The following is a 134,290-nucleotide window of genomic DNA, read 5'->3' on the forward strand; positions in this document are numbered from 1 at the left end:
AAACATACGAGAGTAAATAAATAAACCCAGTGGCAGGAATCCTCCTCAGAGACAACAGGAGAGACACGGAGGGAAGAAGACCACTGACCCCAGAGGCAGAGGCGAAGGCTGAGGCCGTGAGCTGAGGGGCCCCTGAGCCTGGCGGGGCCAGGAAGGACCCCCACGCAGGGCCTCTGCAAGGAGGCCCTACCCAGGCCTTGACTTTGGACTCCATTCAAGAAAATTAATTTCTGTTATTTTTCAAACATGCATTTGGCTGCCCTGGGTCTTCACTGCTTCCCGTGGGCTCTCTTATTGCGGAGCATGGACCCTCTAGTTGTGGCATGCTGGCTTAGCTGCCCCGTGACACGTGGGCTCTTAGTTCCCTGACCAGTGATTGAACCCCTTCCTCTGCACTGCAAGGCAGACTCTTAACCACGGGACCCCCAGGGAAGCCCCCACGCTGCCGTTCATGGCCACCTGCTACAGCAGCCTCAGGAGAGGACTGGGCGCGTGTGCGGTCAGCCACGTCCGACTCCGCGACCCCGTAGACGGGAGCTCGCCAGGCTCCTCTGTCCACAGGATTCTCTGGGCAAGAACACTGGAGTGGGTTGCCGTTCCCTCCTCCAGGGGACCTTCCCGAGCCAGGGATGGAACCCGTGTCTCTTACACTGGCGGGAGGATTCTTTACCACCACGCTGTAGGAAACGAATGGAGCTGGAGAATAAGAAGCCGCTTCCTATGCTTGTCATAGGGTCAGGAAAACATCCAGAATGCTCTCGGCACTCAGTGGCTCCTTACACCACCCATCTGGCCGAGGCTTGGATACCCGCTGTGCTTTGGAGAGTGGGGACTGGGCGCTTCCCTTCTGTCCATGGGCAGCAGACCAGGGTGAAGGCGGATGTCCTGTGGGCACAGACAGGGACGCAGGGGCTGAGGGGCTCATGCCATGTGAGAGGGCAAGATGAGCTGAGCAGGGTCTCTGGGCAGAGATGGGGTCCTGCCGGCCAGAGGGACAGCATAGACAAACGCCTGCGACCTCCCGCCAGAGCTCAGCACTGGCTGGGGCTCCCCGCAGCCTGGGGGACTCGGCGGTCCCCCGCATCAGAGGCAGGACGAGTGGGCCTGACATGCAGCCCAGGCCAAGAAGGGCGTCCTGTGGGTGTGGCGGGCAGAGCGGGCAGGGCCTCCAGCTCCCGCACCCTGCCGGCGAGGACGCCTTCGGAGCTCCAGGTCAGCATTCACTCGGGGTGCCCAGGTCTGGAATCCCGTGTCCCTCAGGGAGCAGCCAGACCAGCTGGGCTGCCGGGGTGGGCTCGCCTCAGGTACCCCCAACACATACACCAGATACACACTCACACACACACACACAGACCCATACACACACACACACTCATACACATACACACTCACACACACACAGACCCATACACACACACATACACACTCACACTCATACACATACACACACACTCACACACAGACCCATACACACACACACACTCATACACATACACACTCACACACACATACAGACCCATACACACACACATACACACTCACACTCATACACATACACACTCACACACACACACAGACCCATACATACACACATATACACTCATACACATACACACTCACACACATACACACACACAGACCCATACACACACACACTCACACACACACACACAGACCCATACACACACACACACACACTCATACACATACACACATGTATACATGCAGATACACGCTCACATACATACACACACTCACACTTGTACCTAGATACATACTCACACATAGACATATACACACATACACACACACACACACATCCACTCACACACAGATACACACACACACAGACGTATACACACATAGACATATACACACACATACACACATACACACACAGACATATACACACTCACATACAAATACACACATATACACACTCATACACACACGCATACATACAGATACACAGACATATACACGCATGCATACACACGTACATGCACACACACATACACTCACGCACATACAGATACACACTCACACATACACACACATACACGCATAGACACATATACACACACAAATACACACACATTCACACTTATACATACAGGTGCACACACAGACATACACACATACACACACATGCATACATACAGATACACACTCACACATATACAGACACATACACGCAGAGACACATACACACTCACAAAAACACAAATGCATACACATACACACACGTATATACACTCACACACATGCACACACACACTCACACACCCAGACATATGCACACACCAGTGACCCCGCCCCTGGTGGCAGCAGGGGCCCCTTCTCAGCACCCACAGGCTCAGCAGAGGCTGGGGAAGAGCGTGGGCGTCCTTGGCCTCCAGAGGGCAGACCCCCGCCCCATGTCTGCGTCTGCCTCTCCTCCTGGGCCTCTTGCCCCCCACGCCCCCCATCCTTGCCCGATGGTGGTCCCTGCGGGTGGGGGCCCAGAGGCATCCCGCAGAAACAGAGAAGAGGCGGGGCTCGGCGGCCCCCCACCTGACAACATGGTCCCCGCAGGCCAGTCTGGACTGTGGGCACCGGGCGATGCTCCCCTTGGATCTGAATGTCGCCTATGCGGGCTCTGGGGAAGCTCAGCCTCTGCGTTGGGTCCCCAATGACAACAGCTCTGTCCCCAGGTGCCCAGGGCAGGGCAGGCGCGGGGGTTCCCAGGACCGAGGCCGCATCCTGCTCAGCGGCGACAGGGCTGACTCCAGGCAGACAGTGGCCTCCCCTCCGCCCCACCCGGCTCCTCACCGTAGTACGTAGGCCATCCAGCCCCCACCTGGGTGGTCACAAGGGCTGATGGAGCAGCCAGGACGTGGGCATGGTGGAGAGGAATGCCATCCACACTCACTCTGATGGTTTCTGACCTGAGACCCTGGCCCAGCACAAGCGGCCCAGCACGTGTTTGGTGGACACAGGGGGCTCAGGGTGTGGGGATCTGGCCAGGGACCCCACCTGAGGCCATCTCCTTGGGATTTGAGGTGTCCTCACCCCCACAGATGACCTGAGCCCCCCTGCCCCACAGGGAGACCCAGGAGGCCCAGCGTCCAGTAGAAGACCTTGAGGCCATGGGCTCCCCGGCCAGGCCTGTGAGGACCTGGGCCCTGGCCACACAGAGCCCTGCCTGAGGGAGTCCCAGCTTTGTGGCCAGTTTGAGTACTCAGAGCCCACGGTCCAGAAGCTTCTCCAGGCAGGCACAGGAGGGGTGGGGGTGGTTGGGGAAGGCAATGAGGGGAGGGTCCCAGGTGAAGGCAGAGGCAGGCTGAGGAGGCCAGGCTGCACCTGGTCGGCCCCCGAGACACCCCTCGACGGCCCCCAGCCCCAGGCCAGGCCTCCCACGGCCCATCCAACCACACTCCCAGAGCCAGATGAAGCCACATGGCCACAGAGCCTTTCAAGGACTCCCCAAATCTAAGGATGAAGCCCAGCCTTCCCCACGAGCTGTGAGGGTCCTGGCCACCCTGCCCACCATGTCCCAGGCTTGCCGGCTCTGTCTGACCCAGACACCATCCTCTTTCTCCCTCTGGGGTCCCTCAGCCTAGAAGGTACCCAGCCCCTGCAACCCCGGCAGGGATTCCCGAGTCAGGGTGAGCCCCAGCCTGGCGGGGTGCCACGGAGCCGGGCCGCCACTCCTAGCTGCCCCCCCGTCCGCCCCGGCCCCTCTCCCATCTGGTCTCACTTCCGGGTCTCTGCCTGCAGCCCCTTGCAGGGAGGACCCCCACCCCTCACTTAGGTGTCAGGCCCCACGGCTACTTCCTCCCAGGCGCCCTCCTGACACGCACTGCCACCGACACACGATTACCTGGTCAGTGTCTGTCTCCGGCCGTGAGAGCACGCTGGGGGTTGTGTGTTCCCTGAGCGGCTAGTGCAACGCCCAGCCCATAGTGAGCGCTCAGCCCAGGTGGGCGCACGGCCACGTGTCACAGCCCGGCATGCACACCCCTGTACACACCCCGCGTCCCTGCCGCACACGGCTCTCCGAGCACGCCCGCACGGACACGCTGGCCTCCAGGCACACACATGCACCCACACGCACGCTTGCACTCACTCCCAGCGTGCGGCACACACGCCCCTCCACACACAGGGCCCTCATGCTGGGCACACATGGGCACACACACAGCTGAGCATGCCTGCTCATGCCGTCCCCGCCACCCTCACTCCAACAGGCGCCTGAGCTGCTGTTTGCCGCCTCTGCCTCCGGCGTGTTTGCCAAGCAGTTTCCATGGCGACACATCTCAGCTCGGCTGGGAGCGGGGAAGATGGCCTCCATGGAGGGGACGAGCCTTGAGGTCTCTGCATCCACCAGCTCCACCAGCAGGCAAGGGCGGGTGCTCCCCAAAGTGGAGATGCCACCCCTGGCCCAGCCTGTATGAGGCTGGCACCTGAGGCGGCGGCTCTGGAACTTCTGGGTTACATGCTCTAGGGCGAAGGTCACTCAGTCATTCAACAAACCCTGTATGCTGGCTGCACAGTCACCTGAGGCACAGGCCTGGCTCACTAGACTGTTATCCCAGCATCTGGCTGAAGGCCCATCCCACAGGTCAGTGGTCCCTGAGCATCGAGGCCTGGCCACTCACCCTCTGCTTACATGGGGCAAGGAAGCCATGCTCCCTGCCCGCCCACATGCTGGAAGACCAAACGCAAAAGCAACCCTGATTCTGCACCCCTGCCTGAACCTCCATCCTCTGTGCCGCAACGCCTGTGAAGGAGGGAACCTGCCCGGTAACTGGCTTTGGCCACCCAAGGCGACAGTGACACCATGCCAGGGCTCAGCCACAGGATGGCGTGCTTCTGCCTGCTCTCCCGTGGACTCCTGCGGTCTGCAGCAAGGTGAGGGGGCGTGGGGCCTCCTAGCTGAGACTACCACCCCCCCAACCCGCCACAGAGCGAGCCCAGAGCAGCAGTCTGCCAGGCTGGCCTTGAGACCCTTCAGATACAAGAAAACGTGGTTTTAAGTCGCTGGCCTGAGACTGCTTGTTACACAGCAGTAGCTAAGAGACACACCCTCTTCCAAGGGCCTCATGCAATCAGTACAGGCCAGAGCGTGTGGGTTATCCATGGACCCACCCTGTGCCTGAGCCTGGTGGTGGAGAGGACCGCTGCTGCCTCCTGGGAGCCCACAGCACTTCAGAGAGGCGGGGTGAGCCGCCCAGGCCCTGCGATATGTAGGAGCAGGTGGGCATGGCCACAGAGCCTGGCTGAAGCAGAGCTTCCTGTTTCCTTCCCCTTGGACACCTGTTTGCAAACATTACTTCCTGGGTAACTACGCCTCAGTTCAGTTCAGTTCAGTTGCTCAGTTATGTCCGACTCTTTGTGACCCCGTGGACTGCAGCATGCCTGGCCTCCCTGTCCATCACCAACTCCTGGAACTTACTCAAACTCACGTCCATTGAGTCAGTGATGTCATCCAACCACCGCATCCTCTGTTGTCCCCTTCTCCTCCTGCCTTCAATCTTTCCCAGCATCTGGGTCTTTTCCAGTGAGTCAATTCTTCCCATCAGGTGGCCGAAAGATTGGAGTTTCAGCTTCACCATCAGTCCTTCCAATGAATATTCAGGACTGATTTCCTTTAGGATGGACTGGTTGGATCTCCTTGCACTCCAAGTGATTCTCAAGAGTCTTCTTCAATACTACAGTTCAAAAGCATCAATTCTCTGGTGCTCACTTTCTTTATAGTCCAACTCTCACATCCATACATGACTCCTGGAAAAACCATAGCTTTAACTAGATGGACCTTGGTCGGCAAAGTGGTATCTCTGCTTTTTAATATGCTGTCTAGGTTGGTCATAGCTTTTCTTCCAAGAAGCAAGCGCCTTTTAATTTCATGGCTGCAGTCACCATCTGCAGTGATTTTGGAGCCCAGAATGAAGTCTCTCACTGTTTCCACTACTTCCTTGCCCACTAGGTCGTCCCCTGTCGCAGTCTGGGGCTTCTCTCGTTGTGGAGCAGGGGCTCCAGGGCGCACAGGCTCTGTGGCTTGGGTGCACAGGCTTAGCTGCCCTGTGGCATGCGGGATCTTTCATGACCAGGGATTGGAACCCTTGTCCTTTGCATTGCAAGGCAGATTCTTAACCACTGGACCCCCAGGGAAGCCCACGCTTTTACTTCCAATACTAGTAATTTGTCTTTTTCCTGTTTTCTTGGCCTAGAGGCCTTCTCTGCTTAGTCGCTAAAGTTGTGTCTCACTCTTTTGGGACACCACAGGCTGCAGCCCGCCAGGCTCCTCAGCCCATGGGGTTTCCCAGGCAAGAATTCCGGAGTGGGTTGCACTTCCTTCACGAGGGAACCTTCCCGATCCAGCAAACCCTGATCTCCTGCACTGGCAGGCGGGTTCGTTACCAGGGAAGATTGACTTGAGGCCTACTGACTTTCTTGATTTCTTCTAAGAACCAGTTGTTGGTTTCATGATTTCCTCTATTAATTTCCTGTTTCGTTGATTTCTGCTCTTTTATTATTTCTTTTCCTGTCCTTACTTTGGGTTGAATTTGTTCTTTTCCTGGTTTCCTAAGGTAGAAGCTTAGTTTATTGATCTTAGATCTTTCTTTTCTCATACATGTATTCGATGCTCTACATACCCCTCTGAGCACTGCTTCGCTGCAGTCCATAAATTTAGATAAGCTATAATTCCATTTTCATTCAGTTAAAAATATGTCTAAGTTTCTCTTGAGATTTCTCGACTGCGCAGTGTGCTTTTGAACACTGAGACTCACCTCCAGCAGGCAGACAGCACAATCCCCATTTCCCCCAGGCCCCCACGGCCGAGAGGCAGCAAAGCTGGGCTGCACTACCTTCTGCCCAGTCCCGAGGACCAGCCCAGAGCTAGACTCGGCTCATGTCGTGAGTGACTCCGTTGCCTGGCCAGTGAGCGCTGAACTGCTACAAGGTTGGAGGGTTCGGAGACTGAAAGTCTGGCCTGATTGGGCCCGGGGTCACTGGCCTCAGGGCCAAGGCCGAAGCCGCACTCTCCAGCCTGAGCGGTTGGCTCTCTGAGCCTGGGTGTCCCTGGGGCATGGTGGGGTCTACGCAGAGGAACCCCCACCCCAGGCTAGGGAAGCACGTGGCCCCCGTGCAGAGGGCCCTCCCCAGCTGTGTCTCTGAGCCCCACGGGGCCTGGGCTACCCCTGGGCCGTCTCAGAGTCGCTGACCCACTGGGCATGGTCACAAGACATTTATTCTGAGTAGAAAATGAGCCATTTCTTCAGCAATGCATCAGAATGGGACTCCTTGACCTTGCTGGGCTCGCCTGGTCCTGGATCCCCTGGAGGGTCCCCTGGGCGCCCGGCCAGACCAGGGCCCCTGGGAGGGCAGGGCCCCAGCAGGGTCCCGGGGAGGGCAGGGCCCGAGGAAAGGCCGTGGGGCCCAGCAGGGTCCCGGGGAGGGCAGGGCCCGAGGAAGGGTCGTGGGGCCCAGCAGGGTCCCGGGGAGGGCAGGGCCCGAGGAAAGGCCGTGGGGCCCAGCAGGGTCCCGGGGAGGGCAGGGCCCGAGGAAAGGCCGTGGGGCCCAGCAGGGTCCCGGGGAGGGCAGGGCCCGAGGAAGGGTCGTGGGGCCCCAGCAGGGTGCCGGGGAGGGCAGGGCCCGAGGGAGGGCTGTGGGGCCTCAGGGTCCCGGGGAGGGCAGGGCCCGAGGAAAGGCCGTGGGGCCCAGCAGGGTCCCAGGGAGGGCAGGGCCCGAGGGAGGGCCGTGGGCCCCAGCAGGGACCCGGGGAGGGCAGGGCCCGAGGAAGGGCCGTGGGCCCCAGCAGGGTCCCGGGGAGGGCAGGGCCCGAGGAAGGGCCGTGGGCCCCAGCAGGGTGCCGGGGAGGGCAGGGCCCGAGGGAGGGCTGTGGGGCCTCAGGGTGCCGGGGAGGGCAGGGCCCGAGGGAGGGCTGTGGGGCCTCAGGGTCCCGGGGAGGCGCTGCTCGGCCGGTCAGTAGCAGTCGGCCTCGTTGTCTCCCAGGACGCCCACGGTGGCCAGCATGTCCTGCAGGAGGGACTGGGGGCTCCTCTCCACGTGGTCACTGCTCTCGGCCAGGGTGTCTCGAAGGGCCTCCAGGTCCATGGACCTCAGCACAGCCAGGACAGTCTCGGGCGCCAGCTCCCCCAGGGGCTGACCCTGTTCACCGGCCTGCCACCTCCGCAGGGCGGCCTCCACAGAGGCCACGTTGGGACCGTCCCCCACCTCCTGCTGGCTGCCGGAGGGAGTGGCCTTGGCCTTCAGGAAGAGGAGGAGGTCACAGGACTTCTGGGCCACGGGGCGGTCACAGTCAAACAAGGACCGTAAAGCGAACTCGAAGAGCTGGACTCGGCAGAGGGCCTGCAGGGCCTGGGTCAGTGCGCCGGGCGGGGCCGCCGTGGAGGGGCCGAGGGGGCCCAGCAGCTGCTCCAGAAACACCAGTGCCAGCTCCAGGCCCTGGACGCGCACCTCCCAGTCCAGGTCCCTGCTCGCCGCCTGCAGCACCGGGGCCACGGACTGCTCCGGATCCTTAGCCACGTCTGCGTAGCCGTCCCGCAGCCACTCGGTGAAGACCCGCATGACGGCCCGCCGGGGGAACCCCTCTGAGTCTGTGGTCAGGACGAGCAGAAGCTCCTCGAGTGGGGTCTTCTGGAAGACAGAGAGCGAGGCGGGTGGGTGGGGTCCAGGCACCGGGGCGGCAGGGAGGGCCCCCGAGGGACCCCGAGTGAGTGCTGGGGCTCAGCCTGCTCTGCCTCCTTCAGGCCACAGGCCCCTGGGCCCCCCACCTGCTCATCTGTCAAATGGGGGTGACCACGTCCAAGTGACAGGGGTGCAGGAGGCCGAGCGGGAGACTCCAGGCCCTGCCCACACCCGTGGCAGACCCGCTTCACCCTGGCCCTCAGGAGGCTGGCCGGGGCGGGCCGCGTGGCCGTGGGGGCCCACCGTGCCCTACCTGCGGGACGTCTGGGTGCTCAGGCCTGGAGGGGGCGGCGAGCAGCCCCCAGCTGGACAGCTGCCCCACGGCGGCCACTGCGCTTGCACGGACGTAGCTCTCAGGGTCTTGCAGGAGCTGCCTGGTGAGCTCGGGCACCTCCGAGCCTAGCAGCGCCTGTCTGAAGCTGCCCTGCCCTGCGGGTCCAAGCAGCCACAAGCAGCAGTGACCAAGCGCTGAGTCCATGGCCCCGCCTCACTCCCCCAAAGGCAGCCAAGAGGGCCCAAGATCCCACAGCCTGGGGGCGGTGCCAAGGCTAGGCCAGCCCCCGAGCCCTGCGCTCACCTCCCCAGCGTCTGGTCATCTGGGTCAGGAACTCAAGGCCCGAGTCCCTCACCTCCCAGCAGGGGCTGCACAGGCGCTTCTGTAGCACGGCGAGCAGCTCTGGGATGGAGGGACGGCTCAGGGGGGCCCGCCCCGGCCCCCGCCTGTGGCCTCCCCGCCGTGCCCCGGCCCCCCCGCCCCACCCTGCACGTCCCTCGGCTCCCCCGGGGTGGCGAGGGTTACCTCCGAGGACCAGCTGGGCGTAGGGCTCCAGGTCACAGCAGCCGGGAGGTGTGGCTGAGCTCAGGAGCCAGCGGAGTGTGGCCTGGAAGGCCTTCTTCAGAACCTGGGGCGGCAGGGTAGGTAGGGGTGAGCTGGCCCCCGCCCCGCCCAGTGCCCTCCGCGCCCGCCTGGCCCTGGGTTGTGCGATAGGGACGGCGTGCTGGGGGAGAGGGGACCTGGGCCCAGCTTCTGTGAGGCCGGAGCCTCTGGAGGAGGCAGACGGGCATCAACACGAGACAGAGAAGCAGAGGGCGGCTCTCCTCGGGACCCCTGGTTCCCAGGTCAGACGGACACACCAGGGCCTTTTCCTGAAGGCCTGCGCCTAACCCCCCTGGCCCGCCGCCTAACCCCCCCGGCCCGCCGCCTGCCCAGGGCATGAGCCACTGACCCTGCGCCTTGCAGCACAGCAGCTCTGGGGCTGTGAGAACAGGGAGGCTGGCAGGGAGCCTCAGGGAGCTTGGTCCCACGCATTAGGCCACCCGATTCTAGTCTCCGTCTCTCAGAGAGAATTCCTGGGAAGACTGGGCCCTCTCCCTGCTTCCCACGGCCCCTCCCTCAATCTCCACCAGCCCCGAGCCCGGCCAAGCCCCAAGCAGCTGCCTGCCCACCCCCGCCCGCCCTGCCCGTACCGTGGGGCTGGAGTCGGGGCTCACGAGGTACTCCAGCAGGATGGCAAACACCTGCGTCACCAACTCCTGGGGGCCTGTGACAGACGTGGATGGGTGAAGCGCCCAGCCTGCCACCCTGGGGCCTCCCGCGCCCAGAGGTGTCAGCCCATGGAGAACAGGGGCACAGACACCCTCAGGCAGCTGAATCCTGGCCCCTCCCAGGAGAAGACAGGAGAGGACAGCGGTCCCGGGACGCCGCTGAGCGATGCCCGAGCTGTGCAAGAGAACACATTCTCACTCACCCAGTCCCTGAGACAGGACTCCTAGGAAATCCAGGGCAGCTCGCTGGACGCGGACACAGCCCACCAGCATCGTGCACAGGCGGCTGCCTGCCTCGGAGCTGGGGGCTGCTGAGCCATTGCAGAATCGCAGTATCGTCACCGCAGCGGCAAGCAGGGGCGCCTGGGGCCAGGGCGAGGGGCGCTGGGGCTGGGGCGGGGAGGGAGCGTCAGTGCCAGCCGCAGGTCCCGCTGCCAGGGCAGACGCGGGCCGGGCCACACCTACCAGGGGCTGCAGCAGCTCCAGGTGGGCCAGGGCGCTGCACAGGAGACCCACGCACGCCGACCTGGAGGGCGGGAACGTGTCCACGGCCATCAGGTCGCCTGCGGCCCCCTCCAGCAAGCCTGGGGGTGAACACGTGCCTGGTGAGTGGGTCCCTCCTGCGAGGCCGCCGGTCACTGATTCCCACCAGAGACGGGGCTGGCGGCTCTGAGCAGTGGCCGTGCCGGGTGACATAGAGTATGAGCCTGACTGCAGGGCTCGCGAGTGGGGTCCCGCTCTCCCGGCAGCCCGCGCAGGGGCTGGCTTCTGCTGGTCAGAAGGCCCCTCTCTCCCCTGATGTGGGGCTACTGGGCACAGCGGGCTCCCTGCGTCTAACCCCCAAACCACCATGCAACTGAAGCAGACAAGCTGTGGCAGAGGAGGCCCGCTTCCCATTACAGAACAGCCGGTCTGGGAGGACGAGGGCCGGGCCCAGGTGCCCACGTGGTCAGGAACAGCCCACTCAGCCAAGGCCCCAGAAGCCACCACCGACTGCAGGGTCGGCAACTCTGGGGCCCCCCTCGACGATGCCACGGGGTCGGGGAGGGGGACGCTGCCCCACGAACTCCTGGTGGCACACGAGCCAGGCACTGCCGAGACCACAGCCCTGCCAGCCTCGCTCTTGGCTGGGGAGGCGAGCCAGGTACCTCGATGCCCACCAGCCTGCCCCGGCCCCAGGGACATGCTCAGGACCCCAGGGTTCTGCCTCCCTGCACCCGCCCGCCCTTCCCCGACAGCCTACGTGGCGCTCCGGGGCCCTGAGCAGCGGCTTCCAGGACATGGGCCAGGGGCTGGAGGAGGATGCGGAAGGCCTGGATCCTCAGCGCCTGGGGACTGCAGACAGGACAGGGTGAGGGTGCCTGCCCCTCTAACACCCCCAGCAAGGCCGGGGCAAGGGCTCAGAGCTGGGGACCGGGAGACAGCGACCCTGCAGCCTCCGGACTGGCACGCCACCAGGAGCACGGGTCCTGGGAGGTCCTTGACCCCACTGCCTGCCCTGCACAACATGAACCCTGGCCCTTACCAGTCCTGCAGTTTCAGGATCCCCGCGGCCAGAGGCCCTGCCTGCGTGGGGCTCAGGCGGCTGAGGGCCTGTGCTGCGGTCTCCCACAGGCCAGGGTCAGAGCTCAGCACAGAAGAGCTGCAGAGGAGGCCCCAGAAGCCAGCATTACTGCCCCGTCCAGCCCACACCATGCCCAGTGGGCAGCTGTGCCCGTGGTGCTGGGTGTGCCCGACCCAGAGATCGTTCCCAGTGTGCGGGCTTTCAGACCCCCTGAGGGGTTCCCCTGACTCGAGGCAACCTTCTTGAGAAGCCAACGAGCTGCGGCCCCGGGTGTGACGGCCGCCCTGAGACCTCGAAGGAAACGAGCGGCACCCCCTCCCCCCGCCCGGCAGCTGCGCCCGGGGGCCTGACCGGGCCACGCTGAGGAGGAGATCCACAAGCGCGTGCGGGGCTGGCACCGGGTCCTTCTCGAGCAGGCGGGCCACGAGGGGGCTCAGCCGCGCCCAAAGGCCCTGCGTCCAGAGGCCGTGGCAGTGCCCGAACGTGGTGGTCAGGACGTGCAGGGCCTGCGTGACCCGCGGGGCGGCCTCGGAGCGCAGGCAGTCTTCGAGGTGACACACGACCTTCCGGGCACAGGCCGGCCAGTCCCAGGCCTGTGGGCAGACGTGCCCCTCAGCGGGCCCGCGCAGGGCCAAGTCCAGGACACGCACCAGGAGCTGCCCGGCGGCGGAGGCCACAAACAGGCTGGGATCTCCCTGCAGGGAGAAGATGGTGTCAACAGCACCTGGGGGGGGACAACGGGGTGAGGGGGGAGAGATAGGGTTCAGCTGGGACAGCGTCACGGGGCGGCAGGGACGCTGGAGACACTGAGGGGCTTCAGAGCCTGAATCCCGCCCGCTGGGGAGGCAGGGTGAGAGGCCCAGCCTCCCCCCGCTTGGAGGCTGGAACCAGCTGGGGGTTCGCAGGGTGGGGGGTTGAGAACCCTTGCCACTTTGGAGCTTTCTAACCAGTCTCAAAGCCACCCCAGCTGCTGAGTCTGACCTACAAACCAGAACACACTGCACAGCCTAGAGGGGCCCCAACACTTGGTCACCCCGAGTGTTCCTCTCAACAGCCCTGTGACACCACGGCCGCTCTCCCATTCAGAAGAAGAACCCAGCGCGGCCCAGGAGCTCACACAGGGATGGGGAGGGCAGAGACGCGGGCGGGGCACTCACCCGAGTCTGCAAGGAAGCGCAAGGCACTGGGGTGCTGCGCCAGAGAGTGCAGGCCTTGGATCCAGCCGCTGCGCACGGAGGGGGCCGCCCAGGCCGCTGTCCCGAGGGGGCCCGGCTCCCCGAACAGCCCGGGCAGCAGCTCCCCCTGCTGGAAGTGAAGGAGGAATGAGCCGAGTGAGTCCGGCTCTGCCTCCCAGGGAGAGAGCTTGGGAAGGGCTGGGTGTCAGACTCAGGCTCCGACCCTGTCACAGTCCGCTCCAGAAGCCCCTCCCACCGCAGACGCCGGCCAAAACGCCAAACGTCCCCCCTGACCGTGACGCCCTGTGCCCGAGACACCCGCAGGTCTCCACAGCCCCCTGGGCTCTGCGCTTGGCACGTGGAGTTCGTGCCCTCCTCCAGATGTCCCCCGCCCCAGACCCCCCAGCACACCCCATGTGTCAGGCCTGCCCTGCACATACACCTGCTTAAAGCCCTTCGGACCCAGCTGCGAGCCCGCTGCGCCCCGCCCGCAGCAGGCAGTGCCCGACTCCCCACTCAGTGCCCATCTGTGCACGGGTGTCCACCTGCGGCACAGCAGCGCACCGCCCTGACTCGTGCCACGTGCCGGAGGCTCCTGTTCCCCACAGGGCCCAGTACAGTGAGTGGGAACTCGGGGGCTGCCTCTTTCCCCCAGAGCCCCTCCCTGGGGCTGTGACTTGCTCAGAGCCTTGTCTATGTTGACAATAAAATGCGGGCCCCACCCTCGAGGGACAGGGTGCCTCTAGTCACCTCAGACTCCGGGTGCGGGATCCCTGGGCCGAAAAGACGCTCTTTCAATCACTGGAGGGTGAGTCTGACCCCACGACGGCCTTACGGGGCACCGCTGCTGGCGGCAGCCCACAGGGAGGCCCTCTGTGGGATCACCCTTCATCTAAATGCCCCCCCAAAGTTACAGCCCTCCTGGGGGCAGCCTGCAGCCAGCGGGAGGGCACCGAGGCTCAGCCGCCAGCCTCATGTCGTCTGTCTGCATGCCCCCTGCCCAGATGGGGCCCATGCTGAGCATCTCACTGACAAGCAGCCCTGGGGTTCTGTGAAAGGGAAGCCAAAAAGGGAACAGGAGCCCAGGCCAGTGCCAGGGGCCCAGGGCCCAAGGCAAGCTGCCTCTGCGACGCAGGGCTCAAACCTGCCGTGTCCCTTGTCCCCGTATGCAGGGGCCAGCCACCAGACAGAAGGGCAGCCCGCGGCCTGCTAAGCCTCCACAGCCACGGTTGGCTGCCGGAAGGAGAAAGAGGAGATGGAGAAGAAGAGACGGGAACCAGGGAGCACCCAGAAGTCAGAGGAGCTGGGAAAACCCACGTGATCGGGACTGAGGATCTGTTTCAGGGAGGCAGATGGTGTGACCGACCACGCCAGCAGCCCGACTTTGCAGGGTCCGCTGTGAGCCCTGCCGGTCCTGTGGCGTTCCTCTACTGAGCCTTCGCTGTCTCCTCACCCGGAGACAGAGGTGATGGCTCCTGACCTGCGAACTGGCCAGGGCTCTCAGGATAACCCGAACGTGACTCTGGAAACGCTGAGGTATGTACGGAAGGATGATCAGACATGAAGTCATTTCCTATAACAGGCTTCAGTGTGGAACACCCTGGAAAGTCTGCCCCACCATTAGCTGGGGTGGGCGGGGCCTTAGGAGCTTGCACTGCTGAACTGAGGGACACCCACGAAGGGGCAGAGGCCCAACCCCAGCTCTGTCTGATTCCAAAAAGTTCACCCTCCACCCCAATCCGTTCCTGGTGAATTCTTCAAAGGAGGACTATACCCAGGAATAAAAACCCTGTGGAACACGTCAAGGTACGGGGGCAAAGCGAGTTTCAGAGGCTCGGGGGCCACAACAGCCACCGCTGCTAGGCACCTGCAGGGGAAGGTGGGTCACGCAGGTGGGAGGCCCAGGCTCACCTGGAGGAACTGGAAGCAGTTCTCCTGGGCTGCAAAGATCCCTGCGAGGCGGAGTGTGAAGGACAGGATTCTGGAACTCAGATCCTGGGGTTTCAGCACATGGAACAGCAGCTCTACCAGGCAGGGGTGTTCCTGCAGTAATAGGAGACTGGAGCCTGGGGACAGGCCCAGCCGGGACGCACGTCACCAGGGCGCCGTGCGTGCCTCCAAAAGGGACCGTCCTTCTGGCAACTCCCAGACCCCCTCTCTCAGGCTGTTAGACTCAGTAGTCCAACCGGGAGAAGTATTTGCAACAACTGCTTCAAAGGACTCATTACTCTAATTCAACAACACCTCGACAACAGGCAAGGGACTTGGACAGGAAATACAAATGGCCAGCAGACCCGAAAAGACGTTCTGTCCTGCTGATTATGAAAAGAAGACACAAATAAGAGCAGCAGAAAATCTTCGCCTCTCCAGTGGGTAATTTTCTCTTAAACGGAGAGCACTACAGCAAGACACGCAGGGAACAGGCATTCTTCTCCAGACATGGCACCGGAAGTGTCTACACACCAGAGCAGCGCTGCTCACAACAGCCAAGACATGGAAGCAACGCAAACGTCCACCAACAGGCGCATGGATGAAGAAGGTGTGGTTCCGTTGCACACACACAGCGGACTACGACTCAGTCATATACGGAGTGAAACAAGGCCATTGGCAGCCACGTGGATGGACCTAGAGACTATTGTCCTAAGTGAAGTAAGTCAGACAAGTATCGTCTGATACCACTTACATGTGGCATCTTAAAAAATGATGCACATTAACTTATCTGAAAAAGAGAAACAGATTCATAGACAAAGAAAACAAACTTATGGTTCCCAAAGGGGAAGGTGGGGGGATAAATTAGGAGTTTGAGATGAGCAGATACAAACTACTACATTTAAAATAAACAAGGGTCTACTGTAAAGCACAGGGAATTATACTCAACATTTTGTAATAAACTATAATGGAAAACACTCTCAAAGAGTGTGTGTGTGTGTGTGCGTGTGTGCACGCGTGTGTGCATGTATGTGCGTGTGTGTGCGTGTACGCACACCTGTTGTTGTTGAGTCACTAAGTCGTTTCTGACTTTGTGACCCCGTGGACTGTAGCCCGCCAGGCTCCTCCGTCCATGGGCTTCTCCAGGCAAGAATCCTGGAGTGGGCTGTCATTTCCTTCTCCAGGGGATCTTTCTGACCCAGGGATTGAACCCGAGTCTCCTGCGTTGGCAGGGGACTTTACTGAGCCACCAGGAAAGCCTACACACCCTAACCCTAACCATAATCTGTGCGCGAGGAAATATGACAAGCCAGGGGGACTCTCTAAGATGTAGAAGAACGACCCCAGACAGACGGCCTCTTCCTAGCACACGGGAGCCCTGCACCCTCCGGCCTCTGGGCAGAGTCGGCAGCTGCCCCCACCGTACCTGCTCCAGTGACTGCCTTAAACCAGTCCAGCAGCTTCTCCAAACAAGTGTCATCTGCCACCGGCTGCCTGGGGTCTGCCAGGACAGCACAGAGAGCCGGGAGGAGCCGGGCGCACTCTGGGTCCATGATGGGGCTGGGGTTCCTGCAGAGGAGATGTCAGGCAGGGCCAGACCCCATCCGCCTAGTCACAGGCAGCCCCCAGCCCCACCAGGCCCCAGGACTTTCACCTCAGGCCAGGTGATGACTCTTCAGAGGGAAACTCCAAGCCGCCAGGACTGCGGTGAAGCCTTGGCTGGGGTAAGATTGGAGGTTGTCAAGAGCAAACTGGAGCCCTCGAGTCTGGCGGTGGAGATGGGAGTCTGGGGTAAACCATGCAGCCTCAGGAGCTCAAAGGCAGCCAACTCTGGATTCTGGTGGGAGGAAAGAGCGTGAAACTGATCTAGGCTGCAGGCCTGTCGAGCTAGGGGCGCATGCCTCTCTGGGGCCAGCCACGTGTAGGAGGCTGATCGGCTTAGTCAGTCAGAGCTGTAAGGGTCTCAGTCCAGCTGGGAGGTGTCTGTCTCCGTGTCTGTCCCTCCCAGAGTCAGTGTGAAAACCCTGCAGCCAGCAGTGTGCGGAGGGGAAGGCGCCCTGCCCACTGTTGTTTCCTCCAGGGACTGCAAGAGCACCTGCGGGCCTGGCCTGGGAGAGGCCCGGGAGCCCATCGGTCCTGTGGGCAGGAAGGGCTCTCGCCGGGGTATGGGGTGGCCAGTGACTCTGTCTGCCAGGGTCAAGAGCAAGCTGGGACGTCCATCTGTCCATCCCTGGCCAAGCTACGTTCTTGAGGAAGGCGCCCTCCCCGTGGACCCCAAGGAGGACGCCAGGCCGGCGGCTGCGGTGGTGCTGGGGCCCAGTCCAGGGGCGCGCACGCGGGCCCCAGGCGGTTCTACGGCCCGGGAGGCCCTGGCCCCTAACCTCGACCCCGCCGGGCCCTCCACAGCGACCGCCACCCCTCCCCGGGTGCGCGCCTCACCCGCTTCGCTTCCCTCAGCCGCCGCAGGCCCCGCCCCGGGCCGCGCGACCCGCCGGGACTGGAGGAGGCGAGGACGGGGAGGACGCCCCTGGAGGCCACTCTGAGAGCCCCAAAGGCCCAGGCTCAGGGAACGGGCTAAGGAGGAGCGGGACAAGCCGCCGCCAAGCCCGTTGCCTGGGCCCGTCACCCGACCAGGGCGCTCAGAGGAGTGTGCACCGGAACCCAGCAGGCTTTGCGCCTGGAAGGCGTGGCTTTCGGCGGAAGGGGCGTGGCCTCGCCGACCAAAGGCCCGCGTGTCTGAGCTGGCCAGCAAAGCAAGATGTCAGGCGCGCAGCAGGCACGACTTCCTCTACTTACAGAGGGATTTCATCCTGACTAGGTTCAGAATGCATTTACTGTCCCTGCCCACCAGCGTCATCATCCTACCACACCACCTGCCCGGTGTGCGGACTCCCTCCGTGTCACACAGCGCGCACTTTGGAACCCGCAGCTGCTCTAAGCACTTTCGGTTCGGTTCAGTTCAGTTCCGCCGCTTAGTCGTGTCCGACTCTTTGCGACCCCATGGACTGCAGCACGCCAGGCCGCCCTGTCCATCACCAACTCCCGGAGCTTACTCAAACTCATGTCCATGGAGTCGGTGATGCCATCCAAACAACTCCTCTGTCGTCCCCTTCTCCTCCCGCCTTCAATCTTTCCCAGCATCAGGCTCTTTTCCAAGGAGTCAGTTCTTCGCATCAGGTGTATCAGTCCCTCCAGTGAACACCCAGAACTGATTTCCTTTAGGATGGACTGGTTGGATCTCCTTGCACTCCAAGGGATTCTCAAGAGTCTTCTCCAACACTACAGTTCAAAAGCATCAATTCTTTGGCGCTCTTCACAGCAGCTCTTTCTTTCCCTTTATATTAGAGGACACAAGCACAGAGAAGCTATCACTCGCCCGGCGCCAAATACCTACTGATTAATCACCTGTTGTGTGCCAGACACTGTTCCAAGGGACAGCAGTACAGTCGGGAGGGAAACAGCCCTGCCCCAGAGAGCTTACATTCTAGACAAAGGGAGTTCTTGTAGATAATAAAGGTCAGGGGCTGGAAAAATACAGCAGGGCAGAGGAACAGAGTAAATGCCCTTGGAGGCCTGTGGGAAGAGAAAGGGCAGATTATGCTTGCTAATAGTTTAAATGAACCTTGCAGCCCAACGGGCCCAAAGATCTTCATTATACACACTGAATACAGCGAGTGTAAACTCATTTTTTTTTTTTTTTTCTTGTCCTGTGACTGCGTTATAACCCTTGGGCCTAAGATCTTTTTTTTTTTTTTTTTTTTGTCCTCTGACTACATCACTGGATAGGCTCCCCACTCCAGTATTCTTGGGCTTCCCTTGTGGCTCAGCTGGTAACGAATCCTCCTGCAGTGCCAGAGACCTGGGTTTGATCCCTGGGTTGGGAAGATCGCCTGGAGAAAGGAAAGGCTATCCACTCCATTATTCTGGCCTGGAGAACTCCATGGACTGTATAGTCCATGGGGTTACAAAGAGTCAGACACGACAGCGACTTTTTTTTTTTTTTACATCATAACCCTTGAGCCTAAGATCCGAGATCAGGAAGATGGTTTTCTCAATGCCAGGCGTTCAGAGCTAGCAGGCTGTGGACTCCCTGTCCCTTTCAGCGTTAACCTACCAAATATTTATTAATGACAGCTCTGGGAACTAGAGCGCTGTTTCAGCTCCGCCCCGCTCTCCGCCCCACACTCTGGGCGCGCAGCCGGTCGGCGCGAGGGTGTCCCCGGGCACACCTATAGTCGGCCGGGCTCGCCACATCCGGGGCTCGGCGGGCTAGTGCGGTTGCCATGGAAGCGGGGTCGCGGCGGGCGCTGGGGCCGTCGGAGAGGCTGCGGGCGACCGGGTGGCCTGCGGAGCCCCAGAACCCGACGGCCGAGCCCGCCGCGCCCCGGGGCGATCGGGCAGCGCCGCCGCCATGTCGCTGGGCACCGCGGAGCCAGCCTCGGAGACGGTAAGCGCGGAGGGCGGGGGCGGGGGCGCCCCCAATGCCTCCCACGCCGGGGCGCGGGCCGGAGGGAAGGGGCGCAGGCCGGCGGCCGCCGGTGACCGCAGCCATTATTGTTACCGCATAAGAGCGGACCTCCGGCCGCCGCCCCTCGCCCAGCCTGCGGCCGCCTCTAGTTCCCCGCTCGTCCTTGCCCTGGCCGCCGCTTCCAGGAAGCCCTCCCGGACGCTGCGCCCTCGCCGCTTGGCGCCTGCGAAGCCGCGCCTGAGCGGAGCCTGCGATCGCGGCCCGCCGGGGTGACGGAGCTCACTGCGTAAGTGCCCGCCCGCACGGCGACTCCAGGGCTGGGGGCCTCGGACGCGGCGACGGACCCGAGCCGTGCCGGGTGTGAGGGAGGGGCCCCGGGCGCCGAATAGGGCAGGTTTTCCGGAGGAGGGGCCGCCCGCCCAGGGTGGCTCCCCCGGGTCGGAGCGAGCGTGTTCTCAACTGTCCCTTCACCCGGTGTTTCTGGGGCGTCAGCCATCAGCTGTAGATGCCGCTGTGGGTGAATAAGCTGCATTCCGGTGGCGAGGTGATGGGACTCGGGATGGAGGTGAGGGAAAACACGGCAAAAACAAACAAACAAACGGATCGTGTCCATCAAGTCAGAAAATGCCCTGCAGAAAATAAAACAGCCCACGTAAGGGAGGCGGGGTGGTGGGCTGCTTTAGATTGGGTGCCCCGAGAAGTTGGAGCAGCGGGGTGAAGATCTGGGACACCGGGGCCAGCAGGTGCGAAGGTCCTGAGGTGGGAAAGTGCAGGGTTCCAGGGCGCGAAAGAGAGCTTGCTGGGATCTCACTGGGCGACCTGTGTGGATGGAAGGGAGCCGTGGACCTGATCACGGAGGGCCTTGCAGGCAGTGGTCCGGGTCTGAATTCACTCCTGCCACAGTGGGAAGGCTTTGGAGGGCTCCAGAGGCTTTGGAGCTTGACTCACGGGTTGCTTCCTTCACAGGGAGCGGATGGCAGAACCCGGCAGGGCTGCTGGGCGCTCTCCCCAAGTGGGGGCCCAGGGCTCCTGCCACTTGTCCCCCAGGGCACCGAGTCCTGCCTCACCAGGAAGGCCTGCCGCCTGCGCGGGTCTCAGTTACTGCTCCTTCACCTTTACAAGTAGCTCCTCATCCTGTGCCTGTAAAGGTTATTCATGCCCAGAAAAGAAAGTCAATTACCCATATCTAACTGCCTACAGAAAACCGCAGTTAATGTTTGGTATATCTCTTTCTGATATTTTTTTCAACGCATTTTTTCTTCCCATATGGCCTTTTAAAACTTGGGCTCCTATTTATATTGGTTTGTAATTCTTGCTGTCTAATTTACTGTTAGCATCTTCCCATACCTACGTTTTCAAAAACATGTTTTAAAAACTAAGTTTATATATGTATAACTGAATCACTTTGTTGTACACGTAAAACTAATGCAACATTGTTAATCAACTATACTTCAATTTAAAAGAGAAAGAGAAATACATCAAACAGATAAAGACAAATGCTGTATGATCTCACTTATATATGGAATCTCAAAAAGCTGAATTCTAAACAGCAAGGACGGATTGTATATGTATAGCACAGGCTACGCTCAATATCTTATAACCAATGATGGAAATGAATCTGAAAAAAGTACGTATGTAGTATAACTAAATCACTCTACCGTACACCTGAGGCTAATATAATGTGGTAAATCAACTATACTTCACTTTAAAACTTTTTTACTCTTAATTTGGGGGACTTCCATGGTGGGTCCAGTGGCCAAGGCTGTTCGCTCCCAGAAGGTCTGGGTTCGATCCCTGGTCAGGGAACTAGATTCCAAGCGCCAGGACTGAGAGTTCACGTGCCACAACTAAAGATCCCACGTATCGCCACTGAAAAGATTGCGCAGGCCCCAAGGAAGATCAGACATCCTGTGTGCTGCAGCTAAGACCCAACACAGCCAAAGAAAGAAAGAAATATACTTTTTTAGTAAAAAAAATTTAAAAAATAAAAACTCTAACTTGGGAATTCCCCTGTGGTCCAGTGATTAGGACCCTTGAGCTTCCACTGCAGGGGACACAGATTTGATCCCTGGTCAGGAAACTAAGGTCCCACGTGCCCTGCAGGACAGCCAAAATAATTAAATATATGTATAAACATCTTCACAAGTGTTATTCATGCAAAAATGGAAAGATAATATTTTTTAATAAAAAATAAAACCTCTAACCTAATCAGTTCAGTTCAGTTGCTCAGTCCGACTCTTTGCGACCCCATGAACTGCAGCACGCCAGGCCCCCCTGTCCATCACCAACTCCCAGAGCTTACTCAAACTCTTGTCCATGGAGTCGGTGATGCCATCCAACCAACTCCTCTGTCGTCCCCTTCTCCTCCCACCTTCATTCTTTCCTAGCATCAGGGTCTTTTCCAGTGAGTCAGTTCTTTGAATCAGGTGGCCAAAGGATTGCAGTTTCAGCTTTAGCATCAGTCCTTCCAGTGAGTATTTAGGACTGATTTCCTTTAGGATGGACTGGTGGTTGGATCTCCTTGCAGGCCAAGGGACTCTCAAGAGTCTCCAACACCACAGTTCAAAAGTGTCAATTCTTTGGCAGTCAGCCTTCTTCACAGTCCAACTCTCACATCCATACATGACTCCTGGAAAAACCATAGCTTTGAGTAGACGGACCTTTGTCGGCAAAGTAATGTCTCTGCTTTTTAATATGCTGTCTGGGTTGGTCATAACTTTTCTTCCAAAGAGCAAGCGTCTTTTAATTTCATGGCTGCAGTTACCATCTGCAGTGATTTTGGAGCCCCCCAAAATAAAGTCTGACACTGTTTCCATTGTTTCCCCATCTATTTCCCATGAATTGATGGGACCAGATGCCATGATCTTAGTTTTCTGAATGTTGAGTTTTAAGCCAACTTTTTCAACTGTCCTCTTTCATTTTCACCAAGAAGTTCTAACCTAATAGGATACTCCTATTTTAACTCACCACTTCATTCCTTTTGGACTTCCCTGTTGGCTCAGACAGTAAAAAATCTGCCTGCAATACAGGAGACCTGGGTTCCATCCCTGGGTTGGAAGATCCCCAGGAGAAGGGAATAGCAACCCACTCCAGGTTTCTTGCCTGGAGACTCTCCTGGACAGAGGAGCCTGGCGGGCTACAGTCCATGGGGTCGCAGAGAGTCAGACACGACTGAGTAACACTTCCTTGCTTTTCCTCCATTGTCTTCACCTTGTGCTATTGGTAACCACGCTGCTCTTAAGGTTCTTACGCACAGAAGCGTTTGTCAAGCCCCTGATGCGCGCTGGCTCTGAGACCACCCGGTGCTCGCGTGTCTTGGTCCCCAGGGGCGCAGTCCCGAGGGAGGGACCAGCGCCAGCGCTCTGCTAGGAGGCTGGCAGCCGTTGGCCCAGGCTGACTGGCGGTTCCCCTGCTGAGCTGACATCTGTTCTCAACCAGACGAGACCCTCTCGAGGGCAGGCACTGGGGGCAGAGCTGCCTCTGAGCTTGCTTGTGCACTTCACGGGGTACGCACGGTGCTGGGGTCCCTGGTGAAGGGCTTCCAGGTTCCAGAACAAGGTGAGAGCATCTGTAGAGCGTCTCTGCTCCCGAGGTTCTCCGTCACTTGCGCCCCCCCGCACCCCGCCCCACCGCTGGACCTCTTGCTCACATCCACTGGGCTGTCCCGCCTCACCGTCCTGCCCAGCCCCACCACAGCCCTCCTCTGAGCGTACAGAGGCGGCTGCCCTGAAGCCTGCGCATGCCGAGCCTGCAGCGGGCCCTTCAAACAGAGCTGCTTGTCGCCTGCTCCCCTCGTGCCTCAGTCGCACTTTTCCTGTCCTCTGTTATCTCTTAGATTTTTTGTTGAAAACTCGACATTTAGTTAATATATTACTGCAGCTCGCCCCCCCCAACATTTAGATAATACATTACAGCTTCTCCCACGCTGCCCCCCCCCCGGTTGGTTTGGGGAGGGACTCCCACGCCGCCCCCCGTTGGTTTGGGGAGGGACTTGGCTCATCTGACTCTGAAGTGGTCGTGCGCGCGCTGTGCAGCCTGTTTCCCTGCTCAGACTTTTTTCTTTCTTTTGAAATCCTTTAGCCCAACTACCGTGGGGTTACCCTTAGGGCAGCAGAGGCCACGTGTTGGTCAGAGGTTGTCTCACCCGCTGGGCCAGATTTCTGCCGTTACTCCTTGCATGTGTGTGCCCCTGCGTGTGTGTGTGTGCGTGTGTGTGCAGGCGGCTGTTGCCGTTCGGGGGTTTACAGCTTTGCCCACACACAGCCAGGAACCCGTGCGTGGTTCTCCCCCTCCGTCTCTCCTGAGGGCAGCCTCGGACGTGCCGTGGTCCCCCAGCCCTCCTGGGTATCTGCCTTCGTGTTCCTTTTTTACTTCGTTGGCCTGCTTCGGGCACGCAGCACATGGGATCTTAGCTCCCAGACCAGGGGTCGGGCCCGTGCCCCTGCAGTGGAAGCGCGCCGTCTTCAGCCCTGGACCGCCAAGGGCGTCCCCGTCAGTGGTTTTTAAGCCTGGCTCCCTGGGATCTGCTCTCGGGCCAGGGAGGTCCCCCGTTCCACCAGGGTTCGGTTACCACTGGGGCTCACACCCTCTGGTTGTCCTGGGTGCCGGGCCGGGCAGTTTCCACGTCTGCCCCGAGGCTGCACTGCGGCCCTTGCCCCCAGCCTCCCTGACCCTCAGGCCTGACTGCCGCCCCAGAAGGGCGCTGCTGGGCTCTTCGACCAGCGGCTGCTCTGCAGTGAGCTTTCTGCAGCCATGACCCCAGAGCTGGGGGCCCGGGTGGAACTGTGCCATCAGTCCTCTGGGCACAGCTGCCATCCTGCCTCTTCTGGAGAAGGGCCCCTGGGCCCCGGCACGGCAGGGCAGCGGCGTCTCCCCCAAGCGGCTTCTGGACCAGCCCCTCCCTACACGGAGCCCCCGCCCCACAGACACAGGGGCTCTGAGCCTGCAGTGTCTGGGGAGGAGCTCACACCCTAAGCACCCAGCCCTGGGGTCTCGACTGCACCCGCCTGCCTGCAGGACCGCACTCTGGGGTCACTTCAGTCCTTGGGGAGCCGAGGGGCCCTGACTCTGGAGGCGCTTCCCTGACTTAGTAGATTTTCTGGAGTGAAAGATTCATTGATTATCTTCACTAATTGATGAAGATTGATTGCTTTGTGGGTTCTTCTGTTAGATGGTTGTTGGTTGATGAGCGGGCCTTCCAGGCTCCTCACCCCACCGTCCTGGGAGATGCCCCCTCTGTGAAGGCATCCCTGCCTCCCCTCCATTCACTGGGAATCAAAACCCTGTATGTTCCACCATCTCATTCTGGACACTATGTCTCTTCCCCCAGTGTCTTAGTTAATGTAGATTTAATGCTTTAAAATCCCAATGGGAGAACGTGTCCTCCTTGTCACTGAGGAAGCTGAGATGCGGAGGGGTCCGTGGCGCGACCAGCCTCGCGCAGCTGACGCGAGGCCACGTTGCTGCCCCAGGCCTTTTGGGATGCCCCCCCAGCGCACTGCCCGCCAGCCACCGCCCCGCAGAGTCCCTCGCGTGCGGTTTGCTTACGGTCTCCTGTAGGAATCCGCACAGGCTCCGGTCCTGCTTGCCGAGGAAGAGTGCATTGCCCTCGACCGCCAGCGCGCTCTTTTCCTTTCCGATACTGTGCGTGGCCCCTGCTGGAGGGGTGGGTCTTGGGCTGCTCGGTGAGCCCAGTGCTGAGAGTATTGTGCTTGTCTAGGTCCTTCGGCCGAACGAGGAGGGACAGACTCGGGGGGCTGACGGGGGATGCGATGGAGGGGTGAGCCCACCTGGGTTTGTTCACCACGCAGGCCATCTCCTTCCCTTGTTGAAATTTCAGGTCCTTGAAAAGTCATCAGGGTTTTATTCAGAACAAAGAGCTGTGACGAGTGCTCACATGAGAAAGTGTTGCCGCTTTCCTGTGGGACTGTCGACAGCTCCCTTGGTGGCTGGCGGGCCTGTGCTGTGACGCTGCCCTGGTCCCCCTGCCTGAGTTTTCCACATCATTCTTGTGCAGTTTGTTAAATGAAGACTTTCCTCTGTAACTGTCATTTGCTACTTAAAAAAATTTTGTATTGGAGTGTGGTTCCCGTACCTCGTTGGTGTTATTCTTCTGTGCAGTGAAGTGAATCGGCCACACCTGTTCACACGTCCCCTCTTCTTTGGAGTTCCTTCCCATCTAGGTCAGCACGGAGCCCCGAGTAGAATCCCCTGTGTTCCGCGGTATACCTGTCATTTGCCGCTTGCACCTCAGAGTCCACCTGCCAACGCAGGAGGCCTGGGTTCGATCCCTGGGTCGGGAAGCTCCCCCGGAGGAGGAAATGGCAGCCCACTCCAGTATCCTTGCCTGGAGAATCTCATGGACAGGGGAGCCTGGTGGCTGCAGTCCTTGGGGTCCCACTCCAGTATCCTTGCCTGGAGAATCTCATGGACAGGGGAGCCTGGCGGGCTACAGTCCTTGGGGTCCCACTCCAGTATCCTTGCCTGGAGAATCTCATGGACAGGGGAGCCTGGCGGGCTACAGTCCTTGGGGTCGCAAGGAGTCGGGCACAGCTGAGAGACTAAACGATGATAGTGTAGGGAAAGGATTTGAAAAACTGTTCTGCTTTCCCCCGTTTTAGGATGTAAGCCTAAGTGCGTTAACACAGACACATCACCCACTGGGCAAGTTCCCTTTTCTCCGGGACGTGCTAGCCCTGGGGATAGTACCGATTTTGTTGTGCTCCCTGCGCCAGGTCTGATCGCTGGAGCCAGAGGCAGGCGCCTCTGTACACGAACACAGCGCCTGCGCTGGTGATGCGCTGATCACTCTCACCGGGGGGCAGTCGTAGGTTCCTTGTGCTCTGATGCAAAGACGGAGTGCTTTTATCAAGAACCATTCACGGGGGGAGGGATAACCTGGGAGCGTGAGATTAACGGACACTACTGTCTATGAGACAGAGAAAGAAACGGAGGTTTCCCGTATAGCGCGGGGATCTCCATTCAGTGTCCTGCAATAACCTATAATGGAAAAGGATCTTTTAAAGCAACTGTACTTCAATTTAAAAAAAAGAACTGTCTGTCGGTTCTGTGGAGATGCTGTTGCTGGACTGACAGGCCTGGAGCCGCCCCGCCAGCAGAGTTTGGCTTCGTGTCCCCACCGTCCCTTTGGATGCAGTGGACCGAACTGGCCGCCGCCCACTCCGAGTGATCTGTCCCCTCCTGCTGGACGCGGGGCTCTCCCCCGCAGCTCGGCCCAGCGGTTTCCACATTGTGAGTGCGGCCGTGGGCCGAGCGGTGCCGACGGTTTCACTTTGCGTCTCTTCCTCCAGGGGGATGGCAGTCTGTCTGCGACCACCTTTGACTCTGACTCGGACACGGTGAGTGCAGCTGGGGGGCTGGCGCTCTGTTTACCCGCTGACTCCCGCGGGTCTCCCCACAGGCGCTGCGTTCAGGGCCAGATCACAGATTCCAGACGCCCTCGGCTGGATCTGAACCACTGAGACGATAGCTTTAAGACTTCTACAGAAGTCAGTTGTGAGCAGAGTGCGTTTGAGACTGATGACAAGCTCCTAGCCTGCAGTCTGGTTTTGGCCTGCACGCCCCCAACCCCTGCCCCCAGCTCCCAAGCCCTGCGTGGAGGGGAGAGAGCAGAGCAGGGTGATGGAGGTGTGAGAAAGGGCCCAGTGCATTCCCACCTCCCGCAGCTCTGAGGACTCCAGGGGGAGCACCCCGGTCCAGTCCGCGGTCTGAGGAGCAGGGCCTCCACAGAGAGTTTCCTCCTCAACACTCAGGACACGGCCGAGATGCTCCCTGGAGGGAGAGGGATCCAGGGATCTGAACCAGTCTCCCGGGATCTCAGTGTACTGAGCGAGATTTCCCGTTTGGAGTGAAGCAGTGGGTGAGGCCTGGCTGGTGCCCAGCTCCGCGTGTGGCCCAGGCTGTCGAGGGTGTCCTCCAGCCGGGCCAGCGCTGCCCCGCGCCCCCATCTCACATCTCACCTGTGGGCATCCCCCCACCTCCATCTCTGGGGCCTGCTGGCCACACGCTGTGTCGGGGGCGCCTCCCCTGGGCTGCCCGCTCCCGTGTCGGGGGCGCCTCCGCGCCTCCCTGCCCTCCGCTCGGACTCTGCTTGGTCTCTTGGTGTTGGCCGCTTAAACCACCGCCCACCCGCCTCCCCCATCCTGAGCACTCCTATGCTGCTTGGTTGGGGCCGTTCCAGCTGCCTGAGAAGGCTCAATCATCTCTTCTTTCTTTCAGAAAGCAAAAAAGAAAAGTTTCCACAAACCTCCACCCACATCCCTGAGTAAGTATGACCAGCTTGCCTCGGAAGGGGCTCTCAGAAGGCCTCCTTCCCGGGTGTCCTGGGAGGAGACTCAGCTGCGTCTGTCTTCTTTGGAGACTCACTGATGCACGCCCTTCTGCCCCTCGGCTCCGTCTCTTGCTGGGGCTCACTCCCGAGTCTTCACCCTCCGCAGGCGTGCCTGTGGGCGGAGGCCCCATGGGGCAGAGGTCCTGAGCCCTCCCTGCACCACTGAGCCCCCAGCCCCAGGGCACAGCAATGGTCTCTTGTGATCTCGTTCCGAGCTGCTGGAGTGAGGGAAACACAGGATTTGTTCTTGAGACACAAAGAGTTCATCTGGGCGATATACTGAATTTTATGCTTCCCAAGGTCTTTGTGACCAATCACATCCTAGGTCAGCTTTCTTTTGCTGCTGCAAAGCCTGTGGCTTTGCCTGACTTTATTATATACTCACCGTCAAACATACTGTCTCACGTATGTGACGCAGTGAGAGGATACAAATGAACTGCCATATGAGCGCGAGAAGAGCATACGCAGGAAGATAAATTCCTGCAAAGGAAAGAGAGCGTGTTTTGTAGCACAAGTGAATATAAGCATTCGAAACGCACCATCTAGCGAGCTTGACTGCAGAGCGGAGACAGAGGCACAGACGTAGAGAACAAGCGGACGGAAACCAAGGAGGGCTGGGGGGTGGGGTGAGCCGGGGGTGGGCTGACATGCACGCTGCTGTGCATGGAGCAGGTGGCTGGAGAGGCCCGACCACGCAGCACAGGGAACTCCACCCAGCGCTCTGTGGTGACCTGTTTGGGAAGGAAATCCAAAAAAGAGGGACCATGCAGACACATGGGCTTCCCAGGCGGCGCTAGTGGTGAAGAACCCGTCTGCCAACGCAGGACACATAAGAGATGGCGGATTCTACCCCTGGGTGGGGAAGAGCCCCTGGAGGAGAGCGTGGAAACCCACTCCAGTGTTCTTGCCTGGAGAATCCCAAGGACAGAGGAGCCTGGCGGGCTGCAGTCCCCGGGGTCGCAGAGAGTCGGACACGACCGAGTGACTTAGCACTAGTACAGCCGATTCCCTTTGCTGTGCAGCAGAAACGAAACACAGCACGGTTAATTAGCAGTGCCTAAAGAAGGCCTGAGGTTATTGGTATTTCTCCCGGCAATCCTGATTCCAGTTTGTGCTTCCTCCAGCCCAGCGTTTCTCATGATGTACTCAGTTCAGTTCATTTAAGTTAAATAAGCAGGGTGACAATGTGCAGCCTTGACGTACTCCTTTTCCTGTTTGGAACCAGTCTGTTGTTCCATATCCAGTTCTAACTCCTAACGTTCCCTTAGTAAGTGTACGCCTGTCTGGTTTCCAAGCCACAACAGCAGGAATCCAGGCTGTCCCGTTCATTTCATAAATGTGTCTCTACTGCCCAGTACTGGCCATCTGATACAAAGAGCCAACTCATGGGCAAAGACCAGATGCTGGGAAAGGTTGAGGGCAGGAGGAGAAGGGGGTGGCAGAAGATGACATGGTTAGATGGCATCACTGACTCAGTGGACATGAATTTGAGCAAACACCAGGAGAGAGTGGAGGACAGGGAGGCCTGGCGGGCTACAGTCCATGGGGTCTCAAGGAGTCGGATGCGACTTAGCGACTGAACAACGACGGCCCGCTCCAGGTCTACAGGGTTTGTGGTCCCCGTGTGCTGAGGTTTCCGGGCCTCGCTGTGCTCCGAGGCGGCGAGGCTTCCGGCCCCTCAGCGTTCACTGTTTCTGCAGCGTCAGCCAGCAGCAGGAACCACCAGCTGCTTCTTCACAACTTTATCCGTGGGCGTACTTGTTGTGGAATTCTCACTATTTATTGATGAACCCTGTACATTTAGGAGGGAAATGTCGTTTGTGGGGTTTTTTTACCTTCATGAATACGCACTTGAATGCATGTTTGAAGTTTGGAAGACCTTCCAAACACCCTGGGAGTGGCCACAGAGGTCCTGGGTGAGTGGGAACGCCTCAGGGCCCAATGTGTCTTTACTCCCACATCCTAAATGATAAAGGGGAATTTCCATAAATTCCATAAGCCATGGAAAAATCTTAGACATTTTAAAGACTAAATACATTAGATTTAGAATCTCAGGACCTTCTACAGGTATAAATTACTTTGGTATTTAAGAAATATAAGCATGTTTTATGAGCAACTTGGTTTTGCATAAATTTGCACAATCTCTATATTTTACGTGAAGAAGCAAAATTCTGGATTAAAATATAATTTTAAAACCCTTCCTTTGTTTTGGTGAAAAAATAAAAAATGCCCTAGGGGGGGAAAATGGGAAATTAAATTCTGCAATATTGGCACAACTTTAGGTTCATATTTTAAAATCAATTCCAGTTACTTCTTTACAATAAAACTTAAAAAGCAAATGTGAGAATATAAACATAGCCGTGTGTTTTGTTTTTGCCAGAATGTGCTCATCTGGGGCTGCTGTGAGTGTCTCGCTGTATCTACCATCTTTGTCTTTCTGAAGCACAGATGTTGTGGGGGCCACAGTGTTCTGCACCGCTAAACCCATGTGTTGTCTTTCTAGAGTCACCTTATCACTCTAAACCGAGGAAGGTGGCCTCCTGGAGATCTCTGAGGACCGCGGTGAGCATGCCTCTCGGGGGCCGGATGTCCTTGACGCCCCAAAAGCTGTGTCTGGGAAGCTCCAAGCAAGGTACGCGGTCGCCCCTCGGAAATAGACCCCTCCTTTAAAAAAGGAAAAGAAATAGACCCGTCCTGCTCACGAGCAGCGCCTGGTCCCAGGTGCTGACAACACAGAGCTTTGAATATGCCTTGTCTGAACGGCTCCGTTTCTGACCTTGTCAAAGACATGGCGCCTTGAGGTGTTTACTCCGAGTGTGTGCGACCTCTGACGTCTGCTCTGCGGGTCTCGGCCTGTCTGATCGGGGCTGGCAGTGGTGGGTCACAGACCCTCCTCCCAACGGCTTTGGGAGTCGTGTAAGCCGGTCAAGGTCACGCCGGCAGCTTGGAAGGGGATGTGCTGGGAGCATGCACAGCCTGGAAGTGGGCAGGCGCCCCAGGGAGGGCTTTGCTGATCTTGGGGCGGGTGGCTGAACGTTACTCACACACCACGGGTCCCGTGAGCTTCCTTCAACCCCCCGAGCCCGGTTACTAGAGGCAGCGCCATCCATCGTGTCTGCTCATACCTATCGCGTTAAAACCGTGCACATTCAAACCAGGCAGTCTGACCCCAGCCCAGACTTCAGACCTCACCTTGGAGTGTGCCTGGACCCACCCCCCCAGCAGCGCCCCCGACTTTGTGACCGAAGCCTTGAGAATGAAGAGGTCAAACCTCAGGCGTTCTGCCAGCCATGGTGAGCTCGCCGCGGTGACACAGCCGCGAGGCCGGGCGTGGGGGCCGGGGGTGCTCTGCAGAGTGAGGGGCGGGCCCCGCGTAGGCGGCCGCCGAGCATCCTGAGGACGGTGACCCTGAAGGTCCCTGCTGCCTCCTGGAGGGTGGCTTTCCTGCTGTGGAGGGAGACGTCATCCCTGGCTTCAGTGGTGCCTGCCTCCCAGAGTCACAGCGAAACGGGTTATATAAACGCTCATAGAAGTGAAAGCTGCAAGGATAATGCTGCTGCCGCTAAGTCACTTCAGTCATGTCCGACTCTGTGCGACCCCGTAGACGGCAGCCCACCAGGCTCCCCCATCCCTGGGATTCTCTAGGCAGGAACACTGGAGTGGGTTGCCATTTCCTTCTCCAGTGCATGAAAGTGAAAAGTGAAAGTCAAATTGCTCAGTCATATCCGACTCTTAGCGACCCCATAGACTGCAGCCTACGAGGCTACTCTATCCATGGGATTTTCCAGGCAAGAGTACTGGTGTGGGGTGCCATTGCCTTCTCCAGATGGCAAGGATAATAGCCCAAATCTCACAAAGCAGGGCCGGTTGGTGGTGTGCTCCTGTCTTCCTGTCCGGCCCGAGTCCACACGCCTCCTCCCCACCATCCACTGCCTTTCCGTCGGCCCCGTGGGAAGCCCCGAGAAGCCTTGTCCCAGCGCCCAGGCTGGTCCCCTTGCGGCTCTGCTGGCCGGCATTGCTGTTTCAGCCTTACGTGTTTTAGAGTCCCGTCCCCGTTAGGGACTGCGCTGAAGCAGAGTGCCCCGGGCACTGTGCCGACGTTGGGCGCAGGGCCGGGTGCTGGCATGTGCGCGATGATGTCACTGCGTTTGTTTTTGACTGTCTGTTTGCTGCTTCAAGTCCAAAGACGTGGCTTTTCTTTTCGACTCCCTCCTTTAATCCTTTTGTAGATGAATACATGGGATTCCCTGGTGGCTCAGAGAATCTGCCTGCCACTGCGGGAGACCCAGGTTCAATCAGGAAGATCCCTTGGAGAAGGGAATGACTACCCACTCCAGTATTTTTACTTGGAGAATCCCCTGGAGATTCTGGCGGGCTACCGTCCTTGGGATCGCAAAAGAGCTGGACACGACTTAGCGACTTAGCAGCAGCAGCTCTCCTTCAATCCTCTGAGTGTAATTAAGCCCTGTGTTCACATGGTTCAGTTTTCTTTTGCTGCTGCTTCCCAAATCAATACCTGTTTGGGTTTTCCTACTTCTGGGGAAAGACCATGATCAGGTTAAAAATGTTGAAACATATTTGCTCTTTTTTACTGTTTTGTTTTTTTTAAAGATAATTGTGTTAACCTCCAGGTTTCCCTAAGGTATAGTCCAGCGTCCCTTCTTTTCAGAGGGCTGTGTGTCTCCCTGCAGGTTACGTTCCGGGGAACCCCATCTACAGAGAGAAGGAGGACATGTATGACGAGATCATTGAGCTGAAGAAGGTAGGGTTCCCGCCCGTCCTCTGCGGCTGTTAACACGGGGAGGGCCCTCGGGAACGCAGATGGGAAGGCGGCACCTGTGCCGGGGTGTGTCCCGTGGGAAGAGCAGGGGTTGCGGGGTGACACCGAGTTTAAGCCCTGGCCCGGCGCCTGAGCAGCTGGGAGACGCTGGCTCCCAGAGGGCCACCCGCCAGCGGCAAGGGGACCTGGACAGCGGTCAGCCAGCGAGCTCTGGGTCTCCCTGGAGGGACGAGGTTATTTCCCGTCCCTTTGCGCCCGAGCCCTGGCATTAGGATGAGCCTTCCTTGGCTGTCGCTGTGACCGGTAACTTCCCGTCCTCGTTGCTCTCATGGTGTTTCACAGCTCTCACTGGCTCTGTCTCTACACGCCCGTGAGAGGTGATGGCCTTGAGGCTCAGAGAGCTTCGTAGTCTGTCCAGGGGTTACCACTAGCAGACCTAGGGTGTTCAAGGTCGCCTGCCTCCCAGGGCCATGGCTCCGTTTGCATAACCCACGCTGCCGCTCCCCAGAGCGCAAGCCGCCCCGAGATGAGGAGTGTCCCCCTCGTCCCCACCTGGTCCCCCCACGCCATGCCTGGCTCTGTGCGCCACATAGCTCGTGGTGCCGCCCGGAGACTCGGGGGCCTTTCCCGTCCGAGACGCGGGTCTGTTCACAGTCTGCCGCCCCCCCCACCCCCGCCAATAGAGCCAGGACCCATCTGGCACGAGGTCAAGCAGGCTGCTGGCGGCCGGCATGCCCAGAGCACTCGAGAGCCTGGAAGCCACCTTGGGCGAGGGTCCCTGTACACGACAGCCCCGCTGTAGGAGCTGCAGAGTCCTCACCCGGGAGGCGACTGAGAGCCCTGCGTCCTCGTGGTCGCGACACTCCGGGGGGAGCCTTCTCAGGGCCAGAAGCGGGTCTCTGGGTGGGATCACTGCCTTATTCCAAGTACGCAGGCCTCCTCTTCCCTTCCAAGGGGAGGGTTTATCTTCAGCACTCTGCTGCCCCTGGGGACAGGGGCACAGGGTGGTTTTTCTCTGGCAAGTGACATCTCAGTTTGCTGTTGAAAATGGGGAGGGGCGTAAGTGTCGTTTCATGGGGTTTTGTGAGGGTTCAACGCAGTAATCCACGAGAGGGCTTTAGCGCAGGGTTCTTAGCTGTGCTGAGCAGGGCGGGTATTCCTGGAAGCAGAATTCCCGTTATTGGATTCCTCGTCTTTCCCAGTGAACGGGCGTTAACTGATCAATTCACGAAACGGGCCCTGAGGGCCAGGTCTCTTTCCCGCCGGCTGCAGCCGCTGGCCAGCTTCGCCGGCTGCCCGCAGGGGGTGGACGCCCGACTGTCTCTCCAGTGGCTGGGCTGGGTCTGTTCTGATGCTCAGACTCTCTGCTGAGTACTGCAAGTCCCTTGACAGGACGTCTCCAAGACGACTGGCTAATTCGGGGGCAGGCTGTGCTGGAAGCTGGTCAGCTCCAGTGCTGGCTGACCCCTTGGGCATTTCTGGACGAGGCTCACATGTGACTTCACCTGACACTTTCCCAGCCATGGGGTTGCACGGACCAGGAGAAAGTTTACTCAAGTGAGGCTGTTAGAAGTCCCCTCCCATGAGCGTTTCCTCAAAGGACCACACATGTCTGGAGTAATAGGAAGGACATCATTTCAAAATACAGGATAGTTGTAAAAAGTGAATAAACTTAGTTTTATGAAAAATTGACAGTCTTCCTTCTAAATTCACTGCAGATGGGTGGGAGATTCACCCACAGATAAATGTGTGGGAACTGGCGCTCTGACCAGCTGAGCCTTAGTTGAGCATGAGTCTTGAGTAGACGTCAGCCTGTGACAGTTTGTGGCGTGAAGAACACTCCCACAGCGCCCCCAGGACTGCCGCTGGCCGTGCCATTTGTGTAGCAGCGCTCGTCTGTGGCGGGGGCACTGTTGGCATTTTAGGGGGCAGGGTTCCTGGTTGCCTGCGTTGCCCTGCACCTAACGGGGTGTCTGCCCCCCAGCCCCAGCCTCCATGGTAGCGTCCAGACCTGCCTCACCCTCCGCTCACGCAGAGCCCTGCTCAGGAACCAGGAGCTTTAACGCTCCTCTCCATCTCCGTGTTTCACCAGATGCCTGTGTGTGCATGGCGTGTGTGTGTGTGTGTGTGTGTGTGTGTGTGTGTGTGTGTGTGTGTGTGGTCCTTCTTTCCTTCAGTCACTAAACGTGCAAAAGAGTGATGTGGACCTGATGAGAACAAAGCTTCGGCGCCTTGAAGAGGAAAACAGCAGAAAGGACCGGCAGATAGAGCAGCTTCTGGACGCGTCCCGAGTAAGCGCGGGGCCGGGACGCGGGGCCGGACGCAGGCGTTCCCCCAGCGGGGGAGGCCCAGCGCACCTTGTCTTCATCTCTCAATGTGCTTACCACAGGGCCCAGATTTTGTTCGGACTCTGGCAGAGAAAAGGCCTGATACTGGCTGGGTGAGTATAATCCCCAGCAGCACAGCTACTCTGTCCACTGAAATCTTACCTCCAAAACGGCCTTTCGAGGCAGGCCTTCTCTCTGAAGCACTCAGAGCAGAGGAGGAGCAGGTGGGCGGAAGGCCTTCCTGAAACCCTCCTCCAGGGAGCGGTGGGGCTTACGCGACACCGCGGGGGCCTTAGAGGGAGCAGGAGGCGGGCTGAGCAGGCGGAGCGCAAGGGCGCAGAGACGCAGGAGAAGGCGTTCACGGCGGGGACTTGCCCCGCCACGCCTCAGAGGACACGTCGGGCCCAACACACGCTGCGGATTCAAGAAGGAACCAAAGCGGGGGTAGGGTTAGGGCCTTAGGCACACGCAGACCCTTCTTGTGCGCCACGCAACAGCGCGTAACACGTTGAACAGAACAGAATTGTGGGAAATGGAGCCGCTGGCGCTGTTAACGCTGTGGGAAGGGCTGCCGCAGTCGGAGAAAAGTGAGTCAGTAGAGGTCACCTGAGCCGAGGAAGGACGTTTCAGAAATACCTGAGATGCGATTCACTTCTGAGACTCTTGACACAAAGTCACGTTACTGACGCGATAAATGGGTTTGATAAGGTAAAATTTGTAGTGAAAGCCCACACGACTGCGATTGGAAATGTGTCCGTATAAAGAGCGGGGGGACATGACTGGTCAGCAAAACAGCTTATCCAGGGGATGCAAAGAGTCTGCACCCGTGTGTAAAGAAGGGAAGCCGCGTGCGCCCGGCTCTGCCTGGGACAGCTCAGAGGAACCGCGCACAGGCTCGAGAAAACCCCATGTTGCCTGACGGCGGCTCAGCAAACTCCATGCGGTTTTCACAGGTACAGAATCTCGGTGACCATTTTGCAGTCGGAATTTCAGTCCCCATGTTTAAAATCAGGAAACTCAGGTTAAGAGATGTGTCCCAAATCGGGTTCACGGTGAGTGGCCGTCGGCTCTGCAGGCTGGGGCGTCGTGGCCGCGCGAGCCACCATTCCTGCCCCTTGGCTCACCACTTGTCCCGTGATGCTGGTTTGTGGTTTTTTGTTTTTTGTTTTTTTTAATCTTTTGGCTCCACCAGGCAGCATGTGGGATCTTAGTTCCCCGACCAGGGCTCCAACCCGTGCCCCCTGCGTTGGGAGCAGAGTGTTAGCCACCGGACCGCCAGGAGAGTCCTGATGATGCTCTCTTTAGGATTATGTCTTGAGAAAAAAAAATCCAGCACGAAAGGCTGTTTGCACAAGGATATTTCTAGCTGCCCAGTTTGGGAGGGGAGACTGAGGAGGAGCCATTCAGATTAGCATACCGCTGTTTTGATCCTCAGAATTTTTTTTTTTTTGTTACTGCACCTTGAGGCTGTGGGATGTTAGTTCCCTGACCAGGGATGGAACCTATGTTCCCTGCAGTGGAAGCACAGAGTCCTAACCACTGGACCGCCGGGTAATTCTGGGGTTTTCTTCTTTCTTTCTTTAATTAAAGTTGATTAAAAGTAGAAATTCCAGGTCATAGGTATGTGCCAGTTTCGCCCTGCTGCCCTTTGCCAGATCACCCTTCAAAGTGGCTGTGACTGAACATTTCTGCTTGAATCACGTGCCTTCCAGAAACCCCTGCCCTTGTGCACAGGGAGGGCTGGCTGGGGTTTCTGTGAGAGCAGTAGTGGGTTATGAACTCTGTGTCCACCGGTAGCAGAACAGGCAGCTGCACTGCACGCTCCTGCCCTGGAGGAACGACGCAGGTCTGTAGGAGCAACGAGTTAGGCTCCGCGGCGGTTTGTGAGGAGAGCACAGTGCAGATGGTGTGCGTGGGGTTACCGTTTACGTGAGCAGCGGAACGCCGCGGCTGCAGTGGGCGTGCACACGCGCGTGCGTGTGCGTGATGAGGTCTGGAGAGTGAACACGTTACGCTGGTAACGGCAGTTAGTTGACAGGGGTAAAAGCGCAAAGGGTAAGTGTGCCCAGGTGTTGCTAGTACAACTGAAAATCACTTTAAAATCCAGTTGAAAAGTGTTTGACTGTTCAAAAAGGCAAGGGAAGTCCTGTCAGGAACGCAGGGTGTCATCTCCCAAAGCGCTGAGTGAGCAGAGAGCAGGAAGCTCTGAGGCAGGGGGGCCTCCCCAGGACCCCAGTCCAGCCGCCCGGGGGAGCGTGCTAGGGATGGGGCTGCCCTGGGCTGCTGGGCTTGGGGCGTCCGTGCCTGGTGACTGAGGCGGTGCGTGTCCCATCCCTCGTCCCGAGGGTGGCTGTGGACTGCGTGGGGTGGGGCTGGCGCCCTTTGAGGAGGGGGAGCACCCTGTTCCCGCCCCCCCTGCCCCCTGCTCCAAGTCTAGAAGAGACGCCGGCGATCGAATGGGGGGGACATCCCAGGGAGTGGGCAGCGGACCCCGCCCCAGGCCGGGCACAGGGCCAGCTGCATCTCCGTGCGGCGCAGGGGGCCCTGGCCGTGGAGGCTGGGGGTGGTCCCCGGTCAGCTTGACAGGCGTGGTCCCCCGGCAGGTGATCAGCGGGCTGAAGCAGAGGGTCCTCAGGCTGGAGCAGCAGTGCAAGGAGAAGGACAGCGCCATCAGGTACGGGGCCGGGGGGCCGGGGGGCCGGGGGGCCCTGCCCGGGGCCAGCTGGGTGCGCGCACCCATCCCGCCCCTCCCCTGCCCACGTCCTGGCCTCGCTTGCCACCGAAGCTTGAGCAGTGGCCTCCTCCAGACACCACCGAGGAGCAATGCTCTCCTCCCCTCTCTCTCCTCGCTCCCGTTTCTTGGAAGAAGCGCCTTCTCTCCTGACCTCCTGTGATCATGTCTCGTCTCCAGGGTTGACTTCTTGGACTAGACCCAGGCTCTTGCCGCCTGGGCACCTCCCCAGGCTGCCTCTCACCATTCCGCACAGTCCTGTGCTGTTTTTAGAGCAGCTACAGATTTCTTTCCTGCTCTTTCATCCCAGAGGGGAGCCTTTCCTGGTGTGTTCGAGTTTATTTAAGGAAATCTGAGTTTTCACTTTCTGATGCCCTATGTATCCTCTTTATACAATAGATCCAGTCTTCCTTCGTTTCTTGCCAGAATTACCAGCCTTAGAAAGACCTTATTATTTGCTGATTTCTGCTGTTTCAGAATCCTAAACTGTGTTAGTAACTTTACCTTCATTTCTCTGTAGAGCCTTTTCTCTGAATTATATGGACAGTACAAGGAGGAAAAAAAATGGTTCTCTTTCCTTTAAAAAATAATCATCCCCCCACCTTCCCCAAAGACGACTTGTCCTTTCTAACCCTGAGGTCTTTCTTCACAATTACTCAGGTTTTTAAAGACACCGTCTTATTAGCAAAGACTATCCCCCGGAAGGAGGCCTTTTACCTCTCGCTGGAGGGTGGCTGGTCCAACTGGGAAGGGCCCTGTAAGTGTGAGAATTCTCTGGTGGGTTTTGTGCAAGCCACCCACCAGCTGGAGGCCCCTCAGGCTTCCCTGGAAGCTTAGTTGATAAAGAATCCGCCTGCAGTTCAGGAGACCCCGGTTTGATGCCTGGGTCGGGAAGAGCCACTGGAGAAGGGACCAGCTACCCACTCCAGTATTCTTGGGCTTCCCTGGTGGCTCAGCTGGTAAAGAGTCTGTCTACAAGGCGGGAGACCTGGGTTGGGAAGATCCCCTGGAGAAGGGAAAGGCCCACTCCAGTATTCCGGTCTGGAGAATTCCATGGACTGTAGTCCGTGGGGTCGCAGAGTCGGACTCGACTGAGTGGCTTTGCCTTTCACTCGTCCGGCACTGCCCCGTTGACTCCAACCTTGGGTCCTTAGCAAGCTGCAGACTGACGTGAAGACCACGAACCTGGAGGAGATGCGGGTCGCCATGGAGACGTACTACGAGGAGGTGCGTGTCCCCCGCCCGGGGCAGGCGGCGGGCTTGGTGTTGGGGGGCACGGCCAGTCGCCGAGCCGGGTGGTGGCCTGGCTGCAGTGTGGGACCCTCCCCTTCTAGTTCATCTTGACCGGAACACAAATCAGCAACTTCGTGCTAACTTCCTGCCGCCGGGCCGACACGGAGACTCGCTTTCTCAGAGGACAGTTTCCTTGGCGCTCGTTTTGTGCTGACCGTGTTCTAACTTTGTGTTTGCAGATTCACCGTCTCCACAGTCTCCTCGCAAGCTCCGAGACGACAGGACGGCGGTACGACCCTCTGTCTGTCTGTCTGGGAGCCCTGCTCCGCATGCTGTCTGCATGCTCAGCGGCTGGCAGAGTGGGGCACTCCTTCCATGGAGCGCGGACCCCACCCTGGGTCTGGGGCTTCCAGCTGCCGTTCGAGCTTCGAGCTCTCGTGTCCCCTCCCGGGGGCGTCGCGAGGCCCCCTCCCCGCTGCCATCTCTGACCCCTGGCCGCATAGTCGGGCTTCCACTGGTGGTCCTGCCTCGCAGCTTCCAGCTTAGAAGCAGAAACACTTTCTCAAAGCAGATCTTCCTTTAGGAAGATATTTAGGGCCGAGTACAGGTTCGTCTTGTCAAGTACGTTTACTGGGAGAGATGGGCCGTTTCCTCACCACGTACATCTTCCCCTGTCCCGTCCCCAGATGACGTCAGGCTCTCGGCAGGTCAGGGAAGGAGGGGTCCCTTGCCACTCCAGTGTTCTTGCCTGGGGAATCTCATGGACAGAGGAGCCTGATGGGCTGCAGTCCATGGGGTCTCGAGTCGGACACGACTGAGCGACTTCACTTTCACTTTTCACTTTCATGCATTAGAGTAGGAAATGGCAACCCACTCCAGTGTTCTTGCCTGGAGAATCCCAGGGACAGGGGAGCCTGGTGGGCTGCCATCTATGGGGTTGCACAGAGTCGGACACGACTGAAGCGGCTTAGCAGCAGCAGCAGCTTAAAGTGGGGACGGGAGAGGGGGCCAGAGGACTTGCAGTCAACGCCCGTGGTGGGCAGCATTGTGCTCTGTAATGTGCTCTCGGGTGTGAACTGGCAAGCGATGGCCTGCTACCCCCGGGGAAGCAGCGGCTCCACCCCAGCACCCTCTGGTCAGCTTTCCCATCACCCGGCCAGCGCACAGCCCGCTTCCCCAGGTTGCTGTCTAAAGGCGCCTCACCTCGTGCCCACTGTTAGCTCACAAGCCCTGAGCCCTCGACCCGCCGCGCCTTGGCTCAAGCCTGAGCAAAGCCCCGACCCACTTGGTTCCCTGGAGCCGCGTCTCAGCTCCTCGCGATGACGGACTCCGCAGTGGGGGCCAGGGAAAGTGGTGAAGTCAGCCCACAAACGGGAGAGGCCTCGTGGTCCACCCTGCTGAGAGCGGATATGAGAGCAGAGGCGGGCAGCGCCTATCCCGCCGCCGGGAGCGGGCTCCCCGAGACTCAGAGCCTCCTCCCCTCCGCCCTGGGTGGCCACGGGGGCCCCATGAGGCACCGCAGGCGTCGGCCCGGGGCTCACAGAGACGATTTAGCGAGCAGACGACTTGGCAAACGAGGAGTCTGTGACCAGCCGGCGCCGACTGTACTTCAGACTCTGCGGGGGAGGAGGCGAGATCAGAGCAGCCGTCCGAGGACAGGACTGACGGAGCAGGAGGGCCAGGACCCTCCGCAGCTCTCCTGGGCCTGCTGCTCCGTCTCTCGCTGACGACTGGACGCGGTCCCGTGTTAGACAGGCATGCCCCTGAAAGGAGTGGGCCTCTGTCGGGGTGACAGTCCGCTGGCCTGGGTTCGTAGTCGGCCTTCCCCGTGAACCGCGCACATTCATGCTCAGCACACCCTGAGCGCCCAGGCCGCCGTGTGCCTGCCCCTCACTCGGGATGTGTGTTAGGCCAGCTCAGGACCTGAACCTTACCCGCTGGGTCTTGTTGCTCCTAGGCCTCCAGTGGAGAAGAAAATCGGCCTTAAAAGGCAGAAGAAGATGAGCAGTGCCCTGCTGAGCTTGTCCCGGAGCGTCCAGGAGCTCACGGAGGAGAACCAGAGCCTGAAGGAGGATCTGGACCGCATGCTCAGCAACTCCCCCACCGCCTCCAAGATCAAGGGTACCTGCCCAGGCCCCCGGGGGCGGGGGACATGGGAGGGGGCCCGTCTTCCCACGGCCACCCCGCTGAGCAGCGCTGCCCCGCGCCACCAGCCTGCCGTGGGCCGAGCATGGTCCTGGGCCCCGGGTAGAGCCGTGGAGGGCTGTGCAGGAGGGGGAGGCTGCCCCCAGAGTCACCAGCCTGCCGTGGGCCGAGCACAGTCCTGGGCCCTGGGCAGAGCCATGGGGGCATGTGCGGGGTGAGGGGAGGCTGGCCTGTGGGAATAGCGCTGGGGAAGGGGCAGATAGGGGGGCAGCCGTGCCCACGGACGGGAGGGGCACTCTGGGCAGCGGGCACAGAGCCCCAAGTGGGCCTGGCAGTGTGAGGCAGCCAGCGAGCCCAGTCCCTGGAAGCGGGGGCTGGTGGCGGATGGGGCCTTGAAGGCCACTTAGAGGGCAGCGGGTTTGTGCAGAGGAGAGAGGACCCCTGCTGCTTTGCTGCGTGGAGGCAGGAAAGAGGACTGCGAGGACAGCACCACTTAGGGTCCTCTGGGGCTGCTGGTGGCCTGGCCTGGGGCCCTGCGGTGGCGGGAGGCGGCCGTGTTCCTCGTGCTCGTGAGCCCTGGCCTGGCTGCAGCTGGTGCGGGCAGAGAGGGGTCAGGGTCATAGCCTTGGTCTGAGCAGGACAGAGGGGGCCACAGGGGGAGGCTGCAGCTGTGCTCGAGGGCCCAGGGGGTCAGGCACAGGGGTGAGTTAGGGCAGGGCCCCGGAGGGAGACTTGAACCTGGGAGTTACCAGGTCAGGGGACAGATGCCCAGCCCGTGAGCAGGGGCAGGGGGTGGCCACAGAGCCTCTGGGCGGGTAGTGGGCACCGAGCACCTGCAGAGCCGGGTGGAGGGGGCGCTGGGGGAGTACTGCTGGGTCCGGGAGATCGAGGGCTGGGGTGGGCTTGGGATTGGCCGCGGGGCTCGCTGGTGAGCCAGAGCAGGGCCGTCCCGGCGGGGGGGGGGGGGGGGGGGGGGGGAGGGCAATCAGGAGAGGTCGCACAGAGGAGCTGAAAGGAGCAGTGGTCACCGCGGAGCCGCGTGGGCACCACAGGGTCCTGGACTGGGGGCCGCCCCTGGAGGGGAGCCGTCTGGCCGTGCCCCAGACAGGAGGTCCCGGCCGAAGGGGCCCGTCTGACAGCTGTGGAGGTGTGTCCTTCAAACCCCGTTGTCCCGGCAGGCTACGCGGACTGGAGCAAGCCCCGGCTGGTTCGGCGGATCACAGAGCTGGAAAAGGTGAGTGGTGGGCCTCTACCAGCCCTTCCCTGCCCGGCCCTGCCTATGCGAGAAGGAGCCTTGCTTCTGGGACATAATGGGGGCCCCATTATGGGGGACAGCTGCCCGGGGACAGCTACGCCTGGGACGAGCTGGGCAGAGGAGACTCTTAGGGTCTGGACAGGACGCCTGGCCGTGTCAAGCCTGTCCCCGCGTCACAGACGGCAAGGCGTGGCCACACAGCACGCCACAGCACTTCCGACTGTACAGTATAACCGTCGGGGAAGCGTAGGACCCCGAGCCTTTCAGAGAGCCAGCCTGACGTGCACACGGGGGCTCTTTACTGCCGGTCACTTCCCAGGCGGGTTTTCTCACCGCTTGTGTAGCATCTGAGTTCACAGAAAATTGCACATCCGCACTTTACCAACCAGGGCGTTAACAAATCCTCATGTCCCCCGTGTGAATTTGTGAGTGTAACCAGTCTGATTCTGTTGAGGTTGGTCAGACGTGTCTACACTGTCCCAGTACTGGTAAAACACCGAGTTAGAGCCGTCAGTTGTTGGAGCAGAGTCAACCTAGAGGGGAACATTAAAAATAAAAATCGAACCTGTTTACAAAGGCAGAAGACAGAAAGTTTCTGTAAACTGTGGGTAATTTAAGAATGAAGCCCGTCAGGAACGCAAGGCGCCTGAAGGCAGTCCAGGAGCCAGTGGGCAGAGTTTGTCCACCTGGGGAGATGCTGACATCGGTGGGAGAAGGTGCTCGGAACCTTCAGGCGCAGAGCGGGTCTGTCAGTGCCGGGCGACAGCCTGGGACAGAACATTGCAGACATCCCGGGGACAGCGGGCCCGCGAGCCCAGGGAGGGGCAGGCTGGGCTCACCCTCTCCAGCTGCCGCAGGGCCCGCCCCGAGCCGGCTGGGTCTCCCGGCCCCAAAGCGGGAGAGTGACGTCGCCCCCAGGACTCTGCGGAGCTGCCCTCTCCCCAGGCAGCGTCCCAGCCTTCTGGGGTCACACGCAGAGCTTTTCCCAACCCCCTCGCTGGGAGGAGGTTCCCTCTGGCCGTTGTCCCTTTTCTAGGAAAGTAAAATCAGAAATAACGTCTAACAGATGCCTATGTCGCCTCCAGAAACTCAGTTCGATGGAAAGCCCCAAGCCCCAGGCTTCAGAGGCAGCAAGGCCGGCCTCCCCGACGCCCTCGGCGCCCAGCCCCGCGTCGCACCTGCAAGAGAGCGAGCGTCTGCGCGGAGCGGTGCGGAGCCTGCAGGACGAGCGCAGCGCGCTGCACGCCCAGCTGCAGGAGCGAGAGTAGGTGGCCCGCGCCGGGCGGGGGGCAGGCCCGCTGACGCGTGCTGCCGCTGCGGCCGAGCTGCCTGTGGGTCTGGGGAGGCGCAGCGCACGGCGGCCGCCGTACAGGCCTCTGTACGTGGTTATTAACCTTCTGACTGCTCACCCGTGAGGCGAGGGCGGCTTCGGTGACACAGGGTGGCTCTCACTGGCCTGCTTCGTTGTCAGATGCGTGGGGAGTGCCATGGAAATCTTACACGAAATTCCAGAGGGCTTTCCAAATTCTTTCTTAGAGAAGGACTTGCTTTCACTGGTCTGTGTGAAATGTCGGCCCTCCGTTGGAGCTCACGCACAGGGCTTTAAAGATTCCGCGCTCTGCTCACAACGCCTAATCTGTGCGTCAGTAAATATGCTGGTGAGGAGCGCGGAGTCGCCAGGGCGACCGTGAGCGAGTGGGCGGCAGAGCCTCCGGTCTGGCTCGTGTCCTCTCTGCTCTCTCGCGCCTGGCTCTGTCGCCCGCGGAAGACGCCTGTCACCTGCTCACCTGTGGCTTCTCCAGGTGCAGTTCGCAGATGCTGTTTCTCAGGCCTTGCCGCTCAGAGCTTCACACAGGGCCGCCTCGAGGTGGAGCCGCTCGGGCCCCGCCCACCCAGGCCCTGCCCACGTCTGCCGAACAGGCTTTGTCTGCTGAGCCCCCTCCCCGATTCACGGGCATGTTTAGGTCTTGGGTTCACAGCAGAAGGCAACTCATTTCACTTCCAGTGGAAGTCGGCAGTGCATCCAGGCTCTAGATTTATAAACATTAGGAGTCACTTTGCTTGTGGCTCAGCTGGTAAAGAATCTGCCTCCAATGCGGGAGATCTGGGTTCGATCCCTGGGTTGGGAAGATCCCCTGGAGAAGGGAACAGCTACCCACTCCAGTACTCTGGCCTGGAGAATCCTACGGACCTTATAGTCCACGGGGTCGCAGAGAGCCCGACACGACCGAGCGCCTTTCACTTCAGTGACGAGCATCTCTGGTTTCTCCTAAGCCGTCCCATGCACGATGACAGTCTCTACTCACTGAGCCCTGTCGATGTGACCCGCGCGTGTATCTCATTCATGTGAGGTCGCCACCTCAGTGAGCAGTGGGACATTTTAAAGCCACATTCTTGGCCACATGTCACCTGTGGGGCACGGGAGAGCTTGGGGGGAAATGTGGGGGGGACCCCCTGTCCCCGGCTCAGGCTGCACCCCCACTGCCAGTCCCAGGAGCTCTTATCTCAGTGCAGGTCGATCACCAAACAGTGTGACCACTGGCTAATGCCTGTCCCCGAGTCGGTGACACCTGTGAGAGCAGGGCCTGCGCCGCGTCTGGCCGCCCTGCTCCCGAGCACTGCTGGCACAGGCGGTGCTCAGTACACAGCTGAGCGGACGGAGGCGGCCCCGGGCTCCCAGCATCACCCAGAAGGGCCTGTCTGCATCCTCGTCTGTGCAGAAGTGAGGAGGCCAGACCCGCGGGTTTTTCTGAGAGCTCCCCCTGCTCCGATGACCCCATCACTGTGAGCCTCCGTCTCAGCGACGCTGAAATGTCTCTGGTTCCTCATTCAGTTTGGAGGTGAAGCAGCTGCTGCAGACGAAGGCTGAGCTGGAGAAGGAGCTGGAAAACGTGAAGGAGGGAGAGAGGCAGAGAAGAGAGAGAGAGAAGGTGTTGAGGTGAGCAGGCGAGGATCAGGGAGCCGTGCGGTGCCAGGCTGTCCCCGCCTCCCTGCCTGCCCCCGAGGCCCACCCCCGCCCTGGGCCCAGAGCGGCTCTCGTAAAGCTCCAGCCTGATCACGCGGCTGCTCTCCTTTCATGGCTTTGCTGCTGCCTCCGGGAGAGGCCCCTCACGGTCAGGCCGGCGTTGGCTCTTAGGCATCACGGCCCCCCTCCTCCAGCACGTCTTCCTGGGCAGCCTCGGAGCACGCCCGGGTTCCACACCCTGGTCGGGATAAGACCCAGGAGACAAAACGCAGAAACAAGGCAAACGTCCATCGGGTTGAAAACCTGAAGTACGTCCTTAGAGAGGAGTGAGGCCCGAGCCCTGCTGCACATGCGCCAGCCTCAGAAACGGGATGCCCGCGGAAGAGGCAGGCGGAGGCGCTCTCAGACTGTCTGATCCGGAAATACCCGGAGCAGGCAGATTCCTGGAGAAGACAGCGGATGGTGGTTGCTGGGGGTGGGGGCAGGGAGTGACTGTCAGGTTAAAGGGCTCCTTTCTAGGGGGACGGAAACACCCTGGAATTAGGCAGTGATGATGTCTGCACAGCATTGTAACTGAAAAGCCACATAACTGCGTACTTTAAAAAAGTGGGATTGGGGTTCTGTGAATTTATCTCAATAACAAAGGCCCCAAAAGTAGATCAGAAATCCAAGCAGAAATATTTGGTGCTCAGAATAATTAGTAAGATGCAGATTACTGAAAGGAACAAAAAAATATTATTTTCAGAATAAACGTGACTAGACTTTGTCAGAAGCCTAGAATTAAAGTAAATCAGAGTGGGCGGGTGTGTGGTGGAGAACAGTTTTTACTTTACCTTTGAGATCTGTGGCCAGGACGTGGGTTGTATCTCCTTCCACCCCCGCTGTTTATTACCTAGTCGTCGGTCACCTCAGTTCCTCCCGTGAGCAGCCGTGGGGTCCCCCGGGCCGTCGGGTGGTGGCCAGGCGCCCCCGTGGCTCGGTGGGCAGCCCCCCGCTGTCGCATGCAGACGCTGAAGCAGCAGCATGGCAGGTGAGGTATCCTCCCCCTTCTCACCTTAGAGAGGAGATTCAGGAGCTGACCAGGAAGTTTCGGGAACTGGAAGGAAGGAAGAGGGAAGAGGAAGATGAGCCCGCTGCGGCGGCTCCCGAGGTAGGGCTGTCTGTTTTCCCCCGCCAGGGCCGGGAGGCAGGGGAACCCTGAGCTGACGCGCCGTGTCCCCACTTGTCCCCACACCCGCGGTTTCTCCGGAAGCCCACGGTGAGAGTCCAGCTCCATCATCACTGTTGGTTTCTGTGAATGGTGCGCATTGAGTCCTGGGCTTCTGGACTAACCGGTGGTCAGTTCATCATACCACTTGGTGTATCGGCTCTCCCCACGGACTTCTCCACCGAGAAGCACGTGTCTGCACAGAGCCTGCAGTCTTCCCATGAGAAAGTCCTAATGTTTTTCTGTTTACGGAGAAGTTTCCCTGCAGATAACAATGTGGACCCTAAAATAGTAGAAATAAGTGCGATTTTTATTGTCGTGAAAGCAATTCTTGATTCTTTCCACCTTAAAAACCAAGCTAGGGATCTCTTGCCTTTTATCTCAAAAGTCCCACCTACGTAATCGGGTACTGCCCTGGAAGGAAGACCGTGAAAGGACCCCTGAGAGGCAGATGTCTCGCGCGCGGATGCCCAGATGCGCTGAGCCCAGACAGGGCGTTACGGTCACCTGGGTGGCACCACGGTGCCTGCCGCCTCCTGTCCTCACGGGAGAGCGTTCCCACCAGTGTCAGGGCTCACGAAAGCCGGGCTTCACCTTGTACACTCGTGGACCTCTGAGCAGTGTGGACAGTTCCTCCTCTAAATTAGAGAGTCTGATCTGATAAGCGTCTCCGGTGCTCTCATATCCTGCCACCACCTGCCCGAAGGCCATCTTTTCTGCCCCCCACACCCCGAGCCCCCAGAGCTCATCCTTCTCACCTTGAATTTCCTGCAGACCCATGAAGAACCCAGCCAGCCTCCCAGCCCCACCGCCAGCCCCTCCCAGCCGGACACTGAGCCAGACTGGAGCCAGGGGGGCTCCTCCCGGCCCCCCTCCACCTGCTCAGAGGGGAGGAGAGACGAGGCCGCCAGGGTCCTGCAGCGCAGGTGGAAGGGGTACCAGCGCCAGGTGAGCGCCCCGTGGCCCCTGCTCCACCCGCTGCCAGGAGGCAGGGTAGAGGCGTGGAAGGGTGGGAGGGAGGCGCGCCTGGAGGCACGTGGGGGCTGGGGGGCCCAGCGGCAGGTCTAGAAGCGCTGTCACACCCCCCCCCCCGGTGGGCTCACACAGTGGCGGCTCGGGACCCCCTCGGGTCCCCGGATTCCGGGGATGCTGGCTCCGGGCACATCCTCTCCCACAAGCGTGTTCCTGCCCTTCCCCGGGGCTCCCGGGACTGCGTTTTGTTAGGGGCAGGGAGAGGCTGCTGAGGGGGGAGGGCAGGCGGGCCAGGCCAGTGGGCCCGCGCTGGTGCCCGTGAGCCGGGACAGCGAGGACTGCGAACCCGAGCCCTGGGGGCACTCCTCCTCGGCCCCCGCGTGGCCCGCGGAGAGGGCATGGGCTCTCTGACGGTGGAGGGCCCTACGGGAGTCCTCCGGTTTATGAAACACAGCTCGGCCCTCATTCCCCCCGCCGGACAAGCAAAACCAGAGTTCTCTGCTTACCTGAACACTGTAAAATCTTAGCTCCAGAAAGTGGCCAGTGGAGGTTTGTTATTGTAATCTCTTCCCAGCTGTTTTGAAGGAAGTGTAAAAGACAGCAAGCTGAAAGAAGTCAGTGCAGTGATGTACCGATTCTTGCCTCCCACCTCAATTCAACAAGAATTAACATATAGTCATGATTATTTTCCACACAAGCTGTTTTTTTTTTTTAAGAATCGTTTGCAAATAAGTTTTAGATGTTACGAGGCCTCTGTGGGCATCTTCTCTGAATAAGGACATGCTGCAAACCGCAGGACTGTGGCCAAACCTGAGGCACTTGCCCCCGTGATTCTGATGGCTGTTCAGGCTCGGGAGCCAGGGACCCAGAGCCTGCACGGGTTAGAGTTAGGGTGAGCATGTCCTCCACAGAGGGCACCCTGTGCTCGGACGGCTCTAGCTGGGGGGCTCCGTCGTCTGGAGCCTCAGACAGCCCGGTCACGGCGGGTCCCCGTGAGTCACTTCACGGCAGACGCCCCCACCAGGCTGCATTTTCTGCAGTGATTTGCCATCCTGACCACGGCCGCCCACTTCTCCCTCCCTGCTGCAGGCGTGTCCGGCTCCCTCAGCTCCACCTGCTGCTCCTGGCGGGTCAGGGAGGCCGGCACCGTGGTATGGGTGGGGGGGGGGTGGTCAAGAAACAGAAACCGCACTGCGAGATAACTCACCCTCATGTTGACGCATCACCTTTCTCTCTATTTCAGAAAGAAAGGGCTCTTCTGGATGAAGTAAGCAAGTTTTATTTCACCAATTTCCAAAACACATGTTTTCCCTTTGGTTCCACTGCCTGTGGGGGAGGGGGTCCCTGTCTTCATGAAATCAGGCTGGCCCCGCACCGAGATGAGACACCTGAATGCTCTCAGCACCCAGTCGGTGTGTGGATGAGTTCACACTCCATCTCACTCACAGCATTCTCTCAGCACACTCGTGCGGACCTCAGTTCTGCGTCCGCAAGCTGAGGGCCCTCGGAACACGGACCGTAAGGCAGGCCAGTCCAGGCTGGAAGGTGGGTTCAGGGCGCACCCCCGGCGCTGTGGGGCCGCTGCTAACGCCTGCCCGGCCGGGGCATCCCTGCAGGGAGCCTCGAGGAGGAGAGGCCTCGCTGGACCGGGAGGAGAGGAAGGGCAATCGGGCAGAGTTGTCATGAGCGGAGCCCGCTGGGAAGGGGAGAGCCAGGGTGTGCCTGGGACGCGGGCACTGCAGCTGCTGCTCTCCCGAGCTGCAGGCCCATCCTTGGGCTCTGCTGTTGCTGACTGGGGCTAGAAGCAGGATCCTCAAAATGACAGCGCCGCTCCTGAAACCCGGCCTGATGATCCCAGAGCTTACAAAGCGTCCGCACATGTTTCTAGAGAAAAGCGCTCAAGAGCAAGGTTAGAGTATAAGTAACTCCTTTGCGACAGTGTGAGGCCGCGCCCGACCTGGCTTGACCGTGAAGATGCGCAGAGAATAAAGTATGGGAAATGGGGTCACTGCCTGGGCGTGCAAGCCTAGCTGGGCAACGGGGTCGCATTTGCAGTGAAACGGGAGAGCCTTTAGCCGCCAATCCGTTTGTGTTCCAGGATTTGCTTTCCTGTGGGGTCCGGCGTCCGGGCTGGTTCTCCGTGGAGGCCGGGCGTGTTTCTGGGTGGGAGAGGTCCCGGGCGAGTGAGGAGCGGGAGCCTCGAGGGCAGGAGGAAGCGGGGCGTCTTCTCTGCTGTCAGGACCCCTCCTGCGGGAGCCTCCCGTCCTCCAGGGAAGCTGACCTCTGTCTCTCTTGCCAGGCGGCTGCCGTGCTGCAGGCGGCTTTCCGGGGGCATCTAGCTCGGGCGAGGCTGCTGTCCAGCACAGCGTGTGTCTCGGGACACCCCAGGGTGCCGAGCCCTCCCACCCAGGTACATCAGGTCTTCGCTCAGACCCAAGTCCTCCCTCTCTCTCCCCATCTCTTCTCACGCTCCATCCACCAAGCGCTGGGACCTCCCTGGCGGTCCTATGGTGAAGACACCACCCTCCAAAGCCGCGGGTGCACGTTTAGTCCCTGGTCAGGGTGCTGAGATCCCCCATGCCTTGTGGCCAAAACACGGAAAACAGAAGCAATATTGTAAGGAATTCAATAAAGACTTTAAAATTGGTCCACAAAAAACAAGCCAGGGCAAGTGCAGGTGTCCCCCGGCCCTGGGTGTGCCCCTGGCCCCTGCCCCCTGGCCCCCGGCCCTGGGCACCTGGCAGGGCTGAGCTCAGGGGCTGAGTGGCGTGGAGGCGCTGGGACGTGGAGTACCGTCTCCACTGCAGCGTCAAGACAGGCCTAACATGGGATAGGAGCACCCCCACCCTGTGAACCACAAGACATGAATTCTGAGGATCTCTAGAGTCTTAAGAATTAACCTAAGTAACGAGGGGAGCCACCTGAATCAGATTGCGCTGAGGGTCGAGGGAGGCGGCCCTCACCAAGCGGGAGGGGGCAGGGCTCTCAGACGGTTCTCCCCCAACTCCGTCCCTGCGCCCCAGGACTCGCCCGAGCCCCGCACCCCGAGCCCCGCTGCCCAGGCCGAGGGAGACCCGTGGCAAGAGGAGGCCATCACCATCATCCAGTCTGCCTTCCGGGCACACCTGGCACGGGCCAGGCACAGGTCGGTCCACCTGCAGGCCCCTGTGCCCAGACACCGCTGGGGGTAGAGGGGGCAGGCTGCCATCCAGGGAGGCACAGGGTGAGGGACCGGAGTGTGCTACACCCGCCTCTCACTGCTGGGGGCCCCAGGCTCCCATCCTCAGAGGAGGCCTTCCTGGAGCCATTTCCTCGCGCTGGAAGCGTTAGATTCTGTGAGGCTCTGGGAGCCACCGGTTTGCAGACTGGCTGCGGCCTGTCCTGAGACCCTGTTCCTTCCTGGAGGAGAGCGTGGCCTGAGCCATGTTCAGGAAGACGTGGGCATCGTCAGAGCTCCCCTCATCCGCTCTCGCTCTTGTCCACGGCTCCCTTCCCACTGGACCCGCCTCTGCAAGGGCTCAGAGCCCCACAGCCGTCGACTCGGCCAAGTGGCGTTGACTGCGGGCCGGGGCTGAGCTCGGGTCAGGACCCAGGCCGGGAGGTGGGGGGCCACGTCTGAGGCTCCCCACAGCCCACATCTCAGGACCTGGGCCCGTCGGGTGCCAGCTGGCCGTGTTGGCCATGGCTCTGGGGCCCCAGATGCCGGCCTGGGGCTGGCCTGCATGAGGTCCAGCTGCCGGCCTGGGGCTGGCCTGCGTGAGGTCTGAGCCGGCCTGGGGCTGGCCTGCGGGAGGTCTGAGCCGGCCTGGGGCTGGCCTGCGGGAGGTCTGAGCCGGCCTGGGGCTGGCCTGCGGGAGGTCTGAGCCGGCAGGTGTCTCTCTCCCCAGTGCCCCCGGTCCCGGAGCCAGCACTGCCGCGGTTCCCGACAGGCCGGCCTGGCTGCCCCCCAGGGCCCCCTCCCCTCCACCCCGCCCTGCGGCCGCTCCTGGTAAGTGCATGTTGTCTGGGTTTCACACGAGGGTGGCTGGCCTTCTGAGGTGGATGCCGAGAAGGCTGCTAGCCTCCCGGGAGCCGGGCTTTGTCATCGCCAGTCACGGGGCTGGGCCCGCAGCCGGGTCCAGGGTCGGTGCCCACCGACCGCGCGGTCCAAGCCTTGTGGCTTTGATCTTTATTCTCAGCTCTAACCAGAGTGAGGTGGTTTCCCTCCTTTGGGCCAGTGTTTTTCCTGTTTGTTGCTTTTAAGCAAAACTGTATTTCCTTTTCTGCCTTCTTAAGACCTGCCAGCCGTCAGTGCAGAAACCCCTGGCGTGGCGGGGCGGCCGCCCCAGGAGAGGCCTGCGTCCGCTTGAGGCCGGGCGTCCTGTGTGAGACAGAGCATGGGGCAAGACCACTTGCCCATCGCCTTTGGCCCGAACGCTGATTCCGACTGTCCTCCAAGCCCTCCCTCCTCTAACTGGGAAGGCTTCATCTGTACTTGCTTGGGCCGTGAGGCCAGAGATGGGCAGAGGCGGTGTTCGGGGTCAGAGCGGTCACTGGACCCAAAGCACGGTCCTCAGCCTGGCTCAGGAGCAAGGCCTGCAGGCGGGGACCTCCCGAGATGGCCTTTCAGGGCCGAGCCCTGCGGTCGCGACGATGGAGTCGGGAAAGGGGGTTGCGGGAAGGGAAGGGCGCTTCCCATCAAGGAAAACCCACAAAAGGAGCAGCGTTCCTGACCAAGACGGGCGGGAAGACGTGTGGTGTGGCCACGAGTCTGTGCAGATGGGACCTCGGTCTGCGTGCTGTTGCAGGGCCCGGAGACAGCGAGGGGAGCAGCGGGGAGACCGCCAAGGGGCCAGCTCCAGAGGACGGAGTGCCGAGGCCGCCACCCTGCTCCGGTGAGTGTGGGACCCCGTGGCTGAGTCCCCTGCCCTTCCAGGCTCATCTGACCTGGAAGTCAGTTCAGTTCAGTTCAGTCGCTCAGTCGTGTCCAACTCTTTGCGACCCCATGGACTGCAGCACACCAGGCCTCCCTGTCTATCACCAACTCCGGAGTTTACTCAAACTCATGTCCATCAAGTTGGTGATGCCATCCAACCAACTCATCCTCTGTCCTCTCCTTCTCCTCGGGCCCTCAATCTTTCCCAGCATCAGGGTCTTTTCCAGTGAGTAAGTTCTTCGAATCAGGTGGCCAAAGGATTGGAGTTTCAGCTTCAGCATCATTCCTTCCAATGAACACCCAGGACTGATCTCCTTCAGAATGGGCTGGTTGGATCTCCTTGCAGTCCAAGGGACTCTCAAGACTCTTCTCCAACACCACTGCTCAAAAGCATCATTTCTTCGGCGCTCAGCTTTCTTTATGGTCCAACTCTCACATCCATACATGACTACTGGAAAAACCATAGCTTTGACTAGATGGACCTTTGTTGGCCAAGTAACGTCTCTGCTTTTTAACGTGCTGTCTAGGTTGGTCATAACTTTTCTTCCGAGGAGGAAGCATCTTTTAATTTCATGGCTGCAGTCACGATATGCAGTGATTTTGGAGCCCAAAACAATTAAGTCTCTCACTGTTTCCACTGTTTCCCCATCTATTTGCCATGGAGTGATGAGACCAGATGCCATGATCGAATGTTGAGCTTTAAGCCAACTTTTTCACTCTCCTCTTTCACTTTCCTCAAGAGGCTCTTTAGTTCTTCTTCACTTTCTGCCATAAGGGTGGTGTCATCTGCATATCTGAGGTGATTGATATTTCTCTTGGCAGGCTTGATTCCAGCTTGTGTTTCATCCAGCCTGGCATTTTGCATGATGTACTCTGCATATAAGTTAAATAAGCAGGGTGACAATACAGCCTTGACCCACTCCTTTCCCAATTTAGAACCAGTCTGTTGTTCCACGTCTAGTTCTAACTGTTGCTTCTTGACCTGCATACAGATTCCTCAGGAGGCAGGTCAGGTGGTCTGGTATCCCCATCTCTTGAAGAATTTTCCACAGTTTGTTGTGATCCACATAGTCAAAGGCTTTGGTGTAGTCAATGAAGCAGAACTAGATGCTTCCTGGAACTCTCTTGCTCTTTTGATGATCCAGTGGATGTTGGCAATTTGATCTCTGGTTCCTCTGCCTTTTCTAAATTCAGCTTGAACATCTGGAAGTTCACCTTTCATGTACTGTTGAAGCCTGGCTTGGAGAATCTACAGCCTTCTAGAGCTAACACCCAGAAAAGATGTCCTTTTCATTATAGGGGACTGGAATGCAAAAGTAGGAAGTCAAGAGATAACAGGCAAATTTGGCCTTGGAGTACAGAATGAAGCAGGGCAAAGACTAATAGAGTTTTGCCAAGAAAATGTACTGGTCGTAGCAAACACCCTCTTCCAACAACACAAGAGAAGACTCTACACATGGACATCATCAGATGGTCAACACCGAAATCAGACTGATTATATTCTTTGCAGCCAAAGATGGAGAAGCTCTATACAGTCAGCAAAAACAAGACCAGGAGCTGACTGTGACTCAGATCATGAACTCCTTATTGCCAAATTCAGACTTAAATGGAAGAAAGTAGGGAAAACCACTAGACCATTCAGGTACGACCTAAATCAAATCCCTAAGTGACAAATAGATTCAGGGGACTAGACCTGATAGACAGAGCGCCTGAAGACGTATGGACAGAGGTTCGAAGTTCGTGACATTGTTCAGGAGGCAGCGATCAAGACCATCCCCGTGAAAAAGAAATGCAAAAAGGCAAAATGGCTGTCTGAGGAGGCCTTACAAACAGCTGAGAAAAAAACAGAAGCTACAAGTAAAGGAGAAAAGGAATGATATACCCGTTTGAAGGCAGAGTTCCAAAGAAGAGCAAGGAGAGATAAGAAAGCCGTCCTCACTGACCCGGGAGCCCCCACGTTTGAAACCGCCCTCTGTCCAGCTCAGTCACCTCCTGGCTCTGTCCGAGCCGGCACACTGCCAACTTGGACGTTCCCTCACAGACCTCCACTCAGCAAGCTCCCAATGCCGGCACGTTTTCTACAAAAACCGCTTTCACTCTGATGTCAGCAGACCCCACGCTGCATGGCCTTTAGAGTCTTGCATTGGGGCTGAAGCGTCTGTTCGTGCCGCTGTTTCCTCCTCTCGTGAAACGTGTGTCATTTTGAAGCGGCCGCTCCCTCCTGCCTGGAGGGCGCCTTCGGAGGTCTCTGTCAGACCTGTTCACACGAGGGAGCAGTCTCCGTGAAAACTGGACACTGAATCCTCTGATCTGATTGTGAGAATGTTTGTAATGGAAAATAACTGAAGATAACCTCGAAAACTGATGTTTTTAATTTCAGAAGCTTCCACTTTAATCATTTTCTTGGAAGTTACAGAGAAAAAGCTGGCCCGGTCACAGCATGTGCAGAGCAGCTGGGTCGTAATTTCCTCCCGTCTCTTATCTCAGATCGGAGATGGCGCCTCTTCCATTCCTCGGCGGAGCAGTGAGAGCAAGGCGCCCGGCCCTCCTTCGCTCCCTGTCCAGGGGCCACGGAGGCTGGAGGCAGTCTGCAGGGCGGCCCACAGGCGGCGCCCCAGCCTCGCCTCAGCTGGGGGATGGAGAGCGTAGGCGTGTGTGGGAAAAGGAGTGGACGGTCACAGTGGTCCCCAGGTCTCCCGTCCAGTCCCGCCCCCTCTGCCTCGGGGCACGTGTCCTCCCGCGGACGCTAGGGCCACCGGCCGCCAGACCCCAGGACTGTGCCAGCAGGGCGACTCGCGGAGAATTCCCGCCACAGCCCCAGGTCCCCTCCCTTTCGCGGGTGCCTTGCCAGCCTGCTGGTGCTGAGCGTGGAGGCAGGGCTGTGCAGCCGGGAGCGGGCCAGACATCTGCCCGCGGGCCCCGAGCTTGGCCGTGACCCCCCTCGTCTCTGTTTCAGCGGAGTCCCCCAACTTGGGGCTGCAGCCCACGGTGCCCACACCCGCGGAGGACATCAACTCCGACGACTCCGACGAGATCATCCTAGCGCCGTCTCTGCCCACGAGGAAGAGCGCCTCCCCACCCTAGGCCCCGGGCTTGCCTGCACGCCGTGACGCCTGTCAGGGACCCTAGGCTCAGAGGACAGGCACTGAGATTGGAGAGTAATGTATCCTGTTAGGAAAAGAACGCTGCCTGCTGGACACCTCGGCCTCCCCTGCCTCTTCTCTCTGTTTGCCCCTTTGCTTGTTTGTTGAAGGAACCCAAGGCCTTTCCTTTACCTTTGGGAAGGGGTCATTCCGTTCCGACCCCTGGCTGCCCCTCCCGCGGTGGTCTTCAGAGCCCACAGACTTGCTCCCCGGACTGGAGGGCTGTGGGGAGCCCACAGAGACGGCCCGCACGGCCCCTTCCGGCCCCTGTGGCCGAGACCCGGACAGCACCAGCGACGGCACTCCGCCACCCTCCGGATGGCTTTACCAGCCAGTCACGCTGGACGCGCCTGCTGTGCCTTTGGAGGAGCAAGGGAGCGGGAGACAGGCCTCTGGTCGGGGAAGTCTCTCCATTCCTGAGACAGAACACAGTTCTGGAGACGCCGGCAACGTCAGGGCCCCCAGACGGCTCGTGTGCCTCGCCACCCCCCACACACAGGCCTTTCTTCTGCCTCCTTGTCCCTTGGGGCACTGACCCCAGTCAGGGGTTGGGGGGTAGATTGGTCACTGGGTGTATTAAGCCTTAAAAAAAGTCCAGATTACAGTCACAGAAGCAGCGTCAAGGCCGCTTCTGCAGCACACGGCTGGCACAGGGGGGCTACTGTGCCCACGCGCGGCGGCAGGTACTGCAGACTCCATGGGACCACCCCGCGCCCCCACCGCATGCAGACCCCGGCTCCGAGGGGCCACAGCCTGGGCCGGGAGCGGACATAAGGGCCTTTCAGGAACTCGGGTCTGCTTCCTGTCTGGGAGATCAGCCCTGGCTGACGGGGGGAGCCTGAGGCATCCGGGCCCCCCACTCAGGGCTGCTGCCCAGCCATCCCCGCACGTCCACGCCACCTCTCCCGGGGCAGGCTGTGCAGCTCAGGGAGGGCTGACGGCAAAAAGCCACTCTCAGCTGAGCCCAGGGGCCTGCCCACGCCCTGGGGGTCTTGTCCCCGCCAACCCCCAGCCTGGCCCCCAGCCCCCCCACCAACAGCTCCTGGTGTTGAACCTCAGGGGCTCCAGCTCAGCTGTGTCCTCCTCTCAGGAATCTCCTGGGCCCTCCTCACAGTGGTCAGAAGCTTCTGGCTCCAGCACTGACGAGGTGTGTGGCCCAAGGAACTCTGTGTGGTTCTGGCTCATGTGCGGGGCAACCTCCCAACCCAGCCCTTTCCACCCCAAGTCACTCAGGGGACCCCCGGCCCCCTTTACCACTTAGGTGCTATTCATACAGTAGCTTGAAAAAATGCCAGCTGGGGACCAGGCTTGAGTTATTTTTCTCTTTATTTGGCCTGGAGCTGCCAAATCCACTGTTTTCCGTCTGTTTCTCTCACTGGACTGATGGCTCATGCGGCTGGATTCCGGCTGACCTCTGCCCGGTTTCATCCACTGTATCTGCTCCTCCTCTGGGTGCCAGCTCAGCTGAGGCCTGTAGGAGGCACCCAGAGGTGGTGGGGGCAGTGCCCATGGGCCTGCACGTTCCCAGGGGTCCTGCTCCCCAGTGCCCACTCAAACCCAGGCGTTTCAGCTTCAATCCTTACTCTCAGGAGCCCAAGGCTCTGGGCCCTGCAGCAGAGAGACCACCTTCAGGACACCCCCGCCCCCTTCCAGGGCCTGGAGACCAGGCCATGTGCAGTGGGCTAGCCATCAGCAGAGCTGGGCGAAGTCAGCCCCCGAACCTGAGTTTTCCGAGAAAATGCCCCTACGTTTACAGATCTACTGTAAACATAGATCTGTCTGCCTGTGCTCCTTGAGTCCAGCAACGTTGATGTAGGAAAAGTAGCCACCTCAGTAAATGGCTGACCACAAGGCTGTGACCCTCTGACACTGCACGGCTCCGTCCCCTGGGGAATGCCAGGTGCCCGGCGGGCTTGCAGGGCCCGGGGCTCAGGCTGGGGTTCTAGGGCCTGAGGAGAGCAGCACGGGAGCAGGGCCTGGGCTAGAGGGCCGCCTCCTGCGGTGCCCGCCTGCCTGGCGCTGCCCCCCTGCCTGGCGCTGCCCCACCAGGGCGCCCCGCAGACAGACCAGAGCGCTGCAGACCCCCAGCAGAAGGAGCAAGTGCATTGGGAAAGGGACCGCCACCAGCCAGGCGGACCAGGGCAAGCGCTGCAGAGCTCCGCTTCATTCTTGAGAAGTAAATACCCTATGGGAAAGCCACATTCACCTCAAGGTCTGAATATTTAAATTGCGCAAGAACCCACCTAAGCCAGTTCAATCCCTGCTGTGGTTTGGGAAACAGTGTTTGCTCTCAGAAGTTCTGAGGACCGGAGGGTGGGCGTACACACCCACCTGGGTCGGCTGGCTGCTGCCCCAGGACTCGGGGGGCGGGGGTGGGCCTCCCCGAGCTCCCTGGGGTCTGTCAGCAGCTAATAGAGCCAGGCAAGCCTCCTTCAGGGCCAGAGGTCTCACTCGTCAGGGAGTCACAGGGAGACGCCAGCAGGCAGCCTCCGTGGGAGGGGTGCTTCTCTTGTCCCTGATGACGGCCGCGCGTAGGAGTTTCCCGACCTTACGTGTAACTTACCGTGAGCCCTCTGGAAGGGATCGGGTTTCCCTCTGCTTTTGTAAATAAATGCTGCTTGGCGGGTCTCTGTCTGGACTGCCCCGCAGACCTGTGGCTTTTCATGCGCGACCCTCAGGGGTGCAGTCGCCGAGGCTCCTGGGCTTCTGGGCACAGCGCAGGCTTGGGGCTGGGGGCCCCGCAGTCAGTTTCCTGCCGTGCAGGCTCTTCTCTCGGGCACCCGTCCTCGGATTTCTCGTCCCCGTTCGCGAGTGAGGGCATGAGCATGACCGCGTGAAGATGAGGGGTTTTCTCCCCCTCAGTCTCTACTTAACTTCTGTTTTGGGAGCAGAGGAGGAATACCTTAGGAATCACACAGACGCCCAGGACCCTCAAAAAGTTGGCTTCTAGAAAAATAACTGGTTTCCAACATTTTGTGGGGAAATCGCTGCACGGCGTGCACCTGTGTGTCTCGGCTTGCTCGCGTGGACTGGCCGGGCCCTTGAACTTGTCTGAAGCCCTTCCAGGGCTGGCTGCTTGGCTCCAGCGCCAGCCCAAGCCAGTCGCCCTGTGCCCTGTGCCCTGTGGGCAAGCGGTTCATTTGGGAGACTTGGCGCCATCAGAGGAGCGGGCTGGGCCTCAGGAGGCTTCAGCAGAGGAGAGCAGGGCTCGCCAGACCTCAGCCCAGCCACGAGCCTGCTGCACCCACTCTTGTGTGAGGCTAGGGTCCAGCAGCAGAGAGGCAGCCTCGAGGGGAGCTGGTGGGAGGAGAATGGAGTATGCACCCCCCCAGTAGGAAGAAAGGTGGCATGCGGGCGTGAACCCGTGGACGCGCACCTGTGCACACACACACAGGACCCTCTCCTGACGCCTGCCAGCTCTTCCCTTTCAAGGTGGTCCCAGCCTGGTCTGCCAAGGAGCACCTGAGCCTCGCTAGAGGCTGTGGGCTGACTGTGACCTGCCAGCCCTGCCAGGATGATTTTAAATACGAGGTTCCTCAGAATAGAGAGAGGAAATGCTGGAACACAAAGCCCTGGTTCCCTTCAGCTGCCGTTGGGTCCAGAATGTGAACACTGGGGTGAGGAGCGGGCCCTTGTTCTCTGCTCGGTCGCCAGCTCGTGGCCTCTGGCCAGTGCCGCCCATCCTGCCAGGCGCCCCATTAGACGGTCCTGCCTGGGGCCCTGGGGGACGTTTCCATGGTGCCGTGTCCTGTCTGAATAGGGAAATGGGGTGCCCCTGAGCTATTCATTAATGAAGCCCAGAACAGCCCAGATTCAAAGCAGCGGGTCCAGCGTGTGCCAGGCTGCCACGCAGGCCGCCTCCCGGCCCCTCCCTTCCAGCCGGGCTTGCAGGGGTGAGAGCTGGCAGCCTGGGGATAGGGGGCCGTGGGCGCAGCGCCTGGAAACGGCAGGAGGCTGCTGTCCCTGCTCACGGCAGCCTCATCCGCTGTCGTCCGCTGCCCAGCATGGGGACGGCCCCTCTCTCTGCAGCTGGGGACCCAGGGGCCCCTCCCCAGGCACCCTGGCCTGTACCAACCCTTCCTCCACTTGTCGGTCAGACATGGGTGTCCCCGGGACTCTGACCCCAACACCCAGGACCCTCGGTGTGGACGTGCATGATTGCACACAGGCCTCTCCAGAGCCTCAAGCTTGGCTTAGCCCAGCGCTGACTTACCTTTGCCCCTAACCTGCCCCCTGCCAGTGGCCCCACCTCAGGGAATCACAGCTGCTCGGTTCTTGGCGCCAGAACCAGGCGTCCCCGCCGCGTCCCCCAGCCTCCTCACCCTCCGCAGTCTCCAGACCCCAGTGGCAGCTCCTCTGAGGCCCCAGCACCTGCTGTGCAGCCGGGGGAGCCCCCAGGGGCCCCTTGGACGCCAGGGCACCGCCCAGCTCCTGACGATGCCGTGCCCCCGCACACCACCGCAACCACACAGGCAGTGTGAACACACACACTCTAAACTGAAGCCTCTGGGAGCGATACGTGTGAAGCGCCGCCATTTCTCCCGAGGCGCCCACAAAACAAACAACCCGAAAGCTGGGATACTTTCTATGGAGGTGAATTACACTGGAAAAAGCCAGCCTGCCCCTGATTCGTTAATCTGGCAACACATATTTGAAATCATATAAAACAACACAAACTTTGGTTTCGTGAACGCGGGGTGACACCACCCCCAGCCTCGGTCATTCCTACCACGCGGACGGCCGCAGGTGTCTCCCTCGGCCGAGCCTTCCTCACCCACGCCTCCCTTTCCAGCCGCCTCCTTAGCGTCTCTCTTCAGACGTCTGGACATCTTCTCCAAAAGGACACTGACAGGCCTCACACCCATTAGCATGGCTACTATCAAATCAAAAATAAAACTCACAGGTGTTGGTGAGGAGATGGGGAGATGGGAATCCTGTGCCCCGACGGTGAGGACATATGACAACAACCGTTGAGGACCGTCGTCAGGTGATTCCTCGAAAAATCGAATACAGCCTCCATGCCTGCACGCTCAGTGGCTTCAGTCGTGTCCGAGTCTTTGCGACCCCAGGGACTGTAGCCCGCCAGGCTCCTCTGTCCATGGGATTCTCGAGGCAGGGATACTGGAGTGGGCTGCCACACCCTCCTCCAGGGTATCTACCTGACCCAGGGATCGCCCCTGCACTGGCTGAGTTTCCTGCATTGGCAGGCGGATTCTTCACAGGGAAGGTCCATCAGTTCAGTTCAGTCGCTCAGTCGTGTCTGACTCTTTTCGACCCCATGAATCGCGGGCCTCCCTGTCCATCACCATCTCCCGGAGTTCACTCAGACTCACGTCCATCGAGTCCGTGATGCCATCCAGCCATCTCATCCTGGGTCGTCCCCTTCTCCTCCTGCCCCCAATCCCTCCCAGCATCAAAGTCTTTTCCAATGAGTCAACCCTTTGCATGAGGTGTCCAAAGTACTGGAGCTTCAGCTTTAGCATCATTCCTTACAAAGAAATCCCAGGGTTGATCTCCTTCAGAATGGACTGGTTGGATCTCCTTGCAGTCCAAGGGACTCTCAAGAGTCTTCTCCAACACCACAGTTCAAAAGCATCAATTCTTCGGCGCTCAGCCTTCTTCAGAGTCCAACTTTCACATCCATACATGACCACAGGAAAAACCATAGCTTTGACTAGACGGACCTTAGTCGGCAAAGTAATGTCTCTGCTTTTGAATATACTATCTAGGTTGGTCATAACTTTTCTTCCAAGGAGTAAGCGTCTTTTAATTCCATGGCTGCAATCACCATCTGCAGTGATTTTGGAGCCCCAGAAAATAAAGTCTGACAGTGTTTCCACTGTTTCCCCATCTATTTCCCATGAAGTGATGGGACCGGATGCCATGATCTTCGTTTTCTGAATGTTGAGCTTTAAGCCAACTTTTTCACTCTCCTCTTTCACTTTCATCAAGAGGCTCTTTAGTTCTTCTTCACTTTCTGCCATAAGGGTGGTGTCATCTGCATATCTGAGGTTACTGGTATTTCTCCCAGCAATCTTGATTCCAGCTTGTGTTTCTTCCAGTCCAGTGTTTCTCATGATGTCCTCTGCATATAAGTTAAATAAGTAGGGTGACAATAGACAGCCTTGACGTACTCCTTTTCCTATTTGGAACCAGTCTGTTGTTCCATGTCCAGTTCTAACTGTTGCTTCCTGACCTGCATACAGATTTCTCAAGAGGCAGGTCAGGTGGTCTGGTATTCCCATCTCTTTCAGAATTTTCCACAGTTTATTGTGATCCACACAGTCAAAGGCTTTGGCATAGTCAATAAAGCAGAAATAGATGTTTTTCTGGAACTCTCTTGCTTTTTCCATGATCCAGTGGATGTTGGCAATTTGATCTCTGGTTCCTCTGCCTTTTCTAAAACCAGCTTGAACATCAGGGAGTCCACGGTTCACGTATTGCTGAAGTCTGGCTTGGAGAATTTTGAGCATTACTTTACTAGCATGTGAGATGAGTGCAATTGTGCGGTAGTTTGAGCATTCTTTGGCATTGCCTTTCTTTGGGATTGGAATGAAAACTGACCTTTTCCAGTCCTGTGGCCACTGCTGAGTTTTCCAAACTTGCTGGCATATTAAGTGCAGCACTTTCACAGCATCATCTTTCAGGATTTAAAACAGCTCAACTGGAATTCCATCACCTCCACTAGCTTTGTTTGTAGTGATGCTTTCTAAGGCCCACTTGACTTCACTTTCCAAGATGTCTGGCTCTAGATTAGTGATCACGTCATCATGATTATCTGGGTCGTGAAGATCTTTTTTGTACAGTTCTTCTGTGTATTCTTGCCACCTCTTCTTAATATCTTCTGCTTCTGTTAGGTCCAGACCATTTCTGTCCTATATAGAGCCCATTTTTGCATGAAATGTGCCCTTGATATCTCTAATTTTCTTGAAGAGATCTCTAGTCTTTCCCATTCTGTTCTTTTCCTCTATTTCTTTTGCATTGATCGCTGAAGAAGGCTTTCTTATCTCTCCTTGCTATTCTTTGAAACTCTGCATTCAGATGCTTATATCTTTCCTTTTCTCCTTTGCTCTTTGCCTCTCTTCTTTTCACAGCTATTTGTAAGGCTTCCCCAGACAGCCATTTTGCTTTTTTGCATTTCTTTTCCATGGGGATGTTCTTGATCCCTGTCTCCTGTACAGTGTCACGAACTTCCGTCCATATTTCATCAGGCACTCTATCTATCAGATCTAGGCCCTTAAATCTATTTCTCACTTCCACTGTATAATCATAAGGGATTTGATTTAGGTCATACCTGAATGGTCTAGCGGTTTTCCCTACTTTCTTCAATTTAAGTCTGAATTTGGTAATAAGGAGTTCATGATCTGAGCCACAGTCAGCTCCCAGTCTTGTTTTTGTTGACTGTATAGAGCTTCTCCATCTTTGGCTGCTGAGAATATAATCAATCTGATTTCGGTGTTGACCATCTGGTGATGTCCATGTGTAGAGTCTTCTCTTAGAGGGTATTTGCTATGACCAGTGCATTTTCTTGGCAAAACTCTATTAGTCTTTGCCCTGCTTCATTCCGTATTCCAAGGCCAAATTTGCCTGTTACTCCAGGTGTTTCTTGACTTCCTACTTTTGCATTCCAGTCCCCTATAATGAAAAGGACATCTTTTTTGGGTGTTAGCTCTAAAAGATCTTGTAGGTCTTCATAAAACCGTTCAACTTCAGCTTCTTCAGCATTACTGGTCAGGGCATAAACTTGGATTACTGTGATATTGATTGGTTTGCCTTGGAGACGAACAGAGATCATTCTGTCATTTTTGAGACTGCATCCAAGTACTGCATTTCGGACTCTTTTGTTGACCATGATGGCTACTCCATTTCTTCTGAGGGATTCCTGCCCGCAGTAGTAGATGTAATGGTCATCTGAGTTAAATTCACCCAAAGTCCATAGACTCACCATAAAGCTAAAAGTTAGTTTCTCAGTTGTGTCTGACCCTTTGGGACTCCACAGACTGTAGCCCGCCAGGCTCCTCTGTCCATGGGATTCTCCGGGCAGGAATACTGGAGTGGGCTGCCATGCCCTCCTCCAGGGGATCATCCCGGCCCAGGGACAGAACCTGACTCCTCCCTCCTGCACTGGCAGGCAGGTTCTCACGGGGGAATTCTGTAGACTCGCCACGTGGTCCAGCAATCCCACTTCTCCACCTACACCCCAAAGAGCTGACAGCATGGACTCCAACAGATATTTGCACACCTGTGTTTACAACATTATTCACAAAAGCCCAAAGGTGGAAGCAAGCCAGGTCTGTCGATGAGTGAACAATCTTAACAGGGTTCATCCATTCAGTGGAATACGTTTCCGCCTTTAAAATGAAGGAAGGTCCTTCCCTGGTGGTCCAGCGGCTAAGACTCCACGCTCCCAATGCTGGGGGCCCAGGTTCGATCCCTGTCAGGGAACTAGATCCCACGTGCCTCAACTAAGGGGTCACAGGCCGAAATGAAGACCCAGCACAGCCAAATAAATAAATAAATATAAATCGGTTATACCCCAAAACAAAAAGTTTAAAGTTTGGGGAAAAAATAAAGTAAAAATGCTTTGCCAAAATCCTCTGAGGAGCTGGAGGCTTCCCAGAGAATGAGCTACCTTGTCTGCCAGCGTGGGCTTGCAATAAACCTTTCTCCAATAAAGAGATATTTTTATTTTCTCAGCATTTGTTTATTTGACAGCACCGTGTCTTACTTTTGGCACGTGGGATCTTTAACTGAGGCATGAAAACTCTTAATTGTAGCAAGCGGGATCTACTTCCCTGTCCAGGGATCAAGCCCGGGCTCCCTGCACTGAGAGAGCAGTCTCAGCCGCTGGACCACCAGGCAAGTCCCTAAATAAGGATTTTTTAAAAAAGGAAAGAAATCCTGATACTTGGTACAATATTGGATGGACCTGAAGGACACCATGCTCAGCGGAATAAACCGGACACCATGCTCGGCGGAATAAGCCGGACAGAAAAGGACAAATACTGTGTGATTCCGCTTCTCTTATGTTGCCTCCCCCTTCTGAATTCAAAGCTTCACGGCACACAGTGGCTGCTTGAGCTCCAGCCACAACAGATGCGTTTCAGCCAGCAGGAAGGTAAAAGGGGATATCCTCTTGCTTGAGCACACCTCCACTTACATCCCGTCGGCCAGAACAGTTGCACATCCAGCTACAAGGGAGCCTGGAAATACTGTCCTTGGTTCTAGGTGCCAATACACTGAACACAAGCGAGAGTGTTACTGAGGAGGAAGAGAAGGCTGGACGCAGCGGGGTGGCCAGCCCTCCCCTCCCTGTTCCTCCAGCACCAAGCCCTTTGGCTCTCCTCCCCACACTGCCTCTGTGGTCCTCGGTGTAAAACCCAGTGTAAACACACGCCTTCTCCCCCACCTCAACAGACTCAAGTTGCATGTTCCACGTGGCGCCCCGGATCCCCTCCACGCCCCAGCTCAGCCCACCACTCCCCGCCCTTTCCAGAAACATGAGGCCCATCCCCGCCTCCAGCTGGCCCCTCACATGGGCTGTTTCCCAGCCAGGATGTCCTCTCCACCAAGCCAGCCCGCACTGCTGAGAAGCTCTCAGGGATCAGCCCCTCCCTCCTTTGTGCTCTCACAAAACGAGTTCATTCCCCGTGAGTTAAGATTTCCTGCACGTCTGCGGCGTGCCGGGCGCTGGGGGAGGAAGGTGCTTTGTGCTCGGCATCAAGGTGGATTTCATCTGCAGGCGAGTCTGCCTTTCACCCGGGCTGAGCTCTGGGGGGGTTGGGATACCCCCCTTCCCCGCCCAATGCCTACCTGCCCAGGTGCCAGGCTCCAGGTCGGCAGGACTCTGGCTGTGCACCACTCAGCACGGGCGGCGGGGGCCCTGGCAGGGGAGACCTGGGGGCACAGCGTGGAAGGGGCAGTGGCCAGGGGGTCAGTAACATGCTGCACCCCCCCAACACAGAACACACACCCGGAAGAGGAAGCGAGGGGCTGAGGCTGAGCAGGTGGGGAGGGCGTCTTCCTGCTGAGGGAACAATCAGCCCGCGCCCACCCCCCACCCCGAGACAGAACTGGCAGGGGGCGGCCAGAGCAGCGGGGGCCACGCAAAGGCCGAGATGGCAGGGTGGAGGGGGGCGGCTGGCACGCTTGCTGAAGAGTTCAGCCTTCTCCCTGGGAGCTGGGAGCCGTGGGAACGGGGAAGGGCTGTTGGCAGAAGAACAAGGGGGCTGGCTTTGCATTTCAGGAGGTGGAAGGAAGGCTGGCTGCTGGGAGGGCACACGATGGGCCCGAGGGCTGGTGAGGAACCTGTGAATGCTGCCCGCCCCCAGCCGTGGCCACCGCGCCCAGCGAAGCTGCCCCCTCGGCTGCTCCCGCAGGGAGGAGAGTGCTCAGGGCACCCCAGGGCCCCAGGGCAGGGGGCGGCCTCGGATGGGGCCCTTGGGGAGCAGGAGGGTGGGGGCGTCTGCGAGTGGAGTGAGCCCAGAGGGCAGGGGGAGGCCCTGGGCAGCAGGCAGCCGGCCTGCTGGGACCCCCGGCTCTGCCCGTCCCCCGCCCATGCTGCAGAACCAGCTGGGGTGTCTGGGGAGGAAGAGGCCGCTGAGCCCACAGGCAGAAGGCCCCCAGCCGAGGGTCCTGGCCATCCTGCCCAGTGACCTAGCGGGGCCCAGCTACCCTATCCGTAAGAAGGGGTTCTCCTGGGGTTCTCAAGGCAAGAATACCAGAGTGCTTTGCCATTCCCTGCTCCAGTGGACCGCGTTTTGTCAGGCCCCGACTAGCAAGGACGTGTCCTCCAGCCGCTCCACGTGGCATGCCTGGCGCCCTGGGTGTCCCGGTGCTGGTCCTCATTGAGTCAGGAAAACTTCACCAGCAGCCCCAGAGATCGGGGCACAGGTGCTGCTGGAGTCGCTGTGTCTCTGGGTGGCCGTCAGCCTGGCCTGCACGGGCCTGTGCCAGCCAGGGTTGCTCTCTGAGGCCGTGATGGTGTCGATTCTGGACACACGCATGGAGCACCTATCCCAGACACGTCGCCATCCCACTGTGTGTGGCTATCCTGTGATAGGGCGTCATCGTGGAAGCTGTGGCCTTGCTCCTTGCCTGACGCCGCCCACCAGGCCCTCCAGGAGGGATGGGGCAGGCGGGGCAGGAGGGGCAGGTGTGGGTGACTTTGGTTCTGAGGCTCCAGGAGCCAGGGAGGGCCCATGAGAGACAGGCACGGCCCCACCCTCCGCAGGGACCCGGCGGTGGGGGATGCTCCCGGCACATGGATGAGTGCCCCTCCTGTCCGAGCTCTTGGTGGCTGGAAAGGTGGGGGGCCCTCCTCCCGTGAGCCCAGGCTGGAGTTACATGTCCCTGGGGAGTGGGCAGCCTCCAGGGCTCCCCAGGAGAGGCACTTGTCCTGGGGACGTGGGAGGAGACTGGCTCACCGTGAGTCCCCAGGCCCCACCCTGGCAGAGAAACAGGCCTCCCCATGTGTGTGGGAAAAAGCTCTGTCCAGCCCAGCTTTGAATATGGGGACCCAGGTCCCCCTCCTGCCCCGCGCCACATGGAAGCCAGTGGCCTCCGTCTACCAGGCAAGGCAGAGACCTCCCAGCCGTGGGGCAGCCCTCCCTCCACCAGTGACTTGAGCTGGTCCCTGGAGGCGTGTGGGGGGGGACCCAGGTTACAGGGAGGGGAGGAGACTCGGCCAAACTCTGAATAGCCCCTTCCAGCAGACCCCTGGGACCCCCGGAGAGCTACAGCCTTCTGCAGCCTCGGAGGCCGAGGCTTGGAGAGCTGCCGGGCGGGCGGGCGGGCGGGCGGGCGGGGGTAGGGTCTCTGCTCTTGGAGAGGGGAGAGTGTCACCAGGCTGGGAGCAGCTGGCGGGTCCGGACCGGGAAGTGCGGTCAGCCCGCCCACGGCCCCAGGCAGGGGTGGGGGCCTGGGGTGGCGGCGGTGAACTCTGGTTCTGCCCGCCCGCCCTGCTGGGCTGCTTTCAAAGTCCAGGGCCTTGTGAGCCAGGCGCAGTCCGTTTCCCGTTGGATCCCAGCCCATGAGGTGGGGGTGGGGTGGCAGAGAGCCCCCCTGCTCCTGGAGAGGGAGGGAAGTGTGGGAGGCTGCCAGGAGCAGCCTGCGTGCACCTCAGCCTCCAGATCCCCCTCTCCCAGCTGCTCCCTGAGGCCCCCAGCGGGGAGAGGAACATACCAGCTGACCGAGGACCATCCCGCTGAGCAGCGGGACTTGGCGAAGTCCTTCCCCATTTTGGAAAGTCCACCGAATCCAGACCGTCCTAGCCGTGGCCCTGCACGCACACCCCGACCTGTCCTGCTCGTCCTGTCCTGCCCGCCCCTCGGCACTGGGACTGGCTTTGGGTAACGGAGCATCATGATGGCGGACACAAGCAGACCAGGCCTCAGGACTCTGGCTTGCACCCTCTGGCCTCCCTGAGACTCCAGGTGAGGGTGCCCGAGGTCGCCAGCCGGAGCCGTGGGAACCGCTGAGTCAGCACCACCGCCCCGCCGGAGGGAGGCCGGCTGAGCATGCAGCCCAGGAGCACCTGGGGCGCTGGGGGACGCAGCCTCCCAGCCGGGCCCAAGCTGCCGCCCCGGCACTGAGAACAAATGCAGGGCTGGTTGTCTGAGCAGCAGGTGACCCACGTGTGTGCGTGCTCAGCTGCTCAGGCGTGTCCGACTCTGCGACCCCGTGGGCTGTAGCCCGCCAGGCTCCTCTGTCCACGGGATTCTCTAGGCAAGAGTACTGGAGTGGGCTGCCATTTCCTCCTCCAGGGGAGCTTCCCGACCCAGGGATCTAACCCACCTCTCTTGCATTGGCAGGCAGATGCTTTACCACTGAGCCACCTGGGAAGCCCCGCTAAGGTAACCAGTACCTCTGCCTTTTAGAGATACATCTCTCAGTGGGTTGCACTGGAGAGAATTAAGCCAGAAATAAGAAAGGACGGAGGGTTCCATCTTGTCTCTGCACCACCTCTCTATTTCCCTCTCTTTAAACAGAGAGGGTGGCCATCTGCCTCCTGCAAGGATTCAGATTCAGTGAGACTCTGAAGGTGTTTGTACAAATGCGTGTGCGCACGCACAGTCAGCCTCTCCTTCAAGCAAGGAGGCCTCCTGAACACAGCTCCTGCATTCTTCCTGGGTCAAGGTTGTGGCCTGGAGCCTGAGCCTCGCAGCGGCAAGAAGGGGAAGCTGGGCTTGCTGAGCTCTGAGCCCCTGAAGGCAACAGGGCTTCCCCAAGGCCTCAGAGTGGGTGGGCAGAGCCTGGAACGAGCCCAGACCCGTGACTCTGCGGGGCGGGAGGGTGGGGATGAGAGGCCCACCCTGGGGAGGGGCCTCTGCGCGTCCTTTTCACCCAGCGCCAGTCTCTTCATGTCGCTCCGGGGCTACCTCCCCGCCAGGGGCGGCTTCCGGTCTGCCTTGGGCTTGGGCCGCAGAGACCAGCCTTGTGAGTACTGTGTATGAAGTGAGAGCAAATAGGCGCTGAGCGAGAGACCGTGGTGGGGCCGTGCCGGGCCTTGCACCGCATCCCTGGCCCCTCTGAGGCCACCCCTGCTGATTTCCTGGCTCCCAGAGGCCCCCTGGATAAGCAAGGCGGCTGGCTGGGGGTGCTGGGCAAATCTGAGGTGTGCACCTGTCGTTCTGGCTGGCGGGCTGGCTCCGTGGCATCCTTCCCAGCCTCCAGAGCCACAGGGCACCTCCGCCGCAGCCAGCTTGACAGCAGCACTCCTGCGGCTCTGCTGTGGCCAGCGGACTGTGGGGACCAGGCGCTGGGCTGGCTGAGCGTCCGGGCGGGGGCTGGGGAAACCCGGCCTCGCACTCTCTCCTCTCCCCGCCTGCTCTCATGGAAAATATGAACTGTGCTGGACGGGCTCCAAACGCAGGGGATTCCATTGTTCTGGCTTCCGCCCCGGCGTCTGGGGACCCAGCCCCTGCCTGGCCTTTCTCCCGGCGCCTCCAGGTCTTGGGACAAACCGTTCAAGAGCCTCAACCCTGCCACCTTCCTGGCCTGGGATACAGACCCTGGGGAGCTTCTGGCCGGGATGGCCTCCTCCTCAGCTCCAGATGCTCCTTCTAAGCAGCTCAGCCCTCAGGGTGCTCTCTGCAGACTTTCTCCCCACCGGCTTCCCTCACAAGCTCTACTTCCTGGGGAGGGGAGGGGGGAGGGGAGGGGAGGGGAGGGGAGGGGGAGGAGGGGAGGGGAGGGGAGGGGGAGGGGAGGGAGGGGGGCCGAGGAAAGGAGAGACGTGGTCAGGGGCCCACTGAGTGAGGCCCCTTCTCATGTAACCGTCTGTGCTGTGGCAGAGTACACAGAACCATTTCAACCATATTTTAGTGTCAAGTCAGTATCACTGAGTTTGTGCCATGTTATGCAACCATCACTATGTATTTCCAAAACTTTCTGTCACCCCGAAAAGAAACCCCTGGCCTTCCCCACTCCTTCCCCCCCAGCCCCCCACCCCCGGCAACAGCTCCTCCTCCTCCCATCTCTATGACCTGCCTATCCTGGATCTCTCGATTGAGTGGAATCCTGCAGCTCCAGGATTCCCAAGTTTTGGTCTGGTTTCTCTCACTGACCATGCTGTTTGCAACGTGGTACCAGCTACCAGCGCTTCGAGCCTGCCTCTGGTGAGTCACATTCCACCCCGTGGCGGTGCTTTCTGCTGATCCCTTCACCAGCTGCCGGCTCTGGGTTGCTCTCGTCTTTCAGCTGTGGCGAGTAGGGCTGGGCTGCGGTGTCACGTCAACACTTCATATGTGCCTCACGTCGCCGTGAGCTAAGCAGGACTCTCTACCCACTTTAGCCATGAAAAGCCTGGGGCTCAGAGGACCTCAGCGCTTCCCTAGTAGCTCAGTTGGTGAAGAATCTGCCTGCAACGCAGGAGACCCTGGATCCGGAAGATCCACTGGAGAAGGGAAGAGCTATCCACTCCAGTATTCAGACTGAGTGGCTTTCACTTTCAGAGGACCTGTGACTTAGAATAGGAGGCAGTTAATTTTAAAAGAAAAGAAAGGAGACGACTTGGACTTTGGAGCCGAGAAGACCTGACTGAGAGCAAGAACAGAACAGCATCCGAAGATGGAGCCTCCGGGGAGCTGGGCGCGCAGCCTGGACGGCACGGCCTCCCCAGGAAGCAGGACTACTTTTAGTCTTATTTCAAATAAAGGAAACTGAGGCCCATCTGTCTGCCACTTGAATGTGTCCACTCGGGGCAAGTGTCTTCATTTCTGAGCCTTGAAAACCCCCTCACCACCCGCTCCGTGATGTGAGAACCTGGCTGGGGGCCAGAGGAGGTCGTGGGTGCAGGCGCTCAGCGTGGCTCGGCTGGTCCTTCCTGCTGGAGCAGGCCTGGCCCTGCTGAGTTCTCCCAGGCTCCCCAGCTCCGGGTCCCCATGGTGGAGTGGCTTGGAGGCCGTGGCTCCTTATTGCAGCCTGGACTGCTCCCGTAGCCAGGGAAAGACCAGTGGTTTCCCCATCAGCTGCCTCCTCCTGAGTCACACTGCAAGGTCACTGAAGGCGTGTCCCTTGGTGCCCTGGCCAGCGGCCAGCACTGAACACCAGGTCCTCTCTGACTTCTCAGGCCACTGGAGCCCTATTTCAGGTCATCTAGTCTGTGGCCGACAGCATGAGGCTGAACCCTGGTTCCTTGACTGGGTGGTGATTCTTGTACTCTTTCCCGAGCAACGGTGGGGCCCGGGTCTCAGTTGCCCCATCTGTAGAGTGGGGTTAAAGTCAGTCTCCAGTTGCAGGGGTCCCAGGACAGGCAGAAAAACCACAGCAGCTCCAGCCAGTGAGCACCAGGCAAAGGGAGGGTTGGGGAGTCTCCCCTGTGGCCTCCCCCTGCCCCCTGGCATTCTCTAGCCCTCGCCCTGCTGGGTGCCTGTTTTGCAGATCAAGGATGGGAGTAAAGATGCTGGGATCCCATAGCTGCAAGCGCCAGACCCTAGAGCCCCTGGAGCCTGCTTAGCCCCCAGGAAAGCAGACGTTCAGCTCCACGGGGACTTCCTCGGCAACATCGGGCCTCCTGTTGTGAGGAGGTCTGAACCTGAGCCCCAGGTTCAGGCTCCACTAGGAGAGGCCTTGGCAGCGCTTTCCCAGAACTGCGTATTGCGGGCCCCTCCTCCTCTTTACCCCGGTCCTCCTTCCTCACTCCTCCTCCATGGGTCCCCTTGGGGAAAGGGCTCATGCACCAAGTCCATTGCCAGTGTCAATCAGTGACAAGCCCCTCTGCCATTCTGTGCAACCACAGACCTGGAGTGCTGCCCACCTGAAGCTCTGAACAGCCTGGTGTATGCGTTTGCTGTGGCTGCTGCAACGGGACCACACGCCGGGCAGCTTAATCCACAGAAAGGTCTTGTCTCTCAGTTCTGGAGGCTGAAGTCCGAGCTCACAGTGTCACCGTTCTTTGTGACGCTGAAGGCTTGGTTCCTTCTGAGGCTGTGAGAGCGATCTGCCCCACCCTCTCTCCCAGCTTCCGGTGGCACCAGCAGTCCTTGGGGTCCCTTGGCTTGTGAACACATCACCCCGTCTCTGCCTCCATCTTCACACGGTGCTCCCTCCGCATCTCTGTGTCTCTGAAGTGTGTTCAGTTTCCCTCTAATAAGGACACTGTCACTGGAGGAGGGCCCTCCATAATCTCATCCAGCTTCATCTTACCTCGACCACACCTGCTATGACCCCACTTCCAGCTAAGATCGCAGTCACAGACACCAAGAGTTGGGACTTAGAGGTATCTTTTGTGGGGACAGAATTCAACCCCACACACCCAAGTTATCATTTATGAAATGTTTGGGTCTGGTTTTCTGACACTACCAGAGAAAAATGCATAATTTTGTGATGTTTCTTTGAAGGCAGAAAAGAACTCAGTGTGTGTGTGACGGGGTACTTCCTCGTGGTCCAGTGGCTAAGACTCCATGCTCCCAATGAAGGGGCCTGGGTTCCACTCCTGGTCAGAGAACTAGATCCCACGCATGCAACTAAAACCTGTTTCTCAGAATGCAGCAGGTCCAGAAGTTGTACCCCAAGGTGGTGACAAGCCAGAGCCAAGAGGAAGCACCTGTTGCCCCCGGGGTACACAGAGAGGGGTGTGCAGGGCCTGGGACTGCCTTCCAGCCCCCCTGTCTGTTAGGAGGTCCCTGTCTCAGTAACAGGCATGACGGCGTCCTCTGGGAAGTGTGGCCGTGTGTGTGGCTTCAAACTCCATGCTCAGCCCTCCCTGACAGCTGCCTGAATATCCAGGCTCAAGGATACCAGGATAGGGCACTGTCTTTCTTCTAGGTCTTGACGAAAGACCCAACTGTCCCCAAAGGCAGGCCCAGTAGGGACTGAATTTACCCGCTCACCTCACGCGGCCACTTACTCTGACTGGATCACATTCTGATGCTCTGAGCCTTCTACAGTTATCGGATTCCCTATTTACAGACACTGTTGGACAAAGAGGTTAAGTGACTTGCCCAAGATCACATGGCTGCAGGTCACCAAATCACGCAGACAGGCCTCTGGGCCCCCTGCCCGGCGTCTCAGCCGGCGTATGAACGCGCACTGGTCCCACCAACGGGCGCGCGCCCGGGCGAGGTGCCGCTCCACGTGCGACAGACGGAGGGACCGCGGGCGGGATTGCTTGTCCGGACCGCCTTCCCCGTCCCGGGCCCCGCGGCGGGTGGGGAGGGAGTACCGAGTGGGCGGGGCCTCGCCCAAACGGCCAATGGCAGCCCGGGGGCGGGGCGCGCAGCGGGGCTAGCGGGAGGCGTGGCCGGCGGGCGACGGGCCAATGGCGGTGCGGGGGCGGGTCCGGGCGGGCGGTGGGCGGGGGCGCGCGGAGGCGGCGGCGGCGGCGGCCGCGGCGGCGAACAAAGAGGCGGCGGGCGCGGGCGGCCGAGCGGAGCCGAGCGCAGCCGAGCCGGGCCGAGCCGGGCCGAGCCGGGCCGGGCCGGGCCCAGGAGCGCGCGGGCGATGCGGGCGGCCAGGCCGGGGTCGGCGGGCCCCTGATCGCCGTTCCCCAGGCCAGCCAGGAAGCCCCGCGACGGCCGCGCGCCCCCGCGGCCGGCCCGCCATGGCCGGGGTCAGCTACGCGGCGCCCTGGTGGGTGAGCCTCCTGCACCGGCTGCCCCACTTCGACCTGCACTGGGAGGCCACCAGCAGCCAGTTCCGGCCCGAGGACACCGACTACCAGCAGGTGACGCGGGCTCCCTGGGTCGCGGGGTCCGGTCCCGGGTCACGGCCCCTCAATTCCGAGGGTCCCGGCCCCCCTCCCCGCGGGTCACGAACCCCCTTCCCAGGGTCACGGCCCTCGCCTTCTGCAAGGTCTAAAGGCTTCCTGTCACCTACCGGCGGTCACGGCCCCCTCCTCCTCCGCGGACCCTGGGCCCCCTTCCCCCTCGAGGGTCATGGTCCCCACCTCCTTTAGGGTCTAAAGGCTCCCCCCGACCCTGCATCCAGGATTATGGCCCACACCTCCTTGTGGGGCACAGCACCCCGTTCTTCTAGAGAGTCTCCTGGTCACGGGGTTCCCCTGCTGGAGAATCTAAGGGGACCACCCACCAGCCCACATGGAGGGTCCACAGCCCTCCTGCCGATTCTAGCCTTCTCCTTTGGAGTCGCTAAGACCCTCCCTCCTTGCTGGGGTAGGAGGAGCTGACTCCCTCCCCTCCATGGAGACCCCTCTGCCTGCTGTCAGTGTGTGCCCAGGCCCCTGAGCAGGGGCTGTTGGTGGGTGTTGCCCGCAGAGCCCCCAACCCAGAGGAGCCAGGGCTCTGAAGCCACGTCCATGCCCGAGAGCAGTGGTGCAGCCGGGAGGGGAGTCTGGCCCCCTCAGCCCCAGCCGGGAAAGGCCACTCACTGCCAAGATTTCGGTGGGTGAGTGGTCTACATGGATGCCAGTCTTCCCTGGCTGGTAACGACCCCCTGCCTGGACCAAGCTATGGAGTGTACACACAGTGCCTTCCCGGAGATCCGACTGCCTGTAGCCCTGAGGGAGGGATGGGGGGAGGCCTGGCCACAGGGACAAAAGATGGGCCTCAGTCTGGGAGGCTGGAAAGGGGCTGAGTCTGGGCAGACCTTGTGGGGTGGGGGTGGGCACGGACCGTTTTCAGCCCTCTCCCTGAGGAACCAGGCTCTACCAGTGGAGCCCTAGGTCTGGGGTCGTGCCAAGCCCCACTGCCACCCCCACCACTATGTCACTGCCATTGAGTGCGGGCCAGGGCACCAGGCTGTGGACATTTCCTTCCTGCCTGGGGATCCGGATTCCACAGGCCCAGTGACTGGGTGCCTGGTCGCCCAGAGCATGTCTGAGTTCCTCTTTGGTGATGAATGCAGAGCCCTAGGGTGAGTGGCGGGGGGGGAGCGGCTTTGCTCGCAAGACAGCCCGGGCGTCCAGCTCTGTCCTCACAGCCTCCCTTGCCCTGAGGAGGAGAACCAGAAGCACCCCAGCTCTGCAGGGGGCCTGCCGCCCCACACGCAGCACTTACCTGGTGCTTGGCTCCCCAGGCCTGCTGATCTGTTTCTAAGCAGATTAGAAAGGGGGCGAGGGATTGGCCTAGGCATGTCCAAGGCAGCAGGATTCTTACAAAACTGGACGCCCATGTTGTAGAAGGCCAGCCCGGGGGAGCTGACCGGGGTGGGGGTGACGCCACTCCTGCGCACCCCCGGAGCGTCCCCTGGAGTGGCTGCCACACCTGTCCCCGAGGCTCTGCTGCCACCGAGCAGGACAGCGTACCTTCCTTTAGGAAGTTCTCGGCCGTTTGCCAGTCCTGAAGCTCCAGGGGCACCTGGGGTGTCTGTGACCCACACAGCTTTCCCGCTGGCCCGTGGGCTGCCGCCTGTACATGCTGCCAACCCTGGCTGACCTGGCCGCCATCCCTCCTAGGAGTGCCCCCTGAGTTGCCTGGACCTGCAATGGGAAGTGAGCCAGAGGCCGATGCCTCTGGCCAGTGGAGGCGTCCACTTGGTGGCCGGGCCCCCCCCGACCCCCGCTGAGCCTGACCTCCTGCAGGGCCCTTTGCCCCTGAGAGGATCAGGGCTGGTGCCCCGGCCTCCTCAGAGAGCGCTGTGCCTGCCCCGCTGTGGGAGGGCTCTGACTCACTCACTCTCCCGCCTCCTCTGCGAGGAGCAGAATTAACCACTGAATAATTCACGGTGTGGAAACCAGCCTGTCTCCATCCCCCGCCACCTCCACCGCCGGCTCGGGGCTGTGGAGTGAGCTGGGCCTGGGCGTGCGGCCTGCCCCTGCCCTCCCATGCCATCCTGAGATCCGGACGGGGGCGCCTCCTTTGCAGGGTTGGGAGGGATGTGAGGGCCCCACGCTCCCGCTCTGTGCCAGCTGTGCCACCCACGGAGCTCCCCTCCTGGGCAGGTGGGTGATGGTCTGGCGAGGGCCACCGCCTGGGGCCTCCCCTGCCTCCCCTGGTGGAGCACTCCTAGTGTGCGAGGACAGCTGCCCTCCTCCCACTGGTGGACGGGGAACCCCTCATCCTCCTGACTTGGGGCGCCCCACTCAGCCTGGGGGCCCGTCTGTGCCTGGCGCCCACCTGGGCTGCAGGGGCCTGGCGTCCTCTTCTCGCTGTGCAGAGAGGGGGCCTCTGCTGCTGAGGCCATCCAGGGGAAGGTGGGGCCTGAGGCAAGAGCAGGGGGTGGCATGGCCTGGGGAGACCAGCCTTTGTGCTCTGCTGTTTCCTCTGCCAGCCATCCACTGCTCGGAGCCCGGTGAAATCCTCTGGAAACCCCAGGGGCCAAACCCTGTGTGGGGGTGCTCACTGGGCTATCACTGACCTTTTCTCATACAAGCCTGGAAGGTGAGCATAACTGCTCCACTGTGAGGATTAACAGACTGAGGCTTAAAGAGGAGACTGGCCCGGAATCACGCAGTGAGCAGGTTGTCCAGTTGCTCAGTCGTGTCTGACTCTTTGTGACCCCATGGACTGCAGCACACCAAGCTTCCCCGTCCTTCCCCATCTCCTGGAGTTTGCTCACACTCACGTCCAGTGAGTCAGTGATGCCATCCAACTATCTCGTCCTCTGTCGCCCCCTTCTCCCCCTGCCCTCAGCCTTTCCCAGCATCAGGGTCTTTTCTGATGAGTCAGCTCTTGTGAGTGGTGAGTGGGCGGTAGACCAGAATCCTTCCTCGGGCCTCTTGTTCCTGCCCCTCGGGGAGCCAGAATCAGCCTTGTGGGGTGGGGGCTTCCTGAGTCCCCCACGGCTGGCCCTGCAGCGGATGTGACTGAGGGATGAAAAGCTGATGAGAGCTGTTATGGGCGCTCTCAGAGCCCTGACTGGCCCTGTGCTGGGGGCTTGGACCCTCTGTAGCACCATGGATCGGATTTTGCACCCTAAAATCTTGCAGTTACTTTGGGGACTGAGGGTCTTGGGCTCCCGTGTTCCCAAGGCCTCCATCCCAGAGAGAAGGGACTCCCTGGCCCGTCCATCTGCGTCTCGGGGGCTCATGATGTTTGCCTAGGGGACAGACTGCAGGAGGGTGGGTGCTCTGGGGACTGTTGGGACAGGTGGGCTGGCAGGCGCTGGGAGTGGGCGGAAGGGACTCCGGGGTCTGCTCTGTGCTGCTCCGCCCCACACCCCCTGCCTGCCTGGCTGCTGGTCTGACTCCCTGGGGGCTGGGCTATTGCCAGGGTGCCAGGACTCCCCAAACCCCGGGGCAGCTGGTGGTGGGGTGCAGGGGGAGGACTCCACCCTGAGGAGGGAGGAAGCCTCCTGGGAGTTGCACAGCCTGTGACCTGGAGTGGCCTGAGGCCAATCTGGAGTCCACAGTGAAGGCCAGGGCTGTAGGCGGGGGCGGGGGTGGTGATCTCAGAGCCTGCCTTCTCTGCAGACTAGAGTGGGGGTGCCTGGCTGAGGGCGCCAGGCCTGGGCCCCAGCTCTGTAGCTTCCCACCTGTGTGAAGGTGGACCCACTTGGATGGGTTTAACCACTTCTCTGGGCTCCCCTTGGTGGTCTGGTAAAGCGTCTGCCTACAGTCCAGGAGACCTGTTCAGTCCCTGGGTTGGGAAGATCCCCTGGAGAAGGAAATGGCAACCCACTCCAGTACTCTTGCCTAGAGAATCCCATGGATGGAGGAGCCTGGTAGGCTACAGTCCATGGGGTTACAGAGTCGGACACAACTGAGTGACTTCACTTTCTTCTTTCTTTCTTTCTGGGTTCCACTTGGGGGGAACTGCCCCCTTAACTCCTACCAGCCCTTCCCAACCCCTCCCTCCCAAGCCTCCCATACCCTCTGTGTCCTGAGGTAGAGTTCAAACCCACTGTCTGCCCTCTGTCCCTCTCATTCTTGCTCACTGCCTCTGCTAGTTCAGGAGAGGCTCGAACCTGTGAGCTGGAGAACCGTGCAGCCTGGTGTGGTGGCGCAGTGATCAGGTCGGCTAGGCCTGCAGAAGCCTGGCAGTCAGGGAAGGCTTCCTGTAGGAGGCGCTCCCTCTCCTGGAATGCCCAGAGGGTGAGGACTCACCTGGAGTGTGGTATGCAGTGGGCACACCAGCTCACCTACCAGGGCAGCCCGGTGTGTGGGGCCTGTTTACCTATTAAAGCCCTGAGTGCCTGGATGTTCCTATTGAGACCCTGAAGATAAGCCTGAGGTGGCTAAGACCTTGGGGAGGAGTGTCCTAGTAGGCACAAGCAAAGGCCCCGAAGCAGAGAGAAGCCTGGGCCTCAGCCCAGAACAAGGGAGTCCCACCGGTCTGAAGGTGCTGCCCCTGAGCTGGGAGTTCTCTGTGCCCGGGGTGGTGGTGGGACGGTGAGCCCAGCCTGAGGGCCACTTGGGGGCTGCACTGGGGCTGGTGATCTCCTCTCGCAGACCGCAGCCCCTTGGCCTTGTTCCTGACTCAGGCGGGTCTGCGTGTGCCTGCAGGTGTGCTGGCCCTCTGCATCGTCCCCACGCTCAGAAGGGGATTCGCTTTGGTTATGCGTCTCTCGCCTCTCTTCTAGTGTATGAAAGCAAGACACCTTCGTGGAATATTTGGAGACTAGGAAAGAGTGTGGAGACAGGGAAGAAGTCCCTGCAGCTGGAGTCTGTCCCTGCCTTAAACCCGGGGAGGGTGCCGCCTGAGACTAGAAGTCGTCACCTGCTTTTAAACATCGAGCCTGGGGACCACATCCTTGGTCCTGGGTTCTTAGCTTGCCCAGCATGCCACGCACCTCTCAGGTCAGGATTCTGAGGCTGCAAGTGCCAGAAACACCCCCAAAGGAACAGCGCCGAGGGGCGGTGTGGAAGCTGAGTGCCCCCTGTGTGGACAGCGTCTGTGCACTGGGCTTTGGGCGTGCAGGGCCCATGCATTGTGGGGGAGCCGAGAAAGCCCTGCTGGGTGAAACCGACTCTGGCTGGGTGCCTCTTGGCCAGGGTCACGGTGCTGGGAGGGCGGCTGCCTCTGCCCAGATCTGCGCCTGCTGAGGGGCCTGGTGTTGTGTGGGTCAGGGTTAGGGTCTGCACTGCTGGGCCCCATCTTTGGGCCTTTCGGGGCTCCTGGTTCTGTCCCCAGCACTGTGCTGCTCAGCCCCAGGGACGTGGAGGGAGGGCGGGCAGCCGTCTTGGCTCTGACCGGGGGCGCTGGGTCAGGCTCTGGCCAGGTGTCCGTGGCTCTGAGAGGCTCAGGCTGTCTGTCGTAAGCATGTTTCTGGGAAGCCACACGGCCTCCCTGGGGGCGGACCCCATTCCCCCTGCTGAAGCGAAACTGAGGCCGCTGGCCAGCCGGCATCAGAAGCAGAGAACCACAGGCAGCCTCTGGCTCCAGCCCAGCACTCCAGCCCTGCAGTCCCCCCTGCCTGCGGACACAGCCCCTTGTGTGGTTCCGAGGCTGGTCGGGCGGCTCCCTGGGTCCCTCCACTGATGCCAGTTCAGGAGGACTCAGGGGCGGATGGGACCAGACCCCCACAGGCCACAGGAGCTCTGCCGAGCCCATGGCTGGGGAAGAGGAACCGAATCTGCAGCCCAGGGTCTGGGTGACAGATGTGGAAAGCACCCCGTGTGGCCCCCGAGGAATTGGGGGCACGTGACCGAGGGCAGGGGTGGGAACAGCAGGACGCTGGGAGAGCCCAGCTGCACCCGTGCTGTCTCCTGGGTTTGCGGGGAGCCCACCCCAGCCCTGTGCTGTGTGGGGATGCACCCATGGGCCTCGGGGGCTTCCCCGGGTGCTGGGGGGTGAGGGCAGACACACAGTAGGGCTCCTGCCCAGCGCGGCGAGGCTTGGATGACACACCCCAGGCACTGGTGCCCAGCGTGGAGAGCCCCTCACTGCTGGAGGACACCCCTGAACCGATGGCCCTGGCCTGCCCCGGGGTCCCTGCTGCAGATGAGGACGGCAAACGCCCCCCAGAACTGCGTCTGCGGCCTGCCCAGCAGGACTCCCGAGGGCCCAGGCACAGTGGACCTCTGCCAAGGCAGTGGTTGTCCCTCGTGCTGTGGACACAGCTGCGAAGGCTGCAGCGGGCCCCCCGGCCTCCAGCCCAGAGTCCGAGGCAGGACCAGGCCTGTGTCTGGTGCCAGCTGCCCATGAGGCCGCTCTAGTCCTTGCCCACAGCCGGGCAAGCGCCCGGGGTGAGGTGTGCCCTCAGGGAACAGGGCGAGGGGAGGGTGGAGTGACCCCCTGGGCCAGGCCTGGGGGAGCGGATGGGCTGGGCGGGGCCCTCGTGACCCCCCTCCCCTGGCCCCGTGGCACCCCCCCCTACTCGAGGCCTGGGCTCTGCGTGCCCGCCCATGTGCCCCAGCCCTTCCCGGGTCCCCTTGCTGGGGCCGGTGGGCTCCGGAGGGCAGATGCCTCACGGTGCTTGGTTTAGTCCGCGGGCCCCCTCGTGGCTAGGCATGTCCCCTGTCTGCTGAGGGCGCAGGGCGAGGCCAGGCTGCCCAAAGCCCACGTGACCCCTTCTGTCTGCCTCTGAGTGCCAGCCGCGGGGCCATCCTCAGGCTCCCCTGCTCTGGCTGGGCTGGCCCTGACCTGGGTCCTGACCACCGCGGGCGCCCCTGGGGGCTGATGGCCCGGGGCGGGGCGGGGCGCCCAGGGCCGCGTCTCCCTGGCAGGGCCGTCCGCCCGCCCGGCAGCTCCTGGCCGTGTCTGAGGCCGGCGCCCGCAGGCCGGCTGGCGCAGAGCGCGGAGTCTCTGGGTGTCACGCTGGGAGATGCGTTAGGGCACCCGGACCGAAATAGACGGGCTCACGGCTCCGAGGCCCCAGGGCAGCAGCGCCGCCAGGTTCTTCGGTGTCTCCTCCGCGAGCGGGCGGGGCGAGGGCGGGGCCTTGGCCTCCCTGCACGTGGCCCCAGGCCTGGGGGGCGCAGGCGGGGTCCTGGGCTGGGCGTCTTTCCGCAGCTTCAGCCCAAGCCGGACCTCCTCCTGCCGGTAACCGGGCGCGGGCCGTGCCGTGAGGAGGGGAGGTGCCGCTGGCAGCCTGGACCTCGGACCGGGTCTCGGGGCTCGGGCCGAAAGCTGGGCCCCTCCCGCGCTCCCGGCACGGCCACGAGCTCACCATCCTGGAATTTGTGAAACCCAAGCCTGGTCTGGTGGAAAATCTGTTTTTAATTTCTGGCCAGCGTGTGGGAGCCTCAGCGAGCGTGCTGGGGGTGGGGTTGCCGCACAGGCAGCTCAGCTCCCACCCAGCCCGGCCCAGGAGGTGAGGGGGGCCTTTTCCAGAACTTTCCCCAGGAGGCCTGGGCTGGCTCTGGCCCTGCCTCCGTTATGTCAGTGTGGGGGGCCCTGGGGGTCCTACTGGCCCCAGGCCCCTGGCCTGGAGGATGGGCCACCTCTGCCCCGGGTGGTCTGGGGACCCACAAGGCCATGGATACAGCTGGGCTGCCAGGGCGCTCAGGCCCAGACCCTGGGGGAGCGGGCAGTGCCAGGTGGCATGCGGCCTTCCCAGCGGGAGACCCCCTCCTTCCTCCCCAGGCCAGGGCTCTAGCCAGGACTTGGATGGGTTCCCAGATGGCGCCCGGGTGTGGGGTCCAGCCGGCCTCCTGGACGCCCCTGCCTGGCCTCTTCCTCTGGAGAAGGGCCTTTGGCAGCCCTGGGGCCAGGGAGGACAACCCTGGAGGCGCTGGAGAGGCCCGTGGCTCCCCCACTCCACCCGCATGCTCCGACCTCGTCCTGCAGAGCCCTCGCTCCGCTGTCAGGGATCGGGCTCAGCCTGACCCCCCACCTGGTCCCAGCTGCCAGGGGCCTCCTGGATACAGGTTTGCAGCTTGGACCTTGGTCAGCCCTCACTCACTGTCCCTCCCTGGGAGTGCTCATGCCTCAGTGTGCCCTGCTGGCACCCGCCGCCCCCACGATGGCGGGTGAGGGGACACCCCCTGAAGCCTCTGTGCCCCTCCCCTGCTCTGTCTGGCTCCCACAGCCTCTGCCCTTCCTGCACCGCGGGGGTCCAGGCAGACGCCTGCCCAGCCCAGCAGAAGCTGTGTCTGGGGGTCCCACGCCCCCAGTGCCCAGGGCCAGGCCCGGTGCTGAGTGTGGATACTGTGTGCTAGTGTCTGGGGGCCGGCTCTGGGCCGAGGGCCCCGTGTGTGCCGAGTCCAGCCTCCCTGCCCCAGGGAGGCAGGTGTGGCCAGCGCCTGGACCCGTGAGCTCGCAGTGTGGAATTTGGACTCGCCGCCTCTTGGGAGCCTTGCCCATTACCAGCTGGCCAGGTTGCCTTCCAGAGAGCGTTGGCATGAGATGGGGCAGGGTTCATGCGGCAGGAGGCAGGCCGGTTGGCTGTGGCCTTCTCGGGGACTCTGGCCCTGGGAGAGCCCCTGACCCAGCAGCGGTGAGGCCTCAGGCTGCAGTCATACCCCCTGCCCCGCCCACTAGCCCCGTGACCTGGAGGACCTCCAGAGCCCGCCCGGCCTCCCCTGGACTGCTGGCTGCAGCTCTCCCTTGCCGTGCCTGGGAGGGTCTCCCAGCCATGGAGGGCTGCAGAGGGGCTGAGCGGGCCGGCCAGCCCTCAGGGTCAGCTGCCGGGTGGCACAGCGGCTGTGTGGTGGGAGGACTGGGTGTTTCGCAGGCAGTTTGTCCGCGGTTCCGCCGAGCTCACCATGTGGGGCACGCCCCCTCGCAGGCCTCCAGGCCACGTGCTGCCAGGACGCCCAGCTGGACCCGCCTTGTGTGGCAGCACACGGAAGGGCTGCCCCAGGGTCGCACGCTGGCCCTCCCAGCCTGCTGGCCTGGGGCGCCTCAGTGCAGCTGGGCTGGCGCTGGGAGTTGCAGAGGCTGGCCGCCTGTGCCCAGGCTGTGCCGAAGGAGCAGGCCAGCAGCGGGTGGTGGCCGGGACAGGCTCGCAGCCTCGTGCTCTCCCATCTGCAGTGGAGCTGAGCACCATGCCTGGGGCTTCTGTTACTAACATCTGGTGGTACAGCGTGGCCCTCCCCTCAGAGGCCTGGCTGGGGCCCCCCGCTTGCAGCCAGCCGGCCTGAGGCTGAGCTGGGGCTCCCCGCACCCTGCTGGGACCACCCACCTGCACATGGAGCCCACCGCTCCCTGGGGCCCCTGGCCCTGCTCCCCTTGCTGCCCTGGGAGGACTTGTTGGAGGTGGAGGTTTCATTGGTTCGCCCAATAGGCCTCAGATGTGGGCCTGGGCCCACCCTGGATGGAGTGAGTTCAGACCCCAAGCGCTGATTCGTCGAGCGTCTCCAGAGCGGGTGGGGGCTTGGGGGCCCCCAGCCCGCGGAACTTGTGGGCACAGGGCCTGGCCTGGGCCTCCTTGGTGGACATGCCCCATGGCAGGGGCTGCAGGGCCTTGGGAGGGGCCAGGTGGTCCAGGGTTGAGAAACGGCAGCTTCAGGGCCTGGAGGGGTGGGTGCACGTGTGTCCAGGCGAAGCCTCGCAGCGAGCCTGCGACGCCCCAGGCGCTGATGCCAGCCCTGTGGCCCGCGGTCAGGACAGGAGCCGCAGTGCCTGGCCGTGTGCTGACGTCACTTCCATCGCAGACGGAAAATTCCATTTGGTCAGAGCCCAGATGCTGACCAGACATTTCCCATTCAGCAGGGACCCCGAGCAGTTTGGAGGGGAGGGGCACCCGCGGGAGTCCAGTGGAAGGCTGCTCTCTGGGAATCCGGCCTCAGGACGAGGGCAGAGGGCAAGTCGGGTCCCTTGCCCGGGGCCAAGCGCCCCCGCCTTGCCCTGGCCCTCGCACTCAACGTGGGCTTGGCTTGTTTGCCTCAGGGGGCTGGGACCCTGAGCTCTGAGGACCAGCCCCACCCTGTGTCAACTGGAGGATGCCGTCACCTCCTTGGGATTGAGGGGGGTTGTCCTGACCTCGGCCCCTGCAGCCTACCTCCTGGGGCCGTGCGGGGGGCCCCACCAGCAGCCCGGGGGGGGGTCATGGTTTAAGGCGAGCCGCATCCAAGGGGAAACTGTCCTGTCCAAGCTTGAGGTGGGGGGCAGGGGCCTCATGTTTCTAAGTGTTCACTGTAGACCAGGCCTCAGGCCCCGAGGGGGCAACGCCCCAGCCAGGTTGATGAGCTTAGCGAGGCTTTTCCAGCACCCATGGGGGGGCAGGGGGCTGTGGGCAGACAGGCCCAGCACAGAAGTGGCAGAGCGCCCTCACCCAGGAAGGGCCTTCTGGAGCTGGGCAGACGGACAGGAGGGCAGGGGTCGGCTTCCTTGTTGGGCTAAGGGGGAGACTGTGGCCCCTGGGGTCTCTGCTGTCCCCAGGGAAGTCTCTGGAAGTCACCCTTCTCCCCAGGTGTCCCTCTCTGAGCCCCAGGACACGCGCTCACCCTCACGCCCCGGACTGAGCCTTCCAGGCACTGGAGGTGGGCTCCACCCTGTAAGGTGGGGCTGGTGGCGGGAAGCGGCTGCTCCCCCAGGGCTGTGGCTTGTGGGGCCCACGGCAGGACTGTGCCTGTGATAGGTGTCCGGGCCCGTCCGTGCTCACAGAGCTTCCAGCGTGGGCTGCTGTGCCCGCCACTGCTGGGGCTCAGGACGCCGCCCTCACGTGCGTGCGCCTGGGTGAGTGTGCGTGTGTGGGCATGAGGGAGCGTGTGCACCTGTGTGGCCATGTACGGGCGTAAACGTGCGTGTGTGGGCGTGAGGAGGCACGCACTCACCTTGTCCATGAGTGGCCTGGACTCCTCTCTGGCAGCAGGGACCCGGCCCCCTGGGCGGAGTTGGCATGGGCGTGGCACCCTGGGGGTCTCCCCGATGGAGGCGTTGCTCTCAGCCTTTACACCTGTGAGCTCACGCCCTCCTCGGTGTAGCCCTGCCTCTGTTTTACTCACGGGGAAACTGAGGCATGGGGGCATTGACTAGGTCAGCTCCTGGCACCAGGCGGAGCAGCATTTGACCCCAACACTCGGGGCCCCTTCAGCTTGCCCGCCCGCTGGGCTGGGCAGGAGCCCTCCACCCCGTCCAGCAGCAGGCAGTCCTCGGCCTCCTGGTGCCAACACCCAGGGCATCCCTCCCCTCAGCCTCTGCTCTGGGGCACTGCAGCTCTGCCGCACACCACCCCCCTCCCGCGGTCACGTGGCGGCCAGGGAGGGCGTGGGCACCTCGGTCCCCAGGAGGGGAAGCGGGCCCGCAGGAGGGCGGCGCGCTGGGGCTCACGCGGCGGAGCTGGGTGCGGGCCAGGCGCCTCCCACGCCTGGCTGAAAAGAGCTACTAACACGTTTCTGGGTTTGTGTTGTAATTATAAAGGTAGTACGGTTCGTGGTTTAAAAAGGAAAATCAAAAAAGGAAAGAAAGAAAACCAGTAACCAAAAAAAATCAAAGCCACAGGAGATCCCGGAGCGCCTGCCGAGCGCCGGGCCTGGCGTGGTGCCCTCTGGGCGGTCAGCTGCAGCGGCCTCTGCCCGGAGCGCGCTCCCCTGACCTGCTGGACTGGGCTGCGCCCACCCAGACCTGCACTGCTGCTCCCGTTGGGCCTGCTTCCTGGGGTTTCCACAGCCCCTGGCTCACGCCCCGCAGGCCTCAGCGCCTGCTTCCTCCAGACAGGGGCTGTGTCTGCTGGGGGCCCGCCAGGCCCTGGCACCTACCACGTTTCCCACAGGAGTGCCCCCCCGCCAACCCTAGCCCCGCCCCAGCCTCACCCCAGGTGCCGAGGTCTTGCCTGGCCAGTCACGCTTATCCCAGGGTGGAGGGGAGCGGGTGGCCCTGGCTCCGTCTGAGCTGTGGTCAAGGCCTTGATGAGTCCTGACGAGCCTGTAGGCCCGGGCCTCGCTCGCTGCCAGGCTGGGTGGTCTCAGGGCCCCAGCCTGGGCGCCCCTTGCCCTGCACCCCTGATCCCTGGCTTCCTCACCCCCGGAGGGATTTCCTCCAGAGGACGTGTGCAGGTGCGCTTACTGGGGGTGATGGTGGGGTCAGGCAGGAGAGGAGGGGCTGTGAGGTCGGTGGAGCGGAAAGCTGGCCAGGGGACTGCTGGGGACCAGGGGGTAGCCTCCTGCTGGGGCAGGAGGGGGTGGTGGCTGCTGCCAACGCAGGGCTGAACATCGGGGCCTGCAGAACCCCGGGAGTGGGGGCAGGCAGGGCGTGGGGTTGGGAGCTCACTGCCAGTGGGTTCTGGTTGAGGGTTTAGGGGAGGAGCCTGCAGGCAGCATGGGGGCAGTGACCCCCTCTGACCCGTGAGGAAGGGGCTACAGGATCCGTGGCCCCTGTGCTTGGTGCCCAGCTTGTGCGTGCGCGGGCAGAGCCCACCCGCGAAACTGCTTTTCCAAGCACCCTTTTGTTTGCTGTGGGCAGCGTTGGGCGGGGTGGGGGTTGCAGCTGATGCTAGGCACCTTAAGATGAGCACTCACCCCCGTGACTGGCACCTGTCTCTCTGGCAGGCCCTTGATGGCCACCAGAGGCTCCCTGCTATGGCCTGGCTGGTGTCCCCGTGTGACCCTGAACACCCCTGCCCACCTGGCCTCAGAGTCCCTCTAACGTGAGCCCCTGGGACCATGATGAGTGACGGCCCCTCTGGAGCCAGCACATGGGCTGTGCCGCCCACCCCGTGAGCAGGGTGGTCAGGTGCTGTCAGGCCCACCCACGCTGCAGCCTCACTGATGCCCTGGCCTCTCCCAAGAAGGTGCCCATCCTGTACTTCTTAGGGAGGACAGAGGCCCCCAAACAGCACAGCAGCCCCCAGGGACTACGGCTGGGGGTGCAGGGGGGAGCCCTGCCCTGGGGTGTGAGGGTCAGGGCAGGAGGCCTTTGGGGCCAGCTGGCTCCTGGGAGGGTAGGGAGTGCCATCCTCCGTCTGCTGCCTGGCAGCCGTCTCCCGGGAGACAGTCGCTGGGTGCCAGGGCTGTGATCCGGCAGTCCCAGGGCCTCTGGCTGAGCTTCTGGTCCCGAGGGGCCCTTGCAGGGGCGGGCAGGCCTGGGGCACTCCACCCCACAGTGGCTGCCCAGGCTTACAGCCACACCCCCGAGAGTTAAGACGTGAGGAAGGCGTTTCCAGGCCCCCCTGAGGGCTGGTTGTCTCTGCAGCAAGGGCGGCCAAGGGGTGTCCAGAGAAGGCCTGGGAGGGCTTAGGAGAGGTGATCCCATGGTCTTGCCCACCTGGCCCCTGCAAGTGGGGCTTGGACAGTGCCCAGATGTCTGGGAACGAAGACGCTGAGTCTGGGGTCCCAGGTCTGGGTGCGCACAGGCGCGTCACTCAGGCGCTGGGGACCCGTGGCCCCTGGGCCGGGGGCACCGGTGGGATCGGCCGCTCCTGGGGTTGGGTGCAGAGTCAGCCTGGGACCCCCTGCTGCAACACTGCGTCCCCGCCGCCCTCAGGCGCTGCTGCTGCTGGGGGCCGCCGCGCTGGCCGGCCTCGCCCTGGACCTCCTCTTCCTGCTCTTCTACTCCTTCTGGCTGTGCTGCCGGCGGCGCAAGAGCGAGGAGCACCTGGACGCCGACTGCTGCTGTACCGCCTGGTGCGTCATCATCGCCACGCTGGTCTGCAGGTGAGCGCGCGGGGCGGGGCGGGCGGGGCGGGGCCCGGGGCGGGGCCCGACTGGGAGGGGCGGGGCCCGACTGGGAGGGGCGGGGGGCGGGGCGGGGCCCGGGGCGTGGTCCGACTGGGAGGGGCGGGGCTGTCGGGGCGGGGGCGGGGCGGGGCCCGACTGGGAGGGGCGGGGCTGGCGGGGCGGGGCTGGCGGGGCGGGGCGGGGCCCGACTGGGAGGGGCGGGGCGGGGCGGGGCCCGACTGGGAGGGGCGGGGCTGGCGGGGCGGGGCGGGGCCAGGCTGGGAGGGGCCGGGCAGGCCGAGTCCCGTGCGGGGGCCTCCAGGCCTGCCACCTCACGCGGCCCCGTCCTGTCCCAGCGCCGGTATCGCCGTGGGGTTCTATGGCAATGGGGAGACCAGTGACGGCATCCATCGGGCCACCTACTCTCTCCGCCACGCCAACCGTACTGTGGCAGGGGTCCAGGACCGCGTGAGTGGCCGCATGGATGGGTGGGGGGGGGTCTCTTCCTGCTCCTACACCGGTGTGTGTGCATGTGTGTGAGTGAGACGTGGGCGTGTGCGGGCGCCGTCTGTGCCCTGGCTCATTGCCTCCTCCAACCTGGAGCAGGTGTGGGACACGGCAGCCGCCCTGAACCGCACGGCGGAGCCCAGCCTGCAGAGCCTGGAGCGGCAGCTGGCCGCGAGGCCAGAGCCCCTGCGGGCGGTCCAGCGGCTACAGGGCCTGCTGCAGACACTGTTGGGCTACACGGCGGCCATCCCTTTCTGGAGGAACACAGCCGTGTCGCTGGAGGCGCTGGCCGAGCAGGTGGATCTCTACGACTGGTACAGGTGCGTCCCCCTCTCCTGCCTGCCCCCGCTGGTGCCCGCTCCTCTCTCTGGGTCAGTCCGCTTCCAGCTCCCAGTGCCTGAGGTCTTGTTGGGGGAGGGGCTGGGGTCACTGGTGGTCACCGGCAGGAGTCCCCCATTGGGACATCTGTTACAAGGTCAGAGGCCAATCTCTGTACCCAGAATGCCTGTGGACGCTCCTCTGGGCCCCGGGCTGTTTGCCCAGCTCTGCCCAGCACCCCCTGCTCCTACCCTGGGACTGGCCCCGTGCCCAGCCCAGGCGTGCTGTGTCCCTGCAGGTGGCTGGGCTATCTGGGCCTGCTGCTGCTCGACGTGGCCATCTGCCTCCTGGTGCTGGTCGGCCTCATCCGCAGCTCCAAGGGGATCCTGGTAGGGTGAGTCTTAGGGCCCTTGGGGCAGGGGAGGGCTGAGGCACCTGCAGCACCCATCTCCCGAGTCAGCCCTGACCCGCCCTCCCTCATCTTCGGGTCCAGCCTGGCGTGGGGCGCAGCCCTCACCCCAGGAGATGGAGAGTGCCAACTGACTCTCTCTGCCCCAAGGGTCTGCCTGCTGGGGGTGCTGGCCCTGATCATCAGCTGGGGCGCCCTGGGCCTGGAACTGGCCGTGTCTGTGGTAGGTGACGGAGGGCCGGGGGTGCCCGTCTGCTGGTGGGGCATGGGGACGGGGTGGGGATGCCACATTCACCTCCCTGCCCTCCTCCGCGGGACACCGAGGACCTGAGAGGCAGGGGACCTGTCACACGCACACAGCGAGTCAGTCCCCACCCCCGGCCCCAGAGAGCCGCACCACCTTCCTGAGCCACACGCAGATGCTGGGGGGCCAGGCTCCACCCCTGAGAACTGAGGGCTCGGGGCCCCCGCTTGGTAGCCCATCCTCCTTGCCTGTCCCCACCCCAGGGCTCCAGTGACTTCTGCGTGGACCCCGACACCTACGTGACCCGGATGGTGGAGGAGCACTCTGTGCTGAGCGGGGGTGAGTCTGTGGTCGAGTCCCAGCCGCTTGCGAGTGCCCGCTCCTGTCCGCGAGCCACAGGCCATCTGGTCAGGCCGTGTGCTGGCTCCCTGGACAGGTGGCTCACTCCAAGTGGGCGCTTTATTCTGTTTTCCAACATAAGCTCCGTAGGAGCCTAGACCTCAGTGCCGAGTACAGATGCGCTGTGAAGAGGCTGCCCTGGGCTCTGCTAGGCCTTGCTCCCAGCCCCCACCCTGCGCTGGACCCCAGAAAGCCCTCCAAACGGGCTAGAGGGCACAGGGCAGGGCAGTGCCAGGGTTAGGCAGTTAGGGTACAGATTTTCTCCTTCAGCTCTGGCTGGGCTTGGCACCCCCTAGGTTTGCAAAATCAGAATTGTGCGTGAACCCCCATCTTTGAGTGTTGGACACGATGGATGCCTGTTTTAATGGGGACAAGCAGGCAGGCTACCTGCACCCACTTTGGGGCGACATTCTGGCCTAAGAACTGTTCTGCCCAGCTGGTCTGTGAGCAGATGCCTGCCCAGCTGGCCTCTGACTCCGTGCCCCCCGCCTCCCACCGTGACCTGTCTGCTGCTCACCAGGACGGGAGGGATGAGGCAGCCCTCCAAGAGAACTGTGCCCATTGCAGGAATACAGCTCAAGACAGAAGGGTTTGGGCCCTGGCCCCAGGATCCCTGGAGACCACTTCCCCCTCACACCTGCACGCTTACACGCAGACACAGACATGTGCACAAGTACCTGTAGTACACGTATACAGTCGTGCACACGTAGACATCCGTGTGTACAGACACAAGCATCCGAGTGTAGGTACACCTCTACTCAGACATGCACACACAGGCACACGCGTGCGTGTAAAGATACATGCAAGCAAGCACGCGTACAGTCAGCATACATGCAGATGTGTGACGCGCGTGTGGCACGGCGCATGTGGACGGCCGGGGTCACTGAGCTGCACCTCTCTCCGCAGACATCCTGGAGTACTACCTGGCCTGCTCACCTCACGCCGCCAACCCCTTCCAGCAGGTGAGAGTTAAGCCCTGCCCCTGCAGAGCGTCTGGTGCCCTGGCCCCCACCCCCAGATGCCCGCTGACTGTGAGGCCCCCCCACCTCGTCAGGCCCCTGGGGTCCCCACCCTGGTGCCCTCAGCACAAGCCTTTCAGGGTGGCCTGCTCAATGCCCCCAAGTCCCTGGGCGCCTGGCATCTCCTGGGCTGTCCTTTACAACAGACCCGGATGCCTCCCTGACAAAGCAGGAGCCTGGGGGTGTCCCATGGCAGAGGGGTCCTGTGTCCACTGTGTGGAGTAACTGTCTGGGCCGATGTGGAATTTGAACGGAAACCACATGGCCCACTGCCCGTCACCCCACGTCCCCACGCGGCCCTCTGGGTCCTCCGGACTGCGTATCTGCCTTAAAGATGCTGTATTTTCCGTGGTCTGTTTTGCCTCTGTGTGCTCATCCTGGGGGCCAAGAAAAGGTGTCGCACAGAGCAGCCTGCTGGGCACAGCCGTCCCACCCCAGGAGCTCGGGGCCCCATGGGCTGGACGGCCCTGGGGCTGGCGGGAGCTGCTGGCACTGGAGCCAGCCCGCCCCGTGGGGGGTTGGGGACCTCGGGGAGGGAGACGGGCCACCCCACCCGCGTGGGACTCAGCAGCCTCTCTGTGGAGCAGAAGCTGTCAGGCAGCCACAAGGCGCTGGTGGAGATGCAGGACGTGGTGGCTGAGCTCCTGAAGACTGTCTCGTGGGAGTACCCCGCCACCAAGGTGAGGGGCTGGGGGCCAGCTCTGGAGCCCACAGGCTCCCTCTTGTCACCTGGAGAGGGAGGCGGGTGCAGCCACTGCTCAGGCCGCTTCCTGGGGGCACTGCGGGGGGTCTGGCGCTCCCCTCCTCCCATCCTTGCCTTCATGCCCCCAAGGACTTGGGTAGGTTTAGTGATGCTCACACACACACACTATAGCACCAGGGTCATGCTGCTCAGGAGTCTTCTGGATAACGTTTTGTCCTTTAAGATACTGTGAAAATCTCCCTTGAAACAGTCGCAAGGGCCGTGTCGGGAGCTGCACACGTGTTTGCTCCCGTTACAGTGCAGGCCTGCGGCGGCAGTGTGGCCCCATGCGCCCCGCTGTCCTCACACCTTCAGCCGCCCCCCAAGGTCAGGGCACAGATTTGGGGATCACCTTTGCTCAAAGCCCAGGGTCCTCAGGGCCTGTGCCAAGACTGGGGGGGCAGTCAAGGAGGGGTTCCTGCTGGCAGGTGAGGGTGGAGGGAGGCCTTGCCGGGCTCGACAGCCTTTCCTGAGCACTGTGCTGGCCTCGCGTGGTGCCCACCCCCCAGGACCCCCTGCTCCGTGTCCAGGAGGTGCTGAACGGCACAGAGGTGAACCTGCAGCACCTCACTGCCCTGGTGGACTGCCGCAGCCTGCACCTGGTGAGAGCCTCCCGGAGCCGTCGTTGGGCCCGTGTGGGGAGCAGCTGGGGGAGGGGTGGGGAGGAGGGGAAGCGGCTGGGGAGGAGGGGGGGCAGGAGGAGGAGAGCAGCTAGGGGAGGAGGGGAGCAGCTAGGGGAAGGGTGGGGGGAGTGAGAGTGGCTGGGGGAAGGGCAGGAGGAGGGGAGCGGCTGGGGAGGAGGAGGAGCTGTTGGGGGAGGGGCGGGAGGAGGGGGAGCAGCTGGGGAGGTGGGGAGTGGCTTGGGAAGGGGAAGGAGGAGGGGGCAGCTGGGGGAGGAGGGGGAGCTGCTGGGGGAGGGGCAGGAAGAGGGGAGTGGCTGAGGAGGAGAGGGAGCAGCTGGGGGAGGAGGGGGAGCAACTGGGGGGGAGGGGAACAGCTGGGGGAGGAGGAGCAATTAGGGGAGGAGGGGGAGTGGCTTGGGAGGGGTGGGAGGAGGAGGAGCAGCTGGGGGAGGAGGGGAACAGCTGGGGGAGGAGGGGAGCAACTACGGGAGGAGGGAGAGCGGCTGGGGGAGGGGCGGGAGGTGGGCAGCGGGGGCGGGGTGGGTCACGGGGCCTCTGCCTGCCTTGGGTCTGGCATGGTTCAGGCCCGCGCGCTCCATCTCACCCTGTGCGTCTCCCGCTCTCTCTTCTATGCCCGGCCCCAGGACTATGTGCAGGCCCTCACGGGCTTCTGCTACGACGGCGTCGAGGGCCTCATCTACCTGGCCCTCTTCTCCTTCGTCACGGCCCTCATGTTCAGCTCCATCGTATGCAGTGTCCCGCACACCTGGCAGCAAAAGAGGTGAGGGATCCTGGGGCCCGCCTGGGGGCCGCGCGGCGCCTGGGGCCACACCTCCGGGATGCCCCACGGTGTAGCCCCTGCCCCTTGGAGCTCCCGGGGCTCTGCAGCCACCACGAGGCCGGTGGGTCTGAGGTGGGCGCTCCTGCTTCACGACCGGCCTAGAGGGGCCCCCAGCCTGGGAGACAGGCGAGCGAGCAGCCGGCAGGGGCAGGGTCCCCACCTGAGCGGGGTCCCCTCCCTGTGTCCCCGGGAGCCTTACCTACAGCCCTGCAGACCCAGGACTGCAAGCAGGCATGTCTGCCCCAGAGCTGGCCTCTGGCCTGCGGCCCCGTGCCAGCATCAGGCCTGACCCCGCGCCGGTGTCCCTCCCGCAGAGGCCCCGACGAGGATGGGGAGGAGGAGGCCGCCCCAGGGCCTCGGCAGGCGCACGACAGCCTCTACCGTGTCCACATGCCCAGTCTGTACAGCTGTGGCAGCAGCTACGGCAGCGAGGCCAGCATCCCGGCTGCGGCCCACACCGTCAGCAACGCCCCAGTCACCGAGTACATGTGAGTTGGGCGCGCGCAGGGCGCCGGGCGCTGGGTAGGCTGCTCAGGGTGCAGCCACTGTCCTGGGGTGCCTGAGCGAGGCGCGGAGCGGGGGTGGAGGGGGCCCTGCACGCGGGGCAGCTCCCGGGCTCTGAGTGCTTGCTGCTGCCACACCCCTGGGTGGAGGCCACAGGGGACCACTGTCAGACAGAGTCTGGTCAGCACATGGGATCCTGTAGCCAAGGGCCCCAGGCCTGGCCACGTGGTGGGCTGGGGCGGCAGCGTTAGCCATGGGCCTGCTCGCAGCCCCTCTCTGCTGGGCTCCTGGGACCCCAGGCACTCGCTAGCGGGCTGTCTGTGGGATGGGGTCTGCCTGGTTCCCAGGTGGGCCCACTGACCCAGGGCCCTCTCCTCTCACCTCAGGAGCCAGAATGCCAATTTCCAGAACCCTCGCTGTGAGAACACCCCCCTCATTGGGCGCGAGTCCCCGCCGCCTTCAGTAAGTCTCGGGCCAGAGGCTGGAGCGGGGGGTCTGAGGCCAGGGTGGGGGCTCCGCCCCGCCGCTTCATGCCCGCGGTGGCTTCCCGGGCGGCACAGGCCCCACAGGCTGCCCTGAGCCTTCGGTGCGGGGCTGCAGGGGGAGCCCCAGCCGGGGCCCTCGGGCGGGCCACTGGCCTGTGCGCGTGAGCTCTTCCAGGAGGCCGGGGCACCTCCGCCCACCTGAGCCCTGCAGCTTCTCCCTCAGCTTCCTGAACTCGACCCAGGTCTCCCCCAGGCTCTTCCAGATGGGCCTGGCCTTGGGCTCTGCTAGCTTCACTTCTGGTCTCGGGAATGAGACATGAAAAGGGGGATAGGATGGTTTGGTGCCAAAGAAAGCAGCTTACAGAGGCCACGGGTCCTGAAGGGCTTCCTGGAGGTGGCGGGCCTCCAGGAGCAGGCCGGAGAAGCTAAGGGCCATCTGGCTTCAGACACACACGCCCGCCGATGCAGCGGTCCCTCTCAGCTGACCTCGGGCCCGCCCTGGCCCCAGGCTGCGTGTGCTCCTGGCGGATCCCCCAGCGGCGCTCTAGGCTAAACCCGCGGCCCGACTCGGGCCGGTCCTCGCCTGGCGTTGAGGCTGCCCTCTCTCTCTCTCTTTCCTGCACTCCTCCCGCCCCGCACCCTCCTAGCGCTATCTGGCCGCCCTGGACTCTGGCGGCCACACGGGCTGGCAGTTTAAGCCCCTGAACAGTGCCTGAAGGCTGTGGTGGCCGTGTCCTCAGAGTGACAGGTACTGACCCAGCTGGGCCCCCCGCCCCGTGCTGTCTGCTCGCCCACACCTCTGCATCTTGTGCCCACTGCTCACTGCCACCTGCTCCGGCAGGCCCCAGGGCCAGCGCAGGGCCAGCGCAGGTGCGTGGGCCTCAGGGACCCTGGCCCTGGGCCGTCACCCTCACTCCAGAGGCAGCGAGCCCCCCACAGAGCTCCTCTTCACATCTGGTCCAGCTGCAGGTGGCCACCGCCCGTCCCATCCCCCGTGGGGAGGAGACCGTCTCCCTGGGACCGGGAGCATGTGCTCGCCGGCGCTGGGTGCCTGGGCTTGGGAGGCCGAGCGCTGGAGCCCCAGGCGGGGCAGCAGACCCTGCCCTCGAGGGGTCACCGCGCCTGTGCAGAAGCGTGCGTGCCGACGGCTGCAGCCACCCTCGCCCAGCGCTGGCGCCCACCACGGTTCCTCCCACGCTCTGAGCCGCCCCCCGACCCACGCTGCCTGTCCCTGGAATGACGATATGGCCTCCAGTGCCTGCTGCCCCTCCCTCCTCCAGCTCGCCTCCGTGTGGGAGGGCTCCCCAGGCCCAGGGGGCAGGGTCCGTCCTGACGCCCGCGCGGTGGGCATCCGGGGCGCATGGCCGCAGGGCCGGCTCCCTCCTGCTGGCGGCCTCGGCACACACGCTGGCTTTTGTCCCTGCGACGGGCGCGTGGCCCTTTGCGCATCGCCTGCCCTGAACACACCTCTCTTCCACATGTGTTCATTCTGAGCACACGTGTGCACACGTGTGCGTATCGAGCGGGCGCTTCGCACTTCGGGCTGGACCAGAGTGGCCGAGACGGGCAGGCTGTCCCTGCCCCCAGCGGCCTCCGTCCGTGCCTGTGACCCGCCAGGGGCCCACAGTCTGGTTCCCACCTGAGCGGGTGGCAGTGTCACCTGGGCCCCAGGGGGCCTTTGTGGCTTTCCGGGTCCTTCCCTGGGGGCCAGGGCAGAGTGGCTGCGGGGCCGCCTCATTCCTGCGACACTGACGCTGGCTGTCTGGGTCCTTGGGGGCTGTCCCACCCTCCCTTGGACACAGCCTGGCCCCGCCTTTGCTGACACACTCCTCCCGGCCGCCCAGCTGTGCTGTGGGGCCTTCAGGTCCTGGGCGTGCAGGATGCAGGGGGCACCTCCGCGCTCTGGCTCCATGCCCGAGATGGGGGTCGGGGGCTGATGGGCTCCCCTCGCTGGGAGAAGGGCTGGTCCTCCTCCTGGGCCTGGGGAACAGGGCTCCAGATGCCTGCCGTGCCTGGACCAGCGGGCTCCCCAGAGCTGCGTCCCCTGGGGCTGTCTGCTCTGCTTCTTTGCCAGCCGGCCGGCCCAGCCCACAAGGCCCTGCCCAGCCGCACCCAGCGCCCGCTGACCAGCGGCCTCCCCTTCTCTCCCTCCAGTACACTTCCAGCATGAGAGCCAAGTACCTCGCCACGAGCCAGCCTCGCCCCGAGTCCAGCAGCAGCGGGCACTAGACGCCCGGCCGCCACCCGCCCCACGTGCCAATCGCCCCACTCCTTCCCGTGCCAGCCTCCCTGCTTGCACCCGTGGCCACCTGCCGGACCCTCCCCGCGTACGCCGGGCCTGCCGTGGGTGCCTCTGCGGCTACTCGGCCCTGCCCTCCCTTCCTGCAGGGGTGCGGAGACAGACTCCTGGCCTGCCTCCCGGGGCAACGCGGGGGCTCTGGGCCAACACCCTCTCCTCGGTCACAAGCCTGGACCCCTGGGGTGCCGCTCACGCTGCCCGGGCCCCCCAGCCCCCACACGCCTCTGCCCCGCTGGGGCCAGATGTGCTGACGACCCCCCCCCACAGCTGGGCTGCGTCTGCCCCCTCTCCTTCCACAGGCTGCTGGGCACGGTGCCCCCTCGGTGCCGGGCGTCTCGAGCGATGGCGCGTGTGCCCGCCTGCTTGTCTCCTGCGTGCAGAGACCCCGCGGCACCCTCGCACACCTGCAGCATCTGTCCTTTCTTCTCTCGCCCCCACCCCAGGCTCCTCCGCCTCAGTTGCCAGAAGCCTCCTGGGGGGTCCCCCCTTCTCTGCTTCTCTCCCCGCAGCAGCCCCCATCTGTGGCATCCGGCCGTCCATGGTGGCAGGAGACAGGTGCCTGCCGGGCCCAGGCTGCTCATCCAGTACTGGCCGCCCTCCTGGTGCCAAACCCCCTCCCGCCCACCCCCGGAGGCTCGGTGGCTCCACCCGGTTCGCTCTTTGCACTAACCACACCAGTCATCTCTAGGGCGGGCGGGCTGCAGGCCGGCTGGCACCCCCTTTCCGGTTCCCTTTGCATCCAGGACAGGCCAGCCTGGGAGCTGCACCCGAGCCGGCTGAGACGGTGCCCTTGGCCCCTGCCGCCCCTCTTTGGACTAACCACTAACCTCACTCCAGCCTCCGAGAGAGAGATCGCCCTGGGCACCCCACGGTCCACGAACGTGAGGCCAAGTCCAGGCCGGAGATGAAGCCCCAGAGAGCCGGCTGGGTTTTGGGGTGGAGAAGGCATTTCTTCTCGGGGCACTGCTGGGGGGGGGGTCAAGACCAAGAGGCAGCCCGAGGGCCTGGAGACCCCTCCCTGGGCAGGTGTTGCCCCCAGGGGACCGTGTCCTCAGGAATGAATGTCCCTTCGGCTGGAGAACTGAGGCCCCTGTGGCCTCCGTCTCCTACCTGTGAAGCGGGAACAAGGCTTCCCTAAGGTGCTTTTGGCTTCGTGTACAGTGTTTGCTGTGCTTTCCTACCGCAGAGGGCGGGGCCGTCCCCAAGTCAAGGTGGGGAGATGCCTGCCCGGCCCAGCCAGCTGGCCACCGAGAGGCCAGGTGCGGTTCTGGCCTGTGTCCCCCCAGAGGCAGCAGAGAGCCACGGGGCCGCCCCTCTGGGGCACAGTCCAGGGCCCATGAGGCCGGGCAGTTTACAGACATTGTAGGGGGCTCCTCCCGGAGCAGCAGGGCAGCGCCCCTTCCCCAAGGTGGCCCACAGAGAAGCTGCCTCCACTTCCTCCAGGATCTCTTCAGTGTGCTGGTGTCTGGGACCAAAAGGATGGGTGGGCCCAGAGCTAGACCACAGCGGCCTGCGGCCCCTGGCCCTCTGACCGCAGGGGGCCCCCGGGAGAGGGGGTTTGTGAGTGGGCAAACAGAGGGGCCCCCAGGTGTGCCTGCGGGCCCCCAGCCGCGCATCTGAGCCCTGGCGTACGGCCAGACCTCACCGAGGGCCTCCCAGTGCCCTGTCCTGGGCCCCCCGCAGGCCAGAGGCACAGCCCAACTGCCCGGTTTTCCTCTGGGCGCCCCTGCCCAGGCAGAGCCTCCCTGCCTCTGCCTCAGCCCGAGGGAGCGCCAGCTGTGCTGCCCCGGGCCGCGGCTCAGAAGCACAAAGGCCGCGAGGCCGCCGAAATGTGAATGTAGACGCCTGAGGGCCGGGGGCGGGCGCGCGGGAGCAGCTCTGCGGGTGCGCGTGCCCGTCCGCCCGCGTCCCCGCGCAGCTCCGCCCAGTCACGAGGGTGCAGGAAGGAAGACGCGGACGTCGAAAGGGCAGCAAGACCAAGCCTCGGTCCTGAGCGGGGGGGGGGGCCCTCCCGCCCTTGGTTTTCCTCCTGCTCTGTTTTCAGGCCCTTCTAACCAGTCCAGGCCCAGGGCCTCCACATCCCGCACCTGCGGTCCTCGCCCGGCCGCAGGCCCTGCAGCTTCTCGGGCGGTGGTCCCCGACCGCGTGGATGAGAAGGCGAGGGCTCCGCGGGTAGAAGGGCTTCCAGGCCGGTCCCTCCCTGGTGGGGCTCCGCGGGCAGGCGCACGTTCCCAGTCCCGAGGTCCCCTGGCCTGATCGGATGTCCCCTCCACGTCCACCCCATCTCACTATGCAATCCCACTCCAAGCGCCAATCCCTCCCCGTCCCAGGACCCCTGCCCAGCGGGGTGCGGGTGCGTGGGTGGTGGTCCCAAAGACGAGCAGGGACTGGGGCCTCTTGTGCGGGATTTTTTTTTTTTTAACCATAATGGTTGTGTGCCACACCACGTTATATTTGTTACATATATCTCTCCAAGTTATTTTGTTAAGACTCCCCCTCCAAGGTCCCCGCCCCCACCACCCAAGATTGATTTAGCATCCTGAGCGGGGATCGAGGCCTGGACCGCTTGGCATTCTCCAAACTTCCATAGGGCCATGGCTGTATGTGATGTCGCTGTGTTTCTGGGTGTGTGTGTGGGGTTTTTTTTTTTTTAGCTTTTTTTTTTTTTTTTTTGTAAAACTGGGTTTGGGATTTGATTTTTATTTCGCTGGGGGTTTTATTTTTCTTGGCAAATACTAAAACTCTCGTCAATGTAATTTCTGTGGTTTCTATTCAGCTTGGGTTTCATGTTTTAAAATAAACAAATTTTAAAAAACAGGCCTTCCCAGGTCTGTGGGCCGGGTGGCCACGTGCGGGAGCCGCTAGGGCCCGGGGGACCCTGGTGGGCGGGGCCTCGCGGAGAGGCGTGCCTGGCGGGCGGTGAGGAGGGCCGGACAGGGTTGGAGCCTGGTGGGCGGGGCCTCGTGAGGAGAAGGGTGGAGCCGGTGTTGGTGGGCGGGGCCTCGCGGAGAGGCGTGTCTGGTGGGCGGGGAGAAGGGTCTGATGGGGCGGGGCCCCTTGGGAGGAGGGCCTGTTGGGCAGGGCGTGACACGGGTGGGCGGAGCTGCTGGCGCAGGGAGCGGTGGTTTCTAGATGAAAGACGTATTTGTACATCTTGCGCTGGAGAGGACTTGAGGAGACTAGGATTGCTGTGCGGAGGGCCCCCGCCTCTGGTCACCAGGAGAGGTGACAGAGCTGGCTCTGGGCAGGGTTGGAGGAGGGCAGAGGCCAAATGGTGTGTCCCCAGGAGCATCTCCTGAGTCCCCTGGTGTAACCCGAGGCGGGGTTTCGGTTCCTGAGGCGCCTCCCCAGAGTCCTTATCAGTGGCCTGAGCAGGGACCCAACCCCCGCCCTCCGAGGTGGGAAGGATCATTCTTGTTCTCATCTGCGAAGCTGGCCGGGGAAGGTGCGGTGCTGTCCAAGGGCACATGACCCAGGGTGGCAAGACACACCCCCACCTCAAAGGAAGACCCTCAGGGCCTGTGGAATTGGGGGAGGCACATTTGCCCAGGAGAGAGTCTTGTCTCCCATGCCGGGTTGCACCGGTGGGCAAAGGGAGCCCCGAGGCTCCATGGAAGACACCCAGGTTCTGGCTCTCACCCCCGTGGGTGCCTGGACTGGCAGGGCCACTGGGCGGAGCCTCTGTCTCCAGCACACATCAGCAGCCCAGTCCAGTGGTTTCCGGTTTGCCTGATTCCTGGGGAAAGAGGCCCAGGTTACATAAGCTCTTAAAGGTGAGGGAACACATCTGAGGCTCTGTGCTTCTGCAGTGCCACGTGGGGACAACAGGAATTGATTCTCCTCTTGAGTTTAGCTGCAAGGCAGAAAAATCCTGCTGTAGCTAGAGGGGGCATGGCCCAGAGAAGTGTGTGTGTGTGTGTGTGCGTGCGTGCGTGTTTGAAGATGGGGAAATGCTATGATGGTGATGGTCTCGAAGGCAGAGGAGATGGCTGCACCTGGGAAAAGGAAAAAGTTCTTTGGAGGAGTGATGTTCCTGAGTTACCAAGAGGGGCTGGGACCTCGGTCCCAGTGAGGGCCTGGCTGCAGATGGGAGTGTGGTCCCTCCTGCGGGGCCAAGCGCATATGGGCGGCTTCAGGCTGGGGTGCAGAAGGTCTTAAGAGGTAGAGGAGGCTGGAGAGGAAGTGGGAGTGCGTTGTGAGGGGCAGCGAGCCTCCCAAAGGCCCCTGAGGCACTTGGTCTGGAACTCAGGTGAGACTCACCAGGCTGGAAGGCAGCCCCTCCAGATACCCAGGTGTGGGTAGTGAGCGGGCAGCAGGCGGATGCAACAGGGCAGAGGCTGCAGATGTGGCCAAGAGAAGATGTGGAAGCAAGAGAGGCCAAGGGAGGTGAAGGTGACTTCAAGGGCGTGGCTGAACCTGGAGATTTCAGCCAGGAGAAGACAAACCCTCCAGGGGTGAGGAATACGGGGTCCCCTGGGGTCAGGCAATGGGAGCTGGACAGACAACAGGCGGAGGCAACGTAGGATGCTGCGGCCACGGGGTAGGTAAGCTCTGGGTGGAGTGGCAGCCAAGACGGGGCGGGGGTGTGGCTGCCTGCTGGTCGCTGGGGGAGGAGATGCCAAGGATACGGGAAGGGTCACTGACACCAAGTCCCCAGGAGCAGTGCGGGAGAGTGTGGCCATGAAACAGAAGTCCAGATCGCCCCAGGATGAGGGGGTCTGTGGATACCCACATCGGGGAGGGGCAGCAGAGGCTGTGACCCTGTTTGGAGCAGGGGCGTGGGCTAGTGGCTACAAGAGCATCGTCAGGAGTGAGGTGTGAGGACAGCAGATGTCCAGCAGGGGGCGCCGAGTACTCGGAGGATGAAGGAAGAGGGCGGGACAGACTGTTGGAGGAGCCCGCCCGGGGAATCTGCATTCCCACCAAGTTCCCAGTGACTGGGGCTCAGCTGTGACCACCACATTCAAAAAGGAAATGAGGGGTCACTTGGCAAGGATCTGGGGATTCCACCAGGATGGGCCATAAGGAGACGCGGCAACCAGCCATGCGCCAGAGCCAGGGGGCAGGGCAGTGGGCTGGGTGGCCTGCAGCAGAAGGCTCCAGCTTGCCTCTTGACAGCACATGTACTTCAGAAAGCAAATACTGGTGATAACTAGTAGATTCCAAATACTGGTAATATACCAAATATTGATAATAACCAAAGATTCATGATGTGAACTTTTAAGAGCAAGCAAGGGGATGCAGAGATGGTCTTCCCTCCCACTCAGGCTGCACCTCTCGATCAGGTTCCGTTCAGTTCAGTCTCTCAGTCATGCCCGACTCTTTGCGACCCCATCGACAGCAGCACGCCAGGCCTCCCTGTCCTTCACCAACTCCCGGAGCTTGCTCAAACTCATGTCCATTGAGTCGGTGATGCCATCCAACCATCTCATCCTCTGTCGTCCCCTTCTCCTCCTGCCTTCAATCTTTCCCAGCATCAGGGTGTTTTCCAATGAGTCAGTTTTTCGCACCAGGTGGCCAAAGTATTGGAGTTTCAGCTTCACCATCAGTCCTTCCAATGAATATTCAGAACTGATTTCCTTTAGGATGGGCTGATTGGATCTCCCTTCTCTCTTGAGAAGACTCTCAAGAGTCTTCTCCCACACCACACACAGTTCAAAAACGTCAGGTTGTCTGCGCTCAGCTTTCTTTATAGCCAACTCTCACATCCATACATGACTACTGGAAAAACCATAGCTTTGACTAGACAGACTTTCGTTAGTAAAGTGATGTCTCTGATTTTTAATATGCCGTCTAGGTTGGTCATGGCTTTTCTTCCAAGGAGCAAGCGTCTTATAATTTCATGGCTGCAGTCACCATCTGCAGTGATTTTGGAGCCCAAAAAGAGGGTCCTGGGGAAGGTGGATTCGGGTTGGGAGAGAAACCACCAACTCTGGCCAGCAGGGGGCGCCCAAGGACCGCAGCGGGTTATGCAAGGGGCTGCCCACTGCCCGGGCAGGGGGAGTAGGGGCGTGTGGCGGGGGAAGCAGTCACAGCTCTGAGCCCCCTAACTCAGCATGGCGACATGATCCGGGCAACCGCCAGGGGCCACGATGAGAAGCCCTCTGGGCCCCTTGGTCCCCTCCTAGTGATGATGGACCACGTGCCTTCTGTGCGTCCAGCCTCGGGCTGGACTTGGGGCAGAGGTCACCTTCAGGAGCATTTGGTGAGGTCAGGGCTGGGGCGGCGCCAGGACTGGACTTTGGTCTGACAGAAAACACGGGGCCGGCTCTGGTCCCCGCCGGGACCCCAGGCCCAGAGAGGGCAGGGCTGGCTGAAGCTGCAGCAGGGTCTGGCCTCCAGAAGCGTGGATGGAGACTCATGGGCAGCCATGCGCCAGGTGGACGAGGGCCGTGTCTCCAGACATCCTCACGAGCCCCACCTCCGCCCCTTGTCCAGGCTGTGTCGAGGCCTGGAGCGTCTTCCTCTAACACTGCCCTCGGCAGAGCCTTCCTGCTCCAGCCCAGCTGGGCCTCTTCAGGGCAGCTAACTGTGATGGCCCAGCAGAAGGAGCTCGTTTCAAAGGAACAGAGCAGAGCCCCGCCCTGGCACCCTGGCACCCGTCTCAGCCCCTCCAAGATGTGGCTCAGCCTCTGCTTGTGGGCAGCTGGGGAGCCAGAGGCAGGGCGGGGTTGGGGCGCCCAGCGGCCCCCGGGGCTGTGCTTTTCGTTTCTGAAAGCCCACAGTGACCTGCTGTTTAGGAGGGCCAGGCTGGGGGACACGGAGCCCCTTCAGCCTTCCAGGACCCTCTCCAACCATCCCTCAGCCCAGTGCGCGGGGAGGCGCACCGATGCCACCAGGGGTGGGGCGTGGTGCCCCCAGTCGTGCCCGCAGGAGGAGGGCGGGCACCTCTCTACTCTGTGACTCACTGGGGGAGGGCCGCCTCCTGCACCCCCAGGCGGCGGACGCCTGTTCCTGTAAGGCCTCCTGGACCGCTCCCCCTTCTGAGGATGGAGCCCAGCTTCGTGTTGAGGAGGAATGGGCCAGGGTGCTCCGGGTATGCCCCTCCGCGACCCCACCTGGAGGCCAGTCACTCAGCTGCCTCACACTGACCCCCATTTCCCTCATGGAGATGGAGGTGGAGGCTCCCCCCACCCCCACCCCGGGCTCCCTGCTCTGCCGCCGGGACAGCCCGGACCAGCTGTGATCCTTGATGCCCACCCCTGGGCCCCAGGGCCCCAGCACTCTGTGGGGAGGCGATGCCACCCGCGAGGGCCGGGGCGCCGGGCCACGGTTCCACTCTGGGCAGAGGCTCCTCTGACTCACGCTGGCCGGAAGGAGACCCGCAGCCTCTGCCCACAGCAGCAAGTTCCGCTGTGACTGCCCCACCCCCGCCCAGCCTGGCACAGCAGGCTCTGGGGGCGTCCCCCAGACAGGGTCAGGCCGTGTGACGGCAAGGGGCTGTCTCTCCCTGCACTGTCCCTGCCGCACGCCCAGGGCAGCTGCTGGGCAAACCACACGCTGACTCAGGGCTGCGGAAGGCCCAGGTGGGGTCAGGCGCCAGCCGGCTGCTCCCTGGGCCAGAGTGGGCACCGGCAGGGCGTGCAGAAGTGGTGCCCTCCCCAGCCCGGTGGGGGTGCTGAGCAGGGGAGTGTGCCGGGTTGGGGGAGCTTCTGCCCCCACATCAGGGGTGGGAGGAGAGTCGCTCTTCCACCCTCAGCCTGGTTTCTGATGAGCTGACAGGGTGCACGGTGGGCAGCAGGGAGCAGAGGCGGCGGTGGGGGCCCCAGATCCCAGCGAGGGCCCGTGGGGCAGGGCTGGGGGTGGGGGAGCAGCTGGGGGCTGTGGTCAGGCCGGGAGCAGCCTGTCTGGGCTGTTTGAGGAAGAGGAAGTGAGGGCCCCGGGTCCCGGGGAGGGTCAGGGGAGGGGACTCCCCCAGAGGCCAGAGCAGGCCCTCCCCACCCGACATTACATAGGCTGATTTGAGGAAGGGCCTGAGGATCTGCCTTTGGTAGAAAACATCACCACAGCAGGGATGGGCGGGCCGAGGGGGTAAGGCCAGGATCCAGGCCAGCCCGACCTTGGACCTGGAGCTCTTCTCCACCAGCCCAGCTGCCTGGCCTTGGATGTCACCTGCTCTGAGCCTCAGTCTTCCCATCTGCACAATGGGGGCAAGAAGGTGGCCTGGATGGTTTGTGACAGGGACGAAGCTGGGTAAGGCGGTCCCAGGCCAAACCACGGTGAGCGCCTGTCGCTCTCAAGGGAGGACTGGACTCCATGGCAGCTGGCCCGGGCTGCGGAGTCTGAGAGCAGTGTGTCTGATCACATGAGATCTCCCCCTACACCTGAGGGTGCCCTGGGCTGGCCACTCAAGTTCCTGGGCTTCTCAGGAACATGCAAGTTGCTATTCTGAGCCCAAGTTCCCATGCTACGATAGTTGGCTTGGGGGGATCTCTCATACCTTCCCCACTTGAGTGCCAACGAGCCCCCAGCGCCAGCTTCCATGAACCTGCATCTCGGGCGCAACGTCCAGCCAAGACCAGGACCCCCAGGTTGCCCCAAAGAGCATCTTTATTCACAGCAAAGGACGTCACCATAGCAACACACCTCAATTCCCTGAGAACTTTTCCCTTATCGTTCACTTTCCTAGCTATGTCTTGCAGAAAGAAAAACAGAAAGCAAAGCGCACCTCACTGGCCAGGTGCGCTGAGCTGGGCTGGGAGACAGGCTCTGTGAAGGAGGCGGGCAGGGAGAGGCCAGACACCATGACACATAAATACAGTGTTAGACATTCCCATCAGCTTTAACAACAGAGATTATCCCAAGTTTGGCTTCTGCTTTTTCTGATCCACAGAAAAGATAACACCTTCCCCAAGCCCCTGAAAACACAGACAAAAACACCCTACTTTTTACCCACCCTCTTTCAACAAAACAGTCACAGTAAAAAACACTGTCACAGTATTTACAGACACACCCACTATGGGCGACTTTCTCTCTACTTTGGAGAGGAGTTAAAAGCTCAGCTGGCTCCCCGTCACAAAGGGAAGCTGGCTGAGAGAGCAGGGGAGACCCCTGCCCGGGATGCTTCACCCGGCGGCAAGGTCGCTGGGGCTGCTGTCACTCGGAGCCGTCGTACCCAGGCCGGAGCTCAGCGCGAGGGGGTGAGGGGCACTCCCCCAAACCCAGCTTCCTCGTGCGGAACACAGGGTCCTGTCCTGGGGGCTCTGAGCGGGGAGCCAGAGTCCCGGGGGGGCAGGTGCCCACAGCGGCGGGCCTGTGCTCAGCAGGACGGAGCGGCGCCCACATGTCCCTGCAGAGCAGCCCCTGGGCCCCACGCTGCCCAGAGACCCCGAAAGGGTAACAGAACTGTCCTCAGAGTGACCTCCCACACAAATCCTTCCGGGGCGGAACACGGACAGACAGACAGGCGGGACTTTGCCTGCCCCTTGGCAGAGCAGAGCTGCCCAGCAGTCTGCTACAGGGATGGGTACACAGCACACACACAGGCGCAGCCCCGGGGTGGCCTCGAAGGCCCAGACCGGGGCGGCACGACAGGGGTCCTCGGGCCCTTTGGATACCAGGGGCGCCCGGGGACGGGGTTTCAGCCACGGCCACTAGAAGATGGCAGTGTGGGGGCACCAGGGTGTGTCCGGGTACAGATGGCAGTGGACAGAGCGGAACCTGTGGGGACAGAGTGGGGGCTTGTCCGTGCGGGCTGGGGGCCCGCCTCCACCCGAGCAGACTCCTGGGGGCCGTTGAGCTGCAGCAGACCCTAAGGGACCTCAGTGAGCCCGCCCCCTCTAGTCTTCCCTTTCCTCACCTCGACGGGTCAGCCTCCACCGAGAAGGGCCCCTTAATGTGGACAGCGTTCCGCTTGTTTTCAAACATGCCGTAGCTCAGGGTCACCTGCAGGGAGACGGAAAGGGTGATCCTGGGGGGGCCGTGGTACCAAGGCCAGCCTACCCTGGCTCTGCCCAAGGCGGGCATGGGTGTGACTCTGCACGAAGGGACAGCCTGGCCTTCTGCCCACCTCGGGGCTGAGAAGCCAGGTCCACGCTGCACCCCCAGGAGTAAAGCCCAAGGGGGCTTTAGCTGGGACGGCGGCCTCGCCAGCCACGGCGAGGAATGTTTACGGGTACAGGGAAGACCCGAAAGGCTCAGAGTAGGTGTCCCGCTGAAGACAAGAGGCAAGATGGACGAACCACGGGAGTGCTGCTGGGCAGACCTGGGTGCCTGGGTGGCAACTCACAGCCGGGCCTCTGGTGACCTATTCAAAGCCGTGGCCCCTCTGCGGCCCCCTCCCCACCTTCTCCCTCCCTCCTGTCTGCCCCTTCCCTGCTCTCCCGGACGCTCTCCTCCAGCGTGCGGCCCTGGCGCGCGCACCTGCCGCACACCTGCTCGGGGAGCCCCGCGGCCCTGGCGCGCGCACCTGCTCGGGGAGCCCCGCGGCCCTGGCGCGCGCACCTGCTCGTGGAGCTCGGAGGCAGGCACTTGCTGCAGATTCTCCAGGTGGGAGTGGAAGAGCCCACAGCGCACGAGGGGCACGCCCAGCAGCGCCTCCACGATGTAGCCGATGGTGCAGTCGTCAGGCAGCCGGATCCGCTCGGCCGTGCTCATGAAGTGGCCTCCGCTGCGGGAGGGAAGGGCCGAGGGCCGCAGTGAGCCGAGGGGGCAGCGTGCCGCTTGGCCAGCCGGGCTCAGGCAGGAGGTGGACGCGCCCGGCGGGCATCCCTGATGGGGCTCCCACGCGGGCGGCTCCCAGCCTCCCTTTCCTCCGGGAAAGCCCCCTCCTCCATACAAGCCTGAGGACTCCCTGTGCGTGGAGTGGGGGGGTTACCAGATGCAGGAAGGGGTCCTCACCCCCCTGGTAGCTGGCAGGCGGAGGTGGGGACGACTCACCCTGCCGGTGGACGTGAGGTTTGGGGACGCTGGGGCTGGGAAGACGAGCCGTGCCAGGCCGGCCATGGGGGGACCCTGGGAGATCAGAGGCAGCCTCACCTGCACCCCAGGGCACTCACCTGGCCCAGGGGCTCATCTTCAGGGCTAGCCCTCGGCTGATGCAGAAGCCAGCCCCGCCGGTGGCAAACCAGAAGTGGACAGGACGCTGCAGGCACGGAGGGCCGTGGTGAGACTCCCAGAGCCCTGCTGCCGGGCACCCCAGCCCCCTCCCCGTGTGGCGGTGCAGGCTGGCGTGGGGGGGGCACTCACCACCGTGTTTTCGCTGACCCGCTCTGTGGCCTGGATGGGCCTGTCCAGGCTGGGCTTGCCCAGGTAGACGTCCTGTGTGTGCGGGTAACTGCCCAGCAGCCTCAGCAGGGCACGCACGTTCACGTAGTTATCGTCATCCACGTGGCAGAACCACCTGGCGGGGGCAGGGCCGTCAGGGGGGCATCACGCGGGTGGGACTGCCAGGGCCAGAGCCCCACCAGGGCACGCTCCCGGGGCCCCGCCAGAGGCCGGCACTCACTTCCTCCCTGACTCGATGAAGCGGTCATACTCCACGGCCATCTTGCAGGACAGCGCCTGGCGGCTGTGGGCGGCCGAGCAGTTCGTGTTGACCACGTGGCCTGCGGAGAAGGGGAGGGGCTGTGAGTGGGTCCAAGGCCGGTCAGAGAGGGCAGCCTGACCTGGGGTCACACAGCAGGCCCGGGGCAAGCAGAGCGGGAAGGGGTATGAGGGGTGGTAGTCTGTCCCAGGGCGCCCTGGGTCCAAGCAGTGCCTGCTCAGCCACCCCACTCAAGCCCTCCCCCGAGCCGGACACCGGCCTGCAGACCCCACCCCCCAGCACCACCTCGTTGGGCGCCCCGCCCCGCCCCGCCCCGCCCCTGCCCATTCAGGCGGCTTTTTCCCAGCACCAGCCACCTGTTGCCGCCACATCAGCTCAAAGGGCCCAGGAGCTGAAAGGGCCTCATTTGCATGAGAATTGGGGGGGGTGGGTGAGTGGTGGGGCGGGGCGCTGAGCAAACCCGTTGAGTAAACTGCCCTCCCAGGTCCTCGGCCGGCAACCTCTCCCAAGGGGACAGTTTCCTCCAGGCAGGACCCCCCTCGCTTTCCCACGTCCAGGGCTCACCCGTGCGCCTGGCCAGCGCCTCGTCTTCCCCATCCGTGAAAATGAACGTCTGCGGGGAGAAACGCGGCCTTGAACGGGCAGCTCGGGGGCCCCGGCCACCGCAGGGCCGAGGGCTGGGACCCCTCGTGCCCATGCCGCATCTTTGAGCCTCCATTTCCCCCCGTGCAGAGCGGGGCTCCGGAGCCTACCATGAGAGCAAGGGGACGGGGGGGAGCTCGGGAAGGACCCCCACCCCACCCCCGACCACCGCGACAGCTGCGCCCAAGGTCACCGGGAGGCGGCTGCCGGCACGAGCCAGGTGCGGTGCCCCGCCCACCCGCCAGGTAACCGCTCGCGGCCCGCCCTGCGCACCTGGCAGGCACACACCCTTATTGACACAGTGCCCGGCCTGCGGGAGGGGCAGGGCACAGGCGGAGGAGGTCGGCTTCGGGAAGCCAAATCTCAATCAGTCGGGGACAAAGGCCTCTGCTGGGCGGCTGCCAGGCGCTGGCGGACAAAGGGCCCGCAGGGAGGGTGAGTCACCAGGCATTGTCCGCCAGCTTTGTCCCGGGCCGCGCTGCGAGGGGAACTCGGCCGCGTTAAGCGGGAGTGGTCACACGGCCCATTACCATACAGCTGGCCTGGTTAACTGGGCCGGGCTGGGCACAAGGTCCGGCGGGCAGGGGTGTGGCCACAGCCCCGCGGTCCCCCAGGCGGGGCCCTCAGGACAGGGCCCTTCGCACCGCTGGCCGTGTGGTCAGCCCGCCAAGCCAGTCGCCTTCCCTGAGCCAAAGCAGCCTCCAGGGTTCTCCGGAGATGCTGACAAGTCTGCGGGGCTGGGCCGGGAAACCGCACAGGCCCCGCACAGGGATCAGCGCTCCCTGCGCCCACGCGGCCCAGCACCTCCGGCCACAGCTTTGGCTCACAGACGGGCCTTGCCCGAGGCCGCATCGAAGCTCTGGCTATGCCAACCTGGCTCCTCCACCCCTGCCAGGATCGCTCTACAGAAGAAGGGGGGGAGCCCGACGGGGAGGGGCCAGGCGCTGCCGGCGCCCGCCTGGGCCCGTCGGCACACGGGGAGGAATGTTCCTTCCTCTGCCGCCCGCCCAGCGCGTGCCGCCCAGCGCACCCAGGCGTGCCGAGTGCAGAGCCCAGCCCGGCGGAGGGTGCTGTGAGCCCGGGCAGCAGGGGACAGCCCCCGCACCTCCGTGGCCACCAGGCCCTGGTTTCATCCTGGGTACAAACGAGCACAAGGGAGGGGCCAGAGTGTGCAGGCCTGATGCAATGTGTACTCGGGGGCTGGGGGTCCCACCTGGGGTGCCCACCCTCTCCTGGTAGCCCGGGCTCCTGGTCCAGCCTGAGCCTGAACCCGGGCCACAGGCTCAGGTGAGGCCGCCAGCTGGGTGGGCCTAGAAGGGACTGGGGGAGGGGGGTAGGGTGGGCCCCTCCTGCCCGCTGCAGGCACGCGCCCCTCCTCCCGAGCAGACACCCCAGGGGCCCGCACGCACGGACTCGCATCCCGCCCCCTGCCTGCTCGCCGGCATCTCGGCCCAGGAATGCCGTGGGAGGCCGAGGCCGCCCGTGCAGACGCGCTGTTGCCGCCACTGGATTAAAAGGAAAATGCTTTCTTAATGAGATCAAGCGAGGCCTGTTCTCCCGCGCTTTGGTGATGCCCTAAAAACCCAGCCCAAGGCTACGGAGATTAAAGTCACCTTTGTTCAGAGAGGAGCGCTTGGAGGCGTGGGGCTGTGGGGGTGTGAGGGTGCCGGGCCTCCAGTCTCGCCACATCAGAGCAGTCAGGAGCGGAGGGGATGGGCCTCACCCGTGGCTCCGAGCCTCAGTTTCCGCCCTCTGTGTAATGGGCGTAACCAGAGCTCACGCGCCCAAAGCAGAGCGCCCGGCTCCTTCTCTTCTTCCAGCTCCCTCACGGCCCAGGGAGGAGGGCACCATCCCTCCCCAAGTGTACAGGTGGGGAAACGGGGAGCCCCAGAGAGAGGCGGGCCCTGGCCTGTGGTCACGCCCCGGGACAAAGGTGGTGCTGGTCCCCACCAGCCGTGCCCCACAGACCCCTCCCCACTTCCCTGACGACGGCAGGGATGGGGGAGGAAGAGCCAGGCGGCGGGGCGGCAGAGCTGGCGGAGGGTGGGCGGGGGGACACCCACAGGAAGCGGCATTGTTCCTGGAGCTGCGATTCAAAGAAACACAGGATGCCAAGCTCTCCCCCCGACAATTGTGGCCGCTGCGGTGGCAGCCGCGCAGCCTAGCCCACTCCTGGGAGGGACAGGGGAGCAAAGTGCGGGCCAAGGACCCAGCCCCTCACCCTGGACCTCCAGGGCCGTCGTAACGTGGCCGCTGCTGACCACCCCCGCCCGAGCCGCTCCAATGGCTGGAAGTCTCTTGCACGCCCCCCAAGTTGTGTTCAAGGTGCCCAGCTGCCCTTTCAGGGCATTTCCTACTCTCCGTCTAGCTCAAATGGCACCTCCTCCAGGAAGTCCCTCCCTCCCCAACCCAGGTCAGATGCCCCCCTTTCGGCTTACACAGCCTCTTTGGGTTTCCCCCACTGCAGCCCTGACTTCCTGGAGTCTCCCCCATCAAACCGGGTCTGAACCACCCTGCACAGGGTTGGGAGCCGAGGTCTCTCCGTTGAAACAGTTTCAAGGACCCCTCACCCCTAGGACACCATGAGAGGGGCTCTTGCTAGGCGGGACACACGCCCTGACTGCTGGGAGCCAGATTCGGCTCCTCCCGGGTGTGCTCAGCTAGCCAGAGGGGAGCCTGAGGGAACCTCCGGTGGGGAAGGCGGCCTCTCCCTGCCTCTCCAGGTTTTGGCCGTCCACTTTCACAACCCTCGACCAGAGGCCAGCACTTTCCTTATTCCAGAGATGAGCAGACTGAGGGCCAGAGAGGCCCTTGGTCATGCCCAGGGTCACCTAGCTCGGCCAGGACTGCTCCCCGAGACCCCCTGACCATATCCCCTTCGCGGGAGGAAGTCTTCAGAGTCCGAGAGGAGAGGTGCTCAGAGCTGGTGGCAGCCCAGAGGGGGCTGAGCACTGCCAGCGGCCACAGAGCAGGCAGGCAGAGTCCTGGGGGTGGTGCCTGGCTCGGGGACAGCGCCCCGCAAGTGCTGTCACTTGGGGAGGGGGGCCCGCAGGCCGTCATCACCAGGCAACCTGAGTGGCCAGCGCGCCGGCGGCGGTTCCCATGGAGCACATAGCCGCACACAAGAGGCTGGACGCCTTTCTCCACTGGAGAAAGGGGCTTTGTTACCTTGCCCGAGCGGCCGGCGTGAGAGCCGCCCGGCGCTGGGAATCCTAACGGCCCAGCAGCCAAACAAAACCCGCAGCCCCCGCCGCCCCCTCCTGCCGGCCTGCTGAGCCCCTGGGAAAGGGACGCCGTGTTCCCAGGAGGCTGCCGTGGGCTCCCAGGGCCCCCTCCACACGCTGGGACCAGGAGGACCCTGCTCCCCTGACCCTCATCGTGACCTCGTCAGGGCCCTGCCCCAGCCAGGCCAGAAGGCCCCCAGGCCTCGAGGGTTTCAGCAGGGAGGAAGAGAGCTGGGGTCTTCCCTGAGCCCCTAGACCCGTCAAGCGTCCTTCACCCTCATCCCAAATACCCAGGCAGTCCCTTGTATCTCCCAGTTCAGGGAATTCCCCCACCCCCTCCCCAGCAGCACCCACACTCTGCCCCCATCTCGCCCCAACCCGGCCACCCAGCTGCAGCATGGAGGGAGATTTTTCAAAGTGGGGTGTGTCTTTATTATGTGTGTGGAGGAAGTCAGCGCTCAACTGGGATGTGCTAAGCACTAGTTTCCAGGCTCCAGAGACTTCTGCACTGTGGAGAGAGGGCCCCAGAATACACCCTGAAACCCAGCGCGTGCGCTCTCCTTCTTCGGAGATGGACCCCCCCAGGGCCCCCACCAACGCCCACCCCCAGCTTCGACAGCGACTTGTCCCCCGGCCCATTGCAAAGGCTGGGATGAGGGACATGTCTGGCCCTGTGCCCAGGGGTCCTAACCCTTCACTCCACTTCTCAGGAAAGAGTCTTCCTCCCGGGGAAGGGTATGAGGCCACGGAGGACGCCCCACGCTGAATCTGCCTTGGGAAGGCTTGGGGACAATAGTTCCTAGCTGCTGAGTTCCAGTGTTTGAGGGCAAGAAGCATCACCAGGAGCCAACACCTAGCTGGTGAAGGTTCACTGCAGGACACTGACCGGTGGTGTTTGGGGAATGAGTCCCCACCCTGTGCTTCCACATCAGGCAAACTGGGCTGGAAGGGGATGAACCGGCATCGCTTCGCCCGATATTCCCGGCGGCGGTACAGACAGGCAGCCTGGCGCCCACTGGATGCTGCCACCAGCTGGACAAGAGGGCACCTCCTCCCCTGCCCACTTGCCCAGCCTGACGGGGCTCACCATCTCCTCGTGGCGCGAGATCCACGTCTCCAGAAGCAAGTCGAGACGCGCGCGATGAAACTTTTTGGTGGTCTTCACCGCGATGAAGACGTCGCTTGGGGCCAGCGGCTCGGCCGGGGGCCGCGGACGGCCGTCAGCGGGGCGGGAGGCGCCCCCGGGCGATGGGCCCGCGTCTCTGCGAGAGCGGGTGAGCAGGCTGAAGTACTCGGACAGACTGCGCACCTCGCGGACGGGCGCCCCGGGCGCCACCGCCGCCGCCGCCTCCAGTCCAGGCGCCGTGGCCGCCCCCGAGGGGCCCGCCAGGCTGCGCAGCGCGCGCCGACCGCGTTCAGCGGGCACCGGGGGCGGCGGCGGGTCGGCCGTGAGCACCAGCAGGCAGGCAAGCAGCGCGCCCGCCAGCGCCAGCAGCAGGCGGCGGCCGCAGCGCTTGAGCATGGTGGGGTGGCGGCAGCGCGGAGCGCCCGGCCCCTCTCAGCCGCGCCGAGGCTCCGGGGTCCCGCCGCACGTCCAGCGGCGCCCCGCCCGCGGCCCGAGCTCTTAAACCGCCCCGACCTGGCTCCGCCCCTAGGGCGAGGCCTCGCGCGATGTCCCGCCTTCGGCGCAAGCTCATTGGCTCCCGGGCCCCGGGGGCGGGGCCTCTCGCATTGCCCCCGACGCCCGGCAGCGCCCACGTGGGGCCGCGGCGGGGGTCTGGGAACCGAGGAGCCGGTTCCCCGCGCGCCCGCCCCCGGTCCGCACGTGCACGCCCCGCCCCGTCCCGCCCGGATCGCCCCCCGCGGGCAGCCGGGGGGCGCTGGGACTTGGGCCCGCCCCGCCCCGTCCCGCCCCGGTGGCCCTGAAGGGGAAAAACCCAGGCCAGCCAGCGCGGGGCCTGAGCTCCAAGTCTGGCCTGCGGAGGGGCGCGCCCTCAGCGCTCTGACAGCGATTCCGGGACAGGCACTCTGGGCTCAGTCGTCCCGCGGGGAACGTCGGTCCTTCCCCGCTGGGCGCTTCCCCTCCCCGAGCCGGCTTCCTCCGCTAGGGCTGGAGCAGGCTGGGTCAAAGGATTGGTGGACCTCAGCGCTCCGTCCAAAGCAGCCCTTATTAATAAAACCGAGGAAGGGCTTAGCCAGCTGAGCCACAGGTAGGGACACGAGGTTCCAACGGGAAAACACTTGCCAGATTCCATCCCTAGACCCGAGCGAATTCCCTCCTCTTAGCCCAGCGTCGAGGCGGGGGAGAGGGTGGGTGCCCCGAAATCCGAGGCCGAGGCCGCCCCTCCCCGCGCGGGACGAAAGGCCGCCTTCTGTCCCATTTGGTCCCTCTGCGCTCGGGCCACATACGGGTGGCCCAGCTGTGCCCCCGCCCCGCCTCCCCGGCACACGGCGGGCCCCCACCCCCGGCCCTTCCCACGGGCCGGGCCGGGCCACCGCACGAGCAGGGGCGGCAGGAATGCGCGTTGGCAGCCCGCGTTGAGGGTGAGGGGCGAGGAAGTGGCCAAGGGCTCCCCTTGGCGAAATCTGAGTCTGAGCCCCCAGCCCATAGCATCTTCCGGAAGCGCGGCCAGGGGCGGCTCTCCGCTTGGCTGCGTCTCCTCTCCCTCCCTCCCCAGTCTCTCTCATCCCCTCCTAAGGAGGCCCTAGGGGAGCGCCTAGGCTACACTGGTCCCGGTCCCCGTCTTAGCGCTGGCTCTGCCCACTGGCCCGTTTTCTCCTCAGCGTTTACGTCTGCTCCAAGGCACCCTTCGTGGTCCCTGTCCCTCTCCCTGAATGTCAACTGCAGAGATGAGGGCCTGGAACACAGTGAGTGCCCTATGAAGATGCATCGTGTAGGGAACTCCCTGGTGGTCCAGTGGCTAGGACACCTAGCGCCCAGTGCAGAGGGCCACAGGCTCCCTCCCTGGTCAGGGGACTAGGTCTCACTTGCTGCAGCTAAGACCCAGTGCAGCTGGAAAAAACGAGATTTACTGTGTAGATGTCTGGCTCAGATCCGTGATTCTCACCTGGCCCATTTGTTCTTAGGGCCCTGGGGCCCTATCCCCTGCCCCTCTGTGATGGGGTGCGGTGGGGGATTGGAGTTCCCAGGCCTCTTCCTGTATCCACCCCCAAGGTAATTAGCAGGCGCCACCTCAGGCAGGCAGATGCCTGAGCAGATGGTGCTGGCTGTGCCCAAGTGACAAGACTCCCATGGAGTCACCTCCTGTCATAAACTCCTCCCCACCTACGACGGGAGCCAGCCTGGGAGCCTTTCCTCGCTGCAGAAGTGGGAGTGGGCAGGGGTCAGCGGAGACCCAGCACAGCTGCAGTCCTGCCTGAAGGGTCTCTGTGCCCGCTTTCCCTCGCCCCACCACCACTGCTCTCCCAGGTCTGGGCTAGCTTGACAGGGAGCGTCCCTCACGGCCTCTCTCTCCCCTGGACTTCCTGAGCCGCCTCCATGCCAGTCTTCCTGCCAGTCTTCCTGGTGCATTGATTCTCCACTCTGAATCGTGCACGCAGGTCCAAACCTTTGATGGTTCCCCACGGCCTCTGGGGGCCTCCCAGGTGGCGCTGGCGGTAAAGAATCACCTGCCAATTCAGGAGACAGAAGAGATGCCGGCGCGATCCCAGGGTCGGGAAAATCCCCTGGAGGAGGAAATGACCACCCGCTCCAGTATTCTTTCCCGGGAAATCCCATGGACAGAGGAGCCTGGCAGGCTGCAGTCCATAGGGTCACAAAGAGTCGGGACACAGCCGAAGCGACTTAGCACGCGTGGCCTCTTTTCAGTTCAAGTCCCGGCCCAGTGTCCACCTCCCTCCCAACTAGCTCCCAGCTCCATTTCGTGCCTCTGCCTGCAATGCCTCACAGTTCTCTAACACCCCCAAACCGTCAAGCCCCGAAGTCTCTGCATGAACTGTGCGGGGCCCTTGCGGTCCTTCATCAGCATCCATATTAAGTGGTACCACTAGGTGCTGAGGGTTCTGCAAGGGGGGGAGGGACAGCCATGCCAGTCATACTCCCGCCTGACCCTGACGAGGTCCTGTGAGCCAGCTCCTCCGTGGCCCCGCCCCAGGGGTGGGACCCCTTGCTCTGCACCCGGAGTGTCTCTGCTTTCTCCCACCCAGGCTCCCGGCCTCACGCGCCATAGTCCTGGCTGCTGTGGTTTCGGCCCACCAGGCAGCAGGAGTGATGTGCCCATTGTACAGAAAGCAAGTGGAGGCTCAAGAAGCCCTGCTGCATTGTGGTCGGGGAGCCAGGAGAAGGAGCAACTGGACAGGGGGACAGTGGCCAGCCTAGCAGGGCCGTGGTGTAGAGGTCAGCAGGGGCTTTTCCGCACCTCTCTGCAGCCCGGCTTGGTGAGAGTGGGGGGACCTGGGTGTGACTGCCTGTCTGGGAACAGCAGGACAAAGCTCTGCAGCATTCTTGTGGGGGCCATGGGCTTTGGCAAGAGTGATTCAATCTCTTTGCTGTCAGGAGAATGGAATTTCGTGGTGACTCCTTGAGGTCTGAAAACTGGAGGGGGTGGCCGCCCTAGCCGCCCCTGCCCCCTTCCCCAGGCTGGCTCCAGCCAGCAGCTCTCCCCTTCCCTGCCCTCAACCTAGACCCAAAGGCTCCCTCCAGGGACCCATTGGGCCAAACAGCTCTGAGGGGGTGTAGGGGGCGCGGATAGGAGGAGGTGCTGGGCCCAGGACAGGAAATGGGGAGCCAGGGAGGGGGTGGGGAGGGCTGACCGGCTTGCCAGGAGCCCCTGGGTACCTTAGAGCCCATGGGAAGGGGAAGGGGAAGGGGAAACGGCTGTCCCAAGACCTTCCCCAGGCTCAGGCATGTGGACCCAGCCCTGGGGCCAGGGGCTTCTGGAGCCAGACTAACCGCTTTCCAACCCTAGAGGGGCTACTTCTCAGCTTTTTGACCTTGGACCTGGGACATTCCTCCTCTGAGCCTCGGTTTCCCCACCCACAACACGAGGATGGCAGATGGGCAATGGGTCAGAACGCCGACGGCCTGGCCCTCTCGCCCAGGGACCTGGGCCTGGTGCCTCCTGCATGGCTGACCCCTGCTCCAGCCAGCGCGGGGCTCCCGGGCAGCTGGGAGGCCTGATGGCTCGACCCTGTCCGTGAGGCTGGGTGGAGGTGGCCGAGGACAGGGGACCCGCATGAGCAGTCTTACTCTGCCTGTCCATCAGGCTCGGAGGACGTGCTGTCTACCCATCCAAGCTCAGGCCCCCTTTCCCGGCCGGGGCTCAGTCTGGGGCCCCCTGCAAACGGAGTCAGTCCCAGAGGGCTCTAGAAGCCCCTTCCCCGTGGGCCCCGGAGCCTTGGGCTGCCCTCCCTGAGGGGCTCTTTCCTGGGAAGATCCCAGAGACATAATGGATGAGCCATTAACTGGAAGGAAGCGGTCCGTGGCAGTCCTGCTCGGCGTCCCAAGGCCAGCACGGAGGGAGGGAGGTGCTGACCACCGCCGTGCTCTCGGGGGCTCGCGTGCCCCCTCTGACACCGACACACGAGGGTCCCCCTTGTGGAGCGGCAGCGTGGGCACCCAGGAGCCAGGGTGCCTGCGGGCTTCCTGAGAGCGGCGAGTGCCGTGGTCACGGTGGCCCCAGGAGGCCCCCACCCTGAAGCTTCTGGACAGAGTCCGTGATGGCAGGAGGGCGGGGGCGCAGCCGACAGCTGCTTCCCACTCCGGTGAGGAGAACAGACGCAGACAAGCCCCAAGCCCGGCCCTGCCCGGGGGGACCCCTCACCCTCAGCCCCGCGCTGTGCGGTCTCATTCCCTTCTCTCTGTGGGCCTCGGGGTTTTGCTCGAGGCTGCGTCGGGAAGGTAGCTGGTGCCCGCCCTCCCCCGCTGCCCCCACCCCTCCCGCCAACCCTGGGCTGGTGAGGTGTAAGGTGCCAGGGCATGCCGGCCGCCTGGCTCCTCGACTTGAACCCTGGGGCCTGGCGTGGTCAGAGCAGCCCGGCTGAACAAGGCCCCAAGGAGAATGGATGGACAGATGGACAGATGGACGGACAAACGGATGGACACATGTGGACACAGAGACGTCCAGAGGAAGAAGAGCCCGCCTTGCTCCCGTGCCTGCCCCCCACTCATGAGGACGCGGCTCTCAGGGTAAGGAGGTCAGGCAGGGCTGAGCACTGGGCACTGGGCCGCCCTGGGGCGGGGCCTCCGGGCAGGTGGGCGCCCGCGATGGCCCCGGGCTGTGCGGCTGTCCTGCACTCCCCAGGGAGCTGCCCAGGGGAGGCCTGGAAGGTCCCACTCAGAACGTTGGTCTTACAGGTGGGACACAGGGTCCAGGGAGGGGAAAGGGCTGCCCTCACCCCCACAGGGAGCTCGGGCCGTCCCACGCTTGGGAGCAGGGTGCGTGCCCGTGGTGAGGGCAGCAGGCCCAGAGCCTGCAGCTGCTCTTCTTCCTGACGGCCGCGCCGGGGCTGGCCGGGGCTAATCTGATTTGCAGCCCCCGGTGGTGGCCGAGCCCCACTGCCAGTCCCCACTGCTGACGTCCTGCAGGGGCCAGACACCCACCAGGGAGACACCAGAGCCGCTCTGCCCCGGCCGGCCTTTGTCTTGCCAAGAATGGCTGGCTTGTGCTGGGCAGGGGTGGGCTGTGGGTGTGCTGCTGCCTGCCGGGCTCCAGGCATGATCCCCTGCCCCAGTCCTGACCCTGTGCTATGCGGTAGGACCAGACCCCAGGACGGGGGAGCAGGGGCGGGGGCCGCATGGAAGTAGCTGGGGTCTGTCTTGGCTCCAAGCGAAGCTGCTTCCTGCCCTGTGTGGTCCTGAGCTTGTCTTGTCTCCCTGACCTCAGGCCCCTCCTCCATAACCAGAGGGTGTTATCTTCCATCCTGCTCTCTGGAGTTGGGACGGGGGCAGGGGGAAGGTGGCATCCTTCGACATTCCGGGCTGCCTGGAAGAAGGGCGGTTCCGTGCCCAGGAGTGGGCGGCCACACCATGAGGGGGATGAGCCGCCACCATGAGACCCATCTGTCCACCTGTCCGTCTGGCCGGCCGGCTGTCCACTCACCACCAGCGACACCCCCGGGTCCTTGCTCCGTTCAGATCTCCGGTTCCAGGGCAGGGAGGAGGTGACCCAGACCCCGCCCCTGGGCCCGGGGAGCTCACAGTCTCACAGGGAGGAGTCTGCCGGCATCCAGGTATTCCCCAGACAGACGGAGGGTGGTAGGGGCTAGAAGGTCTGTCAGGTCCAAGGGTGCCAGGGGCCTGGGCAAGGGAGAATCCACCTTGTGCCCGGGCTGGGGTAGGAGGCCTCAGAGGAGGCTTCCAGTAGAAGATAGTGACCGTCACCACGCGAAGTTTCCCAGGTGGCGCTCGGGGTAAAGCACCTGCCTACCTATGCAGGTGACATAAGAGATGCAGGTTCGATCCCTGGGTCGGGAAGAGCCCCTGGAGAAGGAAACAGCTGCCCACTCCAGTATTCTTGCCTGGAGAATCCCATGGACAGAGGAGCCTGGCGGGCTACAGTCCATGGGGTCACAGAGAGCTGGACATGACTGAGCCACCGGGCACACACACACCACTCTGCAGATGACATCTGGGCAGGCAGAGGCGAGTGGGACGGGAGCAGGGAGGGGGCCGCCCGAGGAGATGGAGAGAGTGTGCAGCTAGGTGGGGCGTGGGGAGAGGAGCGGTGGAAGACAGGCCTGCAGCGGTGAGCCGGAGCCTCAGGTCCAGGCCGGGCGGCCCTGGGGTGCCACAGGGTTTGTGAGCAAGAAGGACGTGGTCCTGAGTGGCTTTGCCAAAGGAGCAGAAGCAACCGCGGTTCAGCCAAGACACAGGAGGCAAGGCTGTGCCCCTCTGCTTGTCCGTCCATTCCTCAGGCCTCGTGTCCTTGTGGCCGGAGGAGGAAGCTGGGATGGCACGGAGGCCACCTGGGCCCTTGTGCGCCCTTCTCCTTTCCTTGGTGGCTGCAGAGGGTTTTCAGAAGAGGACAGGGCCATGTTGCTTGGAGGTTGGTGGACCCTGGTGGGAGGGGGTGGGGGGATGGGACAGAGCCTGAGCCAGGCCAGCGTCAGAGGGAGGCCTAGGCCTCTGGTCTCCGCCTGCCCTCTGCAGCCCCGGCTCCGTTGTCTGCACACTGTCTGCAGGGCCTCCTCCCGCCCCAGTCCGTGACCAAGGGCCATCGCAGCCCCCTGCAGATGCTCTTGGTTGTCGCGCCTCTGGGGCCTGGCAGTACAGGTGGGTCTGGTCGGTGGAAGCCGGAGACACTGCTCAGTGCCCTGCTGCTTACGAGACGAGCCCCAGACAACAGAAAACTCCCCACCCACAACAGCAGGAGGCTGAGGGGAATCGCCAGTGAGCTGACAGGTCTGTCTCCAGGCTCGGGGCTCCTGGGGCCCCCAAGGCTGGCCCTCCGGCCAGGCCTGGGCTCTGCAGCAGGTGGGCGTATGCCTGGCAGCGAGCGGGGCCTCCAGCAGCGGCTTGCTCCCCGTTTCCTGCAGGAGGTCACCTGAGGGCAGAGGATGCTGCAGGCAGGGCGCCGGGGAAGGCGGAAGGATTACACAGGGGACTTCCGCTGGAGGCCACAGCGGGGGTCAGTGGGGGCTGGGGCAGGGGCTGGGGTGTAGTGTGGGGGCTTGGCTAGGGGTCGGGGGCTCCCTCCCGGCCTGCTACCCTGCACCCAACCCCTGCCTCCAGGTGATTCCAGCCTCAGGACAGGCCAAAGTAGGGAGGTGGCAGGGAGGGGCCTCCTTGCAAGCTGTTTGCTCAGCCAAGGTTTAATCTCCAAAACAGGAAGGCTCGTATTGACAGAAGCAGCAGACGGAACTGCCGATGTGCCTGCCAGGTTAAGCTCCTGGGGCCCCGGTCCTGCCCCCGTGGGCTGCTCACATACCCTGCCCTCAAATGCAAGGGCGCCCACCACCCCCACCAGCCCTTAAGCTGCACCACCTGATGCCTACCAGGCCTTGAACCAAGGGCCCCTCAGTCCACTCTGCCGACTGCCGGGAGGATTGGAGCCGACGGGGTGGGAGGGTGCGCAGGAAAGTGGGGGACAGAGTGGCTGCAGGCTCACAGGCTTAGTAGGGCGTGTCTCCAGTCTCATTTTGCAAATGAGGAAGCTGAGGCTCAGAGAGGGAAGTGAGCTGACCTGCGTCACACAGTGGCGGTGGAGGGGGTCTGTCCCAGTGCCCCTCAGCCCGGTTCCAGAACACACTTGGGTGCGGTGCTGTCCACCACTACCGTCTGATGAGCAGGGCCCAGGGTGACCTCCTGTCTGATGGCCCCTCCCTGGGGCGCCTGGGGAGGAAGGCTGCAGTGACCGAGAGCATTGGCCAAGCAAGCACAGCTGACTCAGAAGCCTCCCTGCAGCCAGAGGAAGCTGGGAAGGGGCAAGCCCGCTGGGCGCCCACGGGCCGGCTCTGGGATCATTCTGGAGGGTCACTTCCCTTGACAGCGATGTCAGCCCTGCAGAGGCCTGGGGCCCCCAGCTCCCCGCAGGGCCCCGACTCGACGGGACCCAGGTTCGGGGCACAGGGCTGAAGGCCAGGACCACGCTGCGGTGCTCCGGCACCTGTCTGGCCGCAGTTTCCCTGGCTGCCTGTGGTGGGAGTGGGCACAGTTCCAAGCCGGTTCCAAGCCCAAGATGCTTGAGTCCCTGCCAGGAGCTACAGCAGAGTGAGGCGCTGGCCGCGTGGTCTTGGAGGGCCCTGATCCTGCAAGTGGTGCCCTGGTCCAGCACCTTCCTTGGCTCCCGCCTCACCACCCTCTTGGGGGGCTGGCTTCCCCGCCACTCCCCCCCACCCCCCGCATCCACCGCCTGCTCCCTGCACGGCCGAGTTCAGCCAGACGATCCTCCTGCCCACCCGGCCCGTGCCTCTGCCTGAGCCTATACCCAGGCCCCCACCCCAGCCCGTCCGTGGCCTAGGGGCACCCCTCTAGGTGGGGGGAGGGAGGGTCCCCAGTCTTGGGGACTGTCTGTCCTCAACCCAGTGTAGGAGTCCAGGCAGGTGGTCTCTCCCTTCTCAGCGAGCGATCCTCCAGACTCGAAGGCTGGCCTCCACTCATGGTGCTCTGAGGCCAGCCCCCTCACCTGGGGCAGGTCTTCTCCAGGCCAGGAGCAGCTTCGGGGGCTGCTTGTGCCTGGGGGAGGGGGTGTGCACCCCCCTATCCCGCCCCTGCTTGCCACTGCTGTCACTCTATCCCAGCAACCTGGCAGGGCGGGGGACCCCGGGAGGACAGTGTCCCCCTTTGAGGCGAGGGCGGTGGTGGATCAGCTGTCCCGGATGGGGCGGTCTGCTGGCTCAGGGCAGGGGCCACAGCTTTGCCGTCTTCAATAGCCTGAGATTAGGTTCCGTCCCCGGGGGGCCGCCCGGCTGTGTGGCCTTTGTGACAGCGTGGGAACCGCAGCATCCCAGCCAGACAGGGATGCGCCTGCCCGCCCGTGGGAACCTGGCCCGGGGCTGGCGGGGCATCCACCAGGGATGGGGCACAGGCTGGCACACGCCCGCAGGCACACGCAGCCCTCTGTCGACGTGAGGTCGCAGGAAAGCTCACCCCGTGGGTGAGTCGTGTACACACTGGGTCCTGAGAGCCCTGCCAGGCGTCTCGCCGGCTGCCCCAGGCCATGCTGGGGAAAGGGTGCTCCTTTGCAGCGAGCGTGGTGCGCAGAGCGTGATGGTGGGATCTCAGTCGCTTGTCCTTGGTCAGTGTGCGACCCGCCCCCAGGGGCACAGTGGCCTCTCCCAGCCCTCCCGAGGCTTTCTGCAGCCTCTGCTAACCCGAAGTCCTCCCCGGGGCCCCTGCCCGCTGCAGGGCTCGTCCCGGGCTGACTGGTCACAGGTCAGTCCCCGCTGGAGGCGAGGAGGGAGCAGGGTGCCACAGGCCGAGGGCTTCAGGTACCAACCATGGGGTCTGAATACTCACGTCTCATCCAGGGACAGGCAGGCTGTTGTGGGGGTGAGTGAGATGCCTCAGCTGCCCGAACGCTGCCGGCCACATCCCCGTCGCCCTTCCCAGCATGGTCCCCGGGCCCTGACTCTCAGCTGTGTGCAGTTTGGCAGACAGAGCCCAGCTCACCTCCTCTGAGCACACGCGTGTGTCTGTGCATGTGTGCAGAGGTGTGCTTGCCTTCACACACGTGCAGGGGAGCCTGTGTGCCCTGGCTGGGCGGAGGGGCCACGGTGGCTCCCGCTCTGCACGTGCCAGCCAGCCAGCGTGTGGCCGAGCTCAGAGGACACGTGTGTCCACGTGTACACACGCCCAGGGCCGGCCCCTGCAGCTTGAGCCACCTCCTTCCCCCCCCCCACCCACCCCCTCCCCTGGCGCAGCTGCAGACTCGGGAAGCAGGGGTGGGGCGGGCCGGCCTCAACCTTGCTCCCCAGAGAGGTGGCCAGGCCAAGGTGGGAGGCTGGGGCCAGGCCAGCGAGCCGGCGGGGCCCGGGGTGGGATGTGGCCTGCGCCACGTGCTTCCTGTCCGGCCGGTGGCAGAGACTTTGGACGGAAGGTTGGCCCTATCAGGAAGGCACTGCTGGGAGAAGTGGGGCTCCCGGAGGCTGAGTCAGCTTCCCCCAGAGTTCATGCGAACCCTCTGCCTCTTCCTTCTCCAGGAGCCTCCCCGACCACTGCTGTCCCTGGGCTGGCCCCAAGGGCAGGGTGAGTCGAGCAGGAGCATCCCGCCTCTGCCCGTGGGCCCGAGTGCAGCACCTCGGGGCCAGCTGGTGGTGCCAGGCCCTCTCAACGTCCCCCAGCACCTCCCGGCTGAACCGCTGCCTGGGGACCACAGCAGACGTGCTCCCCAAGTTCTCACTGCCCTAAGAAGTGGCTGGAGACCCCAAGATGGGCAGGACTTGCTTAGGGACTCACAGCCAGCTCTGGAAGGACGCAGCTGGGCTCTCCCAGCCCGGGACGCTTATGACTGTGGCATCGACGGCTGACCCCAGGTCATTCTACAGAGCACCTGAACCAACGGCTGAAAACCCCCGTCAGGGAGCAGGGGCCAGTGAGCAGCCCCTTGTGTGCAGGGAAGGTGTGGGGCAGGGGCTTGCCCAAGCAACCCTCCAGGCCCTTGTCCCCCGCCCCCTGCCCTCCCAGCTTCTGGGAGACCAGCCTTTTCAGACCACCCCCCTTGCTCCTATATTAGTGCCCCAGGCTGCTGTAAGCAGTGACCGTGAACTTGGCTTAAAGCAACAGGTGTTTATTGTCTTCCAGTCTGGAGGCCAGGAGTCTGACATCAAGTTGTGGGCAGGGGTGGTCGGTTTCCCCTGGAGGCTCAGAGGGGCGTCTTCTCCCAGGCCTCTCGCCCAGCTGCCAGGGAGTGCCCGTGGCCCTCGGCGTTCTGGGGCGTGTGGGCGCATCGCTCCAACCTCCGCCTCCGGCGTCGCGTCTCCCCTCCGTGTCTCCGTGCTCTCTGTCCCTCTTTGCATGGCACTTCTCACCGGACTTCGGATCCACCAAATCCAGGCTCATTTCCCACGCTGGCAAGGTGATGCTCAGAATCCTTGCAGCTAGGCTTCCGCAGTACGTGCACTGAGAACCTGCAGGTGCGCACGCTGGGTTTCGAAGAGGCAGAGGAACCAGAGACCAAATTGCCAACATTCTTTGGGTCATAGAGAAAGCAAGGGAGTTACAGAAAAATGTCTACTTCTGCTTCATTGATTATGCTAAAACTTTTGACTGCGTGGATCGCAACATGCTGTGGAAAATTCTTCAAGAGGTGGGAATACCAGACTACCTGACCTGTCTCCTGAGAAACCTGTATGCAGGTCAGGAAGCAACAGATAGAAGCCAACATGGAACAACTGACTGGCTGCAAATTGGGAAAGGAGTATGACAAGGCTGTATAATGTTGCCCTGCTTATTTAACTTCTATACAGAGTACATTGGGTGAAATACCGGGCTGGATGAATCACTAGCTGAAATCAAAATTGTCAGGAGAAATATCAACTATCTCAGCTATGCAGATGATATCACTCTAATGCCAGAAAGTGAAAAGGAACTAAAGAGCCTCTTGATGAGGGTGTGAGATGAGAATGAAAAAGCTGGCTTGAAACTCAACATTCAAAAAACGAAGATCATGGCATCCAGTCCCATCACTTCATGGCAAAGAGAAGGAAGAAAATTTGAAGTAATGACAGATTTTACTTTTGGGGCTCCAAAGTTACTGTGGACAGCGACTGCAACCATGAAATTAAAAGAGGCTTGCTTCTTTGAAGGAAAGGCATGACAAACCTACACAGCATATTAAAAAGCAGAGACATCACTTTGCTGACAAAGGTCTGTATAGTCAATGCTATGATTTTTCCAGCAGTTATGTACAGATGTGAATGTTGGACCATAAAGAAGGCTGAGCGCTGAAGAATGCATGCTTTCGAACTGTGGTGCTGGAGAAGACTCTTGAGAGTCCCCTGGACTGCAAGATCAAACCAGTCAATGCTAAAGGAAATGAACCCTGAATGTTCATTCGAAGGGCTGATGCCAAAGCTGAGGCTCCAATACTTTAGTCGCCTGATGACCTGACTCCCTGGAAAAGACCCTGTGCTGGGGAAGATTGAAGGTGAAAGAAGAGGGAGGCAGAGGATGAGATGGTTGGATGGCATTATTGACTCAATGGACGTGAGTGTGAGCAGACTCAGGGAGACAGGAGAGGACAGAGGAGCCTGGCTTGCTGCAGTCCATGGGGCTTCTAAGAGTCAGGTACAACTTAGCAACTGGAAAACAGCAAATCCAGGCTGACCCCCGTCCCAAGGCCTTTCACTTAATTACGTCTGCAAAGACTTTCTGTAAATAAGATCCCCTCCACAAGTTCTGGGGGTTAAGAATTGGACCTATCTTTTTTGGGGAGGCCATCATTAAACCAGGGTCTCCGAGGGGGCACGGTAGTCGAGAATCCATCTGCCTGCCAATGCAGGAGACACAGAGACACGGGTTTGATCCCTGGGTGGGAAAGATCCCCTAGAGGAGGAAATGGCAACTCACTCCAGTATTCTTGCCTGGAGAATCCCATGGACAGAGGAGCCTGGCAGGCTCTGGTCCATGGGGTCTCAAAGAGTCAGACATGGCTGGGCACACACACACCCACACACACACCATTCAACCCTTAAATGCCAAGGGTCTGGGAGGCTGCGTCTGCCCTCGCTGCCCGCCAGAGCCCCTGCACTTCATCACAGCAGCCTGGGGGCCATGGAAGGCACCCTTGGCGTGTGTGAGTCAGGAGGGGCAGGGAGCCCGGCTGATGGGAGCGGGGGTGGCGGCTTGGAGAGTGGGCAGCTCCAGGCCTGCCCCCAGGAACGTGGACGGGATGGGTGGACAGACAGGCGCTTCGCCCCTGTGCCCCTGGCTGGTCCTGGGGGCCCCAGGCCCCTGCCCCGTGTAAGGACAGAGGGCATGTGCCGATGGGCCGACACTCCCTCAACGGCCGGTGCTCTGCGGGGGCCTCCCACCAGCAGGCTGTGGGCATGAGCCTCAGGTCTGGGCATGAGTGCCGGGCGAGTGGCCACCGGGCCTGGGGCCAGTGAGGCCCAGACTCCCCCCCGCGATTGCCCCACCAGCGGAAGGCGCCTCCCGCCTGTAGTCACGGTGCCAGACACAGGCCCCGTTGCTCCTCCAAGGCGCCTTTTACAAGCGGACGCTTGGCTCTGAGCTCAGCAGCTGGGACTGAGGCTGGGTCTGAGGGCTCCCACGCCAAGGGTGGCCTCCTCGGCCCCGGCTCGCAGAGCTGGGAGCTCCACTGTGTCTTCTGTGAGCCCTGCTCCGGGCTCGGCCTCCCGAGTGTAGCGTGGGGTGAGGCTCCTACACGTCTGCGTGGCTTCCAGGGACCTAGGAGGCGAGGGACGGTGTCCCCGGCCACAGACACAGACACTGAGGCCAGGAGGAGCCTGGCCTGGTCTCTCTGCTCGTCAGAAGTGGGTCGAGGCACCAGCTGGCCCACCACCTGCTGAGCTACCTCGTCCCAGGCCCTCTGGGGGCAACCGGTGGGAACGGGCCATGTCTCAGCCTCCCAGCCCCAGGCGGCCGCCCCCTGGGAGGGCTGGTCAGCGGGCTCAGGTGTCTCGCACGGCCGGTTCCTCTGCCTCGTCTCATCCTCGCCTCTGTGGAGCCAGAGGGCGGGTCAGTCCCCAGGGACAGCAGTGCGGAAGGCAGGCTGGCGGGGTGGCCGGCTGGCCTCGGCGGAGGAGGGGCCTGGGCCGGCTCTGACGCCATCTTCCAAGCCCCTCTGGAGGCTGGGCCGTCCAGGTGTGTCCATGGGGACCTCCCTCTCTGCCCCTTCCCACGACCCCTGTGCCGCCCCCTCTGCCCAGGGTGTGGTCCTCACCAGCCGCCGGCTCTGCAGCCCCGGCCTCCCCGGTAGGAGGCATGGGGCCCGTATGGGACCCACCAGCTCAGGCGAGTGGGGCGGGCTGCCTGCTGCAGACGGCCAGATGGAGCCTAGAAGCCTTCCCGGGTTGAGGGGCCTGTACTCCCTGGCCGTCTGGTCCTTCTTGGGATGAGGCGAGGGGTCATGGTTGCGACCTTATTTTATAGGCACCGAAAGGAGGCTCAGTGTGGTGGGGGTCCCACAGCCCGAGGGCCATCCGAGCATGTGGCCAGGACACCCCACTGCCACTTCCTGCTCCTGACTGTCCAGCCCGGCCCTGGTTCTGACCAGAGAGACCTCATCTTCAGCCAGGGAGTTGGGAAAGCTGAGGCTGAGGGGTGGGCCGGATGGTCGCCCGCTTGTCTGCCTCTCAGAGCCACACTCTGGTCTTGAAATCTTGGTTCTGCTGATCGTGCCCTAGCCGGGTGACCTCAGATGAGTCAGAAGCTTTCTGTGCTTCGGTCTCTTCAGCTGTGAAATGGGAGCCATCAGGAAACCTACTTCAAAGGGTGCAGTGAGGACCGCGTGAGCTGACCACGCAGGCCTGGCGCGTGGTGGCGCGCGGTGGCGGCAGCGGTGGCGCCCTGGCCTGTCACTGCGGGCACCGTCGGGCCCGCCCTGCTGCAGCGCGAGTTTCAGAGCCTGGTCTCGTCTTGGCGGCTGCGGAATCGCTGGGCTCCGTTTGCGCCCGGGGGGCGCCTCTTTATCGGCGACTGTGTTCATTCTTGGCTGTGCTGGGTCTTCGCTGCTGCGCGCTTCTGTCCACTTGCGGTGAGCGGAGGCCCTCCTTTGCTGCGGAGTGCGGGCGTCTCATAGCGGTGGCTTCTCTCGCCTCTGAGCATGGGCTGTAGGGCATGCAAGCTTCAGTAGCTGTGGCCCGAGGGCACGGAGGCTGTGGCCCGACGGTGCAGTGGCTGTGGCCCGGGGGTGCGGTGGCTGGTGGCTGGTGGCCCGAGGGCGCGGAGGCTGCAGCTCCCAGGTTCTAGAGTGCAGGCTCTGTAGTTGTGGCTCATGGGCTTAGTTGCTCCGAGGCTCGTGGAATCCTCATGGATCGGGGATGGAACCCGTGTCTTTTGCATCGGCAGGCGGATTCTTTACCCCTGAGCCACCAGAGAAGCCTGGTCAGGGAATGTCTTTAAACACAGAGCTGGAGCATGAACCCAAGTCGGCCTCACTCCAGGGCCCCCACCCCTGCTCTTTCTGTTTCTCTGGGGAGACCCTGTCCCCCGAGCCTGAAAGCCCCCTGGGCTTTCTCGGGGCCCTGCTCAGCGGTGCTGTTATCCGCGTGCTGCAGCGGAGACTGGGGCCTAGAAGGCAGCTCGCCCCATCCAGGGCACCCCAGTTTGGGCTGGTGCTAAGGAGCTGCTGGGTGGTCCGGGCTAGGGGGGCTGGGCCCGGGGTTAGGGGGATGGAGAGAAGCCGAGTTGGGGGTGGGGGCCCCGGGCCCCTGCAGGCACGAAGCTGGGCAGGTTCCCAGGTGGCTGGGCCTGCCGAGACTCGCCGACCAGCACCGCTGCAGACCTCAGGCGCCCACACAGCAGCAGATCCGGGTGCCCCCCAACCTGAGGGGCCTGTGACCCCCTCCCTGAGCACCAGCGTCCAGCGTGGCCGGCCCCGAGGGCTGCTGCTCTGCTAGCCCCACCCAGGGCTGGACTTGGGGGGTGGAGGGCCACCAAGGCTAGCGCTTGCCCCCACATCTGAGCCCGCCCACAGGCAGCCCCCCCCAGCGCCTGCCGAACACCATCCGCCCAGGAGTCCTACGGACAGTCCTGGTCCTGGCCTTAGCCTCGTGTCCTCTCCGGGTGCGCAGTGATGCCTCCCACACAGCAAGAGGTGCTGACCCTCACAACCTGTCTGCCTACGGCCTCGGGGAGGAGCGAGAGCAGGAAGTGGGGTGGGGGGCAGCCTCAGCCGATGGCAGCTGCAAAGCTAGGTCTTCCTTGGTTCCCCGGGGAGCCCCGGAATTCGGCTCCCGCCTACACGCAGCAGAGAGAGGCCCCCTCCCCTCCCCTCCTCCTCTCAGGGCCCCTGACACTCCCTCCCACCTTTGGGGACAGTGTGGTTTCCCCTCTGCCATCCCCGTGGGGTGAGGAAGCTGAGGCTGGCCGGGCTCCTCACCGCGGGGCCAGAGGCTCTGCGGGCCCCCGTAGCCGCTCAGGGCCCTCCTCACTGAACCCCTTGGCGGCCGCCCCTCTGAGCTTCAGCCTCTCTTGCTGCTGTTGCCTTCCTGGGGGCCTGGCTAGCCGGCGCCTCACCTACATCTTTGTGCGCCTGTCCCCTCTCCCTTAGCATGTCCCAGGCCTCCTTGGTGGCTGCCCCTGGCCAGGCCAGGCAGCAGGAATCTATCTGGGTAGCCAGCCTCCTAGTCAATCCCGTGGCGCCTGGGAGCTGAGAGCCCTGGGGTGGCTGGAGTGGGCGGAGGGTCCAAGCCTCGGTAACACGCTTCTCACTCAGGACTGGGCAGAAAGCTGTCTTGTCTCACAAAGCCCCTCAGTGAGAAGACTGGGCCGTCACCCTCTTGCCACCTAGGGAGAGACCCAGGTTGGAAGTCAGGCTCTGCCTCCCTGCAGGAGGCTCCAGCCCTTTCCACTTAAGACTCAGTGTTCTCAGCTGCGAAACGGAGCCGTGTCCTGTTCTTCTTGCCTAGCATGAGTCCCAAGAGGTTCAGAGAGCAACGGAGGCCAAGGGTGAGCGTCAGCAGGTGCCCGGAAGTGTGAGGAGAGACAGGCCAGTTTCAAGGGAGGATGCTCATGACTTATCAGGCCTGAATCCTTCTAACAGTCACTCATCCATGGCCCCCAGCAGGAGGCTCCCAAGACAGGAGCCCCTGGCAAGGTTCCAATCAAGCTGAGTCCCCTTCACATCTGAGCTGGAACCCAGAACTGGAAGCACGTCCTCCTGCCGGCACCGTCCTGGTGGCGAGCTCCCCAGCCCTGGAGGCTTGGGAGCAGAAGCTAGGCAGGAGAGGCGACGTGGGGAGCCAAGCGTGGGCCTGGCGTCCAGGCTAATCGAATCCCGGGGATGCCGGACTGCAGGATTCTTTCCCCGGGGACAGGATGCGGCAGGAAACGGTGTGTGGAAAGACCACCCAGGAGACGGACCAGACAGTGAAGACCTCTGGTGTGAAGTCAGAGCAGCCCAGACCCGGGACCTCATCCACCTCTCGGTGAGAGCGCCCCATCCCTTCACACAGTGCCTCCACCGCCCACCAGGAGCCAGGCGTACGCCTGGGGCTGGGGCCCTGTGCTCATGGGTCTGGCATCCTGGGCAGAAGGACCACACTGAGCTCTGCAGGGCATGTGGGAAGGGATGAGGTTTCAGGAAGGACAGAACCGGTGCTGGAGTTGGGAGGGCAGGGCCTGTGGCCTCTCGGGAACGGTGACATTCGAGTGAAGGCTCCGATCGTGTGGGCGGTGGGGTGCATCTCAGACATCTGGGGAGAAAACCTGCAGCTAGAAACCAGAGGGCAGGAGCAGGCCTGGCACATCCCAGGAGCAGCGGGGAGCCTAGGCCCGTGGTGCGGGAATGCGGGAGAAGGAACAGCCGTGAGCGCGTGGGTGGGGGGTGGCGAGCAGAGGACAGGGCCCGCAGTGGGCCTGGAGACCCTCCGCTCCCAGGGCAGGAGCTGACCACCAGGCCAAGGCGCCCTTCCTGCCGCTGAGGTTCCCAGAGGAGGGCTGGGGACTCAGGGACAATCAGAGACAAAGGGCTGGGGGCCAGGAGGCTGGATTTACGGCCTCCTCTGACCCCAGCAGAGAAACCGGCCTTGTTGGGCACCCCTGAGTCACCAGCGACCAGCCTGGGGGTGGGACGGCCAGGATGAAAGGCCCAGGGAAAGGATTAGCCGTGGCCCAAGAGGCCACGCAGGGCGCCATAGCAACCGCAAGGCCAGAGAGCCCCAGAGAATGGGGCTTGTGTTAACACCCCCCACAGTCTCCCCCATGGGGCTGGGGGCTTGTTAACCAGCTTACCAGGCGGCCCGGCCCGGCCCATTGACATGGAAATGCAGGCCTGCCATCAGTCAGCCCTGAAAAGGCCTGCCGGACCCTGAAAGGAGGCAGCCAGGGAGCAGGGGGCCCTCAGTGGGCGGGGTTGGCGGGGCAGGTGCCCAGCCAGGACGAGCCTGTCCCACCTTCCTGCCCCGCGTGCCCCCAGAAGCTGAGTGCCCGTGTACCGTGCTGGCAGGGGTGCCCCGGCTGGGGAGGGCTAAGCGTTCCCTGGCCAGACACCCTGGGTGATGGGGGTCAGAGTGGGCCCTGGGGGGAGGCACAGGGGTGGTGCAGCGGCAGGAGGCCGCGTGGTCCATGACGCCGGCCTGCACGGGGCTCGGGGGTCAGTGCGGGGCACGGTGGGCCTGAGCCCCCTCAGTCTTGGACTTCAGGCCCAGAGGGGACCCGGGACACGGCTGTGGACACAGGCATGGGCCAGGGCCGTCTGACCCCCACCCCCGGTCCCGCCCCCATCCCACCCTGCTCCCAGCTCAGAGGTGAGCTGTCCCCGAGCGCTCAGGTGACCTGTCAGAGCCCCCAGTCTTCCCCAGCACTGAGACATTGGCTTGGGAAGGAGGAAATCTGGGGGTTGGGGTGTGGGTGGGGATAGAGCCCCTCTGCCCTCCCCAGCGGGGAAAGCCCCTGCAAGGGGGGATGTGCAGAAATGCTGGGCAGGCCCGCGAGGGGCGGGGGAGACCGGGCAGGTGTCTAAGCCCCTGCTGACGTGGGATTACAGCCATCTGGAGGCCCCCTCCCCACCCGGCTGGCCCCCTCCCCCCGGGATCCAGGCAGAACGGGGGTCACTGCAGGGTGGCTCTGGCAGCTGGCTCCCGGGTGGGGTTTCAGTTTCCCTGTTGGCAAGGTGGGGTGGTGGTGGGCAAGGGTGCCCGGGGGTGGTGGGGCCTGAGGGCTCAGGAGAAGGCTGCTCTGCACTGGCCTCCGGAAGCAGAGCCCACTTGCCGGGCACTGGACATGTCCCCGAGCCTCAGACCCTCATCCTGGCGTGGGGAGGGGGTCGTGGGCTGAGCCCTGGCTTTGCAGGGAGGTGACGTGTCTCCCTCCGGAGAAAGGAGCTGGACGTACGATCTTGGGGAAACTGAGGCTCAGGGCCTTGACGCCCCCCAGGAATCCCACCCTCAGCCCTGCCTGGCCCTGGGTTTGGCTCACAGGGCACCCGTGTTCCTGCCGAGAGACACAGTCCGTCACAAATGGCCCGCGGCCCCGGGCCGGGAAGCCCTTGTGCAGCCCTGGTCCCCCGCCCCCGCTGGTGTTGGGTTTCTCAGGGCAGGGCCCCAGCTGCACACAGCTGGCAAAGGCCGGGGGGCTGGGAACCTGAGAAGGCTGTGTCCCCCCAGATCCCAAGGAGGGGGTCGCCCATCAGAGCCTCCCCCGTGTTCTCAGCCCCCAGCGGCCATCTGCCTCTGTCCCTCCTCGGGAAGAGGCGGGGCCGGCGCGCATTCCTGCACTCGCCCCTCCCCACAGCTGCCTTCCCAAACCTCCTTCTTCCCCGGCAGGCCCCGGGACCCTCACCCAACCCCCTGGCAGTGTCTGGGGGGCCCCCCTCAGGAGTGCTGGGGGGTGCCCCTCCTCCCCGGTGCCCTGGGGTCCATCTGCAATGTCACCCACGTCCCCTGGCAGCTTTGTGTCCCGCACGCCCCCTGTACGCCCGGCTCGGGTGGGCACCTCTCCACCCCCGACTCAGGGCTCAGGAAGGCCCTTGAGCTGAGCGGGGAGAAGGAGAGGCAGAAGGAAGGAGGCCGGCTGGGCAGTGGGGACGGGGGTGCCAGGACGAGGGGATGGGCCAGGCGTGGACCCGGCCCTGTCCTGCGTTCTGGCGACACAGAGGCCTTCCATGAAGGGGTACCTAGCTGGGCAGAGGAAGATGGTGGAGGGATAATGGGTGCCAGAGGAAAGTGCAGACCTCCAGGCTGAGGGCTGAATGCAATGCTCATTGTTGATCCTGTGGACATCCTGAAGAAGAGGTCCTAGAGACTGGGCCATAGCAGGGTGCATAGGAGTTCTCCAGGCAGAGACAGGACACTCATTTTCTAAGGTTCTGTGTGGGCCTGGTACTTCACTCAGTCAGCATTTCTAGAGCGCCTCCTGTGTGCCAGGCTCCACACTGAGCACTGGGACAGAGACATCCAGGCAGGACTGCTCCACACGCCCTGCAGGAGGAGACTCTGGCTGCTCGCTGAAGCCCAGGGATGATGGGAGGGCAAAGGACTGAGCCACACTGGAACAAGCTTCTTGCAGGGGTGGCTCACCAGGCCTAGGGGGACGGTGTGTGCAAAGGCCCTGTGGCCAGGAGCCTGCAGTGTTTGAGGACAGGAGAGAAGCCAGCGCGGAGCCGGACGGAGGGGCACAGCGCGCACTGAGCAGGAGGCCGTTCGCAGGGGGTCTCACCCTCCATGTGCGCTGCCCCCCCACCAGGCTTCCTTCCTCGGGAACCCAGAGCCTGCAGCGGACTCTCGGGGGGTGCACATGGTGGGGCTGAGGGCGATGGGGGCTGTGCTTGTGCAGGGAATGACGTGGGCACACGGGGACCCGGGGGCACACACTGGCACACAGTCCCGTGTAGAGACACTCGAGACGGGGGTGCGGCAGAGACGCAGGGGCTTGAGCAGGCTCTCTGCCCCTCAGCCCCCCTCCCAGCGCACACACCAGCCGCCAGGCGGATCCCCTTTCTCCCCTGCCCCTTTCTCTGGCTCTTCAGCAGAGCAGTTGCTCGAAACTAATTGAATTTTCCGCCTGGGAAGGGCCTGGGGAGTTAAGGCGGGTGGGGGCTGGGAAGGAGCTTGTTAACAGGTCTGGCCTCCCTCCCCACCCCGGCTCCCCTCCTCTGCGGTGGGGGCGGGGTGGTCAGGCCCTGGCCGCCTGGGAACAATGCAGACGGACAGGACGCAGCCCCCACCCCGGGCAGGGCCTGAGGGGACGAGAGGAGGCCTGGCCTGAGGGCAGGCTGCTGCAGGGCCCTGTACACCCCCACTTCCCACCCCCCACCGCAGAGAGAATGGGGGGCGGCCATGGGAGTGTAGATGCAGGGCTGTGCCTGGAGACTCAGGAGCCCAGCGCGCTGCCCAGATGGGGAGCCTGAGGTCCAGGCAGGCCCTCTGTTGGCCTGGGGAAGGGAGAGCAGGCGGCGGGTGGCTGAGCGGGCCAGGGCTTCAGGGAAAAGGGGTGGCTGAGGGGCCCCAGGGTGCACCCCCGGCCCAGCTCCAGTGCCGTCAACGCGAGGCGTGCAAGCAGGTGTGTGTGCGCGCGACAGGTGTGTGTGGGGTGGGCTGAGGAGCAGCAGCCTGGGGGCGTGGTGGGGGGCGGGGGGCGGGCGGGGGGGCGGAAGGGGGCTGTAACCCTCGCTGCCAACCCCTGCCCCCTACCAGCCTCCCTCCTTTGCTGAATCCCAGCCCCCTCCCACTTGGACCCTGCCCCAAATGTGCAGTTCCACCCTGTTGGCAAGCCCCCCCCCGCCCCCGCTCCCTAGCTTCATGGGGGCTGAGAGGGCGTGGGGAAGCTCTGGGGGCTTTGGGAGCCGGATGGGGGCCCCCGACCCCCGGGGGCGGCCGGATGCTGGCCTCTGACATGGGACAGCCATGTCCGCCCCTCCCTCGTTAAACAGCTGCCTCTCGGGCTTTGCTGGGGCTCCTGCCTGGGGGGCCTGCTGTGGGGTCTGGGAGACAGTGCTTCCCCTCGTGACGGAGGTGACAAGTGACGGGACTGCAGGTCTTGTACCATGGGGGCCCCTCAGTGCCAGCCTGGCTCCTGGCTGGGCCCAGAGCTGCACAAGGCTCTGTGGGGGGTGGGAAACCTGTCTGTCTGTGGGTGGGGAGGGCTGGGGGACGTGGCTGTGCCCGGGGATGGGGACGCTGAAGCCCTGGGTCGTGCAGATGGGAGTGAGGCTCTGGTTCGGGGTTCAGATCCTGACTCCATGTGTATACGCCCCCAGCCCGGATGCTTCCCCCACTGCGTTTTCTAGGCTGCAGGGGTTCCCCTGGAGCA

General features: G+C 62.3%; 5 protein-coding genes and 4 long non-coding RNA genes across 26 annotated transcripts in view; 3 read left to right on the plus strand and 6 right to left on the minus strand.

Moving 5' to 3' along the window:
• AMZ1 (archaelysin family metallopeptidase 1) overlaps window positions 1-4,241 on the minus strand; it is a 20,260-nt gene extending 16,019 nt beyond the window's left edge. The window contains exon 1 of the mRNA XM_060406078.1: window positions 3,863-4,241. The gene's annotated coding sequence lies outside the window, so the exon portion shown is untranslated. The remainder of the gene's footprint in view (window positions 1-3,862) is intronic.
• A 2,972-nt stretch (window positions 4,242-7,213) lies between these two features.
• Window positions 7,214-17,982, minus strand: BRAT1 (BRCA1 associated ATM activator 1). 5 transcript variants are annotated; one of them, XM_060406085.1, is made up of 15 exons: window positions 17,958-17,982; window positions 16,559-16,741; window positions 16,331-16,473; window positions 14,887-15,041; window positions 12,958-13,105; window positions 12,152-12,524; window positions 11,762-11,878; window positions 11,480-11,571; window positions 10,702-10,820; window positions 10,440-10,626; window positions 10,159-10,232; window positions 9,491-9,593; window positions 9,269-9,367; window positions 8,945-9,120; window positions 7,214-8,640 (listed from the first exon to the last, which is right to left on the minus strand). In XM_060406085.1, the coding sequence occupies exons 3-15, from the start codon at window positions 16,455-16,457 to the stop codon at window positions 7,966-7,968; spliced, it is 2,445 nt and encodes an 814-aa protein (XP_060262068.1). In that variant the 5' UTR covers window positions 16,458-16,473; window positions 16,559-16,741; window positions 17,958-17,982; the 3' UTR covers window positions 7,214-7,965. The 5 variants fall into 5 exon arrangements, with proteins under 5 accessions (XP_060262068.1, XP_027817286.2, XP_027817285.2 ...); XM_027961485.2 differs by lacking the exon at window positions 17,958-17,982 and adding an exon at window positions 17,344-17,557 and having other exon boundaries at window positions 7,214-8,637; XM_027961484.2 differs by lacking the exon at window positions 17,958-17,982 and adding an exon at window positions 17,344-17,557.
• A 1,202-nt stretch (window positions 17,983-19,184) lies between these two features.
• On the plus strand, window positions 19,185-58,043 carry IQCE (IQ motif containing E). Of its 10 annotated transcripts, XM_060406082.1 has the most exons (24): window positions 19,185-19,351; window positions 26,683-26,730; window positions 27,611-27,656; window positions 30,226-30,354; window positions 30,881-31,015; window positions 32,414-32,484; window positions 34,680-34,793; window positions 34,892-34,942; window positions 37,433-37,503; window positions 38,715-38,787; window positions 39,033-39,082; window positions 40,751-40,914; window positions 42,117-42,172; window positions 43,279-43,457; window positions 45,027-45,131; window positions 46,218-46,308; window positions 47,140-47,313; window positions 48,581-48,604; window positions 48,786-48,882; window positions 49,637-49,747; window positions 50,361-50,482; window positions 51,225-51,325; window positions 52,125-52,211; window positions 53,447-55,197. In XM_060406082.1, the coding sequence occupies exons 1-24, from the start codon at window positions 19,316-19,318 to the stop codon at window positions 53,616-53,618; spliced, it is 2,307 nt and encodes a 768-aa protein (XP_060262065.1). In that variant the 5' UTR covers window positions 19,185-19,315; the 3' UTR covers window positions 53,619-55,197. The 10 variants fall into 10 exon arrangements, with proteins under 10 accessions (XP_060262065.1, XP_027817890.1, XP_042096232.1 ...); XM_027962089.3 differs by lacking the exons at window positions 48,786-48,882; window positions 53,447-55,197 and adding an exon at window positions 55,209-58,043; XM_042240291.2 differs by lacking the exons at window positions 19,185-19,351; window positions 53,447-55,197 and adding an exon at window positions 55,209-58,043 and having other exon boundaries at window positions 22,987-26,730.
• LOC132658589 (uncharacterized) lies at window positions 42,476-48,682 on the minus strand. The gene is made up of 2 exons (XR_009598430.1): window positions 47,844-48,682; window positions 42,476-46,648 (listed from the first exon to the last, which is right to left on the minus strand). It is a non-coding gene; the product is annotated as an uncharacterized LOC132658589 (long non-coding RNA).
• Window positions 56,704-69,219, minus strand: LOC121817863 (uncharacterized). The gene is made up of 2 exons (XR_006057947.2): window positions 65,209-69,219; window positions 56,704-58,271 (listed from the first exon to the last, which is right to left on the minus strand). It is a non-coding gene; the product is annotated as an uncharacterized LOC121817863 (long non-coding RNA).
• A 664-nt stretch (window positions 69,220-69,883) lies between these two features.
• LOC105604827 (uncharacterized) lies at window positions 69,884-70,566 on the plus strand. The gene is made up of 2 exons (XR_001024418.4): window positions 69,884-70,013; window positions 70,190-70,566. It is a non-coding gene; the product is annotated as an uncharacterized LOC105604827 (long non-coding RNA).
• A 2,671-nt stretch (window positions 70,567-73,237) lies between these two features.
• TTYH3 (tweety family member 3) lies at window positions 73,238-98,421 on the plus strand. 2 transcript variants are annotated; one of them, XM_042240383.1, is made up of 15 exons: window positions 73,238-73,561; window positions 87,042-87,211; window positions 87,571-87,682; window positions 87,821-88,041; window positions 88,338-88,433; window positions 88,599-88,671; window positions 88,956-89,031; window positions 89,998-90,053; window positions 90,698-90,790; window positions 91,362-91,454; window positions 92,120-92,256; window positions 92,631-92,804; window positions 93,207-93,282; window positions 93,953-94,053; window positions 95,460-98,421. In XM_042240383.1, exons 1-14 carry the CDS (start codon window positions 73,439-73,441, stop codon window positions 94,019-94,021), a joined length of 1,569 nt encoding a protein of 522 aa, XP_042096317.1. In that variant the 5' UTR covers window positions 73,238-73,438; the 3' UTR covers window positions 94,022-94,053; window positions 95,460-98,421. The 2 variants fall into 2 exon arrangements, with proteins under 2 accessions (XP_042096317.1, XP_027816989.1); XM_027961188.2 differs by lacking the exon at window positions 93,953-94,053.
• A 5,715-nt stretch (window positions 98,422-104,136) lies between these two features.
• LFNG (LFNG O-fucosylpeptide 3-beta-N-acetylglucosaminyltransferase) lies at window positions 104,137-112,554 on the minus strand. 2 transcript variants are annotated; one of them, XM_027961478.2, is made up of 8 exons: window positions 112,043-112,554; window positions 107,654-107,702; window positions 107,051-107,150; window positions 106,792-106,945; window positions 106,602-106,687; window positions 106,048-106,213; window positions 105,404-105,489; window positions 104,137-105,264 (listed from the first exon to the last, which is right to left on the minus strand). In XM_027961478.2, exons 1-8 carry the CDS (start codon window positions 112,475-112,477, stop codon window positions 105,198-105,200), a joined length of 1,143 nt encoding a protein of 380 aa, XP_027817279.2. In that variant the 5' UTR covers window positions 112,478-112,554; the 3' UTR covers window positions 104,137-105,197. The 2 variants fall into 2 exon arrangements, with proteins under 2 accessions (XP_027817279.2, XP_042096318.1); XM_042240384.2 differs by lacking the exons at window positions 104,137-105,264; window positions 105,404-105,489; window positions 106,048-106,213; ... (2 more) ...; window positions 107,051-107,150; window positions 107,654-107,702 and adding exons at window positions 107,709-109,236; window positions 109,345-109,483 and having other exon boundaries at window positions 112,043-112,157.
• A 6,065-nt stretch (window positions 112,555-118,619) lies between these two features.
• On the minus strand, window positions 118,620-126,562 carry LOC121817832 (uncharacterized). Of its 3 annotated transcripts, none has more exons than XR_006057889.2 (3): window positions 121,874-126,562; window positions 120,099-120,247; window positions 118,620-118,972 (listed from the first exon to the last, which is right to left on the minus strand). It is a non-coding gene; the product is annotated as an uncharacterized LOC121817832 (long non-coding RNA). The 3 variants fall into 3 exon arrangements; XR_006057888.2 differs by having other exon boundaries at window positions 119,911-120,247; XR_006057887.2 differs by having other exon boundaries at window positions 118,620-120,247.
• Between the last annotated feature and the right edge of the window lie 7,728 nt (window positions 126,563-134,290).

This window comes from Ovis aries, chromosome 24, assembly GCF_016772045.2.
Source record: "Ovis aries strain OAR_USU_Benz2616 breed Rambouillet chromosome 24, ARS-UI_Ramb_v3.0, whole genome shotgun sequence".
NCBI classification, from domain to species: domain Eukaryota; kingdom Metazoa; phylum Chordata; class Mammalia; order Artiodactyla; family Bovidae; genus Ovis; species Ovis aries.

What these genes read in the sequence shown, in the direction of transcription:
- BRAT1 (XM_060406085.1), bottom strand. Translation starts at nt 16,457, where the DNA reads ATGGACCCAGAGTGCGCCCGGCTCCTCCCGGCTCTCTGTGCTGTCCTG. An exon ending in ATCCTGAAACTGCAGGACTG is followed by an intron (nt 11,572 to 11,761) that starts GTAAGGGCCAGG and finishes TCCTGTCTGCAG; the next exon opens with TCCCCAGGCGCTGAGGATCC. An exon ending in GATGACCAGACGCTGGGGAG is followed by an intron (nt 9,121 to 9,268) that starts GTGAGCGCAGGG and finishes TTGGACCCGCAG; the next exon opens with GGCAGGGCAGCTTCAGACAG.
- LFNG (XM_027961478.2), bottom strand. Translation starts at nt 112,477, where the DNA reads ATGCTCAAGCGCTGCGGCCGCCGCCTGCTGCTGGCGCTGGCGGGCGCG. An exon ending in TCTCGCGCCACGAGGAGATG is followed by an intron (nt 107,703 to 112,042) that starts GTGAGCCCCGTC and finishes TTCTCCCCGCAG; the next exon opens with ACGTTCATTTTCACGGATGG. An exon ending in TTCATCGAGTCAGGGAGGAA is followed by an intron (nt 106,946 to 107,050) that starts GTGAGTGCCGGC and finishes TGCCCCCGCCAG; the next exon opens with GTGGTTCTGCCACGTGGATG.
- TTYH3 (XM_027961188.2), top strand. Translation starts at nt 73,439, where the DNA reads ATGGCCGGGGTCAGCTACGCGGCGCCCTGGTGGGTGAGCCTCCTGCAC. An exon ending in TCCAAGGGGATCCTGGTAGG is followed by an intron (nt 88,434 to 88,598) that starts GTGAGTCTTAGG and finishes CTCTGCCCCAAG; the next exon opens with GGTCTGCCTGCTGGGGGTGC. An exon ending in GCACTCTGTGCTGAGCGGGG is followed by an intron (nt 89,032 to 89,997) that starts GTGAGTCTGTGG and finishes CTCTCTCCGCAG; the next exon opens with ACATCCTGGAGTACTACCTG.
- IQCE (XM_042240291.2), top strand. Translation starts at nt 26,377, where the DNA reads ATGGAAAAGGATCTTTTAAAGCAACTGTACTTCAATTTAAAAAAAAGA. An exon ending in ACCTCCACCCACATCCCTGA is followed by an intron (nt 27,657 to 30,225) that starts GTAAGTATGACC and finishes TTGTCTTTCTAG; the next exon opens with AGTCACCTTATCACTCTAAA. An exon ending in AAAGGGCTCTTCTGGATGAA is followed by an intron (nt 48,605 to 48,785) that starts GTAAGCAAGTTT and finishes TCTCACTCACAG; the next exon opens with CATTCTCTCAGCACACTCGT.